Consider the following 141,541-nt stretch of genomic DNA (forward strand, 5'->3'; position numbering starts at 1 on the left):
CTTGGGACCACAGCCAGGGACCATTCAGGCCCGCCATTAACGATCAAGTTCCTCTTTCCTCAATAAAAGAAACATGGCTATGAATTAATCATTAGTTATGTATTTGTATTATGATTTACAAAGAAGTAAAGTGTTTCAAAAGCTCCAAATAGCAGCGTTCAGATATTAGTAAGGAAACCTAAAAAACTGCCTTGGCACACAGATGTTGGGCATAAGTTGTATTAATGAGAGAACACTGACCCTTGACGAAGAGGACACAAGCACACTGATGCCAAACCAAGAACTTAACAGTGACGGCATCTTCATGGTGTATTCTGTACCATGCATTATTTCAAGTCAATAACTCAAAATGACTTTGCATTCTGTGCCTTGTACTGTGTATGCCTGGTTGCTCACTGGTTCCCTTGAACCTACTCCATGGGAAATGTAACCACAACACACTCTCTGATTCAAAAAATGTGCCTAAAAATCTAAACTGCTTGCCTGAAAAACACACTGAGATCAAACTCTCCCCTGGGTTTGTCTGTTTGTCACTTTGCCAAATCCTTGTGCACTGACGCTCTGAGAACTCCTGTTCCCAAGGACCTATGCTGGACTGGGATGGTCGATGGCACTAGAGGACTGGCTAAGAATTTTTGTTCTTTGAAGAACATTTTTCTCTTCCATGTCTTTAATGATATCATGCAGTCCCCTCTGGCATTGAACTCATTTAACGTCTCCTCTGGGCTCCATGACTGCTGAGGTCACTGGCATGTGCCCCCAAGCCCAGCTTGTGGACCACCTGACTGTGGAGCACTATTCTTCAAGGCCCCTGACCTCTGATGGTCACATCCTCAGAGCAGCCTCTAGGAGGTATCTTGAAGAATGAACTATCTTGAAGAATACATTTTAAATGTTCCACAGTGAACTCTCTTCATTTTGTTAATGAGTCCTGGAAGCCTTTCTTTTATTTTCTTGTGTATGAAGGACCATGTAGCAATAAAATATTGCATCAAAACTTTTGTAGTGTTTTCATTGTGATGATTATTATGAATAAGCGTACTAATACTCCGGAGGCAGAGGCAGGTGGGTCTCTGTGAGCTCTGGGCCAGGATCATCCACAAAGTGAGTCCAGGACAGCCAATAAAATAAAGCAATTAGTTTCTTGAAAATGACCTCATCAAGCCCAGACAGGCCTTTCCTTTCCCAAATTCTCAGAGTGAGGCCCCATATCAGCAATCCCCCATCAGTGCTCCCACAAAGGGACATGAGTGAGCTCCGGTTGTGACCCATCTCTATTTCCTGCCACCTCTGGATGACACATGGATGCAATCATTTTCCCTGCTACCTAGGTGTGTAGGATGAACTGGGTATGGATTTGGGAATCTGGTCAAAACTAGAAGGCACTGTTAGCAAAGAAAAGGTTGTGTGGAGTTATGGTGGCAAACACCTATACTTTATACTTCCAAGCAGAGCTTGGAAGGTGCCATGCATAAATATGGTGTAGATCAGGCAGTCAAGGAATCACTTCAGAAAACTAGCTCAACTTCAGTCAGGGAGAACAAAGACTGTATATTTCTTGGGAAGTGGGTAGCTGTGGTCCCAGACAGGTTTACATAATTGGTTGAAACCAATTAAGGATGGTTGGTTTGTGCCAGGTGTGCTGGCTCAAGCCTGTAATCTTGGCACTCAGGAAGCAGAGGCTGGTGGGCTGCTGTGGGTTCAAGGCCAGCCTGTTCTACAAAGCAAGCCTAGGACAGTGAGGGCTACACACTGAACCCCTGTCTCAAAATCAACTACAACAACAACAACAACAACAACAACAAAGGGTTACTTTCTTTGCATTTGGCAGAACACTCCTATCATACATACAGGAGCACAACCTAATTGTCCTATCCCTTGGTAGGGGAGAGCTAGCAGGGAGATGGGTCAAAGGCTACACATCAACTGTGCTTAGGAGCATCTGTGTCCAGAGCCATTCTCCAGATGAAGTCAGGCAGAGATCAGGACACCCTGCTGGGAGAGGGAGCCCCACACAGTACACCAAGTTCAGAGTAGCGATCTAGACTGGGAGGATTGCAACCTCCCTCAAACAGCAGGGTCCTCCCAAGATTAGGTCACAACACTCATAGTACTAGGAGGAAGGCTAAGGAACGAAGGTTGTTGGGAGTCGGAGTTTCAAATCAACCTAAGCTGTAAAGCAAGACCCTGTCTCAATAATGAATCCACATCAGGGCATGGTCGTGCACGCCTTTAGTCCTAGCACATGGGAGCCAGAGGCAGGCTGATCTCTGAGGTCAAGATCAGCCTGGTCTACAAAGCCAGTCCAGGACAGCCCGGGCTCTTACATAGAGAAACCCTGTCTGGAAAAAAAAAGTAGAAAACTAAGTACATAGCTAGCAACTAAATAAATGACATAAAACTTCAGTCAACAGGATCATGACATTCAAGTTTGTATTGGGTTTTCCGGCTTCCACAAAAAAACTCTGTTAATCTTGATACTGGAAAATGCGTGTATTATGTAGTGGGTCAAAGCACCCAATAGAAGGAAGTTACTGTGGCTGGAGAGATGGCACAGCAGTTAAGAGCACTGCCTGCCTCTCCAGAGTTCCTGAGTTCAATTCCCAGGAACCACTTGGTGGCTCACACCCATCTAGGTGGGATCTGATGCCCTCTTCTGGTGTACAGATGTACACACAGACTTAGCATTTATATACATAAAAGAAGTAAATAAAATCTTAAAAAAGAAGGAAGCTACCGGTTAGGTTGTGGAGCTGTGAGCTGTGAGAAAATAAGTGTTACTGATTCGGAGTGAGAGGAGACTTTGGGTGTCCTGAAGCCCAGACTCAACTCTGTGGCCCCATCAGGTTCAGCATCTTTGTACCAGCCCCATAGCCAGGAAGTACCTCCTGACCGTGTGCTGCTCCATCATGACCAGAGCCACAAGACCAACAATGACACAGGAAATTCTGATCTGTGTGTCCTGGGGGAACTGACTGAAGACATTGGTCTTGATTCCTAATGATTTCTGTCTGTTTCTCTAATCTGGCTTTTTAAGACATGGTCTCAGTGTGTAGCCCAAGTGGCCTGAAAACCTCTAGGTAGATGGGGCTTCCTCACACTCATTAAGATATGCATGCTCCTTCCTCTTGGCTGAAGGAATTAAAGCCACGTGCTACTGTTGCATGGTAAACATAGGATCAACTCTTCTCATGTAATTTTGGATTTCTTTGTATCATTTTGGTTTGGTTTGGTTTTTGGTTTTCGACACAGGGTTTCTCTCTGTTAGCCTTGACTGTCCTGGACTCACTTTGTAGACCAGGCTGACCTCGAACTCAGAGCAATTTGCCCACCTCTGCCTCCAGAGTGCTGGGGCTAAAGACGTGTGCCACCAAGCCTGGCTTGGATTTCTTTGTTTTTAAGGATGAAGAGATTCATTTATGGTTCACAGTCTTATGTGGGTTTTTTTGTAAGCAAAGTTAACATTTATGTATAAAGAATCATCAGTGTAGTTTAGTGGAGTATTTCACATCCTTTTGTTTGTTTGTTTGTTTCTCAAGACAGTGTTTTTCTGTTGCCTTGGTTGTCCTGGGCTTGCATTGTAGACCAGGCTAGCTGAAAGCTCACAGAGATCCACATGCCTCTGCCTCCCTGAGTGTTGGGATTACAGACTTGCACCACCTCACCTGGCTCACATCCTTTCTCCTCAGAAAGTCTAGATCCACCTACCTTATTAAAGTGCAGGGGATTCTCCTGTATTTCCGGTTGTCCTGGGCTTGCTTTGTAGACAGGCTGACCTCCAACTATAGAGATCCACCTGCCTCTGCCTCCCAAGTGCTAGGATTAAAGGGGTTTGCTGGGCTGGAGAGATGGCTCAGTGATTAAGAGCACTGTCTGCTCTTCCAGAAGTCCTAAGTTCAATTCCCAGCAATCAAATGGTGGCTCACAACCATGTATTATGAGTTGAGATGCTCTCTTCTGCTATGCAGGTGTACATGCAAATAGTGCCCTCACAGACATAAAGATGAAATTATTATAAAAATGTAACAATACATAAATAAATAAAAATAAGGGTGCATGTACACCCAGACTTTTAATGCTGTTTGTTTGTTTGTTTGTTTGTTTGTTTTAATTGCTTGTCTTTTCTTCTTTCGAGAGAGGATTTCTCTGTGTACACTTAGGTGTCTTATACTCACTTTGTAGACTATTCTGGCTTTGAACTCACAGCAATCCACTTCCCTCTGCATTTGTACTGGGAATAAAAGCATGTGCCACCACACCCAGATTTTTCTCTTCTTCTTTTTAAAAGATTTATTTATACTTGGGCAGTGGTGGAGCAAGGCTTTCATCCCTGCATTTGGAAGGCAGAGGCAGGTAGATCCCTGGGAATTCAATGCAAGCCTGGTCTACAAAGTGAGTCTTGATTAGCCAAGGGTACACAAAGAAACTCTGTCTGGAAAAAACGATTGACTTACTTGTTATGTATACAGTGTTCTTCTTGCATGTACACCTGCAGCCAGAAGAGAGCACCAGTCTCATTATAGCTGATGTGAGTCACCATGTGTTTGCTGGGAATTGACCTCAGGATCTCTGGAAGAATAGACTGTGCTCTTAACCTCTGAGCCATCTCTCCAGCCCTAAGGGCATTTATTTGTTTGTTTGTCTGTTTGTTTGTCTGTGTAGCCTTAGCTGTGCTGGACTCACTTTGTAGACCAGACAGGCCTTCAACTCACAATGATCCACCACCCTCTGCCTCCTGAGTGCTGGGATTAAAGGCATGTGACATCACACCCGGTGTAGTTTGGTTTTTCAAGACTGAGTTTCTCATTTACCATTATTTGTCTGAAACTCGATTCGTAGACAATGCTGGCCTCCAACTCACAGAGATCTGACAACTTGTGTCTCCCTTTCCTAGAGTGCTGAGATTAGAGGAATACATCACCATACTCAGACTTTTTTTTTAAATGAAAGATTTATTTATTAGTTGGGCAATGATGGCATATTCCTTTAATCCCAGCCCTAGGGAGGGGGAGGGAAGCAGATCTATGTAAATTCTGGGTCTACAAAGCAAGTTCAGGATTGGGAAGGCTCCACACACATATACCATCGGCCCACCTGCCTTTAGTGTTTATACTTTGATGTGAGAAACCCACTGGAGGGGCTTCATTTTTGATTCTATGAATTTATCTTTCCCTATAAAAATTTTTTTATATTACAGTGTGTGTGTTTCTGTGTGTGTGTTTGTGTGTATGTGTGTGTGTGTGTGTGTGTGTGTGTACATGATTGCAAATACTCCAAGAGACCAGAAGAAATGTCATAAAACAGTAGTTCCAGGTGTCTGTGGGTGCTGAGGTGTGCAGGAAGAACAGCAAGAGCTCTTTACCTCTGAGCCATGTGTCCAGAGGAATTTCTGTAGCTCTTTGACTGGGGTTCCCTGAAGACGAATGGTATAAAATACCCAGGATCAGGAATCTTGGGTCATTATTTACTCTAAAAGTTGCAAAAGGAGGAGAAGCGGGAGGAGGAAGAAGAGGAGGAGGAGGAGGGGCAGAGAGAAGGAGCCTTAAGAGTATGGAAACACAAGGCAAGAATGAACTACACACAACTAGGAGGTCATCAGTGAACTCACTCAGTCATTAAAAGAGTGCAACACACTCTCATGCAAAGGGCTTTAATGAGACCCAGGAGAAACTCTAATGCTAAGGACGGTGGGGAAATAGTATCTGCATGAGGGTCTCTCCAAGTCAGAAAAGAGAGATCACGGGGTGGTAGTTTGCCTGCTGGTGAGGGCATCTTTGAACAGTGGTGGGAAGAGCTCCATGGGCAGGTCCTTTCAGAGCAGGGATGGCCAAGCCTTCCTCTTTCCGCAGGCTGCTTCTCGCCTACTGCAGGAGCCTGCGTGCAGCCTGGAAGCTCATCCTGACCTTCAGGGAGGCAGATGCTATGAAAGCATCCAGAGGAAGAAATCCTTCCTGGCACAAGCACTGTTAGGAGCTTCCTGTGTCCCATCAGTGCAAAGTCCACTCTGCGCTGCTCCTGCTCTGGCAATGGTGGGAACCTTGTTCTTCCCACAGCTCACTGTCTGCCCCTCTCCAAGCCACTGCTCCCTCCTGAGCCTCCTGCAGGATGGATGTGCACCCATCTCAACTGCTCTTCCTTGTTATTCTGCCCAATGGAAACCACTGCTGAACCCTACTCCACCGGAAAGGTGAGACGGAGAGCCCCAGCACACTTTAATTACGGATTTCTCCAACCTCATCACAGGCTCCACAGTACAGCACACTGTGCCTTAGGGAAGACACAGGGAAGGAAAGGAACAGAGTTCACTCACTGGCTCAGTGAAACCTGAGTTTTATTAACATGTCACCCTCAGATATATGAGTGACACAACAGGAGTTTGCTTCTATTTAGGATATTAGAAAGATTAAAAAAAAAACAAAAACAAAAAAAGCAGGTGATCTTTTGCCATGTTAGATTTTGCTTTATTTTGTGTTTCAAGATAGGGTTTCTCTGTGTACCCACCCTAATGTCCTAGAATCTCTTTTTAGACCCAATGAACTCACAGCCCTGCCTCTGCCTCCAGAGTGCTGGGATTAAAGGCATGTGCCACCACACCTGGCTGGTTTTTTTGTTTTTTGTTTTTGTTTTGTTTTCAAGACACGTTTTCGATCTATAGGTGCTAGGATTATCGGAATGCATAACCACACTTGGACTTTGTCCAAAAGGATTAAAGATGTATTCATTAGCTGACCTGCGGTGTTGCATGCCTTTAATCCAAGACCTCAGGAGGCAGAGGCAATCAGATCTCTGTGAGATTGAGGCCAGCTCCTTCTAAAAAGCAAGTTAGGGCAGTCAAGGCTACACAAAAAACCCTTTCTTAGAAAACAAAACAACATCAGCAACAACAAAATATTTCTTTCTTTTCTTTATTTAATTTTATTTCTATTTTTATTTATTTATTATAATTTATTCATATTACATCTTGATTGTTATCCCCTCACTCTCTTTTTTTATACTTTTATCTTATTATACATGTGTAAAACAAACTACATACAGCAGGGACAACCATGTGACAATCATGAGAATACTGAGTACTATATATGTTACATTCATAGTGACTTGGCCATCTGCATTCGTCTCCTTTGAAGTAAGCATTTTTCCTGTCTTGTTGGGTCCACATTTCCGAATCAGACTCAATATCTATCTTATCTCAACTCTAAGAGCTTAACTTCTTTATCTTGATCTAAAACGATCTTGTCCCCTAACCAGCTAAACTTGGAATATTATCTTGTCTTCAATGCCCCTCAGAGACTCGAGAAGGAATAAAACTTAAATTCCTGAGTGAACCAGCAGTGTGGGTTAGCAGTGTCCAAAATGTACAAATTGACTTAAGACAGTTTATCTTTCTTTCTTTCACATATGTGAGTGCTCTATCTGGAGGTTACCTGGAAGCCAAAAGAGGACACCAGTTCCCATTATAGATGGTTAGGAGCCACCATATGGGCGCTGGAATTGAACTCAGGACCTCTGGAAGAGCAGGCAGTGCTCTTCACTTCTGAGACACTGCTCCAGACCCTATGCCTACATTTTTCATCAGCTGAGTTCAACTTACAGAGCTGAGTGTGGTGAGGGGAGCCTGTGGTGGACGTTACTCAGGAGGCAGAGAGAGAAGGGGAAAAGTGAAGCCCTCTCTGGGATACAGGGTGAGCTCAAAGCCAGCCTGAGGGATTTGTATGAGAGCTTGTGTGCCAGTGACAACAAGGGAAAAGGAGCTGTGAGGACTGCATGGTTTCTATGGGGGTCTAGAAAGCGCTGTCTCAGAAGTGGGGAGGAGACTATGTGTGTGGGGTTGGGTCCGGCAAATCAATGGAACAAAGAAATCAATATGAAGAGAGAGTTTGGATTTAAGCCCAGCAAGGGCTGCCCCTGAGAGGGGATGAGCCAAGCCTTCTATTCAGTCATGCGACTACCCTAAATCTGAGCCTCCTGGTATACAAGGGGGCTGAGGGGCAGTGGGCCAAATAGACCTAAGTTCTCAATGAGCAGGCCCCTCCTCACAGGTCAGAGAGCTCTGTTCTCATTGGTCCCTAAGTGGAAGGACCCTCCTTTGCTCCCCTGGCTGCTGTGGGGTGTCCATGCCAGCTCCCCTACTCCAGCAGCTTCTGTGATTAAGGAACTCTGGAATCCCTCTCAGGCCATCTCTATACAGGACATGGGAAGACCCTTTATTATTTACAGCACAGGATTCATCTCCAGGACTGTTAAAAAAAAGCATGCACACTGAATAATTCAATGCGTCCTTGATGCCACTGGATTGTTTTTGATTTCTTAGAAATAACTATGATTCAATCCATCGTCCAAAAGAACAAACAATTACTGGGGCCTGGTGGTACATGCCTCTAATCCCAGCATTGGCAAGGCAGAGGCAGGCAGATCTCTGTGAATTCGAGGCCAGCCTGGTCTACAAAGCTGACCATGAAAGTCAACATAACATACAAAAACCCTGTGTCTAAACGTCAAAAAAAGCACATAAAAATTAAGAAACAACAACAACAATAAAAACCAAATAACTGTGATTCGCTTAATCTACCATAAGAGAAAACAATCCTAGGGATGATCCAGCCCAAGGAGGCTCAGCATTCCAATCTCGTGGAAGCTTGCAGGTGAGAGGTGTGGCTAAATAGGGTGGGTGTGAGGGCAAGAGCTATAAAAGGATTGAAGGAGCCTTAGACAGCACCTAGAGTCCTGGAGCCCACAGCCTCTGCTTGGCCATTCTGGGAGCAGGAGGGCTGTCACCAGTGTCCAGATCAGGTAAGTCACTCACCTCTCTCAGGAGGCCGCTTGCATGCTGGGCAGGCATATTATCAACTCAATGTCAAGATTCTGTATTTTCTATAAAATTGGGCTGGGCAGTGAAGGCACATGTGTTTAATCCTAGCACTTGGGAGGTAGAGGCAGGTGGTTCTCCCTGACTTTGAGGCCATGCTGGACTACAGAGGGAGTTCAAGGACAGCCAGAGCTGGTACACAGAGAAACCTTGTTTCCAAAAAACAGAAATATATATATATATATATATATATATATATATATATATATATATATATATATATATCTTGCTTTCTGATTCCCCGCTCTTGGTAATGATGAGAGTGATTTTCCTCTATGTTAGCTTTTAATGTGAAATGTAGGTTGGATTGGAATTTTTATATCAGATTCATAGGCTCATTTGAGTATTTAGGGGACAGAACCTCTGATAAGAAGGGCTAGCCTTGAACTCCAGATTCTTCTGCCTCTGTAATTCTGGATGGGATCTGCTTGTAGTTTAATCCCTTCCTTGGTATTTGGTCAATTAAGGTTCTGCAGCTGTTTACTTTGAAATGTACTTTTCACTCTAGCAAACAAATAGAGGTGGGCACTGCTAATAGTTTTGAACACAAGTCTCAGCTGATCTGTGAACTGGGGCTTTAGGAGTGTGGTTCCTTCTTCCTTGACTAATTTTTGTTTGTTTGTTTGTTTTTCAAAGCAGGGTTTCTCTGTGTAGCCTTGGCTGCCCTGAACTCACTTTGTAGACCAGGCTGGCCAGGAACTGACAGAGATCCGCAGGCTTCTGACTGCCAAGTGCTGGGATTAAAGGTGTGAGCCACCACCGCCTGGCACTTCTCTGAGACTAAATTAACAGGAACTTAGGATGCGAAGCGGGAGCTGGGGTCGTGGTGGCCACAGCAGAGTCCCAGGGAACTAGCATTATGGTTCTAAGCAGAGAAGAAGCCAGATCCAAGGTGGACAAGGCTGCATGAAGACACCCGAGACCTCACAGAGGAGACTTCTCACTGTGGCCTCGGAGCCCGAGTGTAATGGGACCAAAGCCCAGTAAGGACCACCTCAGTCAAGACACTAAAGACCAGTTGAGGTGGCACACACCTGTACTCCCAGCATTCCAGAGGCAAACACAGGTGGATTTTTGTGAGTTGGAGGCCAGCTTGGTCTACAAAGTGAGTCAAGACAGCCAAGGCTATACAGAAAAACCAAACAGGAGCGGGACGTGGTGGCACGGGCCTTTAATCCCAGGGCTCCAAAGGCAGGGACAAGCAAATCACTGTGAGTTAGAGGCCACCCTCATCTACAAAGCAAGTCTAGAACAAGAGAAACCCTTGCTTGAAAACAAACAAACAACAGAATGGCAGAGCATGGTGTCAGAGGCCTTTAATCCCAGCACTCAGGAGCCTGCCTGGTCTCCAAAGAGGAGTGGCTTTCGGGAACCTTACTGTCTCTTTTGGGCTTTTACATTTCAGACAAGGTCAGGTTGTGCAGCCAGATGGCCACGAGTATAGACCTTCTACCTCAACCCCAAACTAGGGTAATAAAACCAGTTCCCCACCCCAAGCTCAGAAGCCTTCAAAAGCAAAGGGTGGTGTCAGCCACGTCAGAGATTCTCCTCAGTTCCTCCGTGGCATCTAAGGCAGAGTCTTGGGCATATGACATAGGCACTGCCTTTTATTTAATTTGTGTTTTTATTGATGGTAGTGCTAGCGGTTTTTTTGTTTTTGTTTTTTGTTTTTTGGTTTTTGCTTTTGTGTGTGTGTGTGTATTTTTTTTTTTTTTTTTTTTTTGGTTTGGTTTGGTTTGCTTTGGTTTTGGTTTGGTGTTGTGACAGAGTTTCCCTATGTTATCTTATCCATCCTGGACTTACTTTGTAGACCAGGCTGGCCTTGAACTCCCAGCCATCAGCCTGCTTCTGCCTCCTGAGTGCTGGGATTACAGCTGTGAGCCACCACACCCGGTTTAGTGGGTTTTTTTCTTCACACAATATTTTATTTTTGTTTTGTTTTGTTTTTTCACTCTATGTATTACTATGTTTACAGTGCTCTGCCTACATATACATATACATTACAGATAGCTGTGAGCCACCATGTGGTTGCTGGGACTTGACCTCAGGACCTCTGGGAAACAGACAGTGCTCTTAACCACTGAGCCATCTCTCAAGCCCTTGTTTTGTTTTTATCAAGACAGGATTTGTCTGTATAGCCTAGGCTGTACTGGACTCCCTTTGTGGACCAGGCTGGCCTTGAACTCACATTAATCCACCTGCCTCTGGCTCCCAAGAGCTGGGATTAAAAGCATGCACCACCACGGTAGCCTCATACATGCTTTCTTTGTGTGGCCTTACTTCCCTAGAACTAAGTCTGTAGAGCAGTGTGGCCTTGAAGTCTTGGAAATCACTCCCTCCCTTGCTCTGCCTTCTAAGTCCTCCTTTATGGGAATAAAGGTGTATGTCACTACCACCTGGTGGTGCAGCCTTTCTTGGGGACTTGAAAGGTAATCAGTGTATTTTTGGCAGGAGAGGAGGCTGGTCAGGTGAGGGGGTGGAGACTCAGGTCTTTAATCCAAGCACTGGGGAAGCAGCAGCAGGCAGTTCTCTGTGAGTTCAAGGCCAGCCTGGTCTACAAAGTGAGTCCAGCATAGCCAATATGACACAGAAAAACCCTGTCTCGAAAAATAAGAGAAAACAGAAGCTGGTCAGGTTGCTATCCCCTGAATCACCTGCCCAATGGAGAAGGAGATTCAGAGGAGAGAGGAGGGCCAGTGCTTGCTACCTTGTATGTTGATGGTGAATATGTGCCTCTATGCAGGTTCTCCTCAGAGACTCCACGGGAGAGAGCGAGAAGGATTTGCCTTTGAGACCACCAAATAGTACAAAAGAACAGGCTGAATTCTCCACTTTTGCCAGGCCTGGACTTCTGAGAGCTTCACTGCTGCCTGAAGATCCATCAGGATGAGCTCCCAGGCCCCACCCACACTCCTGACCCTGGCACTGCAGAGCCTGCTGAGAGACGAGGCCTTGGCCATCTCTGCTCTGAAGGACCTGCCCAGAAAGCTCTTCCCACCACTGATGAAGGCAGTCGTAGCTGGCAGACACCTGACCATACTGCAGGCCATGGTGGCTGCCTGGCCCTTTCCCTGCCTCCCCGTGGGAGCCCTGGTGAAATTCCCGGATGTGACAACATTGCAAGCTGTCCTGGCTGGTGTAGACATGCAGCTGACAGGAATCTTTCGCAAGAAGTAAGTAATGACTAGGTAATGCGCAGTAGGTCACATTTGTGTGGAGGAAAAGGAAGTCTGGACTCTTGGCTAATGGGGTCAAAGAAGGATCAGAGGCTTCTATTGGTATCCGCTTGGGGAGCTGCAGGGTCCTGGACAGCTGTTGTGTCCTTGTAGCAATACCCCTTACGAGTGCGGTGTAGGCTGGAGCTGGTGTAGCCACAGTAGAATGAGCCAGTCCCTGTGTCTCCATCTGGCAGTAGAAATAGGGACAGCACAAGTCCAGAGTAATGAGTGGAGGAGGCAGGCCTGGTCTCCAGATGCAGCTGAGGAAAAGAGGTCTTGCCTGGCAGGCTCCAGTTGCTGTGTGGAGACCCAGGACGAGCAATAAAATATGCAAGAGGCTGAGCAGGGAACAGCTGACAACAGAGCTCTGAAGAGCTTGCTGTGTGCTTGGTCTTTTGTATGGTCTGACATTTCTTCCTGTTTTCCTCACAGGAAGAGGAAGCTTCAAGTGCTGGACCTGAGCAGTGTGCACCATGATTTCTGGGATGTGTGGGCTGGCACAGAGGATGGAGACCGCTCAGCAGAAAGTGTGCGTGAGAAGCCAAGAGCAACAGGCCTCCATAGATACGCACTGACCTGGTGTTTGAAGGTGGTCACCAACCTGAGCTTTGGGTTTTTTCTGGATGAACACCATGAATATTTGTTGCAGTGGGCACAAAAGAGAAGAGGTTCCCTGCAGCTGTATTGCAGGAAAATGCACATTTCGGGATCATCCATGGACACTGTGAGGAAGGTCTTGCAGATTTTACAGCCAGATTGCATTGAGGAGTTGGAACTGAATGTAGGCTGGACTCTGGCCACACTGACGTCTTTTGAACCTTGCCTCGGTCAGATGAGAAATCTTCGCAAATTCTTTCTAACAGCAATGAATGACGCCGGCTCCAATCCTGATAACACACTAACAGAGGCACAGAGGAAGAAAGTCACCGTGTTCCGGTCTCAGTTCTCCAAGCTCAACAGTCTCCAGCATCTCTCCTTGTCTGGTGTCTACTTTCTCAGGGGCCACATGAAGCAGCTGCTCTGGTGAGAAAGGAGGGGAGAGGTCTTGCTGCTACCACAGCCAACATCTCCTGTGTCCTATGTAGACTAGTGTGCGTTTGATGTCTGGCAAATACTGTAGATTTCCCGATCAGGAATGAGTCTAATCACATTGGTCACTGGCCCCGACCTAGAAAGGTGTGACTTGAGTGAGCACACTCAACAGGCTGCAGTGGGTCCTTAGTGACATCTCACGGTCACACTGACTCTGCCTATGTGGTTCCCCCTACTCCAGGTCAGCACTCTCACTGCATGCCACACTAACCCCCTTGTCTTTCCTTAGGTGTCTGAAGACCCCCTTGGAGTTCCTGTCCATCAGCTTCTGCAACTTATCACAGGCAGACTTGGAGTCTTTTGCCCAGTGTCACCGTCTCCATCATCTCAAACATCTGCAATTGGGAGGTGTCGTTTTATCTGAGCTGAGTCTCGTGCCTCTCAGAATCTTCCTAGAGAATGTGGCAGACACTCTGCAGATCCTGGACTTGGAGGGTTGTAGGATGAAGGACTCTCAGATCAGTTCTCTCTTCCCTGCCTTGAGCCAGTGCTCTCAGCTCACCAGGGTCAATTTCTATGACAATGACTTCTCCATGGCTGTCCTGAAGGACCTTATGCAGCACACCGCCAACCTAAGCCACATGGCCCAGGGGTTCTACCCTGCCCCTCTGGAGTCCTATGCGATGGGACATGTAAACTTACAGAGATTTCACCAGCTTTGTTCTGAGCTCAGGAACACACTTGGCACTGTCAGGGAGCCCCGGTCCATCTCCATTGCTACTCAGTTGTGCCTTGTATATTGTCCTCACTGTGACTCTCTCCAATCGACCAGATTTTACCATTCTTGGCAGTAAACAGGAGAAGGTTGGTTTTGATAATGAGACAGGAATGTCTGTGGACAAGTCTCTCATCAAGGGTCTGCTGAGCACACGTCTTCTGACACTGATCAAGTTTTGCAAAGCATGGTGTGCAACTGGGACAGACCACAAGGGTCAACTGTGACATGGACTACTATGGGACTGTGAAGAGTGATGTCCAGGGGAGTCATACATCTCTACACTTCAAAATGTGCTGTATAGAGTGTCAGGATCCCTCCAGTGGAATCTGTGTGACATATGCTGTTGTGCCACCTGAGGTAAAGACCCCTATCCAGAGACAGCCTTCTGGAATTAGCCTGTTGTTCCTGACAGGAGGAATTGATTGCAGCCTTCTTTTTCTCATTGTGTTGGCATACTGTGTCTCTATTCTTTCTCCTAACCTTACTTCCATACCAAGAGTATCCGAAGATGACTACGTTGCTATGAAACTCCCAAACTTGGGACCGCAGCAGGGACCATTCAGGCCTGCATTTACCATCAAGTTCCTCTCCCCTTATTTAAAGAAACATGGCTATGAATTAATCATTAGCTAATTGTTTGTATTATGATTTACAAAGAAGTAAACTGTTTCAAAAGCTCCAAATAGCAGTGTTCAGATATTAGTAAGGAAGCCTTAAAAAACTGCCTTGGCTCACAGGTGTTGGGCATATGTTGCATTAATGAGAGAACACTGACCCTTAACGAAGAGGACACAAGCACACTGATGCCAAACCAAGAACTTAACAGTGATGACCTCTTCATGGTGTATTCTGTACCATGCATTATTTCAAGTCAATAACTTAAAATTACTTTGCATTCTGTGCCTTGTACTGTGTATGCCTGGTTGCTGATTGGTTCCCTTGAACCTACTCCATGGGAAATGTAACCACAACTCACTCTCTGATTCAAAAAATGTGCATAAAATCTAGACTGCTTGCGTGAAAAACACAGTGAAATCAAACTCTCCCCTGGGTTTGTCTGTTTGTCACTTTGCCAAATCCTTGTGCACTGACTGTTTGAGAACTCCCGTTCCCAAGAACCTATGCTGGACTGGGATGGTCCATGGCACTTGAGGACTGGCTAAGGATTTTTGTTCTTTGAAGAACATTTTTCTCTTCCATGTCTTTAATGATATCATGCAGCCCCCTCTGGCATTGAACTCATTTAAAGTCTCCTCTGGGCTCCATGAATGCTGAGGCCACTGACATGTACCCCCAAGCCCAGCTTGTGGACCACCTGACTGTGGAGCACTATTCTTCAAGGCCCCTGACCTCTGATGGTCACATCCTCAGAGCAGCCTCTAGGAGGTAGGCAAACTCCATGTCCTGTCTTGAAGAATACATTTTAAATGTTCCATGGTGAACTCTCTTCATTTTGTTAATGAGTCCTGGAAACCTGCCCTTTTATTTCCTTGTGTATGAAGGACCATGTAGCAATAAAATATTGCATCCAAACTTTTGTAGTGTTTTCATTGTGATGATTATTATGAATAAGCGTACCAATACTTTAGAGGCAGAGGCAGGTGGGTCTCTGTGAGCTCTGGGCCAGGATCATCCACAAAGTGAGTCCAGGACAGCCAATAAAATAAAGCAATTAGTTTCTTGAAAATGACCTCATCAAGCCCAGACAGGCTTTTCCTTTCCCAAATTCTCAGAGTGAGGCCCCATATCAGCAATCCCCCATCAGTGCTCCCACAAAGGGACATGAGTGAGCTCCGGTTGGGACCCATCTCTAATTCCTGCCTCCTCTGGATGACACATGGATGCAATCATTTTCCCAGCTACCTAGGGGTGTAGGATGAACTGGGTATGGATTTGGGAATCTGGTCAAGACTAGAAGGCACTGTTAGCAAAGAAAGGGTTGTGTGGAGTTATGGTGGCACACACCACTACTTTATACTTCCATGCAGAGCTTGAAAGGTGCCAAGCACAAATATGGTGTAGAACAGACAGTCAAGAAACCACTTCAGGGAGCTAGCTCAACTTTAATCAGGGAGAACAAAGACTGTATATTTCTTGGGAAGCAGGTAGGTAGCTTCCCAGGCAGGTTTACATAATTGGTTGAAACCAGGCACTTTAAGGATGGTTGGTTTGTGCCAGGTGTGACGGCTCACGCCTGTAATCCCAGCACTCAGGAGGCAGAGGCTGGTGGACTGCTGTGGGTTCAAGGCCACCCTGTCATACAAAGCAAGTCTAGGACAGTGAGGGCTACACATAGAAGCCCTGTCTCAAAACAACAACAACAACAACAACAACAACAACAACAACAACAAAAAGCTGCTTCTTTTTCAATTGTCAGAACACTCCTATTATACATACAGGAGCACAACCTAATTATCCTATCCATGGGGGAGTGGAGAGCTAGCAGGGAGCTGAGTCCAGACCACACATCAACTGTGCTTAGGAGCATCTGTGTCCAGAGCCATTCTCCAGATGAAGTCAGGCAGAGATCAGGACACCCTGCTGGGAGAGGGAGCCCTACACATTACACCAAGTTCAGAGTAGCTATCTAGACTGGGAGGATGCAACCTCCCCCAAACAGCAGGGTCCTCCCAAGATTAGGTCACAACACTCATACTACTAGGAGGAAGGCTGAGGAAGGAGGGTTGTTGGGAGTCGGAGTTTCAAATCAACCTAAGCTGTAGAGCAAGACCCTGTCTCAATAATGAATCCATAGCAGAGCATGGTGGTGCTTGCCTTTGGTCCTAGCTCTTTGGAGCCAGAGGCAGGCAGATCTGAGGTCAAGATCAGCCTGGTCTACAAAGCCAGTCCAGGACAGCCAGGGCTCTTACACAGAGAAACCTTTTCTCAAAAAAGAAAAGTACAAAACTACATCCATAGCTAACAAGTAAATAAATGACATGAAACTTCAGGGTTGGGGAGTGAGTCAGTCAACAGGTTCATGACATTCAAGTTTGTCGCGTGTTTTCTGGCTTTCACAAAAGAAACTCTGCTAATCTATACACTGGAAAATGCATGTATTATCTTCTGGGACAAAGCACCCAATAGAAGGAAGTTACTGGGGCTGGAGAGATGGCTCAGCAGTTGAGAGCACTGTCCGCTCTTCCAGAGGTCCTGAGTTCAAATCCCAGCAACCATTTGGTGGCTCACAACCATCTACAGTGGGATCTGATGCCCTCTTCTGTTATGCAGGTGTACATACAGACTTGGCATTTATATACATAAAAGAAGTAAATAAAATCTTAAAAAAGAAGGAAGCTACCGGTTAGGTTGTGGAGCTGTGAGCTGTGAGAAAATAAGTGTTACTGATTCGGAGTGAGAGGAGACTTTGGGTGTCCCGAAGCCCAGACTCAACTCGCTGGCCCCATCAGGTTCAGCATCTTTGTACCAGCCCCATAGCCAGGAAGGAACTCCTGACCGTGTGCTGCTCCATCATGACCAGAGCGAGAAGTCCAACAATGACACAGGAAATCTTGATCTGTGTGTCCTGGGGGAACTGACTGAAGACATGAATCTTGATTCCTAATGATTTCTGTCTGTTTCTCTAATCTGGCTTTTTGAGACATGGTCTCAGTGTGTAGCCCAAGTGGCCTGAAAACCTCTAGGTAGACAGGGCTTCCTCACACTCATTCAGATGTGCCTGCTCCTTCCTCTTGGCTGAAGGAATTAAAGCCACGTGCTACTGTTGCATGGTAAACACAGGTTTCAACTCTTCTCGCATAATTTTGGATTACTTCGGTTTTTGGTTTTTTGCTTTTGTTTTTCTTTTTTCTGTTTTTGTTTCTGTATTTTTTTTTTTTTTGAGACAAGGTTTCTCTGTGTTAGCCTTGCTTGTCCTGGACTCACTTTGTAGACCATGCTGACCTCCAACTCAGAGAGATCTGCCTGCCTCTGCCTCACGAGTGCTGGGATTAAATGTGTATGCCACCATGCCCGGCTTGGATTTCTTTGCTTTTAAAGATGAAGAGATTCATTTATTGTTCATAGCCTTATGTGGGTTTTTGTAAAAAAAAAAAAAAGTCAACATTTCTGTATAAGGAATCATCAGTTTAGTTTAATGGAGTATTTTGTTTGTTTGTTTGTTTGTTTGTTTCTCAAGACAGTGTTCCTCTGCTGCCTTGGTTATCCTGGGCTTCTTCTGCAGACCAGGTTAGCTGCAAGCTTTCAGTGATCCGCATCCCTCTGCCTCCCTGCCAGCTGGGATTACAGGCTGCCACCACCATGCCTGCTCACATCCTTCGTCCTCAGACACTTTGGTTCCACCTGCATAATTAAAGTGCAGGGGATTCTCTTGTATTCCTGGTTGTCCTGGACTTGTTTTGTAGACAGGCTGACCTCCCACTCACAGAGATCCGCCTACCTCTGCCTCCCCAGTGCTGGGATTAAAGGTGTGTGCCACCAAGCACCTGCACCTCTCAGTGTTTTTTAAACACAGCCTCATCTCTCCCAAATTGGTCTACAAGACACTGCGTAGCCCGGGTACACTTTAATTATGGATTTCTCCCACCTCATCACAGGCTCCACAGTACAGCACACTGTGCCTTAGGGAAGCCACAGGGAAGGAAAGGAACAGAGTTCACTCACTGGCTCAGTTAACCCTGAGTTTTATTAACATGTCACTCTATGATATCTGCAGTGGCACAATAGGAGTTTGCTTCTGTTTCGAGTGTTAGAAAGAAGTAAAAAACAAAACAAAAAAAAAACCAAACAAACAAACAAAAAAACAAGTGATCTTTTATCATGTTAGATTTTCCTTTATTTTGTGTTTCAAGATAGGGCTTCTCTGTGTAACCATCCTAATGTCCTGTAATCTCTTTTTAGACCAACTGGACTCACAGCCCTACCTCTGCCTCCAGAGCGCTGGGATTAAAGGCATGTGCCACCACACCTGGCTTTTTTTGTTTATTGTTTTTGTTTTCTTGACATATTTTCATTCTGTAAGTACTGAGATTACAGGAATGCATCACCACACTTGGACTTTGTCCAAAAGGATTAAAGATTTTTTTTATTAGCTGGTGGCGTTGCACGCCTTTAATCCCAGACCTTGGGAGGCAGAGGCAATCAGATCTCTGTGAGATGGAGGCCAGCCCCTTCTACAAAGCAAGTTGAGGCAGTCAAGGCTACACAAAGAAACCCTTTCTCAAAAAAACAAAACAACATCAGCAACAACAAAATATTTATTTCTTTCTTTTGTATTTATTTTTATTTTTTATTTTATTTCTATTTTTATTTATTTATTATAATTTATTCATATTACATCTTGATTATTATCCCCTCACTCTCTTCTTTTTTATACTTTTATTTTAGTATACATGTGTAAAACAAACTACATACAGCAGGGAGAACCATGTGACAATCATGAGAACACTGAGTACTATATATGTTACATTCATAGTGACTTGCCCATCTGCATTCGTCTCCTTTGAAGTAAGCATTTTTCTGTCTTGTTGGGTCCACATTTCCGAATGAGATTAAATATCTATCTTATCTCAACTCTAATAGCTTAACTTCTTTATCTTGATCTAAAACGATCTTGTCCCCTCACCAGCTAACCTTGGTTATAGAACTATATTATCTTGTCTTCAATGCCCCTCAGAGACTCGAGAAGGAATAAAACTTAAATTCCTGAGTGAACCAGCAGTGTGGGTTAGCAGTTTCCAAAATGTACAAATTGACTTAAGACAGTTTATCTTTCTTTCTTATACATATGTGAGTGCTCTATCTGGAGGTTACCTGGACGCCAGAAGAGGACACCAGGTCACATTATAGATGCTTGGGAGCCACCATATGGTTGGTGGGAATTGAACTCAGGACCTCTGGAGGAGCAGACAGTGCTCTTCACTTCTGAGACACTGCTCCAGACCCTATGCCAACATTTTTCATCAGCTGAGTTCAACTTACAGAGCTGAGTGTGGTGAGGGGAGCCTGTGGTGGACGTTACTCAGGAGGCAGAGAGAGAAGGGGAAAAGTGAAGCCCTCTCTGGGATACAGGGTGAGCTCAAAGCCAGCCTGAGGGATTTGTATGAGAGCTTGTGTGCCAGTGACAACAAGGGAAAAGGAGCTGTGAGGACTGCATGGTTTCTATGGGGGTCTAGAAAGCGCTGTCTCAGAAGTGGGGAGGAGACTATGTGTGTGGGGTTGGGTCCGGCAAATCAATGGAACAAAGAAATCAATATGAAGAGAGAGTTTGGATTTAAGGCCAGCAAGGGCTGCCCCTGAGAGGGGATGAGCCAAGCCTTGTATTCAGTCATGGGACTACCCTAAATCTGAGCCTCCTGGTATGCAAAGAGGCCTGAGGGGCAGTGGGCCAAATAGACCTAAGTTCTCAATGACCATGCCCCTCCTCACAGGTCAGAGAGCTCTGTTCTCATTGGTCCCCAAGTGGAAGGACCCTCCTTTGCTCCCCTGGCTGCTGTGGGGTCTCCATGCCAGCTCCCCTACTCCTGCAGCTTCTGTGATTAAGAAACTCTGGAATCTCTCTCAGGCTATCTCTGTAACAGGACCTGGGAAGACCCTTTATTATTTACAGCACAGGGTTCATCTCCAGGACTGTTAAAAAAAAAAGCATGCACACTGAATAATTCAGTGCGTCCTTCCTGCCACTGTATTGTTTTTGATTTCTTAGAAAAAACTATGATTCATTCCATCGACTCTAAGAAAAAACAATCACTGGGGCATGGTGGCACATGCCTCTAATCCCAGCACTGGGAAGGCAGATGCAGGCAGATCTCTGTGAGTTGAAGGCCAGCCTGGTCTACAAAAAAGACCAGGAAAGTCAGCATAACATACAGAAACCCTGTGTCTAAACATCAAAAAAAGTAGAAAAAAATTAAGAAACAACAACAACAATAAAAACCAAGTAACTGTGATTCGATTAATCTACCATAAGAGAAAACAATCCTAGGGATGATCCAGCCCATGGAGGCTCAGCATTCCAATCTCGTGGAAGCTTGCAGGTGGGAGGTGTGGCTAAATAGGGTGGGTGTGAGGGCAAGAGCTATAAAAGGATTGAAGGAGCCTTAGATAGCACCCAGAGTCCTGGAGCCCACAGCCTCTGCTTGGCCATTCTGGGAGCAGGAGGGCTGTCACCAGTGTCCAGATCAGGTAAGTCACTCACCTCTCTCAGGAGGCCGCTTGCATGCTGGGCAGGCATATCATCAACTCAATTTCAAGATTCTGTATTTTCTATAAAATTGGGCTGGGCAGTGAAGGCACATGTGTTTAATGCTAGCACTTGGGAGGTAGAGGCAGGTGGTTCTCCCTGACTTTGAGGCCATGCTGGACTACAGAGGGAGTTCCAGGACAGCCAGGGCTGGTACACAGAGAAACCTTGTTTCAAAATATAGAAATATACATATATGTATTGCTTTCTGATTCCTAGCTCTTGATAATGATGAGAGTGATTTTTCTCTATGTTAGCTTTTAATGAGAAATGTAGGTTGGATTGGAATTTTCATCTCAGATTCATAGGCTCATTTGAGTATTTAGGGGACAGAGCCTCTGATTAGAAGGGCTAGCCTTGAACTCCAGATTCTTCTGCCTCTGTAATTCTGGATGGGATCTGCTTGTAGTTTAATCCCTTCCTTGGCATTTGGTCAATTAAGGTTCTGCAGTTGTTTACTTTGAAATGTCCTTTTCACTCTAGCTAACAAATAGAAGTGGGCACTGCTAATAATTTTGAACACAAGTCTCCGCTGATCTGTGACCTGGGGCTTTAGGAGTGTGGTTCCTTCTTCCTTGACTATTTTTTGTTTGTTTGTGTGTTTTTCAAAGCAGGGTTTCTCTGTGTAGCCTTGGTTTTCCTGGACTCCCTTTGTAGACCAGGTCGACCTTGAACTCAGAGAGATCCACCTATCTCTGCCTTCTGAGTGCGGGGATTAAAGGTATATGCCACCATGCCCTGCTTGGATTTCCTTTTTGTTTGTTTTTTTTTTTTAAGGATGAAGAGATTCACTTATTGTTCACAGCCTTATGTGGGTTTTTGTAAGGAAACTTAACATTTCTGCATAAAGAATCATCAGTTTAGTTTAATGGAGTATTTCACATCCTTTTGTTTGTTTGTTTGTTTGTTTGAATCTCAAGACAGTGTTTCTCTGCTGCCTTGGTTGTCCTGGGCTTCTTCTGTAGACCAGGCTAGCTGCAAGCTCACAGCGATCCACATGCCTCTGCCTCCCTGCCAGCTGGCATTACAGGCTTGCACCACCATGCCTGGCTCACATCCTTCCTCCTCAGACACTTTGGATCCACCTACATAATTAAAGTGCAGGGGATTCTCTTGTATTCCTGGTTGTCCTGGACTTGCTTTGTAAACAGGCTGACCTCCCACTCATAGAGATCCACCTGCGTGCTAGGATTAAAGGGGGTTGCTGGGCTGACGAAATGGCTCAGTGATTAAGAGCACTGTCTGCTCTTGCAGGGGTCCTGCGTTTAATTCCCATCAATCAATTGTGGCTCTCTAATGAGAAGAGATGCCCTCTGGTATCAAGGTGTACATGCAGAGAGCGCCCTCACATACATAAAAATAAAATTAATAAAAATGTAAGAATAAATAAATATATATATTTATAAACAAACTAATAAATAAACTAAAATAAAGGTGTGTGTCACCACACCCGGATCCATTAAGGTTTGGTTAGTTGGCATTTTTTTTTCTTTTTCTAGAGAGGGTTTTTCTGTGTACCCTTGGCTGTCCTAGACTCACTTGGTAGACAGGGCTGGCTCCAGCTCACAGCAATCCACCTGCCTCTGCATCTCAAGTGCTGGGACTAAAGGCATGTGCCACAACGCCTAGTTTTTTCTTTTCTCCTTTTTATTTAAAGCTGGGTGTTGGTGGTGCATAACTTTAACCCCAGCATTCGGGAGGCAGAGGCAGTTGGCAGAGGCAGAGTTTGAGGCCAGCCTGGTCTACAACGTGAGTCAAGGACAGCCACAGATAAACAGAGAAAACTTGGCTGGAAAAATAAAGATTTATTAATTAGCCAGGCATAGTGGTGCACACCTTTTGAAGGAACCCGGTCCTTCCTTAAGGACCACCATTAAAGCCAAAGTATGTCAATTTCTAGAGAGTCCAACTTGAACCCAGGACAGATAGCAATATCAGATCACTGTGTGTGGCAGGGACAAGAGAAACCTTGAAGACTCCAGCTTGTCCTGAGAACAACAAGGTTTGTGTTGAGAGATAATAAGAATCCAGCTTGACTCAAGGACAGTTTATGTCACAGCTTCAGTTTCAAACTTTCCACCACCTCAAAATTGTACTTACCCCTCCCCAACTAAGAAAGACCCCAGGCTAGTGTATTAACCAATCAGGTTTCTCTGCTAAGTTCTGCTTCTGTAAAGGGTATAAGAAGCCCATGCTTCTGCTCCATGCTTCTGCTCCTTGGTGTATCCAGCTCGAAAGAGCTTGGCAGACTCCATCGCATCGGCTCAATCAATTCCTATGCCGTTGCATCAACAATGGACTTTCTGTCTCACTGGGGACTCCAGGAAGAGACTATAGGTTTCCCTGCAGAGATCAGAGCTTGGCACTTTATTTATTTATTTTCATTTTTTAATTTTATTTCTATTTTTATTTATTTATTATAATTTATTCATATTACATCTTGATTGTTATCCCCTCGCTCTCTTTTTTTATACTTTTATTTTATTATACATGTGTGAAACAAACTACATACAGCAGGGAGAACCATGTGACAATCATGAGAATACTGAGTACTATATATGTTACATTCATAGTGAGTTGGCCATCTGCATTTGTCTCCTTTGAAGTAAGTGTTTTTCCTGTCGTGTTGGGTCCACATTTCCGAATGAGATTAAATATCTATCTTATCTCAACTTTAAGAGCTTAACTTCTTTATCTTTTTCTAAAACGATCTTGTCCCCTCACCAGCTAAACTTGGTTATAGAACTATACTATCTTGCCTTCAATGCCCCTCAGAGACTCAAGAAGGAATGAAACTTAAATTCCTGAGTGAAGCAGCAGTGTGGGTTAGCAGTGTCCAAAATGTACAAATTGACTTAAGACAGTTTATCTTTCTTTCTTTCACATATGTGAGTGCTCTATCTGGAGGTTGCCTGGATGCCAGAAGAGGACACCAGTTCGCATTATAGATGGTTGGGAGCCACCATATAGTTGCTGGGAATTGAACTCAGGACCTCTGGAGGAGCAGACAGTGCTCTTCACTTCTGAGACACTGCTCCAGACCCTATGCCAACATTTTTAATCAGCTGAGTTCACTTACAGAGCTGAGTGTGGTGATGGGAGCCTGTGGTGGACGTTACTCAGGAGGCAGAGAGAGAAGGGGAAAAGTGAAGCCCTCCCTGGGATCCAGGGTGAGCTCAAAGCCAGCCTGAGGGATTTGTATGAGAGCTTGTGTGCCAGTGACAACAAGGGAAAAGGAGCTGTGAGGACTGCATGGTTTCTATGGGGGTCTAGAAAGCGCTGTCTCAGAAGTGGGGAGGAGACTATGTGTGTGGGGTTGGGTCCGGCAAATCAATGGAACAAAGAAATCAATATGAAGAGAGAGTTTGGATTTAAGGCCAGCAAGGGCTGCCCCTGAGAGGGGATGAGCCAAGCCTTGTATTCAGTCATGGGACTACCCTAAATCTGAGCCTCCTGGTGTGCAAGAGGCCTGAGGGGCAGTGGGCCAAATAGACCTAAGTTCTCAATGACCATGCCCCTCCTCACAGGTCAGAGAGCTCTGTTCTCATTGGTCCCTAAGTGGAAGGACCCTCCTTTGCTCCTTTGCTGCTGTGGGGTTTCCATGCCAGCTCCCCTACTCCAGCAGCTTGTGTGATTAAGAAACTCTGGAATCTCCCTCAGGCCATCTCTGTAAGAGGACCTGAGAAGACCCTTTATTATTTACAGCACAGAGTTCGTCTCGAAGACTGTTTAAAAAAAGCATGCACATTGAATAATTCAATGTGTCCTTCCTGCCACTGTACTGTTTTTGATTTCTTAGAAATAACTATGATTCAATCCATCCACTGTAAGAAAAAAAATCACTGGGGCATGGTGGCACATGACTCTAATCCCAGCACTGGGAAGGCAGAGGCAGGCAGATCTCTGTGAGTTCAAGGCCAGCCTGGTCTACAGAGCAGACGAGGAAAGTCAACATAACATAGAGAAACCCTGTGTCTAAACATCAAAAAAAGCACAAAAAAATAAGAAACAACAACAATAAAAACCAAATAACTGTGATTCGATTAATCTACCATAAGAGAAAATAATCATAGGGATGATCCAGCCCAAATAACTGTGATTCAATTAATCTACCATAAGTGAAAACAATCCTAGGGATGATCCAGCCCATGGAGGCTCAGCATTCCAATCTCGTGGAAGCTTGCAGGTAGGAGGTGTGGCTAAATATGGTGGGTGTGAGGGCAAGAGCTATAAAAGGATTGAAGGAGCCTTAGACAGCACCCAGAGTCCTGGAGCCCACAGCCTCTGCTTGGCCATTCTGGGAGCAGGAGGGCTGTCACCAGTGTCCAGATCAGGTAAGTCACTCACCTCTCTCAGGAGGCCGCTTGCATGCTGGGCAGGCATATCACCAACTCAATGTCAAGATTCTGTATTTTCTATAAAATTGGGCCGGGCAGTGAAGGCACATGTGTTTAATCCTAGCACTTGGGAGGTAGAGGCAGGTGGTTCTCCCTGACTTTGAGGCCATGCTAGACTACAGAGGGAGTTCCAGGACAGCCAGAGCTGGTACACAGACAAACCTTGTTTCAAAAAATAGAAAAAAAAAATATATATATATATATTGCTTTCTGATTCCCAGCTCTTGATAATGATGAGAGTGATTTTCCTCTATGTTAGCTTTTAATGAGAAATGTAGGTTGGATTGGAATTTTCATCTCAGATTCATAGGCTCATTTGAGTATTTAGGGGACAGAGCCTCTGATTAGAAGGTCTAGCCTTGAACTCCAGATTCTTCTGCCTCTGTAATTCTGGATGGGATCTGCTTGTAGTTTAATCCCTTCCTTGGCATTTGGTCAATTAAGGTTCTGCAGTTGTTTACTTTGAAATGTCCTTTTCACTCTAGCTAACAAATAGAGGTGGGCACTGCTAATAGTTTTGAACACAAATCTCCGCTGATCTGTGAACTGGGGCTTTAGGAGTGTGGTTCCTTCTTCCTTGACTAGTTTTTGTTTGTTTGTTTTTTCAAAGCAGGGTTTCTCTGTGTAGCCTTGGCTGTCCTGAACTCACTTTGTAGACCAGGTTGGCCAGGAACTGACAGAGATCCGCAGGCTTCTGACTGCCAAGTGCTGGGATTAAAGTTGTGAGCCACCACCGCCTGGCACTTGTCTGAGACTAAATTAACAGGAACTTAGGATGGGAAGCGGGAACTGGAGTCGTGGTGGCCACAGCAGAGTCCCAGGGAACTAGCATTATGGTTCTAAGCAGAGAAGAGGCCAGATCCAAGGTGGACAAGGCTGCATGAAGACACCCGAGACCTCACAGAGGAGACTTCTCACTGTGGCCTCAGAGCCCATGTGTAATGGGACCAAAGCCCAGTAAGGACCACCTCAGTCAAGACACTAAAGACCAGGTGAGGTGACACACACCTGTACTCCCAGCATTCCAGAGGCAGACACAGGTGGATTTTTGTGAGTTGGAGGCCAGCTTGGTCTACAAAGTGAGTCAAGACAGCCAAGGCTATGCAGAAAAACCAAACAGGGGCGGGCCGTGGTGGCACAGGCCTTTAATCCCAGGGCTCCAAAGGTAGGGACAGGCAAATCACTGTGAGTTTGAGGCCACCCTCATCTACAAAGCAAGTCTAGAACAACCAAGGCTACACAGAGAAACCCTTGCTTGAAAACAAACAAACAACAGAATGGCAGAGCATGGTGCCAGAGGCCTTTAATCCCAGCACTCAGGAGCCTGCCTGGTCTCCAAAGAGGAGTGGCTTTCGGCAACGTCACTGTCTCTTTTGGGCTTTTACATTTCAGAGAGGGTCAGGTTGTGCAGCCGGATGGCCAGGAGTATAGACCTTCTTCCTCAACCCCAAAATAGGGTAATAAAACCAGTTCCTCACCCCAAGCTCTGAAGCCTTCAAAAGCGAAGGGTGGTGTCAGCCAAGTCAGAGATTCTCCTCAGTTCCTCCATGGTAGGTAAAGCAGAGCCTTGGGCATAGGACATAGGTACTCTCTTTATTTAATTTGTGTTTTTATTGATGGTTGTGCTAGTGGTTTTTTGTTTGTTTATTTGTTTGTTTGTTTGGTTTGGTTTTTTATGACAGAGTTTACCTATGTTATCTTATCCATCCTGGACTTACACTTTGTAGACCGGGCTGGCCTTGAACTCCCAGCCATCAGCCTGCTGCTGCCTCCCGAGTGCTGGGATTACACCTGTGAGTCACCACACCCGGTTTAGTGCTTTTTTTTTTTTCACACATTTTAAAAATTTCTTTGTTTGTTTTTTTTAGTTTATTTATTATTATGTATACAGTGCTCTGCCTGCGTATACATGCACATTACACATGGCTGTGAGTCACCATGTAGTTGCTGGGAATTGACCTCAGGATCTCTGGGGAACAGACAGTGTTCTTAACCACTGAGCCATCTCACCAGCCCTTGTTTTGTTTATCTCAAGACATGGTTTCTCTGTGTAGCCTTGGCTGTACTGGACTCTCTTTGTGGACCAGGCTGGCCTTGAACTCACATCAATCCACCGGTTCTGGCTCCCATTCCTGCGATTAAAGGCATGTACCATTGCGCTAGCCTCATCCATGCTTTCTTTGTGTGGCCTTACTTCTCCTAGAACTAGGTCTGTAGACCAGTGTGGCCTTGAAGTAATAGAAATCATCCCCTCCTCAGGTCGGCCTTCTAAGTCCTCCTGTGTGGGAATAAAGGTTAATGCCACTAGCACCTAGTGGTGCTGCCTTTCTTTGGGACTCGAAAGGGAATCAGGACAATTATGGCAGAAGAAGGGGCTGGTCAGGCCAGGACTGGAGTCTCAGGCCTTTAATCCGAGCACTGAGGAGGCAGAGGCAGTCAGATCTCTGTGAGTTCAAGGCCAGCCTGGTACAAAGTGAGTCCAGCACAGCCAAGATGACACAGAGAAACCCTGTCTCAAAAAATAAAACAAAACAGAAGCTGGTCAGGTTGCTAGCCCCTGAATCACCTTCCCAATGGAGGAGATTAAGAGGAGAGAGGAGGGCCAGTGCTTGCTACCTTGTATGTTGATGGTGAATTTGTGCCTCTATGCAGGTTCTCCTGAGAGACTCCACGGGAGAGAGTGAGAAGGATTTGCCTTTGAGACCACCAAATAGTACAAAAGAACAGGCTGAATTCTCCAGTTTTGCCAGGCCTGGACTTCTGAGAGCTTCACTGCTGACTGAAGATCCATCAGGATGAGCTCCCAGGCTCCACCCACACTCCTGACCCTGGCACTGCAGAGCCTGCTGAGAGACGAGGCCTTGGCCATCTCTGCTCTGAAGTACCTGCCCAGGGAGCTCTTCCCACCACTGATGAAGGCAGTCGTGGCTGGCAGACACCTGACCATACTGCAGGCCATGGTGGCTGCCTGGCCCTTTCCCTGCCTCCCCGTGGGAGCCCTGGTGAAATTCCCTGATGTGACAACATTGCAAGCTGTCCTGGCTGGTGTAGACATGCAGCTGACAGGAATCTTTCGCCAGAGGTAAGCAATGAGTAGGTAACGCCCAGTGGTTCACATTTGTGTGGAGGGAACGGAAGTCTGGACTCTTGGCTACTGGGATCAAAGAAGGATCAGAGGCTTCTATTGGTATCATCTTGGGGAGCTGCAGAGTCCTGGACAGCTGTTGAGTCCTTGTAGCAAATGCCCCTTCAGTGTGTGATGTAGGCTGGAGCCGGTGTAGCCACAGTAGAATGAGCCAGTCCCTGTGTCTCCATCTGGCAGTAGAAACAGGGACAGCACAAGTCCAGAGTAATGAGTGGAGGAGGCAGGCCGGGTCTCCAGATGCAGCTGAGGAAAAGAGGTCTTGCCTGGCAGGCTCCAGTTGCTGTGTGGAGACCCAGGACTAGAAGTAAAATAGGTAGGAGGCAGAGCAGGGAACAGCTGACAGCAGAGAAGCCTCCGAGGAGCTTGCTGTGAGCTTGTTCTTTTGTATGGTCTGGCATTTCTTGCTGTTTTCCTCACAGGAAGAGGAAGCTTCAAGTGCTGGACCTGAGCAGTGTGCACCATAATTTCTGGAATGTGTGGGCTGGCACAGAGGATGGAGAGTGCTCAGCAGAGACTGTGCGTGAGAAGCACAGAGCAACAGGCCTCCATAGATACTCACTGAGGCGGCGTTTGAAGGTGGTCACCGACCTGTGCTTGGGGCTCTTTCTGGATGAACACCATGAGTATTTGGTGCAGTGGGCCCAAGAGAGAAGAGGTTCCCTGCAGCTGTATTGCAGGAAAATGCACATTTCGGGATCATCCGTGTACACTGTGAGGAAGGTCTTGCAGGTTTTCCAGCCAGATTGCATCGAGGAGTTGGAACTGAATGGAGGCTGGATTCTGGCCACACTGATGTCTTTTGCACCTTGCCTTGGTTAGATGAGAAATCTTCGCAAATTCTTTCTAACAGTAATGGATGACGCCGGCTCCAACCCTGATAACACACTAACAGAGGCACAGAGGAAGAAAGTCACCAAGTTCCGGTCTCAGTTCTCCAAGCTCAACGGTCTCCAGCATCTCTCCATGTCTGGTGTCTACTTTCTCAGGGACCACATGAAGCAGCTGCTCTGGTGAGAAATGAGGGAAGAGGTCTTGCTGTTACCACAGCCAACATCTCCTGTGTCCTATGTAGACTAGTGGGCATTTGATGTCTAGCAAACATTGTAGATTTCTCAATCAGGACCAAGTCTAATCACAATGGTCACTGACCCCGACCTAGAACGGTGTGACTTGAGTGAGCACACTCAAGAGGCTGCAGTGGGTCCTCACTGCCATCTCACGGTCACATTGAGTCTGCCTATGTGGTTCCCCTTAGTCCAGGTCCCCTTAGTCTCACTGCATGCCAAACTAACCCCCTTGTCTTTCCTTAGGTGTCTGAAGACCCCCTTGGAGTTCCTGTCCATCAGCTTCTGCAACTTATCACACGCAGACTTGGAGTCTTTTGCCCAGTGTCACCGTCTCCATCATCTCAAACATCTGCAATTGGGAGGTGTCTTTTTATCTGAGCTGAGTCTTGTGCCTCTCAGAATTTTCCTAGAGAATGTCGCAGACACTCTGCAGATCCTGGACTTGGAGGGTTGTAGGATGAAGGACTCTCAGATCAGTTCTCTCTTCCCTGCCTTGAGCCAGTGCTCTCAGCTCACCAGGGTCAATTTCTATGACAATGACTTCTCCATGGCTGTCCTGAAGGACCTCCTGCAGCACACCGCCAACCTAAGCCACATGGCCCAGGGGTTCTACTCTGCCCCTCTGGAGTCCTATGTGATGGGACAGGTCATCTTAGAGAGATTTCACCAGCTTTGTTCTGAGCTCAGGAACACACTTGGCACTGTCAGGCGGCCCCAGTCCATCTCCATTGCTACTCAGTTATACGTTGTATATTGTCCTCACTGTGACTCTCTCCAATCGACCAGATTTTACCATTCTTGGCAGTAAACAGGAGAAGGTTGGTTTTGATAATGAGAAAGGAATGTCTGTGGACAAGTCTCTCATCAAGGCCTGCGGAGCACACATCTTCTGACACTGATCAAGGGGTTAACTCTGACATGGACAACTATGGGACTGTGAAGAGTGATGTCCGGGGGGTCAGACAGCTCTTCGCTTCAAAATATGCTGTGTAGAGTGTCAGGACCACTCCAGTGGAGTCTGTGTGACATATGCTGTTGTGCCACCCGAGGTAAAGACCCCTATCCTGTGAGAGCCTTCTGGTATTAGCCTGATGTTCCTGACAGGAGCAATTGATTGCAGCCTTCTTTCTTCTCATTGTGTGGGCACACTGTGTCTCTATTCTTTCTCCTAACCTTACTCGCATTCCAAGAGTATCCGAAGATGACTACGTTGCTAGAAACTCCCAAACTTGGGTCCGTAGCCAGGGACCATTCAGGCCCTTATTTACCATCAAGTTCCTCTCCCCTTATTTAAAGAAACATGGCTATGAATTAATCATTAGTTAATTGTTTGTATTATGATTTACAAGGAAGTAAAGTGTTTCAAAACTTCAAATAGTGGTGCTCAGATATTAGTAAGGAAACCTAAAAAAACTGCCTTGGCTCACCGGCGTTGGACATAAGTTGCATTAATGAGAGAACACTGACTCTTGACGAAGAGGACACAAGCACACTGATACCATCCCAATAACGTAAGAGTGATGACATCTTCATGGTGTATTCTGTACCATGCATTATTTCAAGTCAATAATTCAAAATGACTTTGCATTCTGTACCTTGTACTGTGTATGCCTGATTGCTCACTGGTTCACATGAACCTAATCCATGGGTAATGTAACCACAACTCACTCCCTGATTCAAAAATGTGCATAAAATCTAGACTGCTTGCCTGAAACACACACTGAGATCCAACTCTCCCCTGGGTTTGTCTGTTTGTCACTTTGCCAAATCCTTGTGCATTGACTCTTTGAGAACTCCCATTCCCAAGGACCTATGCTGGACTGAGATGGTCCGTGGCACTAGAGGACTGGCTCAGAATCTTTGTTCTCTGAAGAACATTTTTCTCTTCTCTTCTCTTTAATGGTACCATGTAGTCCACACTGGCATTGAACTCATTTAACATCTCCTCTGTGCTCCATGAGTGCTGAGGTCACTGGCATGTGCCCCCAAGCCCAGCTTCTGGACACCTGACTGTGGAGCACTATTCTTCAAGGCCCCTGACCTCTGCTGGTCACATGCACAGAACAGCCTCTAGGAGGTAGACAAACTCCATGTTCTGCCTTGAAGTATTCATTTTGAAAGTTCCACAGTGAACTCTCTTCATTTTGTTAATGAGTCCTGGAAACCTCCCTTTTATTTCCTTGTGTATGAATGATCATGTAGCAATAAAAAAAATTTGCATCAAAACTTTTGTAGTGTTTTCATTGTCATGATTATTATGAATATGCGTACCAGTACTCCGGAGGCAGAGGCAGGTGGTCTCTGTGAGCTCTCGGCAAGGATCATCCACAAAGTGAGTCCAGGACAGCCAGGGCTACACAGAGAAACCCTGTCTCAAAAACAACAATACATATACCCAAAGTTGCTCAATGTCCAAGGGATGTCTGCAGCCAGGCTTTCCAATGTCAGGTTGATCCTTGAGACCCACGTGATGCATGGGGAACACTGACTCCTAAGGTTGGCCTCTCACCACCTGGAGTCCACAATCGTCAGTGTGCTACATCATGTGTAAGCATGCAGAAAATAAAATAATAAAATGTGACATTCGTCTTCATGCTAGCATTGTTGTGCATGGATGCTGAGCTCCATAAAACATGAGAAACTGGGAAGGATCCCTCCCCACACACAATCTGAACAAAAGTAAAACCATGAACTGAGAGGCCTGAGTGATGGCTCAGCAGTTAAGAAGCTCATGGTGTTCTCGCAGGGAACTTTGCTTCAGAGAAGACATCTGAGTGAGCTCTGATGGACACCCTTTCCTCAGAAGTCTAGCACTTGCTTTGCCATGTCCTTAATATTTTTTTAATGATTTATTCATGTATTATTTATAAAGTATTTTCTGTGCAGGCCAGAAGAGGGTAGCCGATCTCATTATAGATGGTTGTGAGCCACCACGTGTTAGCTGAGAATTGGACTCAGGGTCTTTGGGAAAGCAGGCAGTGCTCCTCACCTCTGAACCATCTCTCCAGCCTTGATCCCTAATATTTTGTAAATGGAGAAGTGAGAAGACCAGGTGGCCTCAAGCTCAAGATGCCTTCACCTCAGCCTATGGACTTCTGGGTTCCAGCTCTGCACTGTCATGCTTAGCATCATTTCATGAAGGTTCTATATTGGAGGAGGGGAGTGAGCGTGGGCATTTCCGTGAGAGCCTGTTCGGAGTTTGGAGTGGATATTGCTTTTCCTGCTCAGCTGTTTTGAGACAGGATCTCTCATTGAACCTAGAGCTCACTTCTTTGGTTATCCTGGCTGTCCAAGGACAATCCAGGCAACAGATGGCTCTGGAATTAAAAGGACTTCTATCTTTTTTTCCGGGAGCCTCTTTTTTCCTCTGAGTAGCCTTTCCCTTGACCTCTGAGTAGCCTTTCCCCTGAGTAGCTGGCCTGGACTCACTTCTTAAACCGGGGTGGCCACAAATTCACAGAGACCTGCCTGCTTCTACCTCCCAGAGTGCTGGGACTACAGGCATGAGGCACCCCACACTCCTCGCCACGTGACAGCCCACTTTGTAATGATGGCTTTGTGGTCTGCTGTTGGTAATATATGCTTCCTGATGTGTGGAGTGTTTTACAAGTGCAGAACACAATTTGAATATTTGTAAACTCTCTCTTTAGTGCTTACCCACATTCTGAACTTGTGTTGATATCTTCTGTAAGTGGCATTTTGTGATTTGCTGCAGGACCAATGACCTTTAGATTCCTAGGACATTTAGAAAATGCCTGTCTTCCACACAGTATAAAGGATGTTGAGACTGCACATACCTTGTTAAGTGTAGTGTGTGTGTGTATGTACTTGCGCGCGCGTGTGCGTGCGTGTGTGAGTTTACTGTATGTGAATGCTGTTATGTGCAGGTCACATTGTGCATGTGGAAATCAGAGGACTTCTGCTGGGATCTGGTTCTCTTTCCCACAGTAGAATGTATCAGGGGCAGGACTTCTGCTCCCCAGCAGGGCCTCCAGCACTCTGTCTGACTCCATCTCGAGAGTTTGTTTGGTTTTGTGTTTCAGGAGAGGGTTTCTCTGTTACACATAGCCCTGGCTGTACAGGACTCTCCTTGTAGGCCAGGTTAGCATCAACCTCACAGAGATCCACCTGCCGCTGCCTAGAAAATGCTAGGATTTAAGGTGTGGGCCATCATGCCCAGCCCAATATTATTTATTTTGTGGAACCCAGAAAACCTGAGACTCGCTTGAAAGTCATGAACCCATTTACTGAATCATTCCCCAACACTGAGTTTTATATCATTTATTTACTTACTTGTTGTGCACTTACTTGTGGATTCCTGTTTGAGACAGGGTCTTGCTCTAGACCTTGTAGACCAGGCTGGCCTCGAACTCCCAGCAATCCCCCTGCCTCGGCCTTTCTCCTAGTCCTATGAGTGTTGTGACCTAATGTGGGGAGGACCCTGCTGTTTGAGGTTGCAATCCTTCCAGTCCAGCTAGCTACTCTGAACTTTGTGTAAGGTGTAGGACTCCCTCTCCCCAGCAGGGGCCTCCTGACCTCTGCCTGACTCCATCTGGAGAGTGTATCTAGATGTAGATGTCCCTAATCACATTTGACATGTGGCCCCGGACACAGCTACCTGCTCTCTCTCACCTATGGGATACCTAGGTACTGTTTTCCCACTCATAAGATAGGAGCACGCTGCCAAATGCAAAGCAAAAATCCCTAAAGTGCCTGGTTTCAACCAGTTATGAATGTGTGTCTTGAAAGCTCCCCAACTACTCCCCCAAGAGCTATTCAGCCTTAGTTTTCCCAAATTAAAGTTAAACTGTCTCTTGAAGTGATTCTCAGAGTGTTTGATCTCTGTGATGCTCACATTCTTTAGGTCTTGTGTCTCCTCTTGTCTCATTGGCTGGTGGCTGCCAGTACCCACCCACCCGCCCACCCATCCCCCCAGTGAAGAGGAGATCCACACAGAAAGGGCTGGACAGAAGCCAGGCAGTGGTGGCACATGCCTTTAATACTCATTCTCAGGAGGCAGAGGCAGGTGGATCGCTGTGAGTTCGAGGCCTGCCTGCTCTACTAAGTGAATCCAGGACAGGCAGAGATACACACAGAGAAACCCTGTCTCAAAAAATGATTGGGGGGGGGGGATGAAAGAAAAGGGCTGGAGAGATGTCTTAGTGGTTAAGAGCACTGTCTGCTCTTCCAGAGGTCCTGAGTTCAATTTCTAGCAACTTTGTGGTGGCTCACAAACTTTTTTTAAAAAAATATTTATTTATTTATTATGTGTACAGTGTTCTGCCTGCCTGCACACCTGCAAGCCAGAAGAGGGCACCAGGTCACATTATAGATGGTTGTGAGACTCACAAACATTTTAATGTGATCTATTTTCTTTGTTTGTGTGTGTGTTTTTCAAGACAAGGGCTGTCTGTAAAACAGCTCTGGCTGTCCTGGAGCTCACTCTGTTGACCAAGCTGGCCTCGAACTCACATAGATCTTCCTGGCTCTGCCTCCCATGACTGGGCTTAAAGGTGTATGCTACCATCAGCCAGCTCTATAACCTGATCTAATGCCGCCTTCTGGCCTACAGGTGTAAATGCAGATACTCAAAACTAGTAAGTAAATCTAAAAAGAAAAAGGAAAAAATATGTTTTTTTTGTTATTTTGGGTTTTGTTGCTGTTTTTTGGGTTTTTGTTGTTGTTATTCTTGATTTTTTCTTTTTTTCTTTTTTTTTTGTTTTTGGTTCTTAGAGACAAAGTCTCTTTGTATTAGCTTAGGCAATCCTGGACTTGCTTTGTAGTCCAGACTGGCCTTGAACTCACAGCAATCCACCTGGTCTGCCTCCTAAGTGCTGGGACTAAAGATGTGTGTTACAAAGTCCATCTTTGGAACATGCTTTCAATCCCAACACCGAGAAGGCAGAGGCAAGGTGGATCTCTGTCAGTTTGAGGCCAGCTTGGTCTATCGAGTAAGTCCCTTGACAAAAAGGGCTACACAAAGTAATCCTGTCTCAAAAAAATGTTTGAAAAGCCGGGTGCAGCAGCACACACCTATAATCTGAGCACTCAGGGAGGCAGAGGTAGGCAGTGGATCTGAGTTCAAGACCAGCCTGGTCTATAAAGGGAGTCCAGGACAGTCAAGGCTACCCAGAGAAATCCTGTTTCAAAAAACCAAAAAGGAAAGATGGGAAATATTTTTTTTAATTCCTCATAAGTGTGTACAGGCGTTTCTCTTTTAGATAATTCCAGATGTAGTCAAGTGGACAACCAAAAATAGCCATCACATCCTTTCTCAAAAAACCAACAAGCCAGGTGTGGTGTCACACATCTGTAATCCCAGCATTAGGGAGGCAGAGTCGGGCAGATCCATGTGAGTTCAGATCCTTCCTGGTCTACAAGGCAAGTGCGGACAGCAAAGGCTACACAGAGAAACCCTGTCTTGAAAAACCAAAACAAACAAAACAACTACAACAGAAATATTTGACGTGCCCTTCATGGATGAACAGAAGATAATAAGTTTTATTTTTATTTTGCTTTGTTTTGAGAGAGGGTTTCTCCGCGTAACAGCCTTGGCTGTCCTGGACTCATTCTGTAGACCAGGTTAACCTTGAACTCAGATATCTGCCAGCCTCTGCCTCCTGAGTGCTGGGATTAAAATCATGCACCACCATGCCCGGCTCCAGAAGACACAAGTTACTGAAAGTGCCCATGCCAGGCATTGGACAGGTTCAGAAGGAGGTCCCTAAAACCAAACAGGCCATTGCCACTGTCCTCTGCATGCATCATACGTATTTAGATAGCAAGATGATATTTACTGCAGAAGACAGGACACACACTGGTTCTGGACAGAGAGAAATCAGTATGGGTCTGTGGAACTTCCTGAAGGCTACCTGTCACAGCTCCTGGAAGATGGTACGCAGGCTTGTGAGAAGGAACAACCATACTATTCCCCCATCTGTAAGTTCTGAATGCTACAATTCTGCCAGGCAAGGTGTCCACTCGGAAGCAATAGCGGCATGGCCTTCAAGGCCTGCTCCCGAGGCAATGCATACTGGACTCTGGACAGCTGGTCAGCAAGCTCATAGCTATGGGGGCCATAGGCAGGGCAGAGCTATTGCTGTCACAGTAAATAGTCCTCTTACCAAACTGCATATGGTTTTAAAATTCACTTATTTCCATGTTTGCCTGTGGGTGGCTTCTGTGGCCAGAAAATGACATCAGATCTCCTGGAGCTGAGTTAGAGGTGGCTCTGAGCCACCTGGTGTTCAGGTGGTGGGTGCTAGGAGCCAAACTTGGGGCTTCTATAAGAACCATCATCTATGCAGCTGGGTGTGGGGGTGCTCCCCTTTAGTCCCAGCACTTGGGAGGCAGAGTCATGTGGACCTCTGTGAGTTTGAGGCCAGCCTCATCTATAAAGTAAGTCCAGGACTGCAGGGCTACACAGAGATGCCCTGTCTCAATATAAATAAATAAAAACAAAACATCTATGCTTTAAAAAGTTTTTTTTTTAAGATGTATTTATTAGGTATACAGTGTTAGGCCTGCATATAACACCTGCATGCCAGAAGAGGGCACCAGATCTCACTATAGATGGTTGTGAGCCACCGTGTAGCTGCTGGGAACTGAATTTAAGAACCTTTGGAAGATCAGCCAGAGCTCTTAACCTCTGAGCCATCTTTCCAACCCCCTTATCTATGCTTTAAACATTGAGAAATGTCCTCAGCCTCTAGGCCAAGTGGTTCTCAACTTGCGAGTGACCACCCGTTTTGGAGTCTAATGACCCTCTCACGGGGTTCACCTAAGACCACCAGAAAACAGATAAAATTATGGTCTGGTGGTCACAGCCTTAGGAAGGAAGGTTGAGAACCACCATCCTAAACATTTTTATACCCACAGATTAGTGCTGCTCTGAACCTTGACCAGAAGTTTCTCTTTGCAGTGGGCATACCTGACCCAATCACTTCATCCCTAAATGGCATAGCTGTAGCACACCCCCTGCCTTCAAGGGACATCACAGGAGAGCTGTAGCACACTCCCTGACTTCAAGGGACATCACAGGAGAGCCGAATGAAGGAAGCCAGAAGGTAGGAAGGAGTGTTGTGAAACGCAGTCTCCTGGCTGCTGTGCTTATGGGCATCTTCACAAGATCAAGCCAGTGAAAACTCCATATAGATAGGGGAGGAACTTACTGGAATATTTGCAGTGTCAAGGAGACTCCCTTTTCTTTGAACATGTTTGCCCATGGTCCGATGGATGGCCCCATACAGGTAATATTAGTAAACTCACTGTGTCTGAGTGTTTTCTCTGTATGAAATATGTGCTTCACATGTGTGCCTTTAGGCCATGGAATCCAGAAGACGTCAGATCCTGTGGAACTGGAGATCAGGAGATCACCAGGTGGATATCGGGCATAGAACCTGTTTTTGTTTTGTTTTGTTCTGCTTATCCTTAGCTGTCCTGGACTCACTTTGTAGACCAGTCTGGCCTCAAACTCACAGCAGATCTGCTTGCCTTTGCCTCCTGAGTGCTGGGATTACAGGCCTGTGCTACTAGGCCTGGCACAACAAATATTCTTTGTTTTGTTTTTTCGAGACAAGGTTTCTCTGTGTAGCCTTGGCTGTCCTGGACTCACTTTGTAGACCAGGTTGGCCTCGAACTCAGTGATCCGCCTGCCTCTGCCTCATGAGTGCTGGGATTAAAGGCATGTGCCACCACGCCTGGCCACAACAAGTATTCTTAACCTCTGAGCTCTGTCTATCCCAGGACCTCTTCTGGCCTGTAGGTGTACATGAAGACAGAGCACAATATACAAAGTATTTTTTAAATGTGCACTATTTTAAAAGGATTTGTGTGCCAGGGAGATATAACATAGTAGGAAAATATACTTGCTGCCTAGACTAACAGCTTGGTTCAGTCTCCATGACATGCATGGTGGAAAAAGAACCTCCTCCTGCATTTGACTTGTCAGAGGGCCTGACTCTGGCTCCCAGCATACCCATCTGGGCAGCTCACAGTTCCACGGCATCTGATCCCCTTATGCATCCTCCATGGGCACCAGGCAAGTACATGGTCCCACATACACAGATGCAGGCAAGAAACTCATACCCCAAAATAAGTTTATAAAAAACCTGGGGTCCTCCTCAAACTAAGGCACCAGCCAAGGAGAATATAGGCAGTAAACTTCGGACCCCTATCAAGACCTAGCCGACGAACATGATATTCTCCACTGTTGAGTGGAGAGTGAGATCTGACTCTCACATGAACTCTGGTGCCCCTTTTCTGACCATATCCCCTGGATGGGGAGGCCTGGCGGCACTCAGGGGAAGGATAGCAAGTTACCAAGAGACTCGATATATATAGGGGGCGAAGGTCTCCCTCAATCACAGACATAGGGGAGGGGAGAAGGGGGGAAGTGGGAGGGAGGGAAGAATGGGAGGAAACAGGGGAAGGGCTAACAATCGAGATGTAATATGAATAAACTAATTTTAAAAATTGGTTTTTTACGTTTGGAGGACTCATAGCCTTACAGAACTGTGGCCTAAATCCAAATACCTTTCCCATTTTCTCCTTGGTGAATCTTTTCAGTGTGCCTATGGTCCCTCATGTCCTGAGTATCCTGCATTGCACGTGTAACACACTCCAGCAAAGTTTACCAGTCTTGAGATGACAATCTTGGATACATGTAACCACAAACAGTCAACACACTTGAGTTGTCAAAAATTCTCAAAAAGGCATGGGAGAGAATGTCAGAGTGACTCCAGCTTATTTTATTTTATGGGATTGTTCACAAAACTTTCTTAGCTTTAAAGCTGTAAACTATATTATAATCATCCAGATAGGAAAGACCCAGATTTCCACCCCCTTCCAATCATCACCATGTCTGGGTCACACCTTTATGGGTTTTTTTCCCCCTTTATGGGTTTTGTGTGTGTGTGTGTGTGTGTATGTGTGTGTGTGTGTGTGTGTGTGTTGGGGGGGGGGGTCTGTGTAGCATTGGCTGTCCTGATAGTCACTCTGTAGACCAGGCTGGCCTTGAACTCCTGGAGATCCGCCTGTCTCTGCCTCCCTGAGTGCTGGGATTAAAGGGGTACACCACCAACGCCGGGAAGGTGGTAACACATTTATGCATCCATCTTGCCCAAATCCACTCCCACGGACACCTGCCCATTCACTTCCCAAGTCAAACTTTCTGGACTCCAGCATTAATTTACTTTCCCCGTTCAACCTGGAGCAGCAGTCTAAAACCACATGTGCGTCCTCTGACAAGACACCTGCACCTTGCATACCGACTAGTAAAATCTCCGGCATCTACACATATTGGTTTTGTTGTAGATGTATCGATTGCCACAGTGATCACAGCGGTCAGTACCAAAGAAGACCCTCACTGGCTCCCTAATGGCTTTCAGAGTGTCTAGAAGCTCATCACAATGTTGGCGCATGCTGTCCATGTGGGGCACATTGTTGTAGTCATAGCCCTCTTGAGGGACGGGGTAGGTCTCCATCCTTAGGTGTCTCCAGCGGGCAGTGGTTTGTAGTAGGTCCCTCATGGCAGACATGGAGATTTGGTTCCCATAGAAGCTGAATTTGGTAAGCTTGGAACAGCTCCTTAGGGCAGGCATGATGGCATAGAGATGGTCATCCTCCATATGACAGTCCTCCAAGTCCAGGACCTGCAGGGTGGGTCCAGCGTTTCCTAACAGAACTCGGAGGGGTTCAGGACTTAAATCAGTCAACCTGACACTTCCCAAACTCAGTTCTTGCAACTGACGGACACATGGAAACTCAGAGAGATGGTTCCATTCCCATACCGAGAGTTTACAGTGAGTCACAGCGAGGCCATCCAAGGACGTCGTCACAGACCTAAGGAGGAAAACAAGACAGTTCTAGAAACTGGTGGATAATAAGGGAGCTTAACAGGAAGGACACAGGAGGACCAATGCGAGCTATAATCGCTACATGACAGTAGACACACTGAAAGCTGCATTGAGGTCTGCCACCATAATTCCCTCACTGGCATGCAAAATCTGAGTGCAGGCTAGCCTAGCAGGGCACACAGAAAGGATGAATGGAGTCAAGATCTGGCAACAACCTCGCAGGGCCCACTGACAACCACACCCTAGGCACATCCTCTTTGTTGCTGCTCTGGGATTCACACCTTTCGTTCCATCTTATTGCTACACATCTTCCAACTACCCACCCCCCTAACCCAGGCTCAAAAAGAGCAGAGGCAGGCAGATCGCTGTGAGTTCAAGGCTAGCCTGGTCTACAAAGCGAGTCTAGGATAGTCAAGGCTATATACCCTGTCTCGGGGGGAAAAAAAGAGAAAGAAAGAAAAGAAAAAGAAAGTTCCCAGCCTTTCTAGGGCAGGCTGACATGACCACTCCCATGGCTGCTAAATAGAGGCCAGATGGGGAATTAATGCAGCTGTGACCTTCTGTCATCCGTGCTCTGCTCACTTGTCCCTTCCCCCTCTTAGTTGTAACATGCTGGCTAAGGAAGAAACCAGAAGCCACTCACTAGATGTCATTGATTTCTAACAGGCTTCTTGGGATGGAAGGAACTGTTTCCAGACCACCAAGCTCAGGTTAGGCCTGCATCTTTGCATTAATGGTTATGCATGGAGACCTCTCCCCCTCAGGAATGTCAATCTACCAGTGACCTCAGGGAGAGCAAGTGCCCACTAAGAAGAATCAAGGCTTGGCTTTGCTCTGCAGAGCATATCTTTACCCGAGTATCCAGTCTAGGTTTCCCTCAAGGAAGCAGACACCCTCCAGACTCAGTGTCTGGAGGCGCGCCAGATTGCCGAGCTGTGAGGCGAACTTGGTAATGATACGCCTCCTCTTCTCTGAGGAGATCAAGCTGTCTTCCGTGATGCAGGAGAGAGTAAGCTTACGCAGGTTCCTCATGGTTTCCAGGTAAGGAGCCAACTTAAGCAAGAAGGCTGGCTTGCCGGAGGAATGCAGGCCGAAAGTTTCTACGTACTCAAAACTCAACATCTGTGAGAGCCTCCTGTAGTCATAATGACATGGCGACCAAATCTGAAGCTCTTGGCAGTACAGCTTTAACAACCCTCTCCTCTTGTCACTCCACTCAGTGAGGTAGGGGAATATCTTGCCCCTGCACGTATCCTTGAGATACAAGTTCACCACCACCTTCAAGGGATGCCTCTCTCCCGCCGTAGACTGGCCTGGCGTTCCTTGATTCTCACTTGCGGTCTTTGGTAACCAGTCATCCATGGGCCCAGGCCACACATCCAAGCAGCTTTGACCCACAGACCGTAAATCCAGAACCTCCAGTTTGTACTCTCTGTAAAAACAGGAAAGTAGGGGGGGTGGCTCAGCAGCTAGGCAAGGACACAATGTCTAAGTGCGGCTTTCTTTATCCCAGGCCTAAAATTGACCTTCCATCCTCCGTCTTAACTTTTTTCCATGGCCTTCAAGTGTATCCCTGTCCCACTTCTAGTACCTGTGGAGGGCAAGGGGCATTCCTTTAGCCATTGCTGTATCCTCCACAAGTCCTGCACACTCCACGGCCTTGCTGTCTCTCCAAGCTGGTACCATTGGAGTCCTCTGTTCCGTCCTTCCCCATCTTCCCCCCCACTTGATTCCCATCTGGACTCTCTGGGGTTCCCTCCCCTGGCTACCCAAGTCTTCCTTACCTGGGGCGAACCTCTTGGATAAGCAGCTTATCAATCTCCTCCAAGACAACTTGCCATGGGGTCTCTGAGTAAGTTGTCTTCTTCAGAGCTCCAAGCGGGAGGCGGGGGAAGGGCCAGGAAGACACTATCGTCCTCAGAGCCTTCACATGAATACCCTGGTAGGCTTGCTTGAACAGTTGTGGAAAGAACAGTCTGGGTAAGTTCTTCAAAGCGGCGTCAGCCAAGGTCTCGTTCCTCAGCAGGTTCTTCCCAGCCAACTCCTGGAGTGTGAGGAGGTTCTTACTCATCCTGGTGGATCTTCAGAGGGAAAAGAATCCTAGAGGAAGCCTCTAGAAAGAGAAAATCTATTATCACGTCCATGCTTACAAAGCCCTTCTCGGCCATCACAGGAACACAAGGCCACAATTGCTGCTTCTTCCACTCAGGGTTCCATCCAGCACAAAGTCAAGATGCTCCCTGCTGGTTGCAGCATCCTGCCATCTTTTCAAGCTTCGGTGGCCACACCCCTTCATTCTTCCCCTTTCCTAACCAGTTTGATGCTGGATTCCATCCATGCCCAGCGAGAATTGAGTCCCGAGGATCCTAGAAGCTAACTCCCTGGGAGTACTTTTTCCTCGTCACTCAAGCCCCTGTGTTACAGGGGAGTCCTGGCATAAGCCTGCATTCTCAGGACTTGGCAGACAGTAGGTCTAGAGCTGGAGAGATGGCTCAGGCATGAAGAGCCATTTCTTGCTCTGGTGGAGGACCTGGAATTGATTCTTAGCCCTCAAGAGAGTCAGCTCACAACTGCCAGTAACTCCTGTCCAAGGAAATCTGATTCCATCTTCTGACCTCTTCAGGCACTGGGCACACACATGGTGCATGTGTATACACACATGAAGGCCAACACTCATGTGTATGCATATAAAACAAATCAAAGGCAGGTATGGCGCTGCACATCTTTTTTGTTGTTTTTTGTTTTTGTTTTTTGAGACAGGGTTTCTCTGTGTAGTCTTTGCTGTCCTGGACTCACTTTGTAGACCATGCTGGCCTCGAACTCACAGTGATCTGCCTGCCTCTTCCTTCCAAGTGCTGGGATTAAAGGAGTGCGCCACCACCACCCAGTGGCGCTGCATATCTTCAATCCCAGGAGACAGAGAAGTGCACATCTCTTGACTTTGAAGTCAACATGGTCTCCCTAGTGAGTTCCAGGACAGGCAGAGCTACAGAGAAACCTTGTCTCAAAAGTAAGGAGAATCAAGAGATCAAGGCCAGAGGCTGGGCGTAGTGGCTCACGCCTTTAATCCCAGCACTCGGGAGGCTATGAATTCGAGGCCAGCCTGGTCTACAAAGTGAGTCCAGGACAGCCCAGGCTAACACAGAAAGACCCTGTCTCGAAAAACCAAAAAAAAAAAAAAGAGAGAGAGAGAGAGAGAGAGAGAGAGAGAGAGAGAGAGAGAGAGAGATCAAGGCCAGCCTTAACTACTTTGGAGATCAGCCTTGGCTACATGAATTTTTTTTTTTAAGTCCTGGTTGTCCTGGAACTCTTAGTAAACCAGGCTGGCCTTCAACTCAGAGACCACTAGCCTCTGTGCCACCACAGCAGTCCAGCTACAAGAATCTTACAAGAAGCTGGGCGTGATGGCGCACTCCTTTAATCCCAGCACTCGGGAGGCAGAGGCAGGCAGGTCTCTGTGAGTTCGAGGCCAGCCTGGTCTACAAAGCGAGTCCAGGACAGCCAAGGCTACACAGAGAAACCCTGTCTCAAAAAAAAAAAAAAAGAATCTTACAAGATATCCTAACTTACCATCTCTTCAGCCAGAGTAATTAAAATATAAGTTAAGGGTATATTTTGTTCAATTTATTCAATAAAGCTTTACTCTTTCTTGCAAAACCAAAAAGCTTCCTCGTTTGCTTTCAGTAACAGTACATGTTCTGAATCCACACCCAGTTTTAGAAGCACTTAGGATGCAGACTGAGCATCTTTGGGTGCCTTGCTCGGGCATCCTGTCATCAGTTAGCAATGAGTTAGACTAAAAAGCCAGCAGAATGGTATTCTAAAGCTCAGAACCCATAATCTACATGACACCAACATCAAGACTTATTTTATTTAATTAAGGAGGGATTTTTGTTGTTGCTGTTGTTTTCCTATTGTTTTATTTCTCTGTGTAGCCCTGGGTATCCCGGAACTTACTCTGTAGACCAGGTTTTACTCAATTCAAAGATGCACCTGCCTCTACCTCCCAATGGCTGGGGTCACACCACCTATCTAAATTAAGGGTTTTTGTTTTTGTTTTGTGTGTGTGTGTGTTTAGTTTGGTTATTAGAGACAGGGTTTCTCTGTGTAGCCTTGGCTGTCCTAGACTCATTTTTTAGACCAGGCTGGCCTTGAACTCACCTGCCTCTGCCTCTCAAGTGCCACCATCTGTATATCTATGCCTAATATTCATGCACTGCTCAGATACCAGAAGAGTGCCTTGCATCCACTGGAACTGGGGTTATGGATAGCTGAGCTACACAGGTTCTGGGTATCAATCCCTTGGTCCTCTGCTGCAGTAAGTGCTCTTCCTCCTAGTCCTAGAACTACGGTGATGAACCTGGGCATCCATTTGCTTATGTTTGGTAGATTCTCCATGACAAAATGACATCACCTTATTATACTTATTCAAGAATGAGACATAAGACGGGAAACAAAGCCAGTCCAGGACAGGCAAGGCTATACAGAAGAAACCCTGCCTCTAAAAACCAAGAGAAAAAAAAAGACAGGAAGGAATTAATGGCTTTGCAAGTTCAGAGAAGGAAGCTGTTTAAGCTGTCATGGGGGAGGAGCTACAGCTATGGTATAGAAAGTTCAAAGTGGACAGAAACCAGGTCGTTGGGAGGCTTATAGCTCCAAACTCAGAACTATGTTTTCTGAGATGGAGTCTCACTCTGTAGCCCCTCCTGAAATGCACTATTGTAGTCCAGGCTATTCTCAAAACTCAGAGAAATCCTCCTGCCTCAACCTCATGGACTGTTATTACAGGTTAAGCAGCACTAGCTAAGTTGTACACTTTTTATTTAAAGCTTAAGAGAACTGCCAGGAGCCTAGCATGGTGGCACACACCTTTAATCCCAACACTCGGGAGGTAGAGGCAGGAGGATCGCTATGAGTTCAAGGCCAGCTTGGTCTACAACGTGAGTCTAGAACAGTCAAGGCTACACAGAGAAACCCTGTCTCAAAAAAACAGAGGGAGGGAAGGAGGGAGGAAGAACAGGCCTTTAATCTCAGCTCTTGGGAGGCAGAGGCAGGAAGATCTGAGTTGAAGCCAGCCTGATCTATAGAGAAGCCCAGAGCTACATATAAGAGACCCTGTGAGAGAGAGAGAGAGAGAGAGAGAGAGAGAGAGAGAGAGAGAGAGAGACCCACCCTGTCTTAAAAAAAAAAGAAAGAAAGAAAAGAAAAAATTCACAGAAAATCAGAGGCAGACATTTTTTTTTTTTTGAGACAGGGTTTTTCAGCAGTCATGGCTATCCTGGAACTCACAGAAAACTACCTGCCTCTGTCTCCCAACTAGCTGTGATTAAAGGGCACCGTCTGCATGTCCTGCAGGACAGAAGAGGGCGGGCATCAGATTTTAATAGAGATGGTTGTGAGCCACCAAGTGGTGGCTGGGACATGCCCCTAAATGTTAAACTACATGTTTTACTTTCTGAGTTCAAGACGTGCCTGGTCTATCTGGTCTATCTACTTATCTACAGAGTGAGTTTCTACCCCGGCTACATAGTTAAGATTCAGCCTGCTGGGTGTGGTGGTCCATGCCAGTAATCCCAGGACTTGGGGAGGATCTCTTGAGTTCAAGGCCAGCCTGGTCTACCCAAAACCAAAAAACAAACAAAAAGACTCAGCATGAAAGAAAAATGCATAAGTAAATAGATAAATAAGCAAATTAGACTAGGAATGTGCCGCAATGAAGGAGCAATTGCCTAGTATGTGCTAGGTTCAACCCTGTTACAGGGCCCTGGGGAGATGTAAGCAAATAACTAAGCACCCAGGTGAAGCCAGGTGTGGTAGTGCACGCCTTTAATCCCAGCACTCGGGAGGCAGGGGCAGGCGGATCACTGAGTTTGAGGCCAGCCTGGTCTAAGAGTCCAGGACAGCCAAGGCTACACAGAGAAACCCTGTCTCGAAAAACCAAAAACCAACGGTGACTGAAGTGAGCCTCCCCACCCCACACCGCCCCTTGTTAAGTCCAGTTTGGTCAAGCAAAGAAAGTATTATGATTTTGTTCAGGATCATGGGGGAGAGGTTACCTACATCACCCCAAACAGCAGCATCCCTCAGTCTCAGCCCCTTGGCGTCCCCATATCTACATAGATGGGAGTCCTTCCTCCAAGTAACCTTCCACCTCCAATACACTCAGCATCATGAGACCAGGGAACACTTAGAGCAAAATTGCATACAGCTGGGATGGGGGCAAACAGGCAGGCACTTCAGGTGCACTTAGGTCCCTCCTAAGGTCACAGCACTGATAAATGGTTAATAACGCTTAGGGACCAGAAAAGCATTTCACCACATATCCCCACTTTTCCCCCTTTCTTTCTTTTTTCAAGATAGGGTCTCCCTAAGTAGTTTGGGCTGGCCTCTAACTCATATGCTTCCTGCCTCAGTTTCCCAAGTTTACAGACCTGTGCCAATATTTTAACTGTAATGTAAATTGCCAAGTGTGGCGGTGCATGTCTTTTAATCCCAGCACTCTGGAGGCAAAGGCAGACAGATGTTGTGAGTTCAAGGCTAGCCTAGTCTACAAGTGAGTCCAGGACAGCCACGGCTACCCAGAGAGACCCTGTCAAAAAAAAAAGAAGAAAGAAAGAAAGAACAACAAAACAGCAACAAAGAAATTAATGTAAAATGAGCAGCAACAACAACAACAACAAAAGAGCCAGGTGTGGTGGCGCACGCCTTTAATCCCAGCATTCGGGAGGCAGAGGCAGGCGGATCTCTGTGAGTTTGAGGCCAGCCTGGTCTACAAAGTGAGTCCAGGATGGCCAAGGCTACACAGAGAAACCCTGTCTCAAAAAACCAAACCAAGCAAATAAAAATGATTAGGCAAAGCTGGGCATGTTCGTAAATGCCCTAAGCTTGGGAGGCAGAGGCAGACTAAGACCTTTGAATGAGGCCAGCCAGGGCTACATAGTGAGATTTTGTCCCGAGAAAGGGATGGTAGTGGAGGAGGAATGGCTCAGTGCCCAAGTGAGCTGGCTTTACTTCCCTAAGGACTGGTGGCTCACAGCTCCAGTTCTTGGGGACAGTCTCTTCTAGGCATTCATATGGTACAGACTGCAGGCCAGCCTGGGATACATAGCAAGCTTGTCACACAAGGAAACATACTGTTCACCTAAGAGTCTGAATCATGACCCTAACTCAACACACACACACACACACACACACACACACACACACACACACACACACACACACACACACATGGCTACCAGAAACTGGCCATAAAGGGAGTACTGAGATCCCTCAGCGTCCCTTCCAGCCTAGAACTCTTGGGCTCACGAAGCGACCTGACTCTCCAAGCTCAGCGGAAGGCAGCAAGTGCTATTCTAGGCTGGCACCACCAAGGGCCTCAGTTGTAGGGCAAGAACAAAGGTGTTACCAATGGTAGCGAGCGACTTACCAGGTGTGACAGAGCCTCGTTCTATCCCAGCCTGGCTGGACGTGACTCCAAGCTCCCGGACAGTCTCCTCCGGCTCCTCTGATGCCTTTCTGCACCGTATTTATACCTTACTACTCAAAGCCTTCCCCCTCACACCTGGCACTCCTAATACAAACCACTGCTTTCTGATTAGATGCTTGAATCCCCACCCAGCAATCCTCTCAGGGGATTTTGGGTTTCCCTGATATTAAGCAGTTGGGGGAAAAAAAAAACTGAAGGCCGGGTGTGGTGGGGCACGCCTTTAATCCCAGCGCGTGGGAGACAGGGGGCAGGTGGATCGATGTGAATTCGAGGCCAACCTGGTCTTCAAAGTGAGTCCAGACAGCCAAGCCAAGGACACAAAAGAAAAAAGAAAAAAAAAAAGGTTGGGGGGGGGGGCGCCAGGACTGAGATTTACAAATGCTTGTGTATTTACTTGATAAACACTAACACCTCCCCGTGAATGAGTGCCTTGCGGCAGAAATAGGGTGTGGACTAAAAGAAACAAAGCAAAGCAACAACAAAACAGGCAGGTGGTGGTGGTGCTCAGGCCTTTAAGCTCTCTGCATTTAGGAGGCAGAGGCAGGACAGTCAAGGCTACTGAGGGAAACCCTGTCTTGTCTCAAAACACAAAACCAAAAAAAACGAACAAACAAAAAAACAAGACAAAAGAAAAATGGAGGTGCTGGCCTATAGCCCTAACACTTGGGATGTGCAAGCTGGAGATGAGGAGTTTGAAGCCAGCCTAGTCTATATAGTAAGAGAGAGGCCAGCCTGGGTTACAGGAGACCCTGTCTCAGAGGGCCATGAACATGGCTCAGCAGGTAAAGATACTTTATGCCAACTCTGATTACCTAAATTGGACTCACAGGGTGAAAGAAACAAAACAAAATCCCCTACATAGAGCCAGCTGGGCGGCAGTGGTGTTGGTGGTGGCGGCAGCGGCGGCGGAGGGGCGCACATCTTTAATCCCAGCACTTGGCAGGCAGAGGCAGGCATATCACTGGGAGTTCGAGGCCAGCCTGATCTACAAAGTGAATCCAGGACATCCAAGGCTACACAGAGAAACCTTGTCTCAAATAAATAAAATAAAATAAAATAAAATAAAATAAAATAAACAAAAGACAAAACAAAACCTCTAATCCCCGCACTTGGGTGGCAGAGGCAGAGGCAGGCAGATCTTTGTGAGTTGGAGGCCAGCCTGGTCTACAAAACGAATCCTGGACAACCAGGGCTACTACACAGAGAAACCCTGTCTAGAGAGAGAAAAAAAAAAAAAGAAAGAAAAAAAGGAAAAAAAGTAAAAAGAAAAACAAAACAAAACAAAAAGACCCACAATCAAAAGAAACTAGTTTCTATTTAATCATATCAACAACAACAACAACAAAAATGAAATGTTATCTCAGCTACCCCAAGAACAGGAGAATTCATCCACTCATTCAGAATCTTTTCCCCACCAACCCACCCAGAGACAGTGTGTCCTATAGCCCAGGCCAGCTTCAAACTTGCTGGCTGGCCAAGGATGGCCTTAAAGCTCATGGTCCACCAGCGCCTCCACCTCCTCAATCAGTGGTTTTCAACCTTCCTAATAATGCTGCAGCCCCTTAACACACTTCTCCATATTATGGTGAGCTCCAAGAAAATGATTGGGTTGCTACTTTATAACTGTAGTTTTGCTGCTGCTGCTGCTGCTGCTGCTGCTGCCATGACTTGTCATGTAAACATCTAATATCCAGGAGATAGGACCCCAAAAGAGTCTCGACCCACAGGTTGAGAACCGCTGGTGTAAACAGTGGGACTAGATGCTAGTGCTAATATATCTGGCTTATTTGTGCTGGTTATTGAACCAGGTTTCGTGCGTACTAGGCAAATACTATCACCAGGCAGTGTCTGTCCTTGTCTCATATAGCCCGGGCTGGCCTAGAACTTTCTGTGTAACTGAGGGGGACATTGAACTCCTTAACCTCTGGCCTCTACTTCATAAATGCTAGACAATGGGTGTGTCACTACATCTGGAGTTTAGCATCATTTCTTATTTGACAAAGCTTTCCATCATATATAATAAGGCTAATTATCTTTTTTTTTTTTTTTTTTTTTTTTTGGTTTTTGGAGACAGGGTCTCTCTGTGTAGTCTTGGCTGTCCTGTCCTGGACTCGCTTTGTAGACCAGGCTGGCCTTGAACTCACAGCGATCCGACTGCCTCTGCCTCCCAAGTGCTGGGATTAAAGGCGTGCGCCACCACTGGCCAGCCTAAGGCTAATTATCTTAATATTATTCTTTTATAATTCTCTCGAGAAGTTCTGGAACTCTCAGTTCAAGGTCAAAAAAGATTAGATGGAGGATTTGATCTTGGGAAAGTTTCTCAAGAATGTCAAAAGGAGCAGGGCGGTGGTGGCGCACACCTTTAATCCCAGCACTCGGGAGGCAGAGGCAGGTGGATCTCCGTGAGTTCCAGGTCAGCCTGATCTACAAAGTTAGTCCAGGACAGCCAAGGCTACACAGAGAAACCCTGTCTCGAAAAACCAAATAAATACAGTAAAAAAAAAAAATAGAAAGTCACATGTTTAAATCACTTAATAAAAGTAGATTCCTATCATGAAGAAATAAAGGCCTTTACCAGAGGGTTAAAGCTAAGAGAGGAAGTTACGGGTCTTTTCCCCCCTAGGGCGGCCAGGCCTGCAGGTCTGAGTGGAGCCGCTGTTGCGGGTGTCTGATCTGCGGGATGGGGTTTGTGAAAGTTCTCAAGAATAAGGCCTATTTTAAGAGATACCAAGTGAGATTTAGAAGGCGGCTACATGGTAAAACTGACTACTATGCCCAGAAACAACTGGTGAGCCAGGACAAAAATAAGTACCCAAGTCACCAACAGAGACATCATCTGCCAGATTGCGTATGCCCATAAGGAAGGGGACATGACAGTCTGCGCAGCGTATGCACATGAACCTCCAAAACATGGTGTGCACGTTGGCCTGAGAAATTATGCTGCAGGCCAGGTGTGGCGGTGCACATCTTTAATCCCAGCACTTGGGAGGCAGAGGCAGGTGGATCACTGTGAGTTCAAGGCCAGCCTGGTCGACAAAGCGAGTTCAGGACAGCCAAGGCTACACAGAGAAAGCCTGTCTGGAAAACAAATAAGAAAGGGTAAAAATAAGGAGACAAAAACTAAAAACCCACAATTGCCTCTGATTTGGGAGAGGGAGAATAAACCATTGAAGTACTCAAGAAATTTTAAGTATTCAATGTATTTATTACTGTGTCTTGTGTGTGTGTGTGTGTACATATGTGTCATGGCCACATGTGTGCTCAGAGGACAGCTCTGTGTGGTCAGTTCTCTCCTGCCTTCCCATAGGTTCTGGGCATCAACACCGGTGGCCAGGTTTCTGCAGAGCACATGCCTTTGCCCACTGACCCATCTCAGCAGTCCACCGAAGTGTTTACTTGTTAGTGTCTACTGCAGGCCAGGCTTGACTACACTATGAACTCACTTGAACTGCTCAGCCTGCTTCTACTTCTAAATGCTTGGTTTGTTTGTGTGTTTGTTTGTTTGTTTGAGGCATGGTCTCACTCAGGCCCAGGCTGACCTAGAACTCTCTTTGTAGCCTCTGGCTTCCATTGCCTGAGCAATGTGATTGCAGTTGTGAGTACCACACCCAGATTACTTTTAAAGAATGAACCAATGCGCCGGGTGTGGTGGCACACACCTTTAATCCCAGCACTTGGGAGGCAGAGGCAGGTGGGTCGCTGTGAGTTCAAGGCCAGCCTGGTCTACAGAGTGAGTCCAGGACAGCCAGAGCTGTTACACAGAGAAACCCTGCCTCAAACCACCCCCCTTAAAAAAATAATGAACCAATGCATGTGCATTAGGTTTTTTTTGTTTTGGTTTGGTTTGGTTTATTTTTATTTTTATTTTTATTTTTTGGTTTTTTCAAGACAGGATTTCTCTGTGTATCCTTGGCCGTCTTGGACTCCTTTGTAGACCAGGATAGCCTTGAACTCACAGAGATCTGCCTGCCTCTGCCTCCCTGAGTGCTGGGATTACAGGCATACACCATCACACCCGACTTAAAATCTAATTTGAGGGGGCTAGAGAGATGGCTCTGTGGTTATGAGCACTGTCTGTTTTTCCAGAGGTCCTGAGTTCAATTTCCAGCAACCAGATGGTGGCTCACAACCATCTATGCTGGGATGTGATACCTTCTTCTGGCAGGCAGGTGTACATGCAGATAGGGCACTCATATACATTTTTTTAAAAGCCTAAAAAAATTTATGCCAGCAGGTGGTACGCACCTGTAATCCCTGCACTCAGGGGAGGCCGACATAGTCAGATCTCTGTGAGTTGGAGGCCAGCCTGGTCTACAAAGCGAGTCCACGCCAACCAAGGCCACACAGAGAAACCCTGTTTAAAAAAAAAAAAACAGCCGGGAGTGGTGGCGCACGCCTTTAATCCCAGCACTCGGGAGGCAGAAGTAGGCAGATCGTTGTGAGTTCGAGGCCAGCCTGGTCTACAAAGTGAGTCCAGGATGGCCAAGGCTACACAGAGAGACCCTATCTCGAAAAACCAAAGAACAAACAAACAAAAAAAAACCAAAAAAACAAACAACAACAAAAAAAAGCAGACTCTGTCTCAAAACAAAAATCTTTTTTTTTCCGAGACAGGGTTTCTCTGTGTAGCCTTGGCCGTCCTGGACTCACTTTGTAGACCAGGCTAGCCTCGAACTCACAGCGATCCGCCTGCCTCTGCCTCCCGAGTGCTGGGATTAAAGGCATGCGCCACCACGCCCGGCTAAAACAAAAATCTTAGAAGGATTCTTTTCTTTCTTTCTTTCTTTTTTCCAAGACAGGGTTTCTCTGTGTGGTCTTGGCTGTCCTGGACTCTTTGTAGACCAGGCTGGCACACCTTTAATCCCAGCACTTAGGTAGAGGGAGGAGGATCTCTGAGTTCGAGGCCAGCCTGGTCTGGTCTACAAAGCAAGTTCAGGACAGCCAAGGCTACCCAGAGAAACCTTGTCTCAGAAAAAAAGATGAAGAGAACCTTGCTCTGGGGCAGGCATGTGTCCCTAGGTACAGCCTTCAGCACCACATAATCCTAATGTGGAAGCCCAGGCCTATAATCCCAGCACTTGGGACAAAGCGCAGAGGTCAAAGAGTGGCAGAACTTCAAGATCATCTTTGGCTACATAAGTTCAAGGTCAGCCCAGGCTACTTGAGAACTGGTCAGGGGTAAAAAAATGTCATGGTTTGTTTTCTTCATAGGAAGTGGAAGAACTCATTATATAGAAAGATTTTCCATTGATATATGATATGATATGAATCTCAAAGGACACAATAATTTTACTATAATAGAACTTTAAACAAGCTGTTCCATGCCTGTGTGATCTTAACTATCAGGCTCCAAGGGAACCTAGGTGTCTTTTTTTCTTTTTTCTTTTTCTTTTTCTTTCTTTCTTTCTTTTTTCTTTTTTCTTTTTTTTTTTTTTTTTTTGCGAGACAGGGTTTCTCTGTGTAGCCTTGGCTGTCCTGGACTCTCTTTGTAGACCAGGCCAGCCTCGAACTCACAGCGATCCGCCTGCCTCTGCCTCCCGAGTGCTGGGATTAAAGGCGTGTGCCACCACGCCCGGCTGAACCTAGGTGTCTTTATCAACCACTCATTTAGGCCACAATGCCAGTTCTAGCTGGCAGAATATAAGTGTACCCGGATACAGGGCATGCGGATGGAGAAATAAAATAGATATAGGAAAAGATAGAAAAGATACAGCCAAAGAAAAAAGAAACAAAAAAGCCAAGTATTCAGGAGGACTAACAATAAATACTATAGGCCTGAGTTAATTTTTCTCAAATCTTTTATACAGTACCCATCCATGTCAGCCAGAAGATTCTTGGAACAGAAACAAATGCTACCAATTATTTTAGTTATCTATATGTTTAGACTTCTTTCATCTTAAGGCCAAAGAAATACATCAAGCTCCACATCCTGACCTGGAATTAATAATAGACTTTCTTTTTTCAAATAATATTTATTATGTACACAGTGCCCTGCCTGCATGTACACCTGCATGTTAGAAGAGGGCACCAGATCTCATTATAGATGGTTGTGAGCCACCATGTGGTTGTTCGGAATTGAACTCGGGACCTGTGGATGAGCAGCCAGGGCTCTTAACCTCTGAGCCATCTCTCCAGCCCAATAATAAACTTTCTTAACCAACAGAAGTATCTTGCCAAGTCTTCAAGGCTGTGTGAAAGTCTGTAAGCCAAAGTTGTAAGTCCTCTGGCCTGCTTCTGCTAAGCACTCCAGAAAACGGCTTCCAACACACAGAATTGCAAGCCAGTAAGATCGAGTCAAGGTTTGGGGAGGTCTAGAGGCTCTAGCTACCTGGGACCCCCCCTTCAGTATGTGGGAATGGTTTGTGTGTGCCCTGTTGGAACTTACCCGTATTGACATGTCAAGCTCTACCAAAATGGAGCCAGGATAGAGCCTTGTGCCTGTGAGAATTCATCAGAGGCACCCAGTTTCAAATATGACTTGCTTGGGGTGTGGGGGTTGTGTGCCTGATGACAGTTGCTCTCACCAAAAAAAAATAGCACCAACTCCTGCCACAAGTCTTTGCAACCAGTGAACCTTTCCCCACAGTGGGGAACTTGCGTTTACCTCCCCTTTAAAGGCATCCCCTCTTTGCCTAGTATACACCCATCTTAGCCGAGCACAGACACCCCAAGCTGCAGTGCTCTTTGTCCAGGTGTGATGGATTGCTCTCATAATCCAAACACTAGTGGTGGAAGTGGTGAGGGCTAAGGCAGGGGGATTACCAGGAGCTCAGTATGGACTACACATATTAAGATTTCTTGCCACTTGTGGTGGTGCAACTTTTTTGCTTGTTTTGGTTTTGTTTCGTTGTTTTTGAGACAAGAGTTTCTCTGTGTAGCCCTGGCAGTCCTGGACTTGCTTTGTAGACTAGGCTGCCCTTGAACTCCCAGAGATCCACTTGCCTCTGCCTCCCAACTTCTAGAATTAAAGGCCTGTGTCACCACAACTGGCTGGTAGTGCAGAATTTAATCCCAGCTCTTGGGATGCAGAGGTAGGTGGATCTCTGGGAGTTTGAGGTTAGCCTGGTCTACATAATGAGTTCCAGGAGAGTCCAGGCTATGTAGAGGCACTGTTTCAAAAACAAACAAACAAGCCGGGCGTGGTAAGCACATGTCTTTAGTCGGAAGGCAGAGGCAGGCAGATTGCTGAGTTTGATGCCAGCCTGGTCTACAAAGCAAGTCCAGGACAGCCAAGGCTACACAGAGAAGACCCTGTCTCAGAAAATAAAAAACAACAACAACATACAAGCAAGCAAGAAACAGCAAACACAAAGGACTTTTCACACGTTTATTTAAACAATGAACCCCCCCCTCCAAATCCAACGTACATAAAGAGCAGGGTAATGATTTTAAGGTTCATAGTGGCTAGCATGCAACAAAGTCGGACATTTAATCCCCAGTAGCATTACTAATGAAGCCACACCCCCACGGTGCAATAGGGCCAATCCCTTCAATCAAGAGGTCGCTATCAGCTATAGATGAAACGCAAGTCTGCTGAAGAAGTCTGTTCCGGGCAGTCAGCTGGGGCTTAGGTACCTGAGGACTAACAAGGAAGTACCTTAACTCCACCGAGCGCCTGTTGCTTTACTGATATTCAAGCATGCCATCAGGGACATCGTCCAGAATCTAACCTGCTCTCTGGGCAGAACTTGGATGAATAGGACAGATGGTGGGCTAATTCTCTGGGGCTCAGAGCTAGAGATGGAGGCGGTGGCTGCTGGTAGCTTGGGCCTACAAAGCTGCAACATGGTGTATTCCTTTCACCCTGTAGCCTGAAGGGGGTAAGAACACAGTGGCAAGCCGGGCGGTGATGGCCCATGCTTTTAATCCCACCGCTTGGGAGGCAGTGGCAGGTGGATCTCTGTGAGTTCGAGGCCAGCCTGGTCTTTAAAGTTGGTCCAGGATAACCAAGGCTACACAGAGAAACCCTGTCTTGGAAAAAACAACAACAACAAAAAGAACACACTGCTTTTTCTTTTTAACCCCCATCCATGAAGTAAACACCCTCAAGAGTTTCTTCCGAGGGTGAAGGCTACATAGAAAAACCCTGTCTTGAAAAACAAAACAAAAACAAAGCAAACAACAACAACAACAACAACAAGTTTCTTCATCTAGAAACTTCACCTCTTGTTTCCTGATACATGTGTCCCAAAGGACATCAACTCCTCAGGTCAACATTTCTCTTCCCTGTGGTTGCCTTTGCTGCCCTAACCCATCCCACACACACCCCCCACACCCCCCACCCCCGAGATCACAGGGTCTGCATTCTGAATCTGCTAGAAGGAATCGTGTTTTTGCAGACCACAGTACCCAGTTAGATGGGGGTATCTGGCCTGGTGCAGCTTGGGCGCCAGATTCAAATGGCCTGGTCTTCATAAGGTGGACAGGGAATGACGCTGAACCACACCGTCTTGGTGTGCTCTAGCGGCATCATCGGTTGGCTCAGCTCCTCACGAAGCTCTTCCAGCCTCTTGTAGTGGGAAGCGCCGTCGACACCGTAGACCTCCCAGGGGGTGGAGTACATCTCCAGGGTTAAGCAGCTCAGCTTGGCGGTGTGGCTGAGCAGGCGCTCCAGGACCGCCACGGAGATGGGATTCCTTAAGTAGTTGAACGTGGTGAGCTGGAAGCAGTTACTCAGGGCAGGCAAGAGGGTATCGAGCTGGGAGTCCAAAATCATACAGTTCTCCAAGTCTAGGGTCTTCAGGGTGTCTGCAGATCTCTCCAGCAGGACTCGGAGGTGGTCGGGACTTATGTTGGTCAGTGTGATGCCACTCAGGTTCAGGTGTTTGAGTTGTACGCCTGGACACTGGGCCAGGGACTTCATGTCTGAATCCAAGAGCTGGGAGTCAGTAATAAAGAGGGTTTTCAGGGGACCCTCCAGGTACCTAGGGAGAAACCAAGTGGTTAGTTGTTAACAGTTAGTGGTGGATAGGTTAGGGAGTTTTGGGGTACAGTGAATCATTTCCTCCTTGGTTGGTCTGTCCAATGATTAAGGATCAATATCCCAGTCTGCTGCCTCTTAGCATTTTGCTCACTCAAGTTCCCCTTTCTTATTTTTATTTTTATTTTTGGGGTTGTTTTTTTTTTTGTGTGACAGGGTTTCTTTGCATAACAGTACTGGATATCCTGGACTCACTTTTATAGACCAGGCTGGCCTCAAACTCACAGAAATCCACCTGCCACTGCCTCCCGAGTGCTGGGATTAAAGGCGTGTGCCACCACGGCTGGCTCAAGTTCCCCTTTCTAACCCAAGGCCTGGCACCATCACTGTGGAACTAGCTCAGCCCACAGCACCACAGCTCCTTTCCCTACAGTCAAAGCAGGTGACCCTAGCCCATCGCTAAATTGCTCCAACAAGAAAAAGGCTTTGTTGTTGCCTTTGTGGGGGGGGGGTTGGGTTTTTTGTTTTTGCTTTTTTTTTGAGACAGGGTTTCTCTGTGTAGCCTTGGCTATCCTGGACTTGCTTTGTAGACCAGGCTGGCCTTGAACTCACAGATCCACCTGCCTCTGTCTCCCGAGTGCGGGGATCAAAGGCGTGCGCCACCAGGCCTGGCTCTTTGGTTGTGGTCTTAAGGGGGAGTTCCCCATCCTTCCTCACCTGAACATCTGGTCCATTTGACCTTGGAGGAAGGAGACAGAATCCAAGGAGATCACTTGGAGGTAGCGCAGTTTGAGAAACTGAGAGGTGAACTGGCTGACCAGCTGCTCCTCCTCCTCAGGGGAAATGGAGGCAGGCACACAGATGTGAGAGAGCAGGAATTTGCGAAGATTTTGCATTTGGCCCATGTACGGAGCGAAGGCAGCCAGGGTGGACAGCTTCCAGGAACAGCACACTTCCATTTCCTCCATAAAGTCCAGGTCCAGCAATTCCATGACCGTCACGATGTTCTGGATGTCTACTGTGGTGATTTTCAGCCGCCTGCAGCCCAGGGACAGCACACTTTTCCTCCCTGCCACCCACAGGCAAACATAGGAGAGGCACGGATTCAAAGGAGTAGGCTTGAGGCACAGGTCTACAAACACCTTCAAGGTCTGCTTGGCCACCATCGGACCTCCCTTTTGTGGTCTTCTCTTACTCTTGCCCTCTGGATAGCAGGCCTCTCCAACCCATATATCCCAGAAGTCCATGTGCAAAGGCCGCAAATCCAGGACTCGCAGTTTGTAACTCCTGTGGGAGAAAGAAGTCTCAGATCTAAGAGGAGAGACCACCCCTCACCGTAACACTTTGTTGCTTCCAGTTTTCGAAACAGGGTGTCACGTCCACTACGAAGGCCAGACTGACCTCAAAATCTCAGTGGCCCTGCTTTATAGGCGGAGGGCTGAAATTATAGGCTAGCCATCTGCACAGAGTTTTATTTACTTATTTATTTGAGACAGGGTTTTTCTGTGCAGCCCTGGCTGTCTGGACTCACTTCGAGACCAGGCTGGCCTCGAACTCACAGAGATCCGCTTTCCTCTGCCTCCCGAGTGCTTGGATTAAAGGCGTGCGCCGCCACTGCCCAGACAGATTTCATTTCTTACTCCCAACATCACTTTCCTCCCTCTCTGTTCTTTCCATTTATCTTTATTCTCTGCATTCCTCCCTCTTGAATCCAGCCTACGCCCACTTCTAGCGCCTACGGGAAAAGGCAAGAGCAGGCATCCTCAGCCATAGCTACGTCTGTCCTAATACTCCTAAATCCTCAAAGCCTTGACCTAGATAGTCAGCAATGGTCCAAAGGCCTCTGAAATCCTCCTCACTGAGGCCAAGGTAAGCCTCTAACCTTCCTTCCACTCTCTCTAGTCTCCGTGACCCTAGCTCCTCTCTCTACCCTAGCCTCCCAGGCCTCTCTTTGCAGTCCCCGGTTTCCCTCACCTGGGGTGGCTCGTCTGGGCAAGCATTATGTCAATCCCATGCAGTACGATTTGTAGGCGCTCCAGGTGGGGTAGCTCCAGCATCCTCATCAGACCCCCCAGTGGGAGACAGGGGAAGGGCCAGGCCTGTAGAATTGCTCTCAGGACGTTAGCCTGTTTCTGAATGAAGGCATCCTTGAACAGCGGTGGGAAGAGCTCCATGGGCAGCTCCTGCAGAGCCGAGATGGCCATGGCCTCATCCCTCAGCACGCTCCGCACGGCCAGGGTCAGGAGTGTGGATGGCATGTACACGGTCATCCTCACAGATCCTTAGGGAGACGATCCTGAGGGAATTTCCAAGACAAGACAACCTTTTCAGGCCAAGGAGGCTTAAGAAACCCTTCTCTTCTCAACCCAGAAACAAACTCAGAGGTGGCCACGGCCACTGCTCTGGCAAAGATTCTCTGTATCCATCTTTTTTTCCAGAAAAGATCTTGTTGCTTGATGCCTTCCCACCATGCAATGCGCTCCAAGGAGCCTGGAAGCTTATTCTGATTTTTAGAAAAGATTTCTATCATTACCCAGGGCCCGGGACCAAGGATTGAGGATGTCCTGCGGACCAACACAGTCACAGTCTCAAGTTTTATCACTAGGAACAATTTAGAAGGCTATAAGATGTTTTTTTTTTCATTAGAGGGAGTGAGAGGGGGGAGGGGAAGCTAAGCAGTTGTGGCACCTACCTTTAATCCCAGCACTCATGGAGGTAGAGGCAGGTGAATCTCTGTGACTTCCAAGGCTAGCCTGGTCTCCAACGAGAGTTCTAGGACAGACAGGGCTATGAAGAGAAACAGCTAGGACAGACAGGGCTATGCAAAAAGCAAAATAAAACAGAACAAGTCTTGGACTGCTGACTTGTTCTCCTAGACTAGAGCTGGGTGAAAACGGTAGCAGATTCCCACTCCTGCCTAGGGATGCGCAGCCTCACAAAGCCACACACAGTTGGGAAGACACAGCACTGAGAGGTGTGAGAAGGTAAAGATCTAAAGATCGGCACCTGGTGGGGGGGTAGGTGGGTGGGGGATGAAGGAAGAAGTTGTGTTTGGATAATTTGGGTTCTGTTTTTAAAAAGGAACGAGGTGTGGGGTGTGGGGTGTGGGGGGTGTGGGGCGTGGGGGGTGGGGGTGTGTTTTTGGAAACTTTGGAAAACAGAGGTTACAAGAGGTCAAATTCTTTTCTCACAGCCTCTGGGACTTTGCCCAGGTCAGTCAACCCTGCCCCATCTATACATGACGCTCATAACTGCACCTGGCCCCTTGATGTTTTTAAAGTGGTAATAAGACCGGGCATGGGGGCACATGCCTTTAATCTCTGCACTGGGAAGGCAGAGGCAGGCGGATCACTGTGAGTTCAAGGCTGGCCTGGTCTACAAAGTGAGTCCAGGACAGCTAAGGCTACACAGAGAAACCCTGTCTTGAAAAACAAATCAGGGGATGGGGGGTGGGGTGGGGTGGGGTGGGGGTGGGGGTGGAGATCAAGGTCAGCCTCCGTTTCAGGGCAGCTGGGCTTCTTGAGATCCTGTGTAGCCTACCCCTCTCCCAGTAAACACAAACACAAAGAAAGGGAGACCTCCTGACTCCTACAGAACCTTCCTGCCTCCCCTCCTGTAAAGCCCATGTGCTTAGCACCTCCCCCTCACAAGACTTCCACTCTTGAATAGATGCTTCCTCTTAATTTTTTTTCCTTTGCCCCTATTCTTTTTAAATTTGAAAAAGGAGTGCTAGTTTCCAAGCATTTTTTTTTCAGGTTTTTTGTGTTTGTTTGTTTGTTTGTTTGTTTTGAGACAGGGTTTCTCTGTGTAGCCTTGGCTGTCCTGGACCTGCTTTGTAGACCAGGCTGGCCTCGAACTCACAGCGGTCCACCTGCCTCTGCCTCCCGAGTACTGGGATTATAGGCATGCACCACCACTCCCGGCTCCAAGCATTTTTTTCATACCCCATACCCTCTGGCTCTTCCGTTGTTCCCTTTCACACCCTCCCTTGCACTGCTGTGTCTTACACCCCATTGTCCACCTCTGCCTGTTTCCACCCCCACCCCCTCTTAGACCTTCTATTCAGCTTCCTAACCAAACACTGTGGATGGTTTTTGTTTTGTTTTGTTGTGAGACAGGGTTTCTCTGTGTAGCCTTGGCTGTCCTGGACTCGCTTTGTAGACCAGGCTGGCCTCGAACTCCCAACTATCCACTTGCCTCTGCCTCCTGAGAGCTGGGATTAAAGGTGTGAGCCACTACCCTGGCTCATGTGGATGTTTTCTATCTGGGCTGCAACTTGTTTTGTTTGGGTTAGGAAATGTAGCAATATCTTAGTTACAAAATTTTACATGGACATACAGAAGACTCCCACTGAGAGTAAATACTTAAAACTAGCTTGAAATCAACACAGAGCTGGGGACATTGCTCAGCAGGTGCTTCTCTTCTTGAGGACAAGAGTTCGATTCCCAGCACCCATATAATGACTCACAACCATGTAACTCCAGTTTCAGGGGGGTCTGACACCCTCTTCTGCCCTCTGTACCTTAGGAATTCTAATTCTTATTTGTTTTTTTTTTCCAAGACAGGCTTTCCCTGTGTAGCCTTGGCTATCCAGGACTCTTTATAGACCAGGCTGGCCTCAAACTCAAAGATCCACCTGCCCCTGCCTCCTGAGTGTTGGGATAAAAGGCATGTGCCACCACGCCCCGCTCCTCTTTCCTTCTCTATTTTGGAAAAATAAAGCAAAATTTTAATTTTACTACACACACACACACACACACACACACACACACACACACACACGTGCAAATATTTCCTTTCTAAAAAGCTGTCTCTTTCTAGGTTACCAGAGATGTATTTTTATTCTTAGATCTTTCTTAATATCACTCTGTTCTGTTTACTGATGCCTTTTATTTCTTCTCTTGGGGCAGACAGGGTTACATCTTTATGGAGAGGGTCAGGTGGATGGAGGATGGAGTTTCCTGTAGCAGAGGCTGGCCTTGACAACTTTGATGTAGCCAAGGATGACTTTCAACTTCGGATGTCATCTGAATGCTGGGATTGGAAGCCAGTGTTGCCAAACTTTATGGCATGCTTATACATACCAGACAAGCACTATACCAACTGAGCCACATCCACAGCTCTTCATTGTCACTATACAGAGCAACAACACAACAAATTTATCAATTTATTTTTTTTAAAAAATTGAGTCTTTTTTTTTTTTTCAAGACAGGGATTCACTGTGTAGCCCTGGCTGTCCTAGACTCAATTTGTAGACTAGCCTGGCCTCAAATTTACAGAGATCTGCCTGACTCTGCCTCCTGAGTGCTGGGATTACAGGCACGCACCACCATGCCCTGTTGAGAATTGAGTCTTATTACATGTATAACACAATGTAACAAATAAAATCCCCTTTTCACATAGTGCAAAAGTATAGTTATTGTTTGCTGCAGTCCTAAAGGGTTTTTACTGCCACGTGTACCTCAGAAGGAATGAAGAAAGGAAGAAAGGAAAATAAAGGAAAGAAAGAAGACTCTCTCTTTTTTTAAAGATTTATATTTTATATATACAGTGGTCTGCCTGCATGTACACCTGCAGGCCAGATGGGGGCACCAGATCTCATTATAGATGGTCGTGAGCCACCATGTGATTGCTGGGAATTGAACTCAGGACCTTTGGAAGAGCAGCAGTGCTCTTCACCTCTGAGCCATCTCTCCAGCCTCAAACAAGCTCTTTTTTTTTTTTTTTTAAAGCCAGCAAGATGGCTCAGTGAGCCGGGCGTGGTGGCACACACCTTTAATTGCAGCACTCGGGAGGCAGAGGCAGGCGGATCGCTGTGAGTTCGAGGCCAGCTTGGTCTACAAAGTGAGTCTAGGACAGCCAAGGCTAACATAGAGAGACCCTGTCTTGAAAAACCAAAAAAAAAAAAAAGATGGCTCAGTGAGTGAAGTCACTCAATCAGTAACCCTGAGGACCTGAGTTTGATTCCCCAGAACCCACAAAAGACCAGATGTGATGATACATATCTGTAATCCCAGATTCTGATACCCTCGTCTGGTGTCTGGCTTCTGCAGGCATCAGGCATGCATGCCCGTAAATAAAAATGAAATAAATCCTTCAAAGAGAAGCCAAACATAGACTTCAATTCTGAATCAGAGGTTTGCTACTCAAATTTAGAAATTTAGGAATTTCAAGATCAAAATAAGGTTTTGTTGTTGTTGTTGTGCGTCTTTTTTGTTTTTTGTTGGGTTTTGTTTTGTTTTGTTTTGTTTTTGCTGCTGCTGTTGTTTGGGGGGGGGTTGTTTGTTTGTTTGTTTTTGTTTTGTTTTGTTTTTTGAGACAGGGTTTTTCTGTGTAGCCTTGGCTGTCCTAGACTCACTTTGTAGACCAGGCGGGCCTCGAACTCACAGAGATCTGCTTGCCTCTGCCTCCCAAGTGCTGGGATTAAAGGCGTGCACCACCACCGCCTGGCTTTTTTTTTTAAATTGTTTTTATTTTATGTGCATTAGTTTTGCCTGCATGTATGTCTGTGTGAGGGTGTCAGATCTTGGAGTTGCAGACAGTTGTGAGCTGCCATGTGGGTGCTGGGAATTGAACCTGGGTCCTCCTGAAGAGCAGTTAGTGCTCTTGACCGCTGAGCCATCTCTCCAGCCCCCTGTTGTTTGGGTTTTTGTTGTTGTTGTTGTTGTTTTGTTTTTTGAGGCAGGGTTTCTCTAGGTTATCTTGGCTGTCCAGGACTCGCCTTGTAAGCCAGGCTGGCCTCAAACTCAGCAATCTGCCTGCCTCTGCCTCTCGAGTGCTGGGATTAAAGACATGCACCAGCATGCTCGGCTAGTTTTTTGTTTTGTTTTGTTTTGTTTTGAACCTCTCCTCTCTCCCTGTTTTACACCCTAATGAAAAACAGTTATATTACCCAGAATGTATTCTTTAGTAGAAACAAGGTTTTGTTTGGTTATTTTTTAAAGCATATTTCTTTTTTTCTTTTCTATTTTGGTTTTTCAAGCCAGGATTTCCCTGGCTGTCCTGGACTGACTTTGCAGACCAGGCTGGGCCTGGAACTCTCAGAGATCGCTAGCCTCTACCTCCCGAGTGCTGGGATTAAAGGCGTGGGTTTCTATGCCTGGCTTCATGTGGTGCTGGGACTCAAACCTAGGGCTTGTGTGTGCTAGGCAAGTACTGTACCAACGGAACCAGGAAGTTTCCCAGCAAGGACCCCTGTGGACCCGACAGTGACTTACCAGAGTTCCACCAGAATATGTAGCGAGAATGCTCTAGCTAGTGGCACCTCAACTTCCGGGCAGTGAGCAGAGGCTGGAACTGAATCTTCAGGTTCTGTTTTATGCAGAAAACCAGCGATCTGCAAAGGCAGAGGGTTAATCCCAGCTTAGATACCACAAAAACAGCATTCCATCCGTCTCAGCCAACTCCAGCCAGCAGTGGGGGTGGGGCGAAACAGGCACCCCATCATTTTAGAGCTCAGTCTTTTCTTTGGTCCTCTGCTCAGCCGCGTTTCTGAGACCTGGGGAGTCAGTGCCTTTCCTCTTCCCATCACTTGTACCTTTTTTCCCCTCTTGTAGGTCGGGGTCTCTTTCTATAACCTCTGGAGAGTTCTCTCCACCTGATTCCTAAACTTATGAAAATGCGCATACTTCCACCTCCTGAGTGCTGGGATTAAAGGGAAGACCACTACACCTGGCTCTTGTTTGTTTGTTTTGTTTTGTTTGGAGACAAGGTTTCTCTGTGTAGCCTTGGCTATCCTAGACTCACTTTGTAGACCAGGCTGGCCTCGAACTCACAGCGATCCACCTGCCTCTGCCTCCCCAGTGCTGGGATTAAAGGCATATGCCACCACCAGGCTTTAAATTTCTTACTATTATTAACTTTAAGGTCTCTTGAGCCAGGTATGGTAGCGCACGCCTTTAATCCCAGCACTGGGGAGGCAGAGGCAGGTGGATCACTGTGAGTTCCAGGCCAGACTGGTCTACAAAGTGAGTCCAGGACAGCCAGGGCTACACAGAGAAACCCTTTCTCAAAAAACAAACAAACAGGAGGAGAAGGAGGAGGAGGAAGGGGAGGGAGAAGGAGGGAAGCAGAGGAAGAGGAGGAAGAAGAAGAGGAAGAGGAAGAGGAGGAGGAGGAGGAGGAGGAGGAGGAGGAGGAGGAGGAGGAGGAGGAGATAAGGTCTCTAGGGTTCCAGGCTGGCCTCAAACTTGCCATGGAGCCAAGGATGACCCTGAACCTCTGAACCGCCTGCCTCTGCCTCCTAATTGCTGAAACTGCAAGCATGTGCCACCATGCCTGGTTTTATGTGGTGCTGGGGACCGAACCTAGGACTTGAGTATATTAGTCAAGTACTGTCCAAGTGGGCCGCCTCCCTCCCTGGCGCCCGTATCATTCTTTTAGACCTACACCTGTAATTCCAGCACGCCAACAGTCTGAGGAAGACTGAATGTGAGTACACAGTGAGACCCTGCCCCAAATTGTGTGGGCCTTTAATCCTAGCACTCAGGAGGCAGAGACAGGCGAATCTCTTGAGTTTGAGGCTAGCCTGGTCTACAGAGTGAGTTCCAGGACAGCTGTAGCTACACAATGAGACTCAAAAATTAATTAATTAGTTAATTAATTAAAAAGCAAAACAAGGGCTAGAAAAATGGCTCAGAGGTTAAGAGCACTGGTCTGCTCTTCCAGAAGTCCTGAGTCAATTTCCAGCATCCACCTATAATGAGATCTGATTGCCCTCTTCTGGCGGGCAGGTACACATGCAGGGAGAACATTTTATACATAACAACAACAACAAAATCTTTTTAAAAAGGGGGTGTAGGGTGGGGAGACAAACAGCAAAACTTCAGAAGCCTGGTAGTGTTGAGCAAAGTGGCAGGAGCCTTTCATCTCAGCAGAGGCAGGCAGATCTCCGGGTAGCCTGAGATACACGGTGACACCCTGTCTCAAACAACAACCACACCCTAGCCAGCCAGACAAATGATGTTTGCGACAATTTCTCAGGACGCAAACCTATCCTTAAGCTACCCCAGACCGTTCTTTTGTTTTTGTTTTTTCGAGACAGAGTTTCTCTGTGTAGCCCTGGCTGTCCTGGACTCACTTTGTAGACCAGGCTGGCCTCAAACTCACAGCGATCCGCCTGCCTCTGTCTCCCGTGTGCTGGGATTAAAGGTGCCCCAGACCGTTCTTAATCTGCTAGAGTTAAGGGCTCTTTACGCTGACAGTCATGGCTGCCTCGGGACGGTCAAAATACCTGCACCGATGTCTCCGTGCTGAACTCCAAAGGCCAGGGTTCTCCTACTGAAGCCAGCATGTAAAATACCCCTTTGTAGGCGGGCGTGGTTGGCACACGCCTTTAATCCCAGCACTCGGGAGGCAGAGGCAGGCAGATGGCTGTGAGTTTGAGGCCAGCTTAGTCTAAAAAGCGACTCCAGGACAGCCAAGGGTAACACAGAGAAACCCTGTCTCGGAATAAAATAAAAAAAAAAGAAAGAAAGAAAGAAAGAAAGAAAACTGCTCCTTTGTACCGCACTGCCCCATCAACTAGCAGAGATGAAGCCTCCTCCTCCACTGCTCCCCACCTCCTGCTTAGCCCCTCCCTTTCCCCTTCCGTAGCCTCTCCTCTTTCTGTTAAAAACAAGTCTGGGAATGGGGCTTCTTTTTTTTGTGTCTCTAGCCTGAAGGCTCCCTAGGGGGCAATTCAAAGATACGAATGTTTTAAAGTGTTCAGTAGTAACGAATCCTCAGCAGAAAACTAAGTCCTCTCTGTTGGAAAGGAACCTACGGAAACAGACTTCAAGCCCTCGTGTTGTGTTACTGCAGGAGCAACACAGTTTTTTTTACCTTTTACCTTTTATTTTGTTTGAGATAGGGTCTCCTATAGCCCAGGCTTGGCCTCCAACTCACTATGTAGCCAATGATCTTCACTCTGGATTCTTGTGCTTTATGGCAATGCTGGGATTACAGGTGTGTGCCATCTAGTCAGGTTTACAGTGTTGGAAATTGAATAATTGAATCCACATGTGAGGAGTTGCTGTCAACACCATGCCAGCAGTGTGGATCCAAGAGCCCTGAGAGGCCAGAAGGAAGTCCAACTCAACTGGACTCCTTAGCCTGGTTCAAATTTTGGCTTTTTTTTTTTTTTTTTTTTTTTTGAGACAAGGTTTCTCTGTGTAGTCTTGGCTGTCCTGGACTAACTTTGTAGACCAGGCTGCCCTCAAACTTACAGCGATCTGCCTGCCTCTGCCTCCCAAGTGCTGGGATTCAAGGCGTGTGCCACCACCGCCTGGCTCTGGTTCAAATTTTGACACCCAGTAGTTACGGTTTTTCTTCTTCTTCTTCTTCTCCTCCTCCTCCTTCCTCCTCCTCCTCCTCTTCTTCATTTTGTTCTTCTCCCCTCACCTCCCACAGACAGGTTCTCTCTGTGTAGCCTTGGCTGTCCTGGACTCACTATGTAGACCAGGCTAGCCTCGAACTCACAGAGATGCGTCTCCCTCTGCCTCCTGAGTGCTGGGATTAAAGGCGGGCACACCACACCTGGCTATTCTAGGTATATTTAAGGACAGCACAATTCAGAAGATTAAAAAAAGAAAAAGAAAAAACTTCCTGGTGATAATTAACACAATCCTGTATGCCCAATAAAGCTTAAGGCATGACTGTATAGTGACATTATCCGTAAAGATGAGTTTTATAGGTTGACATCTTAAGGGGGGGGGAGGGTCTGTTGTGGTCTCATCACACAGATAGCACAGAGATCACTGGGATACTAACCACGCCCCCTAGCTGCTGCTCCGAGCCTTCTGGGAAGAAGAAAACAGGTTAGCATCTTTCACTTTGAAGAGACAACCCTGTCCTGGTTCCTTAGTGCTTATCCGCAAGCACAAGCAGCACCTCTGTGTCACCTCTGTGTCTCTTACACCCAGGGCCTTCTTTGTTCAAGCTGGAGGGGCCAGGAAGCAATATTGATATTGAACCAAGGTATCAATATCAAATCACTATGTATGTTCTGTAGCTGTTTGGCCCCTTGTAGGGTCCAGCTTGACTCAAGGCCAGTCAGCCTACACTGAGGGTCCAGCTTGACTCAAGGCCAGCCAACCTATGCTGAGGGTCCAGCTGTATCTAAAAATCTTCCACTACCCCTATCTCTGGAATGTACTTACCCCTCCTAGCTAGCCTGCCTAAATTCTGCTTTTACAAAAAGATATAAAAAGCACTTGCGCCTGCTTTCAGGGGTCGGCAGCTTGAAAGAGCTTGTCAGACCTCGATGCGCATCGACTCAATAAAATTCCTGTGTGTATTGCATCGACATCGGACTCCGTTTCTCTCTGGGGACTCCAGGTATAGACTAGAGATCTCTCTGGAAGTCTCAGTCTTACAAAGCTGGGCAAGAGGTCTACCTCCAAGCTGTGCAGGGAGCCTGGTTTACACTTGAATGGCCCTGGGCAACCTTTGGGAGGCAGCCTGATGAGGCAAAGTGACTGTGTGGGGAGGTTTCCTGGAACTGGCAAATTTGCCAATGAAGGGGGAGTCTTGGGACCTGGGTTCCTATAGCTTTGCCTTCATGGGGACCCTGGAAGTTCCAGGATCTGTGAGACACCTCCTTTCTCATATGGCAAAACAGAGGGGGACAGGACAGCAAGTCATGTCCAGCTAGGACAAAGACCTTGTGGGATGGTGATGTTTTGCCTCAGAGTTCACGCATGAATTTCCCCAGCATCAGTGCCTCTAAATTCACCACCAGCCACACATAATGTCCAAGAACAAAACAGTCACTGAGGTGAAGATGAGGTTAAGAGTTTGGGTTTGAGGATGCACGCCTGTAATCCCAGCACTCAGGAGACAGAGGCAGGCAGATCTCAGTGAGTTCGAGGCCAGTCTGGCCTACAAAGCAAGTTCAGGACAGCCAAAGGCTACACAGAGAGACCCTGCATCAAAAAACAAAAACAAAAATTTTGGGTTTGATTTTTTTTCCCTTTTTTTGTTTGAGATGTGCCCCTGTAATCCAAGCTGGCCTCAAACTAGCAACGTAACCAAGGATGCCCTTGGACTCCTGATCTCCTGCCTCTGCCTCCTGAGATGACAGGCATGCTCCACTATGCTTGGTTTTACTTTGAATTATTCTCATATCCATTTTCCAGGGTTTATGGTAGGCACAGAGAAAATCTGAGTCAAAACCACGGAGCCTATGAAGTGGTGTCAAAGGGCCAAGGTGGGTGGGAGTGCTCAGCGCTCTCCTTCTGCATCCAAAAACCTGATTCCCAAGGAATTTTCCAGTGCTGGGTTCTACAGCTAAGATACCACTGTACCAAGGCAGAGGGAACTGTGACAGCAAAGGTTTCTCCATCTTGTCCCAGCTAAAACCATCTTTAGTTTCCATTCCCTGCCTTGAAAAGTCCCTTGGGAAAGTGGGAAAGCACCCCAATCCTGTCCTAGAAACTCAGGGTCAAAGTGTCCCAGCTAACTGCTTGCCTGCTTCCCCCTGCAACTGTCAACGAGAATATAGTTTTTCTGTGTTCTTTTTGTTTGTTTTGTTTTGTTTTTCGAGACAGGGTTTCTCTGTGTAGCCTTGACTATCCTGGACTCGCTTTGTAGACCAGGCTGGCCTCGAACTCACATTGATCCACCTGCCTCTGCCTCACAAGTGCTGGGATTAAAGGTGTGCGCCACCACCGCCTGGCTTATGTATTCTTTAAAGACTCCCTGTACTAGGTCCTAGAGAGATGGCTCAGAGGTTCAGAGCACTGCCTGCTCTTCCAACTCAGGTCCTGAGTTCAATTCCCAGCAACCATGTGGTGGCTCACAACCATCTATAATGAGATCTGGTGCCCTCTTCTGGCCTGCTAGCATACATGCAGGCAGAACACTGTATACATAGTAAATAAATGCATCTACAAACAAAACCCCAAAAACTCTCTGGGCATGGTGGGGCAGGCCCTGTCTTGAAAAACAAAGAAAACAGAAAACTACCTGTACTGTGCATGGGGCTGCTCTGCTATGTGAGGAGTGCTTCACTTCAGGCAGTTACCATCACCAGCTGGTTTACTACAGACTTTCAATTCTAACTTTGGGTCTTTACCTCATGACTAGGAACAGCTACTTGTGAATGGATTCTGCTATAGGTCTGGGAAATCTTTCATGGCTTTTAAAAAAAATATTTATTTATTTTAATTGCTTTATCTGCATGTATACCTGCATGCCAGAAGAGGGCATCAGATCATGTTATAAATGGTTGTGAGCCACCATGTGGCTGCTGGGAATTGAACTCAGGACCGCTAGAAGAGCAGGTGGCGCTCTTAACCCGCTGAGCCATCTCTCCAGCCCCAACTTTTTCTTTTTTTCTTTTTCCCCTTGACAGAGTCTCATGATATTCTGGCTGGAATGAAATTTATTATGTAGATTAGGGATGGCTATGAACTAATCTACATAATAATCTATATAATGCCTCTAGAATGCTGAGACTAAAATGTGTATGCCACTTCTACCCAGGCTGTTCTCTGTCTCTGTCTCTCTCTTTTTATAAACAGCGTTTCTCTGTGTGTAACCCTGGCTGTCCTGAACTCACTTTGTATACCAGGCTGGCATTGAACTCACAGAGATCTGCCTGCCTCTGCCATCACACCCGGCTGCAGGCTATTTTCTTAACTATGCCTGTAGTCTTTTATATCAAATATTAGCAGGTATAATTCCCCAGCTTTGGACTCTGTTAATTACCTTGTGCCTTGCTGTGTTAAAATACCTAATACAAACAACTTTTTTTAAAAAAAGGATCATTTAGCCAGGTGTGGTGGTGCACACCTTTAATCCCAGCACTTGGCAGGCAGAGGCAGGAGGATCTCTGTGAGTTCAGAGCCAGCCTGGTCTACGGAGTGAATTCCAGGACAGCTAGAGTTGGTACACAGAGAAACTCTGTCTTAAAAAACAAAAACAAACAAACAAACAAAAGGATCATGGATCAGTTAACTGCCTCAGTTAACCCAGTCTAGAAAGTATTTCGCAGTCATGCTCACAGGTGTGTCTCCTGGGTGATCCCAGATTCTGTCCAGCTGACAAGTCGATATTAGCTACTGGCTTGGTGGTTTGTTTTTTCAATTTTTCAAGACAGGGTTTCTTTGTGTAGCCTTGGCTGTCCTGGACGCACTTTGTAGACTCAAACTCAGAGATCTGCCTTCCTCTGCCTTCCAAGTGCTGGGATTAAAGGTGTGCGCCATCACACACTGCTTCAGGCTCATTGCTTCTATGTTAGAAATTACTATTAAACTTATTTAATAAGTGAAGACACAGATTCAGCAGTAACAGAACGATGGCCTCTTATTACACCTGGGGAAACCTTCAAGGATATCTGGTTTAGTGTTTTGTGTGTGTGTATTATTTTTATTTATTTTTTCTTCCAACAGGGTCTTATTGTGACAGAGCAAGAAAAGACAAAGATTCCTCCATCTTATATTCCTGATGAGACTCTATGACGTTTAACTAGACTTTGCTTTGGCTTCTGCCTCCCGAGTGTCGGGATTAAAGGCATGTCCCACCAGCCGACTCACTTTTTATTTTTCTTTTGTGTTTTTGAGACAGGGTTTCTCTGTGTAGTCTTGGCTGTCCTGGACTCACTCTGTATACCAGGCTGGTCTCGAACTCACAGCGATCCACCTGCCTCTGCCTCCTGAGTTCTGGGATTAAAAGCCGGTGCCACTATGCTTGCCTGAACTTGACCTTCTTGATGGAGAATTCCATGGAAAATTAACCAACTCTATTCTAGGAAGCAAAGGTCAGAATGTCCTAAAAACTTGTCTCAGTTTCTGTTGAACTGCCAGTCTGTGAGGAACCCCCCTCCAGCTAGCTGCATACCTTACCTTTGGTTATAATTGCTTGCTTCTGCTGAGCATGGTGGTGCATACCTTTAATCCCACCTCTTGGGAGGCAGAGGAAGGCAGATTGCTGTAAATTCAAGGCCAGTTTGGTCTACAAAAGTAAGTCCAGGACAGCCAAGGCTACTCAGAGAGAAACCCTGTCTCAAAAAAACAAGAAAAAACAAATTGCTTACTTCTACAAAGCGCCCCCTTGCACCTGCCCAGCAAGATGTCAGGACACAGTTCCAGCCTTTAAAACCTGGCTGTAGTATGTGTCTGAGTGGTCATCTCTGGTGGGCTAGTAACATCAGGTAGCCCAGGCTGGCCCCAAGTTCACTGTGTAGTTGAGGATGACCTCGAACTTCTGATCCTCTTACCTCTGTCAGCTGAGTGCTAGGATGAAGACGTACACACCTTGGTCAGTTCATATCATACTGAGAATAGAACCCAGGGTTTCACAGGTGCTGGGCAAGCACTCTGCCCGCTGAGCGCTGTCTCCAGCCCTTGCTCTTTTCACTGCAAGAGGACCTTATCTTCGAGTACCCCTACCCGTGGAATGTACTTATCCCTCCTAGCTAGCCTGCCTAAATTCTGCTTTTACAAAAAGATATAAAAAGCACTTGCGCCTGCTTTCAGGGGTCGGCAGCTTGAAGGAGCTTGTCAGACCTCGATGCGCATCGACTCAATAAAATTCCTGTGTGTATTGCATCGACGTCGGACTCCGTTTCTCTCTGGGGACTCTGGGTACAGACTAGAGATCTCTCTGGAGGTCTCAGTCTTACAATCTCAGAGAGATTATATAACTAGAAGAAAAGCCAGCCTTTAGGAGTGATCTCCAACCAGCCCAGCAGTGGCAGGCGTCTGGAAAATTTGTTAGAGCTGCAAAGGCAGTGACTCACCTTTATCCTACCGATCCAGAAACTATGCGATGGGCCAGTGACCCCTCCAGGGCATTCTAATGCTGGTCAAGGTGAGGGCCGGGAGTGGAACAGGAAAGGCCTCACAGGAGGGATGTTAGAAAAAAACAACCAAAAAACCCCACCCTGTCATCCAGACCACAGACTGAGACAGGGTCTTACTTCATAGTCCGGCTGGTCAGGAATTCATTATGTAGCTCTGGCTGACCACAGAGATCCACCTGCCTCTGCCTCTGCCTAAAGCATGTGCCTTGAATCAAGTCAAATCATACCTAGCTTGTTTGATTTTTTTTCCCCCTCCCTCTTTTCCATTTTTCTTTTTTCTTTTTCGAGACAGACTGTGTAGCCTTGGCTGTCCTGGACTCGCTCTGTAGACCAGACTGGCCTTGAACTTGCAGAGATCTGCCTGCCTCTGCCTCCTGGGATTACAAATATATTGCCACCGTGACCGCCAGCTTGTTTGATTTTTTTTTTTTTAATGCATTGTAGCTGTGCGTGGTGGCACACCCCTTCAATCCCAGCATTCGGAAGGCAGAGGCAGGCAGATCGCTGTTGAGTTCAAGGCCAGCCTGGTCTACAGAGTGAGTCCAGGACAGCCAGGGAAGGAACAGGAATGTAAAGTAAGGGTACAGGTGTCCAGGCTGTGGAGGCGGGGGGGTGGGGGGGTAGGGGGTGGGGGGGGTGGGCAGTGGGGGGGGGGGGAGAAGCACGGGACTGACGGGACCACGAGGCGGGGGTGGGGAAGGGGACACAGGACGATGGGTGGACGGGGGACCACAAGGTAAGACTTCATCCTGACACCCTGAAGAAGGAATGCAGCCCTCTAAACCAGACCCCTTGTACTCTGCATCCCCTTAAGGATTCAGTTTTTTTGTTTTTTGTTTTTTGTTTTTACAGCAGCTATAGGAAATTAACACACTCGCTAGCATGTCGAGCTTCTCACAGCTGCCAAGCAACCTGGGCCTTCGTAACCGCCCTCGCTGTGGTCTGAGCCTCTTTCTCCCTTCCCTCTGCCCATCCCTCCCGCTTTGCCACCTCGACCTAAAGATCTTTCCCCCAGGGAAAACCCTTCCTCGGCTCTACCTGGCTGGATCACATCTTTCCATTGTGGTTGTCGTGGCTTCCACTTACCCAGGCACATCTTCATATCTTCCCAAGGTCTCGGGTCCCACAGGCCTGTTGCCCCAACTCCTCTGTGTCCACAGGCCTCTTCTCCTGCTGGACCGAGAGTCTGAGGGGCAGCACCGGGTGGATGTTTATGGTGGATTGACAGGCTGGGTGTTGGAGCAAAGAAGGCGGCGGGCTCCGGCTCTTACAGCTCTTCAAGTCCAACCCTCCCTCATCACCTGATCCCTCCTCTCTTTCTTTAGTCACTCAACAAAAATTTACCAGGCTCTTAGTCAGTGTCTAACTTCCGGGTCCTTGAACAAATAAGGAATGCTCTGGAATTGCTGAACAGACTCCCCTGGAGCAGAAGGCTGGAGGCCTGAGGGTATCCTACGGAAGGGATGACACAAATTCAAACTCTAAGCTTTGAGTCCCATTATTTGCCCAAAGTGTAAAATCACAGGCCTTTGAGCCAAGCACAGAGAGGACCCCCACATCCTCCTCCCATGGAGAGACACGAGGATTGGGGGGGGGGGCGGGCCTCAGTGAGAAAACTTGTGGCTGCGGGTCTGGGTTTGACATCTGGCTCTAGGCCTCAACAACTATGTGACCTCTGTCCACTAACTGACTCTCCTCAGCCCATTCCCCCTTCACCTCTAAAACAGAAATGGCCCAGATGCTTCTGAGCCTTGGAATGTGGTGGTTTAGGTGATGGGCGGATCAGTGCCTCAGGCAGAGGGTCCTGCTCTTCTTTCCTCAGCAAAAATTCTAAGCTCAGCTACCCACACCCTGTGTGTGTGTGTGTGTGTCTGTGTCTGTGTGTGGCGTGTCTTGCAAACATGTAAGAGAATGATTTTTCTATTCATTACTTTTCTGCAAAACAGATAAATAGTTGCTGGTTGTTTGGGTGGAGACTACATTAGACAATCTAGCAGAGCCAGTTGCTCTGACGTTGCTGGGATGGATGGATGGAGAAATGTCTGTATTTATAAAACGATATGTGAATTGGTGGATAAATAGACAGAGGGATATATATATATATATATATATATATATGTGTGTGTGTGTGTGTGTGTGTGTGTGTGTGTGTGTGTGTGTGTGTGTGAAGCCAGGTACAAGCCTGTAGTCCCAGCACTCGGAAGACAGGGGCAGGTGGATTACTGTGATTTCAAAGCCAGTTTGATCTACAGAGTGAGTTCAGGACAGCCAGAGCTACACGGAGAAACCCTGTCACAAAAATTCAAAACAAAAATAAAAACCAAAACTGTGTATGGATAAATGGATGGATGGATGGATGGATGTGCTAAGGACAGAGCTACAGTGAGGTATGATCCTCTCTCAGATTGGCATAAGAGGTCCAAAGGAGGCACTTGCTCTGATGCTTAGTGGGAGGATTTGAGCTCGGGGAAGAACAGGGTCTTCTAGGACTGGGGTTAGGCAGCCCTTGGGAATCCCACTGGAGGCACATCATGACAAAAACAAAAAAGGAATAGCATGACCGACCAAGAGGAGCCTCCAAGGACAACAGATTATTCCCAGACACTCAGTTAAGCATCATCTGAATACACAGCACTATACCCACAGCAGTGGGTGCCAACAGCTGGAGTTGGGGGTGGGACACATAGCGAAGAAAGGCTCTTCAGAGAATGACTGGGCTGTACCTGTTCTGCCAAGCTTGATGACCTGAATTCAACCCCTGGGCCCCCCATGGTGAAAGCAGAGAACTGACTCCTCGTGTAAGCTGTCCTCCTGTTGGATCACGTACACACTGTGACACACACACACACACACACACATGCCCATGCCCCAACACCCCCCTACGTAAATATGAAAAATATCCAGGAAAAAAAAGGTGGAAAATTAACAGCATATTCTCAAGTTGTGACAAGTCCCCGTGGCAGGTGGATCCCTGTTCTGGGGGACAGGGATAAGAATAAGACTATTTCCTTCTCTCAGGGCATCTACTTGTTCCAACCTTTTTTTTTTTTTTCTTTTTTGGTTTTTTGAGACAGGGTTTCTCTGTGTAGCCTTAGCTGTCCTGGACTCGCTTTGTAGACCAGGCTGGCCTCGAACTCACAGCGATCTACCTGCCTCTGTTCATTCTAACCTTCTTAAAGCCCTCTCCTCCCCAGAGCCCCACAGACCTGAGAAGCCGGAGCAGAGGACAATGCCCAATGTCTTTCCCTTTGTGTCAGCACACCTATTCCATAGCCTCAGCAACACCAGTGAGATGGATGCCTTCCTTGCCACCTGCTCTTCGGACACTTCTTCTCCTCCCTAGTCTCTGCAGTTGGCTTATGGGTCTCAGAGCCAAATCTGTTTCTCCCCCTTGGTCCGGACATTCCTTGTAAATACATACCAACCGGTAAAAATCTGAGGGAGTCTGTGGCCTCTCTGTACCTCAGTTTCCCCTTCTGTAGAATCTGGAAAGTCAAACTAAAGGACTTGTGATGGGGACTGATGCTGAGGGCGCTTGCTGCCGAGCCTGATGGTCTGTGTTCAGGCCCACAATGGACATGGTAGAAGCAGAGAATCTGTTCATACAAGCTGCCCTCTGATCTCCACACTTAGGAATGTACACACATGCATAGCTGTAAACAAACAAACAAACAAACAAGCAAACCAATTATAAAGGGCTTTGCAGTGGTGTGAATACTGACAACTCTAGACTCACCTAAGAGACAGCCTTGAGCAAGCCTGTGGGTGATTGTCTAGCTTGAGTTAACAGTAGGTGGCACCATTCTGGGATTCTGAGACAAATAAAAGGGAGAAGTGCGCTAGGAAATCCAACTCTCACATGGCATGCAGGGGAGCAGCTGCCTCCTGCTTCTGTCACCATGCTTTCCCCAGCATGCTGGGCTGGACCCTCAGAACCATGAGCCAGGACACACCCTTCCTCCCTTAAGATAGTGTCTGTCACATCACAGCAACCATCGTAATGCACTTAAGACCCTTCTGTTTTTCTCCTATTGTGTCTACTTGTCTTCTGTACACACGTGGCTTTGCAGTCATGGAAAGAAGCTTTAATTATGGGTGGGTGGGTGGGTGGGGAACAAAACCAATCTATGTGTTTAGAGAGAAGGTACCGTAAAATATAGATCATGATTCCAAGAGGTTGCCCCCCTCCTCCCAAAAGTGGTCCATAATTAATTCTTGGGGTATATTCGCAGATGCTTGCTATCTGACAAGTCCGGTGAGGCTGTGGGACTCTGCTGGGTCTGGCCAGACTGGAAGTGGAGTGGTAGTTCCTCAGAAGTGTGGGATGGGAAGCAGTCGAGGGAGAGGGACCAGGATGGCATGCTCCCTCCTGGACATGGCGCACACCGGCAGCCTCGGGTAGGACGTAGTATAAATGCTCCCCTTCAGGCCAGTCTTGGGGGCCAGCCATTTTTGCTTCAGTTGCTCAAACAGTCCATAGTTTGTGGGGGGAGCTGCAAGAGAAACCAGGTTTGGGTGACACGGGGCTTGGTCATGAGAACAAACACTCAGCAGGAGGCAGGTGGGCACTGGTGGTGGCGCTCGCCTTCAGTACTAACACCTGGGAGGCAGAGGCAGGCAGATCTGTGTGAGTGTGAGGCCAGCCTGGCCTACATAGAACACACACATCGTTGTCACGTCACCCATCAGAGCAACAATATCATCTGATCTGGAGTGGCACAGCAGTTGCCTACCATGGCGTGTGGAACTAATGCAGACACCTTTGGGAGCTGCTGGAGGTGAGGCACAAGGACCAGCAAATAGGAGGCACAATTGTCTCTCACTCCTGTCATGCTCTCCAGGTTGCTTACTTTTTTGTGTAGTACACACTCCTACCTTGTTTACTCGATATTACCTTTTTCTCTTTCTTTCTTTCTTTCTTTCTTTCTTTCCTTTCCTCTGCGTGCATTAGGCCTCCAGGCCAGAAGAGGGCACCAGATCTCATTATAGATGGCAGTGAGCCACCATGTGGTTGTTGGGAATTGAACTCAGAACCTCTGGAAGAGCAGACAATGCCCTTAACCACTGAGCCATCTCTCCAGCCCAAGACAGGGTTTCTCTGTGTAGCCCTGGCTGTCCAGGACTCACTCTGTTGACCAGGCTGGCCTTGAACTTGCAGAGATCTGCCTGCCTCTGCCTCCCTGAGTGCTGAGATTACAGGCATGCGCCACCGAACCCCTCAACATTATCTTCTTTATTAATAAGTCTGTCTCTTTCTTGGATCATCAACTCCCTGAAGGCAAAAATGTTGTATACTTGTGGCCACTCTGTCCTCCAGATACCCCAAGGAAGATTCAATTACTGTGCATAATGGGAAGGCCTGGCAGAGGAGTAGAGTGTAAGTTGCTTCTAGCCATCTTTGGTCCTGGCAAATAAGCCCCATGGTGTATAGGTGAGGCTGCCATACAAACGTATTGGAAGAAGGGCAGGTGCAGCCCTGCGCAACAAACAGGGCTCATTTCCTGTGACCTCAGCCCCCACTGCTTGTGTAGGTCTCTGTCTGGGATGGGAGCACACCTCAGCCCTGTGCATTTGTGGTCCCCTTATTGACCAAACATTGAGGGGTGGGGGGTGGGGAAACTCCAATCATAAAAGTACCAAGAAGGGGAAAGTCAGACTTCTCTGGCAGCCACAGCAACTTCTGTCTGCTCCAGGACCGCACAGTAGGCATGCCTGGGTTATAATTATGCCGATTGTAGTGGTCATCATAGGTGCTGATCAGATAGCGATGCGAAGGCTCCTGATGGTGGGTGATCAGGTGCTTGTACGGGAGACCCTGGAACGACACACGCAGTGACCACGTCAGCCATCGGAGCACAGTGTCCTCCTCTCCAGCCCAGGATGGGGGACAGTCATCACCTGTCAAGGAGCTGACACACCAGTGGAAAAGAAACCTCCACTGGTCACCAGAGTCTTCCAAGGGCCTTAGGACTGTCCATCCCGCCGGGACACATTCCTCCTTCAGCTACAAACTCCCCCAGCTAGATGCTTTCGTTTCTCATCCCCAGGGTGAGCTACACCCTAGTAAATGAAAATTAAAGTCAGGATGGGGCTGGAGGGTTGGCTCAGAGATTAAGAGCACTGGCTGGTCTTCCAGAGGTCCTGAGTTCAATTCCCAGCAACCACATGGTGGCTCACAGCCATCTGTAATGGCATCTGGTGCCCTCTTCTGGTGTGCATATGTAATAAACAAACAAACAAACAAATAAATAATAAATATTAAAAAAAAATAAAGTCAGGATGCTCTGTCAGGGCCTCTCAGGGTGCAGTTTTGGGATCTGATTACATCATTTGGTTCAATCTTGCTTTGCCCCGTCCCCCCACCCCCCAGCTGCCTGTTTCCAACTCAAGAGGCGTTTGGACTTCATATTTCCTTCAGTTACTGTTGGAAGAACCAGAGAAGCCTCTGCAACTTGCCTTTCCCCAGGAAGGATTTATGCCTTTCCTCAGCTTCAAATCAAGGAGCCCTATTTTTTGTTTTGTTCGTTTCTTTCTTTCTTTCTTTCTTTCTTTGAGACAGGGTTTCTCTGTGTAGCTTTGGCTGTCCTGGACTCACTTTGTAGACCAGGCTGGCCTCGAACTCATAGAGATCCGCCTACCTCTGCCTCCCAGGTACTGGGAATAAAGACATGTGCCATCATGCCTGTCAAGGAGCCCTTTCTTTGGTGAGGAGTTATGTACCCAGAAGGAGAAGACTGTGTTTTTCTCCATCTAGACTGCCTGAAACCGGGTTTTCCTAAGGAAATCCTCCTGGCTTGGAAGGGAATCCTAAGGAGTTGGACTGATGGAGGGGCAGTCTGTTTGCCTTGGGCTCTTGACATCTTGTGCCCCAGAGTACAAAAGGTTGTTCTGTAAAGAAGTCAGAGCGTCAGAGCACAATGCCAGAGAGAGAGAGAGAGAGAGGGAGGGAGGGAGGGAGGGAGGGAGAGAGAGAGAGAGAGAGAGAGAGAGAGAGATGTGAAGGGGTTGGGCTGGGGTCCAACGCATAGTTCCTATGATCTAGCCCGTGAGCTGGAGATATTCCTTGGTGGCAGAACTACAGGAGAAGGGCTAGTGGGGGATTTTATTGGTATTTCTTTTGGTTCTGAATGTGGCCCTGCTGTCTCAAAAATGATACAGTGGCAAACCATTGTCTTAGATGCCCCTGGTTCTCATAAGGAGGGGGTGTGCAATGCCACATATGGCCGCACGAGGTAACAGAGCACCTGCCAGGAACAGCCTATTAATTTCAGAGAGGGATGGCGTGTGGTGAACCCGTAGGAGCATAAATAATACTGGGGAAGGGATGTGTGTGTGTGTGTATGTGTGTGTGTGTGTGTGTGTGTGTGTGTATGTGTGTGTAGGGTGTTGGGAGACTTTTCCAAGAGAAGGTTTCTCTACCCTAGGATCATATTCAGGGGGAGGAGGTCCCCCTCAGTCACAGTCATAGGGAAGGGGAATGGGGTGAAAGCGGGAGGGAGGGAGGAATGGGAGGATGCAGGGGATGGGATAGCAAATGAGATGTAATATGAATGATTTCATTTAAAAAACAAAAACAAACAAACAAAAGAGAAGGTTTCTCTGTGTAACAGCCCTGGCTATCTTGCTACTCACTCTGAAGACCAGGCTGGCCTCGAACTCAGACATCTGCCTGCCTCTGCCTCCTGAGTGCTGGGATCAAGGGTGTGCGCCACCAACCCCCAGGCTCTAGGGGAACTGTTTACTAAATATTGATCTTATTTTTATTTATATGCATTTGTGTGTTGAGGGTGGGGAGGAGGAGGCTGCTCAAGCTATCCAGAAGAGGGGGTCAATTATCCCCACCTGCGGCGGGAGTTACCGAGGGCTGTGGAGGGCTGTGCTAGGAACAGATGTGGACACTGGGAACCAAACTCCAGCCCTCAGCAAGAGCAGCAAGGGCTCCTCACTACTGAGCCATCTCCCCCACCCTTGGGATTTATTAACTTTAGCCCTATTAAACCATGACTTGGGGTCAGGCTTTTTCTCTTTTAAATATTATTTTTTTTTATTTTATTTATTATGTATACAGTGTCCTGTCTGCATGTACAGAGGGCACCAGATCTCATTACAGATGGTTATGAGCTACCATGTGGTTGCTGGGAATTGAACTCAGGACCTTTGGAAGGGCAGCCAGTGCTCTTAACCTCTGAGCCATCTCTCCAGCCCAGGGTCAGGCTTTATAAGGAGTGCAAAGGTCTCTTTATTTTTTTTTATTTTTTATTTTTTTGGTTTTTGCGAGACAGGGTCTCTCTGTGTAGCCTTGGCTGTCCTGGACTCTCTTTGTAGACCAGGCTGGCCTCGAACTCACAGTGATCCGCCTGCCTCTGCCTCCCGAGTGCTGGGATTAAAGGCGTGCGCCACCACGCCCGGCGCAAAGGTCTCTTTAAAAGGTTACCTAATGCTCTACACTTAATTGTAGCCACAGGTTAAGATGTTACAGTATAAGGATCTGATATGTAAGACCAGGGCTAAGGGTGGCTGGGGACTGGGAGCCCCAGCCTGTGGGCTCTGATTCTGACTTCTTCAGTTAAAGTACCTTTGTGCCTTCCTTGCACAAAGTAGTGGTGAAAGTCAAGAAGCCAAGAGTATCAGCAAGCCCTACCTGGGGATGCCAACACAGCTAGGGATCTCAGTGTGGACTGGAGATGTGTGCACAGTCTGGAGATGTCAGAGTAGTCTATATATGCTACTGTGTGTATCCCAGGGGTACCAATAGACAGCCGAATACCATTTATCATGATGTGATTTTCCGAAAGGCAGAGGACAGTTGTCTTTGGCAGTGTCAGTGCAAATGCCAGCTCTCAGCTCAAAGGAAATATAAGATAGTTTATTCTTGAACTAAATATAAGTGGCCAGGGCTTGGGAGTACAAATTCAGATTGCCAAGAATAGTGTGTGTGTGTGTTTGTGTGTGTGTGTGTGTGTGTGTGTGTGTGTGTGTGTGTGTGTGTATTTTGAGACAAGGTTTCTCTGTGTAGCTTTGGCTGTCCTGGAGACAAGGCTGGCCTCAAACTCACAGAGATCTGCCTGCCTGTCTCTGGAGTGCTGGGATTAAAGGCATGCACCACCACACCCAGCTTCATGATTTATTTTTAAGAACCCATATTTTTAAATTTTTTGCATTTATGTGAAAAAAGCTAAATATCTTCTTATGTGCGTGCAGGTACATGTAGGGATCAGAGAACAACCTGAAGAAACCAGTACCTTTCACCAAAGAGCATTCCAGGGGTCAAAGTCAGATTGTTAGGCTTAGTGATACGGGCCATTTGCCCAATGAGCCATCTCGCCGGCTGGTCCTCATAAAGGTTTTGGTTTGTTTTCTTAGGGTTTGTGTTTGTTTTTATTTTGGGGGACCAGGTCCCACTGTGTAGCCCCCGGCTGGTCTGGAACTCCCTATGTAGGTCATACTGTCCTATAATCACCTGTCTCTGCCTCCAGAATACTAGGATTAAAGATGTGCACCCTTATATTTATGGTTGTGAGCCTAGCCTTTAACGGCTGAGAGATGGCTCAGTGGTTAAGAGCACTCACTGCCTGCTCTTCCAAAGGACCCAGGTTCAATTCCCAGCACCTACATGGCAGCTCATAACTGTCTGTAACTCTAAGATCTGACACCCTCACACCAATGCACATAAATTAAAAATAAAATATTTAAAAAAAAAATAAAGATGTGCACCACCACACCTAGACTCTTAAAAGTTTTGTTTTGTTTTTTTGTTTTGTTTTGTTTTGTTTTTGTTTTTTGATACGTACAAAACAAAACAAAGTTACAGGGCTGCAGAAATGGCTCAGTGGTTAAGAGCGCCGCCTGCTCTTCCAGAGGTCCTGAGTTCAATTCCCAGCAACCACATGGTGGCTCACAGCCATCTATAATGTAATCTGATACCCTCTTCTGCAGATAAAGCACTTATATGCAATAGATAAAATAAATACATCTTTTTAAAAAGTTATAAAACAAAGCATCTCCCAACCTCATCAGATGGAACATCAGGTAGGTGGGTTATAAGAAAATGGAGAAATCTCTGCTACAGGTCTTAACTGCTATCTGATGGCATCCTCAGCTTTGGTAGGCGGAAGCTAAGCTAAGCGTTTCAAAACGTTTTCCAGGTAGCTCCAGGGACGCTAGCTAGGGCAGACACATCGGCAATGAACGGCTTCTAAAAGGACTAACGATAGCCCTAACTTATTTGGCTCCATACCAGTAACATTCCAACTCGTTTCCAATAAGAAAGTTCAGATCAGTCAATCAGGCTTATAGGACCTTTAACATAGGTGTGCCCGCCCCTCCCACCCCTCCACTCCCCCCACCCCCCCACCCCCCCACCCCAACCCAGGAACCTCAGTTCATACTAAAGTTAAGAAATTCAGTTCAGGATGAAATCAGATTGTTCACATCATGGCTCAAGACTGGAGAGATGGCTCAGCTGGTAAAGCCGCTTGCCTGGGGTTGGTCCTCGGGTCCCATGTGGTGGAAAGGGAGAGCCGATTCATGGAGATCGTCTTGTGACCTCCCCACATGCACACAGACAGGGGTATCTCCCCATAGCAGGTGAACACATATTTTTATTTTGAAGTTTAAAGATTTATTTATTTATTATGTATCCAAATCTCATTATAGATGGTTGTGAGGCACCATGTGGTTGCTGGGAATTGAACTCATGACCTTTTGAGGAGCAGTCAGTGCTCTTAACCTCTGAGCCATCTCTCCAGCCCTATTTTTAACGTTAAAAGGAAAAAGGAGACACACACGCATTGTCTGATTTACAGAAAAGCCACCTGCTTGCTCCAGTACCATCGAGCCACACAATTTGGGAGACTTGGTTTCCTACTTTTGGAATCAGAGTAGCTGGTCTCCTGAGTTCCTCTTCACAGGAAGATGCTCAGATTCTCGCAAACCTCACCCCTCTTCTTCCTGCCACCACCCCCCCCCCCCGCCGAGTTTAGACAGGTAGGGTGTCTAGGGCAGACCGGGTGGGGAGACAACAGGCTGGCAAAGCAAGACACTCAGCGTTCTCGCTCGGGCATTCCCAGCATGGTGGCACAGAGCGCGACCACGGCCTACAGATGAATGGTGACAAGCTTGCTGTCCCCAGCGCAAGCCAGAGGGACTCACGTGGGGTGGGGTGGGATGGGAGGTGACCCTCCCTGCTGTACCCGGAAGCGCTAGGATCCCATGGCCTCTGGAACACCCCCACCTGCTAACACAGCTGTTGCTTACCTCCACTCTCCTTTTTCCGTACCACCTGGAAATCTGGTCTGGTCTGTGGCCTGGGAAGGGAACATACTCCTTCCTGTGAATGCACTGGGGCGTGTGGTCGGTGGCTTTGGTGAACTGGAAAAGAACACAGACTCATGAGAACATGCCTCTCACACCCGGTCTGTGTCCCCCAGCAGCTATCTGAAGCCTGGGGGGGCGGGGGACAGTGAATAAAAACCCAGGACACCAAATAACGTAGAAAGGGGCGTGTGCTAAGGCCTGCTCCAGACTCACACTCTTTTGTCCTCTTTCTTTCTTTTTGGTTTTTTTGAGACAGGGTTTCTCTGTGCAGCCTTGGCTGGCCTTGAACTCACAGAGATCCTCCTGCCTCTGCCTCCCAAGTGCTGGGATTAAAGGTGTGCACTACCATGCTGGGCTTGTCCTCTTTCTTTCTTTCTATTTTTATTTTGCTAAAGTTTATTTACTATTTATTTATTTATTATTACGTATACAGTGCTCTGCCTGCGTGTACACCTGCAGGCCAGAAGAGGGCCCCACATTCCATTCTCTTCCTGTTCCTTTCCCTCCTTTCTTTCTTTCCTTTTTTTCACCTTTCCTACCTTTCTTTTTTCTTCTGAGATAAGGTCTCACTATATAACCCAGGCAAGCCCCAAACTCAGAATCCTCCTCCCCCAGCCCCCTACGTACTGGGTTAAGTGTTAGAAAAGTTATATAGAGTCGGGCAGTGGTGGTACACGCCTTTAATCCCAGCACTCGGGGAAGCAGAGGCAGGTGATCGCTATGAGTTCAAGGCCAGCCTGGTCTAAAAAGTGAGTCCAGGACAGCCAGTGCTACACAGAGAAACCCTGTCTCAAAAAAACCAGAAAACAAAGAAAATAAAAGAGAGAGAGAGAGAAAAAAAGGTTATATGGGGTTCCAACCACTGAGCTACATCCTTAGCTCTTGTCATTTTACTTTTGATACAGTAACTCAAGTTTCTCTTAAACTGGTAATCCCTTACTCAAGGAAATTCCTCTAAAATCGGGGACCAGACAAGGCTGCCCACTTTCTCCATATCTCTTCAATATAGTTCTTGAAGTTCTAGCTAGAGCAATAAGACAACAAAGGGAAATCAAGGGGATCCAAATGGGAAAAGAGGAAGTCAAACTATGCCTATTTGCAGATGATATGATAGTACATATAAGTGAACCCCAAAGTTCTACCAGAGAACTACTACAGCTGATAAACACCTTCAGCAAATTGGCTGGATACAAAATTAACTCAAAAAAGTCAGTAACCTTCCCATATACAGATAACAAACATGCAGAGGAAGAAATTAGGAAAACTACACCCTTCACGATAGCTACAAGCAATATAAAATATTTAGGAGTAACTCTACCCAAGCAAGTGAAAGACTTGTTTGAAAAAAACCTTTAAATCTCTGAAGAAAGAGATTGAAAATGATACCAGAAGATGGAGGGATCTCCCTTGTTCGTTGATCGGGAGAATTAACATAGTAAAAATGGACACATTGCCAAAAGCAATCTACAGATTCAATGCAATTCCTATCAAAATACCTACACAATATTTTAAAGACATTGAAAGATCAATTCTCAACTTCATATGGAGAAACAAAATCCCAGAATAGCTAAAACAATCCTGTACAATAAAAGATCCTCCGGAGGAATCTCTATACCCGATCTCGAGCTGTACTATAGGGCAACAGTAATTAAAACAGCATGGTACTGGCATAGCAATAGGCTGGTTGATCAATAGAATCGAATTGAAGACCCAGAAATGAATCCACACACATATGGTCACTTGATTTTTGACAAAGAAGCCAAATCTATTCAATGGAAAAAGGATAGCTTATTCAACAAATGATGCTGGTCTAACTGGATGTCTACATGTAGAAAAATGCATTTGGACCCTTATTTGTCACCATGCACAAAACTCAAGTCCAAGTGGATTAAAGACTGCAACATAAAACCAGAGACACTAAATGTTAGAAGAAAAAGTGGGGAAGAGCCTGGAACACATTGGTACAGGAGACAACTTCCTGAACAGAACACCAACAGCCCAGGCTTTAAGGTCAACAATTAATAAATGGGACCTCATGAGGCTGAGAAGCTTCTGTAAGACAGGAGATACTGTCAACAGAACAAAGCGACAGCCTACAGACTGGGAAAAGATCTTCACCAACCCTGCATCTGACAAAGGTCTAATATCCAAACTTTATAAAGAACTCAAGAAATTAAATGCCACCAAACCAAATAATCCAATTGAGAAATGGGGCTAAGAATTAAACAGAATTCTCAACAGAGGAATATCAAATGGCTGAGAAACACTTAAAGAAATGCTCGACGTCTTTAGTCATCAGAGAAATGCAAATCAAAACAACTCTGAGATTCCATCTTACACCCATCAGAATGGCTAAGATCAAAAGTTCAAGTGACACTACATGCTGGCGAGGATGTGGAGAAAGAGGAACACTCCTTCATTGCTGGTGGGAATGCAGACTAGGGCAGCCACTTTAGAAATCTGACTGGCGCTATCTCAGAAAACTGGGAATAGGGCTTCCTGAAGACCCAGCTATTCCACTCCTTGGAATATACCCAGAAGATGCTCCAGCATACAGCAGGGACATATGCTCAACCATGTTCATAGCAGCCTTATTCATAATAGCCAGAGCATGGAAACAGCCTAAGTGTGCTTCAGTAGAAGAATGGATAAAGAAACTGTGGTACATTTACACTATGGAATACTACTCAGCTATTAAAAACAAGGAATTCCCAAAATTTGTGGACAAATGGATTGAACTAGAAATGATCATAATGAGTGAGTTAACCCAGAAGCAGAGAGACTCAAATGGTATATACTCACTTATAACTGGACACTAGGCCAAGAGACATGTCCCATGAAAGCCTTCACTTACCAGGAAAGTGGGATAGAGGTGAGCACATCCTATTGGGACTCTAGGTGAGAGAAATATAGGAGATGGGGAAATAAAAGGACCCAGAGGGTCCTAGAAACCTACAAGAAGAACACTATGATGGGCGGATCTGGCACCAGGGGTTCTGCTAAGGCACCAACCAAGGGCAATACGTGCTGTCATCATCAAACCCCTACCCAGATCCAGCCAAGGGACAGAACATTCTCCATAGTTAAGTGGAGAGTGGGGACTGACTTTCACACGAACTCTGGTGCCCCATATTTGGCCATGCCCCCTTGATGGGGAGGCCCGATGGCACTCAGAGGGAGGACAGCAGACTACCAAGAAGAGACTTGATACCCTAGCATCATCTTCAGGGAGAGGAGGTCCCCCTCAGTCACAGTCATAGGGAAGGGGAATAAGGTGAAAGCGGGAGGAAGGGAGGAATGGGAGGATGTACGGGATGGGATAGCAATTGAGATGTAATACGAATGATTTTATTTTTCAATAAAAAAATTCAAGTGACACCACATGCTGGTGAGGATGTGGAGAAAGAGGAACACTCCTTCATTGCTGGTGGGAATGCAAACTTGTACAACTACTTTGGAAATCTATCTGGTTCTATATCAGAAAACTGGGAATAGGGCTTCCTCAAGACCCAGCTATTCCACTCCTTGGAATATACCCAGAAGATGTACCAGCACACAACAGGTACATATGCTCAACCATGTTCATAGTGGCCTTTTCACAATAACCAGAACATGGAAACAGCCTAAGTGTCTCTCAGCAGAAGAATGGATAAAGAAACTGTGGTACAGCTGGGCGTGGTGGTGCACGCCTATAATCCCAACACTCGGGAGGCAGAGGCAGGTAGATCGCTGTGAGTTTGAGGCCAGCCTGGTCTACACAGCGGGTCCAGGAGAGCCAAGGCTACACAGAGAAACTCTCTCTTAAAAAACCAAAAAAGAAAGAAAGAAAGAAAGAAACTGTGGTACATTTACACTATGGAATACTACTCAGCTATTAAAACCAAGGAATTTCCAAAATTTGTGGACAAATGGATTGAACTAGAAATGATCATAATGAGTGAGTTAACCCAGAAGCAGAGAGACTCAAATGGTATATACTCACTTATAACTAGACACTAGCCCAAGGGGCATGTCCCATGAAAGTCTGCACCTACCAGGAAAGTGGGACAGAGGGGAGGATATCCTTTTGGGGCTCTAGGTGAGAGAAGTATGGGAGAATGGGGAAATAGAAGGATCCAGAGGGTCCTAGAAACCTACAAGTGGAACATTATGATGTGCAATTCCGGTGCCCCATATTTGACCATGTCCCCTTGATGGGGAGGCCTGGTGGCACTCAGAGGAAGGATAGCAGGCTACCAAGAAGAGACTTGATACCCTATGAGCATATACAGGGGGAGGAGGTCCCCCTCAGTCACAGTCATAGGGGAGGGGAGTAAGGGGGAAATGGGAGGGAGGGAGGAATGGGAAGATACAAGGGATGGGATAACAATTGAGCTGTAATATGAATGAATTTAAAAAAAGTAAACCTAAGGGGGTGGGAAATCAAAAAACAAAACAAAACCAAACTAGGTAATCCTTGTGTCTCAGACTTCTGAGTGCTGGGATTATAGGCTTGTGTTATTATACAGCCTACTTCATCACTATTCTTAAGAGGTTGGATGGGCACAGTGGCACACGCCTTTAATCTCAGCACTTGGGAGGCAGAGGCAGGCGTATCTTTGTGAGTTCGAGACCAGCCTGGTCTACAAAGTGAGTCCAGGACAGCCACGGCTACACAGAGAAACTCTGTTTTGATTTTTTTTTTTCAAGACAGAGTCTCTCTGTGTTAGCCTTGGCTGTCCTGGACTCGCTTTGTAGACCAGGCTGGCCTCGAACTCACAGCAATCCGCCTGCCTCTGCCTCCCAAGTGCTGGGATTAAAGGCATGCACCACCATGCCCGGCTGAAACCCTGTTTTGAAAAAACAAAAAACAGTATCAAAAAAGGAGGTTATTGGTTTTCTTTTTTCTCACATCATTGTCTTGATATCAAGATCCTGTAATTTTTAAGTTTAGTTCCTCTTCTTCAAAATTCTGAGAGTATTTGAGGAGAATTGCTGTTACAACTTCTTTTTTTAATTAATTAAAATATTTTATTTTATTTTACACACACAGAACACCTGGGTGTTTTGCCTGCAGGTTTGTCTGGTCACCATGCGCATGTATTACACACAGATGCCAGAAGAGGGAGACATTGCATTTCCTTGGACTGGAGTTACAGACCCATGCGTTCTACCACAGAGATGCTGGGAGTTAAACCAGTGTTCTTAATTGCTGAGCCTTCTTTCCAGGCCCTGGTGTTATTAGTTTGTTTGTTTCTTCTTCTTTTTCTCACATTTGATGAAATTCTCCAGTGAGTTCTCTGTCTTGGGCTTTTCTTAAAGGTTTTGATTACAAGTCCAGTTTCCTGATAATTATATATCTGGTTTTTCTATTTCTTTAAAATTCAGTCTGATAGATTGCGTGTTTCTGGGCATTTGTTTATCTCATATAGATTATCCAGTTTTCCAGGGGCGGGAGAGATGGTTCAGTAGGTAAGAGCATTTGCTGCTCTGGTAGAAAAAGGAGCCTCTAGAACCCGTGTCAGGGACTGAAAATCTACTATGACTCCGGTTCCAGGGCGTCCTATGCTCTCTTCCAGCCTGCACGGCACGGCACACACGTGGCACATGCTAATATCACATACAGGAATAAAAATCAAATAAATCGTAGAAAGTAATTTTTAGTGTAGTGATTCCCCACTTTCATTATTTGAATTTTTCCCCTTAGTCTATCTAATGGATTGTGAGCTTTGTCTATTTTTTTCTTTTAAAAATATTTATTTGTGCTTGTGAACGTGTACAGCATGTGTATATGGTGTGCATAGTACGGTGCGTGTATGTGCATGCAATGTATGGGGTGTGTGTGTGTGTGTGTGTGTTATATGATGTCTAATATATATATGGTGTTGTGTACATAGTATTATGGTATGTGTGTTGTACATAGTGTGCATAGTTTTTGTGGTGTGTGTAAAGTTTAAGGGACGTGTAGCTTTTAAGGTTTACGTAGTGTGTATGGTTTGTCTAGGATATACAGGCTATATATGTATTTTGTATGGTGTGTGCGTGTGTGTGCTGAGGTATGGCGTGTGTAATTTACATGAGTGTGGTGCATGACATGTGTAGTCTCATGTTTGCATGCTGTGTATGTGGCAGTCAGAGGACAATGTCTGGTGCCATTCTTGGCCTCCCCCCTCCCCCCAGGTTTGAAGAGGGCCTTTCATTTTGGCCACTGCACTGGACACCCTGGGCTGGCCTGCAAACTTCAGAGGATGCGCGTCTCTTTTTTCTCCTTTGCTGTAGGTGCTGGGACCACACACTTGCCACCACTGCCAGCTTTTATGTGCATTCCTGAGATCTGAACTCAGGTCATCAGTCGTGCATGATGTGCTGGTCAGATTTTGTCAACTGGGTACTGAGAGTCACTGGGGTAGAGGGGGAACTTCAACTGAGAATAATTGATGTGGCAGGGGGCGGTGCATGCCACTGTGGGCAATGCCAACCTTGGAAAGGTTGCCCTTGGTGTGTATATGTATATATATATATACATACATACACACATACACATATATATATGTGTGTATATACATACATATACACACATACATACACACACACACACACACACACACACACACACACACACACACATAACCTGACAATCCATGGAGAACAAGCCAGTGACCAACATTCCGCCTTCTGCTTCTACTTGAGTGCCTGCCCTGACTTGTCTGTGATTGCGACACGTCAGGCATGTCCCTGAACTGTTTTGTTCATGACATTTATCCTGATAACAAAAAGTAAGCTATGCCACATGGCAAGCCAGCACTTTCTCTTGTTGAGCCATGGCAAACTGAGCTACATTCAAGAGGGGATTTTCTAACCTTTCAAATTACAGGGCAGCCAAGATGGCTCAGCCAGGGAAGGTGCTTTCCCTGACCCCTGATCACCAGAGTTGGGATAACTGGGACCACATGGGGGAAGAAAGAGAACTGACTTCTGAAATTTGTCCTTCCACCTCCACAGTGTGTTGGCAAGGGCGCTGCCTCTTAATACAAATAATCAGTGAATGAATGTAACTTTTGTTACATTTGAGCCAGGGTTTTTCTGTGTAGCCTTGACTGCCCCGGAACTCATTCTGTAAATCAAGCTGGCCTCAGATTCAGAGATCCACCTACTTTTGCCTCCAGAATGCTGGATTAAAGGCCTGTGTTGCCATACCCAGCTGAACACTTTCAACTATAAGTTCAGAGCTCTGGGAATATAAATCAATGGCAGAGTGCTTGCTTAGCATTCTCATGGCCCTGGGTTCCATCTCTGGTACCGAAATAAAGTTATCTTATCTTTAACTATTACCTTCTACATACTTTGAGATCTGCCCTCCCACTTGCCTCCTCACCAGCAACTGTGTTGCTAAAGTGAACAGTGATGTAGGCACCTATCTGATGGGCACACAGCAATCTGTAATTGAGTTTCCTAACTAACCACAACGCCAGCATTCTGCCAGTGTAAAACAAATAACCCTAAGAGGCCAAAAATCTGTAGTTTATAAGAAGTAGCACAGGGACTGGAGAGATGGTTCAGAGGTTTAAGAGCACTGGCTGCTCTTCTGGGGGTCCTGGGCTCAATTCCCAGCAACCACATGGTGCCTTATAACCACCTATAATGAGATCTGGTGCCCTCTTCTGGTGTGCAGGAGTACCTGCAGGCAAAACGCTGTGTACAGAATAAATAAATCTTAACAAATAAAAGAAGCACACACAATGTAAAGATTGTACATCTATAAGCTGCTGCTTCTTCTTCTTCTTCTTCTCCTCCTCCTCCTCCTCCTCCTCCTCCTCCTCCTTCTTCTTCTTCTTCTTCTTCTTCTTCTTTTTCAAGATAGGGTTTCCCTGTGTAGCCCTGGCTGTCCTGGACTCCCTTTGTAGACTAGGCTGGCTTCGAACTCACATCAATCGGCCTGCCTCTACTTCCCAAGTGCTGGGATTAAAGGTGTGCGCTACCACGCCCGGCCCAAACTATAAGCTTCTACATGTCTTCAGCTACAATTATCCTTCAGGCCCCCACTACATCTTATTTAGCTATGCAGATGGGACTATGCAAGGCTGGGATTTGCTGCAGCAAATGAAAGCAACATTTTAAAAATTTAATCTCATAATTTAATTGGTTATTAAATAGGTTTCCTAAGATGAAAACAAGTGTATGTGTGTTTTAAAAAACTTATTTTTTATTTATTTATTTTATTTTATTTATTTAAATGCATGGGGCCTGGGAGGTGAGAATATGCCATGACACACATATGGAGCTCAAAGGACAACCAGTGGGAGCCAATTCTTTCCCTCCACTCATGTGGGCTCCAGGCATCAAACTCAGGTCATTGGGCTTGGTGACAGGCATCTTGAGGCACTGAGCTGCCTTGCAAGTTTGATTTATTTTATTGATTTATGAAATCAGTGTGAGTTCTGTGTTCATTTGCATAGATCTATAATTTTTATATATTTCTCCTCTGAATTGTGTATACATTAAAATTAAAATTGTGTATAAATTAAAACAATACTGGTTTTTATCTTTGTCTATTTTCATGTAAGGCAGCTCATGTCCCTTCATTTTGACTTGAATGATTTCCTAAAAAGGTGGGATCTCCAAATCTTCAGAGCTCCAACTAATAAACTTCTTCAGTTTTTGCTTGTCTAAAAATGCCTTTATTGTTTCCTCGTCTTTTTTAAAGATTTATTATACAATGTTCTGCCTTTTATGTTTAATATAAAGAGAATGTTATAAGGCAATAAGATAATAAGGTGCCAGATATTATCTTATAGAGGAGTTTATTAAATGGCCATGAAGGGAGAGGGGGGAAGGGGTACCCCAGAGAGAGACAGAGGAAGAGGAAGAGGTAGAGAGAAAGAGAGAGGGAGAAGAGGAGAGAGGAGAGAGAGAGAGGGAGAGAGAGAGAAAGAAAGAGTGAGAAGAAGAAGAGAAGAAAGAAGAAAGAGAGAGAAAGGGAGAGAAAAGGGGGGAGAGTGTGTTATGAGGAGGGTTTGCCATTTTATATAGCTCTGGGTAGGGCCACACCCCTGTGGCAGGTAAGCAATGACATCATAGGTAGGCAGAGTGAAGCAGAATCCTCACATTGCCTGCATGTATGCCTGAACACCAGAAAACGACACCAGATCTCATTATAGATGATTATGAACCGCCATGTGGTTGCTGAGAATTGAACTCAGGACGTCTGGAAGAGCAGACAGTGCTCTTAACCGCTGAGTCATTGCTCCAGCCCCTATTTGTTCATCTTTGAAGGACAGTTTTGTGGGCTAGAGAATCCTTAGTTGACAGGTTTTTTGGTCAGTTGGCTTTGTTTTGGTTTTGGTTTTTCAAGACAGGGCATCTCTGTGTAGACTTAGCTGTCCTGGACTCACTTTGTAGTGAGATACCAGAAGAACTAAAACTGGATTTCAAGGTCATGGGGCAAACGTTAAGAAATAGGCCTACAGGAGATAATCAGGCCAGCTGCGGGGAGGAAACAGCAACCAGTCCTGTTGCATTCCTTTCTGCCCACAGGAGATAAAGTTGCTAGGAAACTGGCCCAGAGAGAGAGAGAGAGAGAGAGAGAGAGAGAGAGAGAGAGAGGGAGAGGGAGGGAGAGAGGGGGAGGGAGGGAGGGAGAGAGAGACAGAGAAAAGAAAGAGAGAGAGAGAGAGACAGACAGACAGACAGACAGAGAAGAGAGAGAGAGACAGACAGACAGACAGACAGAGAAGAGAGAGAGAGACAGAGGAGAGAGAGAGAGGGAGACAGACAGACAGACAGACAGACAGACAGACAGACAGACAGAGAAAAGAGACAGACAGAAGAGGGGGGAGGGGAACCAGAACCATTTGTGATTTAGGCGCCCTCCCACAACCAATCATTTTAAAGCACAATATCCCTTTCCCATCTCAACCTATAGGTATTTGCCAGGCTGGAACTCCCCTGCTTTTGGTGGGCTGGGAGGGAAAGGAAGCTACACATTGGCCCTCAGCTCAGAATTTGGGGCTCCTCTTTGGATACCAGTGTGTTGGTGACTGTCGGAGAATGGCTCGAGCCGTGAAATAAAGATCCTCTTCTGCTTGCATCAGTTTCATCTCCTGATGGTCTTTTCGGGGTCTCGCAAAATGGGCACAACAGTAGACCAGGCTGGCCTCACACTCAGATCTGCCTGCCTCTGTCTCCCTGAGTGCTGGGATTATAGGCGTGTGCCACCATACCTGGCTTATTTGTTTGTTTATTAATTTATTGATACAGTATTCTGCCTGCACGTCAAAAGAGAGCACTAGATCTCACTATAGATGGTTGTGAGCCACCATGTGGTTGCTGGGAATTGAAGTCAGGACCTTTGGAAGAGCAGCCAGTGCTCTTAACCTCTGAGCCACCTCTCCAACCCCTAGTTTACAATTTTTAGTTTTTGCTTTACTTTGAATATATCACCCCATGGCTTCTAGCTTTTTTTCTGAAAAAAAAAAACCTCCACTGATAGACTCTCTGATAAGTTATTGTTATTTTACCTGGCAAGTCATTGTTTATGGTTGTACCCTCCTTCCCTCCCTCTCTTCCCCTCTCCCTCCCTCCCTCCCTCCCTCCCTCTCTTCCCCTCTCCCTCCCTCCCTCCCTCCCTCCCTGTATCTCTCTGTCTCCCCCCCTCTTCTCTCCCCCTCCTCCTCTTCCTTCTTCTGTAGATTTATATAGTTCATGTTTATGAGTGTTTTGCCTGCGTGTATGTTTGGGTACCACACGCATATGCTGGTGCCTTGGAGGTCAGAAAAGAGCACCAGATCCCCTGGAACTGGAGGGACAGATGGTTGTGAGTCACTACATGGGTGTACCTCTCCTGCCCATGTGTGGGGGCAGGACCACACATGTGTTCAGAACCACCATGCATTCAGATGTTAATTGATTGCCCCCCCCCATCCCTACCCCCTTGAAATTCTTCCTGTTCTAAGAACAAACCCTCAGGTAACCAAAATGACGTTTGTGTAACCTTGCCCCTAAATAGAGGCCTACACCTGGGTTGGGCAGGAGAGAGGTAGGCGGAGCGGAGGTTCACAGGCTTGGAGGACCAAGAATCGTCAGAGGAGCCGGAGGAGTGTGTGTGTGTGTGGGGGTGGGGCGGGGTAGAGACCATAAGGAGTACAGGCCAGGAGGGGGAGGGGGAGGAGAGAGATTTGCCATGCGTTAGCTGAAGAAAGAGCCACGCGGCTGGGAGGAGTTAACTCTGAGAATGGTGTTGGAAGCAGCGCAGATGAAAGCATAAGCAAGTATTTATGGAATGGTGGGTGGGAGTGGCAGTAGCTTAGATATGAATTATTAGAGCAATTGGCATGCCATGTGGGGCTGGGAGAAATGATAGCTTAAGGGAGTAGTTTCAGCCCAGGCCCAGAGTGTACGGCATATTAAAAATCAAACAGGTACACGTGTCTTTTATTGATTAATAGCAGGACAAATAATAACCACTGTAATAGTTATATGGATTAATAGTAGATATTAATAACCTTTTACCTACAACAGCCCATGCTTATATATATTTTTTCTGATACAGGGTTTCTCTGTGTTAGCCTTGGATGTCCTGGACTCACTTTGTAGACCAGGCTGGCTTCGAACTCACAGCAATCCGCCTGCCTCTGCCTCCCAAGTGCTGGGATTACAAGCATGTGCCACCATCACCTGGCTGCTTCTCGTGTTTTTAAGAGTCCCCCTGTCTTTGGTTTCTAACAGTTTGATTGCCATGGCTAACCTCAATGTGTCTGTCCCTTTCTATATTTATTCCTCTTGGGGTTCCTTGAACTTCTTGGATTCATAAAGCCACGTCTGCCGAAGACTAGCCTCCACATCACAGGGTAAACTGACGTGGGGTGTAGATCTGAGTCTGGATGGTCACCCAACAGACTTTTCTCTGAGGGTAACTTTCCAGGACGGAACTGATGGTTACCGACAGTGGCTTTCCACTGATAGTGGCTACGGAGGGGCCAGAATTAAATTACTAGTGGTGGGCCAGTGATGGTGGGGGCTTCCGGATGGGGGCTTCCACCTATTATGATAAATGGGGTCTCTGGTTGTGGGCTCCTAGCAGGGGCTTCCAGTGGTGGAAAGTGGGGGCTTGCACAGGTGGTGGAAAAGCATCTAAAAAAAAAAAGAAAGAAAGAAAGAAAGGAAAAGATAGAAAAAGCCCCCTCCCCCCAACTTTCACTTGATGATGGGGTAAGACAGACTCCAGCAGATATGTTCCCACAAGCTTCTTCTACAAGCTTCTCTTACTTTACACACACACACACACACACACACACACACACACACACACACGTACATTCACATATTGGGTGGATGGAAACAAATTCCAATCTAACTTTACACACATACATATACACACATATAAACATTTGGTGGGTGGAACAAACTCTGAAGAGCGAATTCCAGCCACTTTTATTATTTCTCTGACAGCTTATATATCCCAGCAAGATCTTTCCAGAAGCACAAAAATGACAATGTGATTATTCTCTATTTTTCTTTAGGTGAAAAATTACAAGGAGTATATGCAAGAAAAGCATGTTCCCCAATACCCTCACATGATCACATGCTTTATGTGTTATGGGTGAGAAACAAATATGAAAAACAAATTGTTCCCAAGAACCCATATATATTTATAACTAAAAATATTGTATATTAACAAAGTGTGAGTAAACAAGGTAATTTCTAGCCATTTTTCTTTTACTGGCAGGCTACAATTTGTGGTAACAAAGACAGAATCAATTATCTTAAGAAATAATCTTATAAAATTCTTAAAAGAATCACCAACCTATCAGGCGTGGTGGCACACACCTTTAATCCCAGCACTCAGGAGGCAGAGGCAGACGGATCTCTGTGAGTTAGAGGCCAGCCTGGTCTACAAAGTGAGTCCAGGACAGCCAAGGCTACACAGAGAAATCATGTCTTGAACCCCCCAAATCATAAACCTAAACTTTTTAAAATTTGATTTTTCAGTTCATGTGCATTGGTGTGAGGGTGTCAGATCTTAGAGTTACAGACAGTTGTGAGCTGCCATGTGGGTGCTGGGACTTGAACCCAGGTCCTTTGGAAGAACAGGCAGTGCTCTTAACCGCTGAGCCATCTCTCTAGCCCCTAAACTTTTATATAAAACACAGTCAGTCATTTCTTTTTTTTTTTCCTAAAGATTTATTATATATACAATCCTCTGCCTGCATGTACACCTACAGGCCAAAAGAGGGCATCAGATCACATTATAGATGCTTGTGAACCACCATGTGGTTGCTGGAAATTGAACTCAGGACCTCTGGAAGAGCAAACAGTCAGTGTTCTTAACCTCTGAGCCACCTCTCCAGTCCTATACTTTAAATCTTTAAGGTGAACATCTACTCATTAATAATTTTTATTAAAACATATCAGGAAGCTGAGGGCAAAAATTGGTATAAGAAAATTAATCATCTCAGTCTCCAGCCCAGTTTGAAAGAGTCACATCAGCCTGTGCTATTCTGGGCTATTGTTCTTGCTCATAAACCTTGAAAAGTCCCTAGCTTTACTATTAAGAGTGTACTCCCCCCCCCCAAAAAAAACACAGAGTTCTCTGTGTATCCTTGGCTGTCCTAGACTAACTTTTGTAGACCAGGCTGGCCTCGAACTCACAGTGATCTACCTGCCTCTGTCTCCCAAGTTCTGGGATTAAAGGCGTGCACCACCACACTAGGCTGAAGAGTGTACTTTTTCTTTTCTTTTCTTTTCTTTTTCCTTTTTTTCTTTTTTTGAGACGAGGTTTCTCTGTGTAGCCTTGGCTGTTCTAGACTCACTTTGTAGGCCAGGCTGTCCTCAAACTCACAGCGATCCACCAGCCTCTGCCTCCTGAGTGCTGGGATTAAAGGTGTGCGCCACCCACCATGCCTAGCCTGAGTGTACTTTTTCTTAACTTCACATTGTTCTATAAGACTTTCTGAATCATAGTCCATAGCAAAACCATCCTTACCTAACCTTGCCAAACAGTCTATTTTTCCAAATTCTTTCTAAGGGTGGTGGTTATTGCCAGCACACTGCATCTCTAGGTTCTTCTAAAGGGCGGTGGTTGAATCATTAATCTGCGCCAGCAGCAAAGCATCAGGCATGGTGGCTGTGAGTGCCAGTGATACCGCCTGGGGGAGGGGCTAGAAGCCCCTTAGAGTTGTCTGTCATACAACTTACATATTATGAGGGATGTGGTGAGCAGAAGGGCCACAAGCAGAGATATGTTTCAAAACAGCACGAAGTCCTCAGGACACACAGTCCTCAGGGCTCTGCCACTCTGAGACACACCCACTGTGGTTGCGCTAACCGGTGGGTCACATTCCATGAGTTCTAAAGCTGTTTTGCTGTCCCTCCTGCGTGGTCCCTGACACCTGTCTTTCCTCAAGCTGTGATATTTTCAGCAATTATTTTTTTTTGGGGGAGGGGGAGGACAAGGTCTCACTATGTAGACCAGACTGCACTAATGTACACAGGTCTGACTGCCTCTATCTTCCAAGTGCTGGAAGTAAAGGTTACCTCCATGCACGGTAATGTTCTTCGCTTATTTAGAGAGACCATGCTACTTTGTTTGCTCCCTTGGCATGCTTTCCTTTCTCTTTGTATGTCTAGTAATTTATTGCTAAAAATATTAAAAATTAAAAATACCAACCCTCTCACTCTTTGTTGAGCAGATATATGAAAGGGGGAGACTTTTTAAACTAGCTGGTCCTCAGAGCCAACCATCATGAAGGCTGAATCAAGTCTCAAACTTTTTGGTTTTTTGTTTTTTGTTTTTTTCGAGACAGGGTTTCTCTGTGTAGCCTTGGCTGTCCTGGACTCGCTTTTTAGACCAGGCTGGCCTCGAACTCACAATAATCCTGCTTCTGCCTCCCCAAAGTCTTACTATGTAGCCTTGGCTGCCCTGGACCTTGGTATGTTCACCAGGTTTCAGCTCATAAGGATTTGTCTCCGGCCTCCAAGTGCTGGGATTAACAGTGTGCACCACTTTGGCCTTCTCTTCTTTTGAGACATTTATAGTCCAGATTCCCTTGCAGCTTTCTCCTAGAGGTCTCATAACTGGTTGTTTACAGACTGGAGTCCCTTGGCAGCTTTCTCCTACAAGAACCATTACGGATTTCTACTCTGGTCATTTTCCCCGACCCCCTTGGTGCTTCTCTTCCTCATATCTGTCAAGCACAGTTGAAGTTGATGCCTTGTTTGGTGATGATTAATGTTCTCCATGGAAACAATCTTTTCTAGGTGTCCAAAGTGATGGAGCACAGTCAAAAGAATGACGTGCAGTTTCCAGTGCCTTGGGGGGAACTTCAAGAAAGCCTCCAGGAGGCCTTTTTGCCCTAGTTCACTCTGCTGCCTGGATTGTCCTCAGATGGGATTTTATGCCTCTTGTGACAGATGTTTGCGTTTAGTTTATAAGACACGTTTATTCTTGTTGGATGTCAGATCATAGCTATAGAACCCAGTGTGGTGAAAATATTCACTGAGTGCCTTCCTCGCTGTATCCCAAATCTGGATATGGCCTTCTGCCTTGCTTTTATGCTTTCCAAAATATAATCTATAGTAATTCCAGGATCTCGTATTTAAATTGGTAGGTCCTGAGAAAGTTCTGGGAAAGGGCTGTTTTGTTAATATTTAGTATGTGCTAGCTGGTGCATTTATTTACATGTTTTTGTGAACTCAAACAGCCAACACTCTCTTTGTTACATTCAAGTGTAAAAAATACACTGAAACTAAACTAAAGTTGTCTGCAACATTAGACTGTAGCCTGCCCCATTTGTATATATTTATATATGCATATATGTATATATGTATTCACACACACACACACACGCACACGCACACACACACACACACACACACACACACACACACACACACACACAGAGTCAGGCTGGCCTTGTACTCAATTTGTTACCAAGGATGACCTTAAAATATAGATCCTTATGCCACTATCTGCCAAGTGCTGAGGCCTCTGGATTACAGATGTGCAACACCTCACCTAGTTCATGCAATTCTGCCATCTGAATCCTGGGTGCTAGGCAAGCACTGTACCAACTGAACAGCCCACGCCCCTTCTTCGTAAAACTCAAAGTAGTCCGTTCTTGCTGGCCACAAAGGAAGAGACTCAGTGGCCCAAGTGGCCCATTCAGGGGAAGGAACACCAAGGGCCTGTTCTGTTTTGAGAGTTCACACTGAGCACGGGTAGGACGGGCCCGTGGAACCAATGCGGTGAGCAGCAGCGGATTCCTTGATGTCACTGCAGGGAGTGCTGGGCCTGCTTCTGTAGGTACTATGAGGGATGGTTCTGGGGTTAAGAGTGCTTAATGCTCTTGCTGCGGAGGACTGAGGCTGGCTCCCATTGTCCACACGGGGCTGTTCATAACTTCCTGTAGCTCTAATTCCAATGGATATGACTCCCTCTTATGGCTTCTGCAGCCATCTTCTTTCTAGTGTGTGTGCACGCACACATGCAAACAAAAATTATTGTTTTCAAAGATTTATGCGTTTAAAAATTTTTGATGCGTGTGAGTGTTTGCCTATGTGTATTTAAGCACACCACGTTTATACACCACGAGGAAGCCAGAAGAGGACGTTGGATCCCTTGGAGTTGTGTGTGAGATGCTATAAGGGGCTGGGGACCAAACTCCAGGCCCCTGCAAGGACAGTAAATGCTCTTACCCACTGAGCCATGTCTCCAGCCCAGTAAAAATAAAAAAAATTAAAGGAGTGCAAAAATGTTGGCACATGCCTTTAATCCAAGCATTCACGAGGCAAAAGCAGGCGGATCTCTGTGAGTTCAAGGCCAACCAGGGAGGGGTATGTAGACACACTCTATCTCAAAAAATAAATAAACAACTAAACATAAAATAAAAATGAAAAGTACAGGGCTGGCGAGATGGCTCAGAGGTTAAGAGCACTGACTGTTCTTCCAGAGGTCCTGAGTTCAGTTCCCAGCAACCACATGGTGGTTTCCCACCACCTATAATGTGATCTGATGCCCTCTTCTGGCCTGCAGGTGTACGTGCAGACAAGGTACTGTATATATAATAATAAATAAATAAATCTTTTTAAAAAAAACAAGTACAAAGTAATTTGAAAATATACTCATACCTTGAAATAGTGCAAGGACAACAGTGCTAGAGGTACAACTGTATTAATATTCCTCCTATGGCGTCTTTAAGGCATAAGGAGGGACTTTAATTATTGCTTGATTGCATCTTTCCATTGTAGAGCTCAACAAGCCTACCTAACGCCATGCTCTTAAGACTCAGCCATGAGCTGCTCACATCTGAGAATAGCAATGACTTCACTCCTTCTCTCTCTGAGCATCCCCCCCCCCACCGGCCACTGCCCCATACACACACACACTGGCTCTTCCTTCTTACCTTCCTCCTTTCTTCAACCCAGTTTCCAATGAGCACTTTCATTGAATACTTCTTTTCAATCTGCCATCCTGGAGTAGAAAATGCCTGAGGAACCGCTGCAGTCACAAACATGGTAAGTATCTGCCCCCGCGTCCCTTTGGCTTGGCAGATTCAGGGGAGAGGGGGAAGGGCATTAAGGGGGTGGTACATTGTTCATCTCCTCCTCTGCCCCTCCAGAGTAGTAGGGTAGTAGATGGCGCTCTTTCAAGCTCAGAAAACTTAAAGCCTAGAGAGCTAGCTCCCTTTCCTCCAGGGAGAGTGATATGATCCTGGATTCTCTTCTGTTGACTGTCTCCATGGTGACAGACTCCAGCCATGGTTACTCTTCACCAGGAAACAGTTGACTCTGGAGGAGCAAAGCTGGCCCCACGCAAACAAGCCAGACTGAAGAAACACCACCAACAGAGCAGCAGTGAAAAGGCTGGGTGTCTTCATTGTCATGTCAAGAGGGCCACGACCTTGGCTGGGGTTTGGACTTGGTATGAGTCCAAGAGTGAGTTGGACTCTTTCTTGAAGGTGAGCTGAATTCTAATACTACTTCGTGCTGATATGTGAGCCCATGCTAAGATACTAACAGACTTCCGCTCATAGCACCCCTTGGGGGCTGGTGCCTTAATGACATCTGCTTTGTGCTGGAGGAGACTGAAGCACACAGCGAAGTTCAGCTGCCTAAAATTACACAGCTACCTGGTGGGACACCTGAAAAAAATCCATCTGTCCTAGCTCCAGCTTATGGCACCTGCTCCCACCCACTGCTTTCCTGTAACTCCGCCCAAGGGGCCCTTCCGTGAAGAGTCCTGCATTGTGTTTGCAGCTAACACAGCGTGGTCCATTCATTCAGCCTTCATTCATCCATCCCATAAGCACCTCACATCCTGTATCTGTGATGCCTTGAATAAAAACGTCCCCATGGGCCCATAGAGAGTGCCCCTGCTAGGAGACGTGGCCTTGTTGGAGGAAGTGTGTCGCTGGGGGTGGGTTTTGAGGTCTCAGATGCTCACTCTGGGCTTAGTGGCTCGTTGTCTGTTCCCCATGCCTGCTGATCCAGATGCAGACCTCTCAGCTACCTCTCCAGCACCATGCCTGCATTCCTGCCGCCGTGCTTCCCGCCATGATAATAGTGAAATAAACCTCTGAACTGTGAGGTTGCAATGCCTTAGTGAAGAGACCTCGGCTCAGCTCAGTGGGACAGAACCCAATTTCTTGATTATTCTCTAGGTCAAAGGATGAGGAGCCACCAAGATATCCGTCTACTGAGGGCTGGTTCAGGATAGTGGAGTATTGCCCCGGCCTGCGGGGTTTGACTAAAACTTGGGATGGAGTTCACCTGTTGAAAATGCAAGACACAAAGAAGGAGAGCAAGTCTGATTGATCAAACTCTCAAACTTTATTAGTCAGGCAGCAGCTTTTATAAGTCAGAAGGCAGGGGAGCATATTGCTATAGCAACCAAAGTACAGGTCTTTCTCAAAACATAGGGGAAATTCAGGCAGGGTCATAATATCCTGCCACACAGGGCATCTTGCTTTGTCTTCATCTAGCTTTAGTCTAACTGCTGACTCACAACAGGGTCGCTCCATCTCCGTTTGTCTTTAGTCTAACTGCTGACTCACAACAGGGTCGCTCCATCCCTATCTGTCTTTAGTCTAACTGCTGACTCACAACAGGGTCGCTCCATCCCTATCTGTCTTTAGTCTAACTGCTGACTCACAACAGGGCTGCTCCATCTCTGTCTGTCTTTAGTCTAACTGCTGACTCACAACAGGGTCAGCTAGTTTCTGGTGAAAGGCAAGCTCTGGGAAAGACAGAGACTTAAAGGTGCAGACTTGGACAAGATGGCTGAACATTGGCCATATGGCCTATTGTCCCCAACAGAGTATGCCTCTATGATGCAATATTCTGCAGCTCTTGTGAAAGCCTGGTCTAGGGCCATGTTATGTAACTCAGTGGCAGAGCACTTGCATAGTATGTGAAAAGGCCCTTACTTTAAACCTTAGCAAAGGAAGGAAGGAAGAGGGTGAATAGGAGAGGACTGAAGCAAAGTACAAGGTGAGAAAGATAAAAGGAAAAGGGTTAGCTGCAAAGACACACTAATAAATAGAGGAAAATTTTAAATTAAATATTATTTTATTTTATGTATGGGTGATTTGCTTACATGTATGCCTATGTATCACATTCATGCCTCTTGCCCTTGGAGGGCAGAAGAGAACATCAGATCTCCTGGAACTGGAGTTACAGAGATTTATGAGCCACCGTGAATGTGCTAGGAATTGAACCTGGGTCCTCTAGAAGAGGAACAAGTGATTTTTTAAAATATATTTTTATTTAATTTTAAATTTATGTGTATTGGTGTGAGCGTGTCAGATCTTGGAGTTACAGACAGTTGTGAGCTGCCATGTGGGTGCTAGGAATCGAACCCAGGTCCTCTGGAAGAGCAGACGGTGCTCTTAACCACTGAGCCAACTCTCCAGCCCCGGAACAAGTGATCTTAACCACTGAGCTAGTCTATCCAGCCCCAAGGAAACTTATCTGAAGTAGCCACTGTGAGGGCGCAGTTGTAATTAGAAAAATAGGATATCTTTCCAATCAAAGCTTAGAGATACATAATTCTACCAGTAAAATCTTTTATTATAGACTACAACACAAACCTGGAATGTAGTTGGTTTAAAAAAAAAAAAGATTTCTTACATATTATTTATACAGTGTTCTGCCTGCCTGTGTGCCTACATGCCAGAAGAGGGCGCCATATCTCACTACAGATGGTTGTGAGACACAATGTGGGTGCTGAGAATTGAACTCAGGACCTTTTGAAGAACAGAGAATGTTCTTAACCTCTGAGCCATCTCTCCACCCCCCCCCCCCCACCCTGGAATGTAGTTTTAGATTCACTAAAAATGAATGTCCTGAGAAGAGCTGGACCCAAGTTCAGTTTCAAGTACCTACATGGCTGCTCTCGATATCTGTAAATTCAGTTCTGTGCATCCAACGTCCTCTTCTGACTTCCATGGTACACATGCACACGTGTAGGCAAAACATTCACAAACATAAGTAAAAATTTAAAAAAATCTTTTAAAATTTGTTTAAATGAATATATCAGGGCAGGAGAGATGGCTCAGACATTGAGCACTTAACCACTCTTGCAGAGGACTCAGGTTCTGTTTCCAAGACCCATGTTGAGTGGTTCACAACTATCCATATCTCCAGCTTCAGGGAATCTGATGTCCTTTTATGGCCTCTATAAGCAATATATCCATGTGCACAAAACCACACAGAGAAATATAGACACACACACACACACACACACACACACACACACACACAGACACACAGACAGACACAGAGACACAGACAGAGACACAGACACAAAGACACAGACATACACACAGACACACTAAAATAATAAAAAAAAATCCATAAATAAGTGTATTGATTAGCAAGCTATAGTTTAAAAAAAACCCTCATAAAATCACCAGGTAGGTCAAGGGGAAAAATTGCCAGCACTCAGCAGTGTTCCCCACAGCCTCTCTCACTCAAAACCCGTTTCTCGCCCCAAAGATACGAGTGTCCTGTCTTGTTCTTCTCCATACAGTTAGCTCCAATGTGCTCATATCTGACAGAGCGTGCGCTTAATGTTTGCAAGGCTGCTTGTCAGTCCCCAGTATCACACACAGGGGAATAAAGAAACAAGGAGGTGCCAGTTTAAAAAAAATGTAAAGTGTGCGCACGTGTGCCCATGTTTATGATGTTTGTCTGTGGAGATCAGAGGACGGGTTTGTGGAATCCATTTCCGCTTCCACCTTTAAGAGGTTTCCAGAGAGAAAACTTTCCTTATCAGACTTGCATGGAAAGCTCTTAACTCTCTGGGCCATCTTTCTGATGTGGAGATGGGTCATTTATTCATGCACACACACACACACACACACACACACACACACACACACACACACACACACTATATGCTTACACACACATATGCCTTTATAATGAGCCATAACTTCTATTTCAGGATTGAAATAGTTACAATAGAAAATGAGGGAAATGGAGGGGCCAGGAAGCAATATTGATATTGAACCAAGGTCTCAATATCAAATCACTATGTGTGTTCTGTAGCTGTTTGGCCGCTTGTAGGGTCCAGCTTGACTCAAGGCCAGCCAACCTATGCTGAGGGTCCAGCTGTATCTAAAAATATTCCACTACCCCTACCCCTGGAATGTACTTATCCCTCCTAGCTAGCCTGCTAAATTCTGCTTTTCCAAAAAAGATATAAAAAGCACTTGCGCCTGCTTTCAGGGGTCGGCAGCTTGAAAGAGCTTATCAGACTTCGATGCGCATTGACTCAATAAAATTCCTGTGTGTATTGCATCGACATCGGACTCCGTTTCTCTCTGGGGACTCCGGGTATAGACTAGAGATCTCTCTGGAGGTCTCAGTCTTACAATAAGATTATGTGTACCATGTGGGTGCAAATGTCTGCGGATGCCAGAAATGGGCATCAGGTCTCCTGGGACTACAGTTACAGGTGGTCGTGAGCTGCCTGATGTAGGTTCCGGGACTTGAACCCGGGTCCTCTGTATGACCAGTAAGCATTCTTAACTGCTGATCCATCTCTCTAGCCCAAGGTGTACTTTTGATACTACAACAAGACTCTTGAAAAGTTAAGAAATTATTCAGTAATAAGAACTTCCAACTTGGGCTGTGTTGGGGACAATAGGCCATATGGCCAATGTTCAGCCATCTTGTCAGGGCCTGCATCTTTAAGTCTCTGTTTTTCCCAGAGCTTGCCTTTCACCAGAAACTAGCTGACCCTGTTGTGGGTCAGCAGTTAAACTAAAGACAGATAGAGATGGAGCAACCCTGTTATGGTTTAGCAGTTAGACTAGACAGAGAGGGAGCCAGATACCCTGTGTGGCAGGACGTTATGACCTGCCTGGAATTCCCTGTGTTTTGAGAAAAGCCTGCAGCTGGGTTGCTATAGCAATATGCTCCCCTGCCTTCTGAGTTATAAAAGCTGCTGCCTGACTAATAAAGTTTGAGAGTTTAATCAATCAGACTTGCTCTCTTTTCTTGTGTCTTGTATTCTCAACAGGTGACCTCCCTCCCGAGTTTTAGTCGAACCCTGCAGTTCGGGTCAGGGATGAACATGTGGTAGTGAATTGTAGGCTCGTGTAGAGAAGTTGGCACTAGGGGTGAGGGGCAGGCGTTGAAGGCTAGAAGAAGAGCATATGGGTGTTTTGGAACGAAGGTTCCCAGGTTTCAGCAGGCAGTGATGTGTGCACCGGCCTTGCCACATGGTCTTCCTAGCAGCACCCTTGACTGTGGGTTTGTGGTTTAGTAAGGCTTCAATTAGAACCAGCTATTAACCACCACAAAGACAGTCCCAGGCGTGACCTTGGGATCCTTTATTCGAGGCACCTGGATCCCGTCTGGCTAGGTTTTTGTTTTTGTTTTTAATAATGACTCCATTTTGGTTTTGACAGCTTCCACACCGGCAGCATTTTCCTATGACTATGTGCTACTTATGTGGTCCCGTGAACAAACACTGCTTCATGATAGACGGGGAAGCAAAGAGAAAGGCACACTAAAGGAGACCATACAACATACAGTCCCAGAGACAGGACCGCAGGCACCCTACTTCCTCCTCCTAGGTGCCACCTTCCTCCTTTTACCACTTCCTAGTGACAAATCCCGTAAGGGATCAATGCATCACACAAGAGCCATCGCAGGCACATTCGGCGATGACCTTCCATAGTCTCCTCGATAAGTTTAAATTCAATCAAGTTGACAGTAAAGAGTATCTACTGTAGCACCATCTCCTGATGCTCAGGGGTAGCCAAGTGCCCGTGGAGGCCAGAAGACTGTGCAGGGTCACCCGGAACTGGAGTTACAGTTGTGAGCCACCATATGGATGCTGGAAACTGAACCTGGGCGACCCCCCTCCCCCACAAAAGCAGCCAGTGCTCTTAACTGCTGGGCCATTCCCAACCCCAGGGCTCTGTTTTTGTTTGTTTGGTTTTTTTTGTTTTGTTTTGTTTTTCTGTGTAGCTTGGCTGTCCTGGACTTGCCTTGTAGACCAGGATGCCTCTGCCTCCTGAGTGCTGGGATTAAAGGTGTGCACCACCACGCCTGGCTTCTCGGTGCCTCTTTATAAACATTATATTAATTGGGGGGCTACGACCAGGCTGTGACCTCCTGCGAGAGTAGCTGTCATCTCCTCCCAGTGCTGTGAAATCGCATTAGTTGCTTAAAACCTGTCCCGGTGAGAATATTTATGTGCCAGAATTGGCAAATGCTGTTGAGAGGATTAATTTTGGTTGTCAAACTGATTGGATTGGAATCTATTAAGCTTCGTGAGAGACATGCCTTTGGGCAGATTTGTGAAGGTATTTCTAGGAGGAACTGGCTGAGGGGTGGGGGGAGACGATTCCCCACAGCGGGCAGCACCTTTCAGCCTTCACCCAGAAATAAGGAAATCCGAGAGAAAGGCAGGGCTGCTTCTGCCTGCCTTCACTACTTGCTGCTGAGAGCATCTGCCCATTGCTGCTGCTGCTGCTGCTGCTGCTGGGGGTCTCTGCTCCCATCAGAACCCAGCTTCTTCCGGCTTCCGACCAGTGGCCCCACGGGAGTCCTCCAGACCTTCAGCACCAGCCTGGGACTACTGAGGCATCCAGCAACCTGGACTGAAGGGCCCAACAGGTTCTCAGCCTCCTCACCATGTAGACAGCCAGTGTGGGACTACCAAGCCTGCATCGTGTAAGCCAAACTAATAAATCCACCTCTGTATCATAACTCATTCCATCGGCTCCCTTCCTTACGGAATCCTGCCTGATACAGAGGAATGCTAGGCTGTATTGATTGGTTCTCAGACAGCTATTTATGCTTACACTTGCCACGTTAGAAATCGAAACTGAAATCTCAAATAGACTTATTAATTTTAAAATAATAAAATCAAATAACATAATGTTATGTCCTCAAACAAAAATGTGGGGGGGAAAATGGTATGGTTTTATGTATTTATTTTTTGCAAGTATGTTTAATGCCTGAGCTGATAAGAGTTGGTTGAATTCTCCTTCACGCATGTGGATTGATCTGTTGTGACAGTGGTTTTGTTTGTTTTTGTTTTGTTTTGCTTTTGAGACAGGGTTTCTCTGTGGAGCTCTAGCTGTCCTGGAGTTCATTATGTAGGCCAGGCTGGTTTTGAATTCAGAGATCCACCTGCCTCTGGCTCCTGAGTGCCAGGATTAAAGACGTGCCCCACCACTGACTGCCCAGCGTGAGAGTGTTTTGTTCAGAGAAGGAAAGCAAGCTTCAAGCCCTTACATGCATACATAACCGGAAGAGAAGAAAACCTTTACATGCCTTTGCAGCTAAACGTGAGGTTTTTGTTTTGTTTTGAGACTGAGTCTCACAATGTAGCTCTGGCTGGCCTGGGACTCGTTACATGGACTAGGCTGGCCTCAAACTTAGAGATGCACCTGCCTCAGCTCCTGAGTGCTGGGATTAAAGGTGTGCACCGTTGCCCCTACTGAGGTGTTCTGCTTTTGATAGTGTGATATATAAATATGTCTATATCCCCTACTCCATTCACAGTGAATTTCCCTTGAGTCGGTCTGGAATCTATGCTACTTTCAGACAGAGCCAGGGGGCAGAGGCTGAAGGGTGAAGGAATCACAAGGAGCTAGTGATGCTTTCAGCCATTTCTACAAGACACCTGAAAAGCTAGGGATGGCTGAGTTCAGAGAGCTTCGGTGTTGGCAATCACAGGTTTTGGAAAAGTAGGACACCTCCCGAATCTCTTGCCCACATGCATAGTGAGAAGAGGCCATCGAGATGGCTCAGTGGGTGGAGGCAGTTGCCAACAAACATGGTGGCCTGAGTTCTGTCCTAGGACCCCCTTGGTGAGAGGCAAGACCTGACGGCCGGGACTTATCTTCTGATCGGCATGCCTCGGTATTCCATCTTGCATCACTGATCTGCTATATGGGATCATTTTCCTTTTCTTCCAAAGAATAAATTTCTTTTGATTCAGTTTGACTGCCCCAGACTCTCTATGTTTCTATTCATTGGAAAAACAGTTGTGAACTGCCACATGGGTGCTGAAAATTGAATCCCAGTTCTCTGGAAGAGCAGCCAGTGCTCTAAACCACTGACTCATCTCTCCTGGCCCTCTTTCCTGGCTTCTTGTCACTTCCAAAAAAAAACCATCAAACTACTAGTTCTTTTTTTTTTCTTGTTGCTGTTTTTGTTTTTTGTTTTGTTTTTAGAGACAGGGTCTCTCTGTGTAGCCTTGGCTATCCTGGACTCGCTTTGTAGACCAGGCTGGCCTCGAACTCACAGTGATCTGCCTGCCTCTGCCTCCTGAGTACTGAAAACTACTAGTTTTTAAAAAATGTTTCCTTTTATTACTTTAGTTTGCGTATATGATGTGCGTGTTTGAACATGTATATGTTGATTCTTTCCTTCCAGTATGGGGCCTGAGACCACACTTAGGTTGTCAGACTTTTTTTTTTCCGAGACAGAGTTTCTCTGTGAGCCTTGGACTCACTTTGTAGACCAAGCTAGCCTCGAACTCACAGCGATCCACCTGCCTCTGCCTCCTGAGTGCTGGGATTAAAGGCGCACGCCACCACGTCCGGCCCTTTTTTTTAAAAAGATTTATTTATTTGGGGCTGGAGAGATCGCTCAGAGGTTAAGAGCACTGGGTGCTCTTCCAGATGTCCTGAGTTCAACTCCCAGCAACCACATGGTGGCTCAGAATCCATCTATAATGAGATCTGATGCCCTCTTCTGGCCTGCAGGTGTACATGCAGGCAGAACGCTGTATACATAATAAATAAATAATGAATAAACAAATCTTTAAAGGACCCCTGGAAGAGCAGTCAGTGCTCTTAACCACTGAGCCATCTCTCCAGCCCAGGTTGTAAGACTTTTGTGGCAAACACTTTTTTTTTTAAATCTCAAGTCATTTTGCCTGGTCCTGTTGATTATTTTAAGGTAGTTGAGCTTCTCTCTCTCTCTCTCTCTCTCTCTCTCTCTCTCTCTCTCTCTCTCTCGTGTGTGTGTGTGTGTGTGTGTGTGTGTGTGTGTGTGTGTAAGAGACAGAGACATACAGAGACAGACAGACAGAGAGACAGACAGAGAGGGAGAGAGTGCACAAGTGAGTGTGCGTAAGTGTATTTATGCCACACTAACATAAGGAGGTCAAGAGGCCAACTTTCAGGAGGTGTCTCCTCCCACCTTGCCAAAAGCGATTTAAGGCCAGAAAGATACTATCTTTCTCCAGAGATAATTTTTCTCCCCAGCCACTTTAATTCAGTCCAGGCATTGGGCAATCAGAATTGCATGGGCTCAGGACTGTGAAAGAGGGCTTGCAGTGTTGCCAGGCAACTTCCCTAGGGAAAGAACTTTCCACTGCTAACACAGGGGCAATCCAGAGAAGACAACAGCTCCAGCAAGACCTAAGAGGTGAACACTCCACTGACTTCTCCTTCTACTCCATGGGGCCTAGAAAAAAAAAAAAACTCATTAACCCCACCTGGGGCTTTGTTGTGAACCAGATTGACAGCAGCTCTACCCGGGCCTGACGAAAATCATGGTACCCACTAAGCGAGGACGCATTCCTTATATGAGCATCCGGGTACATCAGAGATGAGCCCTTCTGTTGCCAAGCAGGAACACTAAGTGATTAGGAGGGCAAGGGATTGGCCGTCTGCCTCCTGGGAGGCCTTGCAAAAAACAGCAACAGAGACTGAAGTCTATTCTCACTGCCACCATCTTCTCGTTCCCCCTTGCGTGGCGTAAACACATGGTTAAGTCCAAGGGTAAGTAAGCTTGAGCCCTGGAGTCTCCCGCCTCCACCTCCGGAGTGTTGGGATTAGGCTACAGGACTTTCTGCACACTGGGCAAGTACGCCAGCCAACAAGTCACTTCCCCAGTGCCAGAATATGTCTCCCTTCACTTTATAATAAAAATTGGTTTGGTTGGAGCCAGAGAGGTGGCTGAGTGTTTTGTTTCTGTTTCTGTTTTTTTTCCCCCCCTCGAGATAGGGTTTCTCTGTGTAGCTTTGGCTGTCCTGGACTAACTTTTTAGCCCAGGCTGGCCTCGAACTCACAGTGATCCGCCTGCCTCTGCCTCCCGAGTGATGGGATTAAAGGCGTGCGCCACCACGCCTGGTGGCTGTGCGGTTGAGAACTGTAGATTCTTGCAGGGGACTTGAGCCCAAGCACTGCCAGAAACTCCAGCTCCAGGGACTCTGAAACCACCTGCTCTCACATGTACGTAAGCCCCCCTCCCCCCTCCCCAAGTACACACAAATATATCTTGAAAGGCATGGTTCTCTCGCCATGACACATAGAGACTATCTCTTGTGTACCGTATGGAAGCATCGCCTGTCAATAAAAGCTGATGGCCTGTTAGCTGAGGCAGGAAGTAGGAAGTGGGAGTTCTGACAGAGCGCGCGATGAACTCTGGGATAGAGTCAGAGGTGAGATTCACCCTAGACTCTGAGGAGGACGGATGCATGACACGGAAAAGAGGTAACCAGCCGTGTGGCACACAGAAGAGAATAAACAGGTAAAATAAACTATGAGCTAGTCGGGGGGGATGAGCCAAAGCTTATGGCCTAGGCATTTACTCCTAAATAATAAAGTCTCCGTGTCGTTATTTCGGGTACTGGGCCACAGGTGGAAAAGCCCGCGGTTACATTGACGTGAGTAAAATGTTGTTTCGTTTTAATAGAGACTGCCCCCTAAGGTAGTCTTGTCGTTTTGTGGGGTTTTGGTGTGTTTTCTGTGCTGGAGATTGAACCCAGGGCGTGTTCATGCTAGGCAAGTGCTCTGCCAGTGGAGCGGTTCCCTTGGGCTTTACTTGAGGGTTCCTCTAGGGATAGAAGTACTTAGAAACTGAACCCCAGGTTCTGCAATTTTCTACACGACACAGCCAGCTGTGAAACTGGGGCTGGCACTTGTTCCCGGAGAGTAGAACAGACCTTGGCGGTTTATGCAGAGCGGACCTGGCTCACTGACTCCGGCCATCTTTGCTTTGTAAGATGGAGGTGAAACGCCAAGCGTTGTTTACAAGGGTTAGAGATCTATGCCAATTTCAACTCGGCCTGGCAGGGCTTGGCAGCGGTGGCTTTTACCCAGAGTCACCTCACCACACCTGATGATTGATCTCGAGGAGATTTTTGGGTAGCTATGGAAACAACTACCTGGGTATGTCTGTGAGGGGATTTCTGGATTAACATAGTTGAAGGCAAGCCACACCACTCCCTAGACTGGGGATCTAGACTGAAGGAGAAAGAGAAAAACGGGGGTCAGGAACGGAGTTAGTGGCCGGATGGGTGGTTAAGAGTAGTTTCTGCAATTTCGGAAGACCCGCATTTGGCTCCTAGCACCCGTGTCAGACAGCTGTTAACTCCAGCTCCAGGGTAACCCAGGGGCTGGCCTTCTTGAGGGCCTGCACACACACACACACACACACACATGAATAATTAACAAAAATAAAACAAACAAGACTAAGATAAATCCGATTTTACTGGATTAGAGTTCTAAGATAAATTATTGACTGAAACAGCAGAAGATAAACAACATATAGAGAATAATATATTTTATGTAATAATGTTTGCCAAAATCATCTCTCAAATATATATATATATATACACACACACACATACATGCACACATATATATGTACATATATAAGTATGTACATATGGATAAGCAGGTTTTAAAGGATTTGCAACTGTCACATTTTTAAAATCAAAGCAGACAGGTGATGATTGTACATGCCTTTAATCCCAGCACTTGGGAGGCAGATGCAGGCAGATCTCTGAGTTCGAGGCCAGCCTGGTCTACAGAGGGGGTTCCTATACAGCCATGCCTACAGAGAGAAATGTAACTATATGTTATATGTGGGGTGAGGATTATTCTATTTACCCACCCTAGCTCCCAAATAAATGACACAGAGACTTCCTGCATTTATTGATACGCTTTAGGCTCTATAGCTGGGCCGATAGTCATTTACACTAATCCTCTATGCTAGTCTTGCTATTTCCCAGCCATGCCCTCCGAGGTACTGGCCCTATTGGTCCTCCCTGGGCTGTTTCTTCTCTCAGGGTCAGCCCTTAATCACCACATCCTTTCTTCACCGCTTCCTCCTCCCTTCTGTCCCCCCATGGTCCCTACCTGAAATCCCAAGACCATGAATGGCAGCTCTGCCTGCCTCTCTCACCCAACTGTAGGCTGCCCAGCTTCTTTATTAATCGATCGGAGATCACTGGGGAGCAAAGTTTACACACCATCGATCAATGAACATGACGCAGTGCTCACGTCCGGACTGCAAACCAGATCTCAGGGCCCAGAGTTCACCATCTGAATGCACAGTGACCAGACCAACCCCCAACAGAGAAACCCTGTCTTGAAAAGCCAAACCTAAATAAATGAATAGACACAATTAAATTAAAATTTAAAACAGAAGCCAGGCCTAGTCAGTAGGCAGGTGGGTCTCTGTGAGTTTGAGACCACTTCAGAAACAGTTTTTTTAAAAAAAAATTGGTCTGGAAGGAGGTTAAGAAAGAAATGTTGAGGTGGGAGACGTGTTTCAGCAGTTAAAAGCTCTGCTTACTCTGGCAAAGGACACAGAACCTGTTCCCAGCACTCACACTGGGCAGTTCACAACGGCCTGTAACTCCAGTTCCTGAGGATCTGATGTTCTTTTCTTCACCCTCTGCCACAGGCATTGCACATGTGGTGTACATACATGCATGCAGGCAAACATTCATACACATAAAATAAAAAATAAGGAAATATTATTATTATTAGGTTTATTTTTTTTTAGGCAGGGTTTCTCTGTGTGGCCTTGCCTATCCTGTACCTACAGGCTGGCTTTGAACTCACAGTGATCCACCTGCCTCTGTCTCCCGAGTGCTGGAATTAAAGGTGTATGCCACCACACCTGGCTTGGAAATCTTATTTTTAAAGTAAACGTTATCCTCATTTTTAGTATTTTAAGGTTTTACTTAAAAGGGTGACATGCTCATGTGTCACTAATGTAGCTGGAAAATGTTTGGTTTGGGTACTGTACCGGAAGCCTCATGAATGCTGGACAAGTCCCCTCTCACTGAGCCACATACCCCCTCAGCCATAAGGTACATTTTATCTAAAGCAAGAGCATTGACATGTTCTGATTTCAGGTATACCAAGTTCTAAAATTGTTCCCTACGAAGGAGTTTGCAACTCTGTCCCGTTGAGGTTAGGCTTGGCCATGTGAGCAGGAGCCATTCATGCCCCTCAGAGCAGAGGTTTGGAGAGGTGGGTGAGGACTCCTATACTCTTGTCCCTTTGTCACAAGACCAAAGGTGTTTGGGCTAGAGCCTGCCCTTACCTTATTGGGGTGAATGGGAAAGGGGTAAACTCCTCTTTGACTTATGACGGTGATGAAATGTGAGAAATAGATTATTGCCACCATAGCCCGGGGGACAGTGGGGCCAATAGTACAGCCTGACCTATCTTTGCTGGCCTAGGGATAAGATGAGAGAACAAACAGTCACTTGGGGCAGAGTTCAAAGGAACAAAGGGATAAGGGCCAGGGGACTTGTGTTTGTCACAGACCTGGAGGTAAAGTGAGACGAAGAGCAGCCGAGACAAATCTGGCTAGTTTTTAATATGCTCCAAACCCTCCTCTCTCAACTGTTTGCTGGCCAAAGAAAGCAATGTGGTGGGGTTCATCAGGCCAAGGGCTAGCCTAGCCTGCACGAAGCCATGGTTTGGTTCCCAGCGCCATATAACTTGGATATGGTAATACATACCTGGAATTTCTGCTCAAGCCAGGAGGGCCAGAAGTTCAAGGCCTACTTAGGACACGTGAAACCTTGTCTAGGGATGGGCAGCTTGAGGTGCAGATCTTGTTCCGTTATCTGATGGTTCTGGCCATGGATCTAACCAGTGAAATTTCCAAGGGGTACTGGGAATTTACTGAGAAAAACCCTCCTATCCCCAAGTGCCTGGGCCTAAAAGCACATGGGTTTCCACCTTTCCTAAGCACTATCAGCCACCTTAGTAGTGCATCCAAGAGGCTCCCTGTGCTGGCCAAAGCAATTCGATCTTGAAGAAGGCTTATAGGCAAGAGAGGCCAGGACTGACAGAGCAAAAATACTGGATGTTTTCAGCTTGACTCAGGTCATGTAGAAGCTGACCTGTATGGGGAGTGACTCCAGAAAGATGACAGGTTTGGTGTCACCTTTATATGAATAATAGGAAAGAAAAGAACATTGTTTCTGTGCTCACAGTCTATGGGGCTATGAGCTAAAGTTTTCTTGTCAGGCCAGTGTGGAGGACTACATAGCCTTGGGCATCGATTCCACCGGCTGGCTTTGAGTTGGCTTGGGAGGGATTGGGAACTGAGTGTTAGTAACCCCTCAGAGCCTCATTTTAAAGGTGGGCTTGAGAATATTGCACACAACGGCTCACATCCGTCATCTTAGCAATTAGGACCCCGAGGCAGAAGGATCATCAGGATCGCTGTCAAGCTCAGCTTGGGCTACATATGAGTTCTAGGCCAGTCTAGGCTGTGGAGTATGAGTCTCTCTCCCCAAAATAGTTATCCACTTTGAAGCCAAGCATGACGCAGGAGGATCATCATGAATGCAAGGGCAGCCTAGCGGCCCTGTCTTAAAATAAAAAAAAAAGAAAAAGGAGAAGGAAAAAAAGAAAGAAAAATAAGAGTACTCATTCTGTAGAACTTGTGCAAAGAACAAAGATGTGCAGCTCTCTTCACACATGGAGATGGCCCTCGTGCGTGTGTTCAAAGGTGGCAGAAATGAACGGGCTAACAGAAAGGTCTGCAGGGCTACACCTGGGGCCCTCAGCCAGCTGCTGAGATAAAAGTCCTTGGTGTCTCTCCCTTGATCTACAGAAGGAAGAAGCTGTGAAAATGCACCCTCAGCCCCTCAACCCCGAGATGTCCCCAGCCATTTCCACTAGGCGTAGTCTCTAGTAGCTTATGAGTTTCATTCCCCCTCCCCCAGGAGAAGAGACAGACACCCATCTATCTGGAAGGTCAGTCCATACTCCTTCTGCCTTGTTGGCTGGAGCAACACACCACAAAACCCACTCCAGGCTGAAGACCTACTCAGCCTCAACCGAGAGGCCTGTACCGAGAGGACTACATTCCTGGAATCCACCGTTTCCTACAATATATGTTTTCAGTGGCCAGCGCCCATTTTCTACCAGAGCCCCTGTTATTAATGGCTCAAGGGGCCACCCATGAGACTGCCTGTCAGACCATATTTCAGCACAGTCAACTGAGAGCAAGTTAAGGCATGTCCGGGTTCTGCTGTGAGTGGACTTAGATGCTGGCCTTTGAAAGCTGCTGGTCAGCAAGGGGCAAATCCTCCTAAATCCTCCCAAAGATAGGAGCATGTGGTCATCTCTTTCAAAGGAATTTTTACTCCCATGGGACAGTTGGGTTTTTCTTTTTTTTTTTTTGGCTCTGGCATCTCTTGTCACTTCCGTGAAACTTGATTCATTTGGGTTTCTCTTTTATTTCCATAGTAGAGTAAAAATAATTTTTTTGAAACAGGGTTTCTCTATGTAGCCTTGACCATCCTGGATTCTCTTTGTGGTCCAGGCTGGCCTCGAACTCACAGTGATTTGCCTGCCTTGCCTCCGGAGTGCTGGGAATACAGGTGTGCGCCACCACGTCCGGCTCTAGAGTAGATTTTAATGTCCACTCAACATCCATCTAGCCTTCAACAAGGGAAGTAGTCACTGCTTTCGAACGCCCCTGACCCCTGACTCAGGCCAAATACCAGGGAGGCTGCTCCATTCTCTACTCCAAGGGTAGCATAGATGTTGAACTATAAGAAATTTCTATTCCTTCATTTGTAACACAGCTTAGAACACCAGTAAGTTTTTGTTGGGACTGCTGAGGAAAATGGATACTCCCGTAAAAATGAGCATAGCTCTTAGGGAACTTGGCAAGGAATTAATTTTTTAAAATATTTATTTGTATATGAGTGCTCTATCTGCATGTACACCTGCATGCCAGAAGAGGGCATCAGATCACATTATAGATGGTTTTGGGCCACCATATGGTTGCTGGGAATTGAACTCAGGACCTTTGGAAGAGCAAGACAGTGCTCTTAACCACTGAGGCATCTCTCCAGCCCCGGCAGGGAATTAATTGTTCAGGGCCACTGCATAGAGAGATGAAGATGCCAGCATGAAGTAGAGAAGGGCAGAGGCTGAATGAGGGTAAGCCAGAGGTCCTATCCAAGTCCCTGCATCAGGCCACACCTGATTCATACCTAGTTTTCACTAATATGTATGCCAATCCACTTTACATCTCTATAAGGCACTATGCATTGATTCTTTCTCTTAGAACTTAGTCAGCTTAGTGCTTAGTCAGCACTAGCACATCTGTTCCATTGGCTTTCTCTGGATTTCCCAGTGTGAATGTGGTCTGAGTTTGGTTGAACTCAGCTTCCCTCCCACTCTTGTCATTTAATATTTATGATGGTGCTTCAGGGCCATTTGTTGGGAACTCCACCCTGACACACAGAACTTCTAAGTTCTCCCAGGTAGATAACTCAGGCTGTCTTCACCTGGCTCTGTCTAGGAGCTAGGGTACCACGAGGAATCTGTCTCCACTGTCTCCTGGCTTTCAGTTCAAGCAAGGTGGGTTACTCAGGGAGTGTCACCACCACAAACCAGACTTGGGCACGAGAAGAGCTACACTCTGAGACACTCTGGCAAAGCTCATGGAGACTGTAACACAACACAGCTGTTTTCTCCAAGGCCACATAACCAGATACAGCTGTCATACAGGCTCAAACAGGCCTAGACAGCCTGACTTCTAGCTAAGCAGATTATGGGCAGGCTTCCTGCAGAGATAACAGTCTCTCAAATGGATGCTGGAAATGGTCAGCTCAGATTTTCCCCAATAGTGAATGAAGACAGAGAGCCTCACTCCATCCTCCTCAGCCTGCCTCCTCTATAGTCATCATAAAGATCACAGACACTGTATATTATTCTAGAACTCAGACTAGGTTGATGGGACACTTCCCCTCCCCACCCTCCCACACCAGGGAAGGAGTGAGGGTCACAGTTTTTTAATAAACTGGACAACCACGTCCATAATCCTTGAGGAGCAAGGGAAGCTCAGGAAGCTAATGTCAAAAGTGTTTAGCACTCCATGGAAACCGTCCTCCATATGATGCCACGTCACAGGCACCCCCAGATCTTCCAGCCTCTTCTTATATAGGAGCGAGTGGTCTCGGATAAGGTCATACTCACAGCTCACAATGCAGGTTTCTGGGAGCTGAGACACTATATCGTCTTCTGCAATGAGGGGTGAGCAGGTAGCATTCAGTATGAACTTGATCTCCTCGTAAGCATCTTCATTTACAGGCCCCGGGGGTACGGGTTGGTAGCCTCGCTTCTTAAATCTCTCCGGGATGTGTTCTGAGCCCAACCACTTTCTGTATTTCTCCCAGACTTCGGAAGGCAGATGCATACCGTTCTTGACGACACTTTTCCAGGAAGAGTTTATGTCTAGGTGACAACACCAGCAATAAAAGGCCAGATTCCAAGAAAGCAATGGGATGTTGTCATTTTGTTGATAAGAAGGGCTCTGGAAATCTATGCTTTGCAGTAGGGAGTAGATCAGAACCTGAGCCCGGATCCTGGGGAGATCTTTTTGGTTCAAAGACTCTTGACAAACCACAGTGGCTGCATTCCCTCCTATGCTGTCCCCACAGACCACAACTCGAGCTGGATCCACTCCATACACATGCAGTGATCTCAGAAAGTGGACAGTAGCTGCCTCACAGTCTTCTTTCATCACCGGGTACTTGTACATGGGAGACTTTCTGTATCTACAGAGGAATCAAGGACCATAGGTTATGTACAATGCTCGGCCTCGTCTGACTTCTCACATCTCAGATCCCCCTTCGAAGCCTGGAGAGGAGGAAGCAGGCAAGGGCCTAAACACACAGTGTATCTAAAGCCCTCATGCCTGACACATAGGTTCAGAGGAGGTAATTGCCATTCCACTTGGGAATGGATGCGATATTGTTTAGATGTTCCAGTAGCCATGCTGGACACTGCTGACCTTAGGCAGAGGAAATGTAACCTGTCTGCCACAGGCAGGGCTGGTAGACATAATGAACTCTTCCAACCAAAGGCAAAGTGCCACACCCAGTCCCGTCAGCCTCCAAAGGACAGGGTTAAATGATGTGTTTATCTACAAATGCTTCCTGCGTCAAGGAAGGGAATCTAGTCCCACTCTCTTTCCTCTCTCCCTTTTTTTTCTCATTATTGGCTCCTCAGGGCCCAGCCCTCCCGTATTTTCTGCTCCAATTCTATTGGCTTCAAGCTTAAACTTCAGACCCTCTCACTACAAATCATAGGTGTCCGCCTGTGTGTTCCGGTTGCCCCCCCCCCCCCCCTTTCTCACCCGACTGATGCCACGACAGAGTCACAGCCCTTGGCCAAACGCAAGCATATGTTGTGGTGGGTTCCTGGAAAAACAAAATTAAGTGTCACATTTACTAGGACATTTTCATTCTCCAGCCTTTCTGGCCTTCCTCTTCTTGTAAACAGAGCACCAGAGTCAGCTGAGCAGATCATGAAATAGCTTCTGGTTGTAAATAGCCTGCCAACTTTTCCACTGTGTTGCTTCTGTGAGCTGCAAGGACAACAGTTTCCAAGATGCCCATGAGCTGATGCACTCCACCACTTATCAAAAACACCCCAAAGGGAATAGAGCACAGTGCCTTGTTGTGTGAAAGTGGTATTCTCATATATCAACTTAGGAAGAGGTCAGACCATTGCATTAATGTACCACCAAAATGATCTGTGCCTACAAATTGCCCTGGATTTTCCTGGTCCTAACAGTAGAGTGTATACCAGAAGAAATGATCATTCTTTTTTTTTTTTAATTAAAAAATAATGTATTATGTATACTGTGCTCTGCCTGCACATATACCTGCAGGCCAGAAGAGGGCATCAGATCACAGTATAGCTGGTTGGGAGCCACCATTTGGTTGCTGGGAATTGAACTCAGGACCTCTGGAGGAGCAGTCAGTGCCCTTAACCTCTGAGCCATCTCTCCAGCCCCATCATTCTTTTTTTAAAAAAAATTTATTTTACTTTTACTTATGTGCATGTGTTATACACACTTGTGTGAAGGTGTTCCACAGAAACAAGGGGGGGAGGAAGAGGAGGAAGAGGAGGAGGAGGAGGAGGAGGAGGAGCAGCTGCTAGATCTACTGCTGCTTCTAGATCTCCTGGAGCCAGAGTTGCAGTCAGTTATATGATGCCCCACATGGGTGCTAGGGACCCAACTTGGGTCCTCGGGAAGAGCAGCACATGATCTTAACTACTGAGCCATCTCTCTAGCATCCACCCCCTGAAGGACCTTTTCTCTCAGTCCCATTTAGCCAGGTGACAGGGGACTCGAAGAAGCCAGAAGAAAGGTTCTTTCTTACTCAAGCTCCCCAGGATGCTTCCACCACCATGGAAGAAGATGATGCCAGTCCTGAGGGTGGAGGAGGGTTCCTTGGGTTTGTACAACTTCACAGGGACTGTCCCAAAGTGCATATCTGTGACTACAACATCAGGATCTTTCTTGAGTGGCTTCAGATCGTGCAGAAAACTGGCAAACTGGGCCGCATAACACAGCCCCAGCTTCTCAAAAATCATCCCCTGTTAGAGAGAGAAGAGGCAGTGGGTTGAGGATTACGCACCCACCACTCACTTTGCATGCCCCTGGGAGGCTGTTGGCCACATTTACCCTTCCCGGTGCCAAGAAGGATCTTGGAAAATATTGATCAGACTGCACCATAGACCTCCTGCGCTTCCTCCCTCTCCTAAGCAGTCTCACAAGGCACCTGCAGTTAAAGCCACGCTTACCCATGTGGCTCCACCACCAGGCCTACTCCTCTTCCTAACCCTTTGCATGCCAGCCATGACAAACCAGGCCTCTGGCCAAACCTTGAGGATCCCTTTTGAAGACCCCTGTTCTACCTAAGGTCTGGGCATTGCCTTCTAGAGAAGGTTGTTTTCTTAACTTTCCATGGCATCTACTGAATTGTTTTTGAAAAAAATGTGACGTGAAAGGTTTTTCTCTGTAGGAAAATTAGGAATGAGGAAGGAAATGCAAAGATGTATGGGCCAGTGATGTCAGTGCAGGTGGAGGCCCATGGGCTTCTTCAGGTTATTGTATTGTTTTTTTTTTCTTTATTTCTTTTTCTTTTTGTGCTTTGTTTTTAAGGCAGGGTTTCTCTGTGTAGTCTTGGCTGTCCTGGAACTTACTCTGTAGACCAGGCTGGCCCCAAATTCCACCTGCCTCTTCCTCCTGAATGCTGGGATTAAAGGTGTGGGCCACCAGACCAGGAAAAAATTATTTTATGTATGAGTCCTCTATTTGCAAGCACCCCTGCATCAGATCACATTACAGATGGTTGCGAGCCACCATGTTGTTGCCAGGAATTGAACTCAGGACCTTTGGAAGAACAGGCAGTACTCTTAACTGCTGAGCCATCTCTCCAGCCCTATTGTGTTATCATTGACATCTAGCTAAAGGTTTTCAAAAATAAATATAAATGTAAATATAAATATAAATAAGTAACATTCTTCTGTATTCATAGACCAGTGTCTGGCTCAGCCATCATCAGAGAAGTTTCCTCCTGCAGGAGATGGGAACAAATACAGAGACCACATCTAGACAGTGGACAAATAATCAATTATAAATGGGACATCTCTATCAAAATCCTCTCCTGAAAGCTCAGGGGGAAGGGGAGGCAGTGGGGCTAGGTGACAAAAAGGAGACTGTGTCTTCGAGGTAGAACAGAATTGACACACATAGGAGCTCCCAGAGACTGTGTGGCAGCATGCACAGGCCTACGCAGGTCCAAGCGAGATGGGCTCCTAGTGCTAAGAGGGAAGTGGACACTAGCTCCCACTCCTGACCAAGAGGCTATCTCCAACTGACAACCATTCAAAAAGAAAAAAAGAGTTTCCTCCAGTGAAGTCTTATGGGTCTACAAACCACATTTAAAGGGGGGTTCCATATCTAGCAGTAGATGCCAACACAATATAATCTCAGTGCTATTCTTAGACATGTATTGTCTCATAAGGCTTGTTTTGGCCTTGACTGTCCTGGACTCAGTTTGGAGGCCAGGCTGGTCCCAACTCACAGTGATCCACCTGCCTCAGCCTCCCCAAATGCTAGGAATAAAGTTGTGACCCTTGGCTGGGCTTAAAAAAAAAAACCTTGCTTGTAGTTTGCTTTGCTATTATGATTTATTTATTTATTTTTTGGTTTTTTTGAGACAGGGTTTCTCTGTGTAGCCCTGGCTGTCCTGGAATTCAACTCTGTAGACCAGGCTGGCCTTGAACTAGCAGATCTGCCTGCCTCTGCCTCCCGAGTGCTGGGTTTAAAGGCGTGCGCCACCTGGTCCAGCTTCCCTCTGCTTTTCTACATGCTTTGTTTTATTCTGGTTTGGCTTTTCTTCATTGGCCTGTTTTTTTTTTTTTTCTCAGAAGAGAGAGATAAAGGAAGCATGGCGTCAAATGGGTAGAAAATAGGGAGACGCTGAGAGGAAAGGAGGGAGGGAAACATATCAGAGTATACTGTATGAAAAAAATTGCAGCTGGGCGTGGTGGTGCACGACTTTAATACCAGCACTCGGGAGGCAGAGGCAGGTGGATCAATGTGAGTTCGAGGCCAGCCTGGTCTACAAAGTGAGTCCAGGACAGCGAAAGGAACACAGAGAGACCCTGTCTCAAAAAAAAAACAAAAAAACAAAAAAACCCACAAAAAACAAAAAACAAAAAATAACAACAAACAAACAAAATTCCAGATGAATAAGTAAATAAATAAGTGGACACTCTCTTGGTCTTTCTAGTAGTTTCTAGTCCTAAATCACAAGCATTTTGGCTGTGAATGAAGCTTGTGGACTCATCTCAGACCACTTTTTTTTTCTTTTTGGGGTGTGTATAGTATGTTGGGTGTATGTGTTGTATGTACTTGTTAGTGTAGGTGTATGTACATCTATCTGTACATCTATGTACATGAGGAGGCCAGAGGTCAACACTGGATGTCTTTCTTTCTTTTTTTTTTCTTTTTCTTTTTCTTTCTTTCTTTCTTTTTTTTTTTTTTTTTTTTTTTTGGTTTTTTGAGACAGGGCTTCTCTGTGTAGCCTTGGCCATCCCAGACTCACTTTATAGATCAGGCTGGTCTTCAACTCACAGTGATCCACCTGCCTCTGCCTCCCGAGTGCTGGGATTAAAGTCGTGCGCCACCATACCCAGCTCGGATGTCTTTCTTCAATTACACTCCATCATGTTTATTTATTCAATTATTTATTATTTTATCATGTTTATTTAAGTGTGTGTGTGTGTGTGTGTGTGTGTGTGTGTGTGTGTGTGTGTGTGTGTGTGTTGTCTGTGTGTTACAGAGGTCAGAGGACAACTTGAAGGAGTCAGTTCTGTTCTTCCACCAGGTCATTAGGCTTGCTGACAACCGACTTTAGCTGCTGTGCCACCTTCCCGACCCATCTAATTTGTTTTTGAGACAGGGCCTTTTTAGGCTCAGACCGCCATTCTCAGCTCTGTGCTTGGCTTCTCATGATCTGAACCCAGGTTCTCAAGTTTAAGCAGCAGACACTTTACAGATTGCACTGTCTCCCCAGCCCCACAGAAAACTTTATTATTATTATTATTATTATTATTATTATTATTATTATTATTATTAATTTATTTATTTATTTATTCACTTTACATTGGTTGTAGTGACCTCCTTCCTCTCCTCCAAGTCCTCCCCCATTCCTCCTGCCCTAAAACCCAGAAAAGGAAGACCCTCCCTACCCACCCACCACAGCTCCTCAATTCACATCAGGACTGAGTGCATCCTCTTCCCCTGTGGCCCAGCAAGGCAGGTCCCATCAGGGGGAGGTGATCAAAAATCAGACAATGGAGTCCATGTCAGAGACAGTCCCGCTCCCCTTACTATATAATAAATACATGGAATTCATCCAGGAAGGCAGTTTCCTATGCACATAGCTGTCAGACAAGTAATGTGTGGTGTGACGACGCACACACATGGACAGATAAGTGTCGGCTGCCATCTGATAGCACCCTGTGCCGAGATAGGTGAGGAGACCACAGCTCCTCATGTCTGTAGCAGATGAAGTAACTGTGCAGATGAAGCACCTGTGATTCCTCGTGTGCTAGGGTTACCCTGGGGACCGCGCGCTGCTAACTTGCACCCCTCCATGGCAGGAGAGGCTACAATCAGAGGTTAGCAGTGAAAAATATGGTATCTGATCCAGCAAAGCTATGGGCCCCTTGCGTTCTGATCTTGGAGTGAGCAAGCCATGGGCTTCCTGCTGCCTTGCTACGTTTTCCTCCTGGGCCTGGCCTCTTCAAGCTATTTGTTGCTAGATTCCTTGTGAGCTTGCTTACCACTGGCCAGGCCCCCTTCCTCTCCTAGCATGGACTGCAAGCTCCCTGGAGGCAGGCTCTCCCTAGGACTTTCTCTTTCACCCATCCCTGAGCTCAGAGACTGGGCTCTGAAACCACACAGTGGTTGAATAAGACACCATTACAGAAAAGAATTAACACTGACTGTGTAACACATAGGAGGGTTTACCCTACCATAGATGTTGCAATACACCCTCTGGATAGTTCAACTCTGGGATCCTTGAGAAATGCCAGGCAATAGGGGCTGCTAGGACCCCATATTTAGCAGACAGAGAATCTGAGCCTTGGTAACTAGAAACTTGAACTGTAGACTACAAGAAGAAATGCCAAGGGGGGAAAACTAGAGTTGGGCCATTTGCAAAAGCAGGCCCAGGGTACTGTTTTAAGTCTGGTACCTTTAGCTTAACATAATGATCTCCAGTTCCACCATTTTCCTAAAAATATACTTTCATTTTTTTTAATGGTTGAGTAAAATTTCATTGTGTCTAGGTGTGATGATGCGCATGTTTACTCCCAACACTCAAGAGGCAGAGGCAGGCCAAACTCTCTTGAGTTCAAGGCAAGCTTGGTCTACATAGTGAGACCTTGGCTCCTTTGTAAAAATTTGTGCGTTCCTATTGTAGGTTTTCTTCATCCATTTATCTGTTGGTGGATGTCTAGGTGATTTCATTCCCTGGCTCTTGTGAATAGAGCTGAGTGAACACAGATGCATAAATGTCTCTGGGGTAGGATATAAATTCCTTGGGTGTTACTGTAAGTGAGATGACCCAGGCGAAAATCATGTTCTCTCTCGTGTCTGAACCCTAGCTTATAATGTTTATATGTGTGTGTAAAATTGGTTTTGAGTGTGTCTATTGAGCTATGAAATAGGAAACAGGCTATGAGATGGGGAGAGGGCTTTAAAAATGGGAGACAAAGCCATAGGGTCCATGGATATGAAGATAGAGAGGAGGTTACAGGGGGTAGAAGGGTGTAAGAGAGCAGGTTAGGAGGAGAATTATTCAAAAAGCACATTTTCTTTGAAAAGGCTGTTATGGAAACTAGTATTTTGTATAACAACTGTTTTTAAAAATTAAGGGTTTTTTTTGTTTTGTTTTCTGTTTTTGTCTTTTGTTTGTTTTTGTGACAGGGTTTCTCTTCATATCCTTGGCTACCCTAGAACTCACCGTGTGGACCTGGCTGGCCTCGTACCCACAGAGATGCATCTGCTTCTACCTCACCAAGTGCTGGAATCACCTGGACCACCACACCTGGCCTTAAAAAATCATTTTTAAAAATAGAACAAAGAATTTGTTAAAGTTAGGTTCTATGGAGCTCATCAGTTTAGAGTGATGACAGCTGCTCTTCCAGAGGACTCATGTTCGATTCCTAGCACCAACATGGTGGCTCACAACCATCTGTAACTCTAGTCCCAGGAGAGTTTAATGCCCTCTTCTGGCGCCTGCTGGTACTGCACACACATGGTGAACAGCTATGCACACCGATAAAGCACCCACACACATAACATAAATCATTTCTAATGTTTTTTAAAAAGTGTGCTCTATGGTTCTGCTCATGTCTTCACCTAACTTACTAGTTTGCTTTCTGTTTTCTTAATTCTGTTGCTTGCTGACTCTAGCTAGCAGATCTCTGTAGTCACGGAAGCTCCAAAACTCATCCCTACCTTCAGCAAAGTACTGAGGGCTAACAAGGGTGGAGATTGACTTTTTCCTCTGTGTTAATGGAGTACCATAGTTTGCACATTCCATATTCTGCAGGAGCCCTTGTGGAAAAGGACCCAGGGTGATGCTATTTATAGGAGGAAGAGCCTTTGGGAAGAAAGGCTTAGTGGAGGTCACTGGGGACGTAGGCTGATCAGGGAGGGCAGAGTGTAAGAACAAAATCTAAGCCAGGAGGTAGTCACACACACCTTTAATCCCATCACTCAGTAAGCAAAGGTGGGCAGATCTCTGAGTTTGAGGCCAGCCTGCTCTACAGAGTAAGTTCTAGACAGCCAGGGCTACACAGAGAAACCCTGTCTTGAAAAAGAAAATCATAATCTAATGATGCATGCACTCTAAAATACACAGTGAGGCCCATTCTTTTGTATGATAAATACAAAATGAATTTTAAACAAGGCACTATGGAATCTCACACCTTCTTTCTCTATTGTTCCTTGCAACACGGATAGTTTTCCTCAGCCATATCCTCTCTCTCCCAAAACAATAAGGGCGACATCACAAGTTACAGCCTCAAAATCCGTGAGCCTAAATGACCCTTTTGGGGCTTTGTAAATCAATTGTCTTGGGTATATTGTTATAGCAATGGAAACATCGAGAAAGCAAACATCCATTGAATTGTGAATAGTATTGAAGCATCCAGGATCTGATTTGTACTAACTTCTATCCTCAGCCCTCAGGTGAAGGAGACAAGCAAAATACAAACTCACCCATGTCATTGACAAGTGTAGAAAGCAACTGAGGAATCGCAGCCTCACGGGGTGAGTGATGCCTTCCGGGATGCGTTCAATCCAAAAGTGTTTACAGATCACCCACAGCAGAACCCCCAGCGAGAGCACAGACACAGCACCTACAAGGATTGTCAGGGCCAGAACCACCATGCTGCTTCCACTTCAAAGGAGGCCAAGTGTCACCTGAGCCTGCCACAGGCCGTAGAAGACAGTGCAGATAATCAGGTCTCTTTATACATCACTGACTTCCCTCTCCACCTCCTTGCTTCTGGTAATCTGGCCCAGCCCAGGCAAGGAGTCGCTTAAGGACTGAGAGGGGAGGGCGTGGTTGCAGGCCAGGACCCACGCAGAGGAGAAAGTGGTTCCTACAGCCTCTTTCAGAAGGGAAGAGATCTCAGTAGTTCCTACTTAAATCCTGGCATCAGCTCTAGATAGGGCATTGGGTAAGCCACAGAGTTGCTGTAGTCATTAGACACTTGCCCTTAGACCTTATTGTCCCAATTCTAGTGTGACAACACTTACTATTCCTTAACTAAGTGAGGAGGCTTTAGGGCATTTGTGCTTGCTGGTTCTCTGTGTAACAACCCCCATCCCCCCCCCCCCACATACCAGATGGAAACTGGACTCAGTTCTTCCCATCCTGCCTGCAGCTGCTCAAGTGTCACCTAGCTAGCTAGCCAGCTATTCAAAATTTCAGTATGTCACTACCAACAGCCCCAAGGGCCCTGTCATACCACATGACTTCATTTTCATCTGTGGCTTTTATCATCACCCAAGACGTCTGTCCCTAGACTGTAGAACATACCTTTTGAACACAGAAATGTTTACATTGTTGTCCTTCTTTTAACATTTATTTATTTATTTATTTATTTTTATTTTATGTGTGTGAGTATTTTGCCTGCACATGTGTCTGTGCCTCATGCCTGTTGGGTGCACTGGATGCCATAAGGCAGCGTCAGACCCACTGGAATGGAGTTACAGATGATTGTGAGCTACCACGTGGGTGCTGGAAATTGAACCCAGGTCTGCTGCATGAACAGCCAGTGCTGTTTAACTACTAAGCCATCTCTCCAGCCCTCAACTCTGTGGCTTTTATGCCTAGAGGCTGGATCAAGGTTTGGTTCTTGGTCAGGACTATGCAAATCTCCACCATTCCAAAGGATTGATGAACAGGTTTTTTTTTTCTCTTCATTGTAAAAGAGGGAAGCTTAAGCATGCCTGTTTTCTAGGTCAGGTAAGACGTTAAGGCAGTTTTTACAACTTTTCCCTAGCAAGGAGGTCCTATATAATCATAATAACTGCCTCCCTGTGGTGGTTGGCTTTAATTGTCAAATTAACACAACCTAGAATCAGCTGGGAAGAAAGTCTACATGAGGAAATGTTCACATTAGGTTGGTCTGTGTACATGCCTACAAGGGCATTGTCTTAGTTAAACTACTTGATGTGAGAAGACCCAGACCACTGTGGGCAGCACCATTCCCTAGGCAGGGGGTCCTGAACAGTGTAAGAACAAAGGAATGGAGGTGAGTGCAAGCAAGCAAGCAAGCAAGTATGCTTGCATTAATTTCTCTGTGCTCTTGCCTGTGGGGGGGTGATAAGCTGTTTGAAATTCCTGCTTTGATTTATCCCACAGTGATGAACCGTAACCTGGAATTAGGAACTGAATGAAACCCCTTTCTCCCCTAAGTTGTTTTTCATCAGGGCATTTTATTTCAGCCACCAGAATGAAACAAGAATATTCCCCAGCCTAGTAATGGAACAGAAGCTTCCAAAAAAAAGGGGGGGATTTTTACCTCTCAAGAGACATTGGGCCAGTGCTTGGAGAACTGTGGGTGACAGGTGATCTGGATATTAGCATCTCATAGACATATATTGGCCCTTGCAACACGTAAGCATCTGATCTATTATGTCAACACAGCTGAGGTTAAGAAACCTCATGCTGGGTCTGCTCAACGCCGACGTTCTAATGAGGAGAACGTTACTGACAGTTTCTACGCTCTTTTGTGCAACAAACACATCAGCCAATGCAAAGCGTTCGTGTGAGGGTGTCATACCACACACTCAACAGATGACAATGATAGAAACAGCGAACAATGATAGGAAAACAGCACGTTCTCCATACACATCCATGTCCCTTGTGAACGAACAGGAAAGCTCTGGCCATGGGCATGGGAGCCTGGAATGCATCCTGGCCAGTGGGGTGTGAGTAGAGATGGTGGAGCCTCTGCCTGGCCTTGGGAGGTCTCCACAGCCTTCCACTGTCTGGCTGTAGGGCATCTAAAGATTCTCTCATGCTTTTTCTCTCTAGAAAAGAAGGGCTGCTGAGGGTGACTCTTAGCATATCGCATCCCTGTGGCAAGCTCGGAGGGGAGAGGCATGGGATGGAGTGGGAAGGCCACTGCTGTAGTCTGTGAGGAGAGCTGGTGTGGGGGAAAGGAACACAGACCAGGAGTTTTATTCATCTGTAAAACAAAGCCAGGGTTATTTTCTCTGCAGTAAGCTTTGGGCTACATCCTTTGTGTATGTTATTGGTAGGACAATGAGTTCAGGTTTAACTTGTTGGTACATAAGTCAGGGCTCAGTCATCCTTGACACTGTTCCAGGGTTCTGCTGCTCCTAATTCCTCACTCATGTTAATCCAAATAGCAGTCTTTTGTGAACTCGCTTATGTTGGCTAGGCCTTTGTCAACTTGGCACAGTCTTAAGTCATTTGGGAAGAAGGAATCTTAACTGAAAAAAAATGTCCCCATAAGATTGGCCTGCAGGCCACTCTGTAGTACATTTTTTTTTTTGATTAATGATCTATGTTGGAGGGCCTATCCCACTGTGGATGGTGCCACCCCTGGGTAGGTGGCATTGGGTTATATAAGTCAGGAGGATCAAGGCAATAATCTGGGTTCCTCTATGGCCTCTGCTTCAGTTCCTGAATCCAGGCTCCTGGCTTGAGTTCCTGGTCCAACTTCCTCCAGTGATGGAATGTGACCTGAGGGTTGTAAGCCGAAATAAAACCTTTCCTCCTCAAATTGCTTTTGGACATGTCATTTTAGGACAGCAATACAACCCCTAGCTCAGACATCCCCTCTATGGACCATCTAGGCACAACATTCCAGGCCCACTCTGACCTCCACAGCCAACATGGACTTCATAGGACAGTAACTACCATGACACAGTGTGGCACAAGACTCATATTTCCTGTCTAACCCACCACTTAGAACTAACTCCCACCTGTGAGCATGGAGAGACATCTCAGTCCCATAGAATTCTCACATGCAAGCATGGAGACCTAAGTTTGGACCCCTAACACCCATGTGAAAAGCTAGGCATAGCAGCACACACCCGGAATCCTCAACGTTGGCGTGGTGTGGTGGGGGTGGGGTGCAGGGAGCTTGGCTGAGGCTTGCTGGCTTGCTAGTCTGGCTGAATAGGTGAAAAATCAGGTTCAGTAAAAGAGCATCTCATGGTCTTTCAATAAGATGGAGGACTGTCAAGACGGCTCGGTGGGTAAAAAGAGTTTGCTAACCCGAGTCTGATCTCTGAGACCCACATTGTGGAAAGAGAGAACCAGTTTCCATAAGTTGTCCTGTGATCTCCATATGCACATGCATTCTCTCTCTCTCCCTCCACCTCTCCCCCCCCCCCCCCGTCACTAAATAAATAAATAAATAAATAAACATTTTAAACTGGCTAGAGTGATGTGTTTGTGGTTAAGAGTGTGCACTACTCTTGCAGAAGACCCAAGTTTGGTTCTTAGCACCCATGTGGGACAGTTCACAATTCATTACATGTAACTCCAACTCCAGGGGAAATCTGACCTCCTCTTTTGACCTCTGTAAGACACTCATACACACATGGCCCACACGTACACATGCACAAAAGTAAATCTTAAAATACTTAACAAAAACATAAGATAAAGAAGTGATTGATAAAGGCACCCAACATTAATCTCTGCCTCTACACACACACACACACACACACACACACACACACACACACACAGATAACTCATTCTTTAAATAACTTCTGTATGAATAAGGGTTTTAACTTTTTATTTAAATTCTTCTTATTATTCTTATTCTTACTACTACTACTACTGTATGTAGGCATGTATATTTTTAAGCTATTTTGTTGAGGTTCCTTATACCTCCACCTCCCTTCTCTCTCTACCCCAATCCCTTCCAACACCCCAACACCAGGTAGGAAAGAAAGAAGATTAGTGAGAAGAGGGCGCATAGGTCTCTTTAGCTACATCCTGCTGGTTAGAGTCATTGTGTTCCTTGGGGCAAGTCCAATATTCATTTCAGGATATCTCCAGTTTCTTGTCAAACCACAAGAGCAACCAGGAGCAGCTCATGCTGGAGGTGGGGGGCTGGGACGAGCAGCAGATGCCTTCTTCCTTCCAGCCCCCTGTCCCTCTCTGGGCTCTGGCATTTATTCCCTCTCAGAGTCCCCAGAATTAAACTATCTGCAGCTGGCAAATATGACGCCCCTCACAAGACAAATAGCCTGCTGCTGTGGACAATCTGCAGCAGCTCCATATCCCATTCCTACGGTTAAAACAAAATGTTTACATAATATAACTGAGTTTTTTTGTTTTGTTTTTGAGACAGGGTTTCTCTGTGTAGCCTTGGCTTCCCTGGCATACCTGAGTTTTTAAAGACATCAAAACTCCCACTACATGGGTGTATGAGAGAGAAAGAGATACACACATACACACACACACACACACACACACACACACACACACACACACAAACAGAGACAGAGACAGACAGAGACATAGACAGACAGAGACAGACAGGCAGGCAGAGAGACAGACAAGAGACACAGACAGAGAGACAGAGAGAGAGGCAGAGAGACACAGAGAGAGAGAGAGAGAGAGAGAGAGAGAGAGAGAGAGAGAGAGAGAGAGAGACAGAGACACAGAGACAGAGACAGAGACAGAGACAGAGACAGAGACAGAGACAGAGACAGAGACACATATGGACTCTGAGGACAACTTTTTGAGATTCAGTTATCTCCTATTGTGTGGTTGGTGGACCAAACTCAGGCCGTTAAGCCTTGTGTGGTAAGCGTCTTAACCATGCCACTGGTCCCCAACAGGGGTTTTGACTCAGGAAGATTCTTCTCTCAGTGAACTCCAGCTGCTGGCTGCCTTCCCCTGCTGCCTCTGCCAGCATGTCACCCTTAGATTTAAGAACTGGGAGCCCTGCGATTCTGCTGCCACATGTGTTCTGTTGAGTCAGCTTTATGTGTCTCTTGTGGACAGCATCCTAACCCGGGTCTTCTGTCTGGTCGGGGACTCTCCCAGCAAACAGCTGTCTTGATAAAGAAAAGCCAGACAAAAACCTGACAAGAATCACAAAGGCAGCTTGTCCTTACAAACAGCTTTCCTGCTAAAGGTCAGGCCATCAGGAAAGAGAGTTCACAACAAGGTGAAGGGAGGTCCCATGGCAAAGATTGTACCCATGACCACAGTGTCTCATGAGGACAGGGCTAGAGGGCATCCGTGTTCCAGACTCCTTAAGACCAGTTAGAAGAGAAACCACAACACATGCACAGTTACTCTGTCTAGCCTTTTGATAGATTCAAGTCTTGTACCCAATTAATGGATCATGAAACTGAGTCTTGATCAAGTTAAGCAGTTTTCAGAAGGTTAGAGAAACTCCTAAGTACCCATCACAAGGGATGTCACAGACAAAGCATTCCCCTCTCATGCTCCCTTCTTTTATGCAACGACAGCATTTCAGTTAACAAAGAAAACTCCCAGAAACCACCACAGGCTTAGCTGTCTGCCATCCATCCCCAAGCAGGAACATGAGTAAGTGGGATATAATCTGAACAGGAACTGCCTGTGACTTACTCAATAGGCAGCTGGTTGCAAACCTATGTTAGGGCAAAGTTTGTTTCACAACAACAGGAAGAATTTATATATATATATATATATATATATCTACGCAGACATACTGATGTGAAAATTACTCCGAGGGGCTGGCAAGATTGCTCAGCAGATAAAGGCACTTGCTGTTCCAAACTGACATCCTGAGTTCACCTCTGGAAGCCATGGTGGAAGGCAACAGCAGATCCAGAAATTTATTAATCCTTCGATCTTCACACACAAGTCTTTGTGTGTGCACACGCACACTTATATACACACAGTACTAATAAAGAAAAAAAATTCTGTGTGTGGCATGGGGATGTGTGGCACTGAAGACCAGTCCGGAGGCTCTGCACTGCTATGCGGGTACCCTACAACCAAGCCACACCCACCATCTCTACAGCAGTGCTTTATTTATTGTTTATTTATGGTATTTTTTGAGACAGGCTTTGTCTATAGAGCCCCAGATGTCCTGGAACTCACTATGTAGACCAGGATGGCCTCGAACTTAGAGAGATCCGTCTTCTTCTGCTTTCTGAGTGGTTCATTTAAAAAAGAAAACAAAACAAAACCAATACCTCAACAAACAAACAAAAGTCAATATGAGACAAGGAAATAATAAGAAGGAAAGGATGAGAGCTGGGAAGGGTTGTCCAGCCTGTAATCCCGGTGCCTGAGAATCTGAAACAAGAGGTCCACAGGTTCAAGGCTGTCCTGGGGTCCAGGGCAGACCTTCAAGAAACAAATGGTGGGTTATTTATTTACTTATTTTTATTTTATTTTATTTTTTTGCTTTTTAAAAAAAAGTCAGAAAAATTCCGTGTTAGGTGTCCTGGCTCACATTAGTGTTGTTGTTAATTATTATTATTTTTTGATACAAGATCTCACAACAGTAGCTCAGGCTGGCCTGGAACTCACTGTGTGTTCCAGGCCGTCTTCAAACTGTGGCAATCCTTTCCCCTCAGCTGTCAAGTGCCATGTATGTACCTGGCATTACGCTTCACTCACTTTTGAATCTAAATCAGATTTGCAACTTTACATATTTTTTTCTTAATTAAGATTCCCAAAATTGTATAAGCTCAAACAAAACCAAACTAGAAGTACCTGTGTGTGTATGAGCATGTGTTCAAGTGTGTGTGTGTGTGTGTGTGTGTGTGTTTACACAGGTGTTTACATGGGACATTATAGCCTCCTCCTGTCTTCTTCCATAACAAAAAAAAATTATTTATATAATTTTCAGAGTCTACAAAAAAGATGATCATTACATTATTTATATACTCCCAGATTGATTCAATCAGTTATTGTCTGACATCCAGATTTTCACTTTTTGGTGAAATAATTATCTCAATAGGAGAAAAAAATTCTAAGTGAGAGTTGATAGATGAGAGAGAGAGAGAGAGAGAGAGAGACAGAGAGAGAGAGAGAGAGAGAGAGAGAGAGAGAGAGAGACAGAGAGACAGAGAGAGACAGAAGGGGGACAGAGAGAGAGAGAGAGAGAGAGAGAGAGAGAGAGAGAGAGAGAGAGACAGACAGACAGACAGACAGACAGACAGACAGACAGACAGACAGACAGACACAGACACAGACACAGAAACAGACATAGAGACACAGAGACAGAGAACAGTTGCATATTTTTGGTACATAGACAAGCTGTCTCTCTATTGACAGCCTTGTCCATTTGTATTGCAATCCAGACAAGACCGGAAGTGACCGTTCTCCTATTCTGAACATGCTAAACAGCATCGTTACCCTTTGATTTGTCCCTCAACTCACAATGTAGCTGAGGATGATCCTGATCCTCTTGCTCCACCCACCCAAGTGCTGGCATCGCAGCACTGTGTTCAGTTCAAGAGGCCTTGATTTATGTTTTTTTCTCTTTGTCTTTCACGCTACGTGGATGGATGCTCTGCCTGCGTGTATGTTTGTGCACCGTGCACAAGCAGTGCTCACGGAGGCCAGAGGAGGGTGTAGCTCCCATAGAACTGGTGTTTCAGAAGACTGGGAGGCGCCGGGTGGGTGGTGGGAATGGAACGCAGGTTCCTTGCGAGATCAACAGTTGCTGTTAGTCCCCTAGGAGGACACTGGAAGCTGTGGATAAAGTGACACATTCCATCCTCCGGGATGGCTGTGTGCTCCTCCTCAGAAGCTGCCTCAGAAGCACGGCTTCTGCTTGTAGATTGCTTCTGTGTTTTATGAGAAAGTTTCCAACAGGGCGGAAATCAAACCTGGAAGGGTGTTGGTTTGAATGCTCTCAGGACCAAAAGGGAGTCTTTTGTGTCAACACTTTACAAAATAAATAAATCCAGAAGGCAAGAAAGGAAGGCTTTGCACATGCTATCACAGATTACCTGATGGAAACTATTGCATAAGACTCCCAGAACCTCAACCAAGAATAAATTCCCAGTAACTATCTTCAAACTTGGAACTGATATCACCCTTAATATTGTCAAAGTCTTGCTTCAAAGAGTCTTTTGTAACCCTGCAGAGCTTAGCTTTTAAAAATGCCTCCTTACCTCTTCCCACACTTTAATTCCCTACTTCCATAATTTATGGTTTTCTTTTGAGACAGGGTTGTCCTGCCCTGGAATTCACTCTAATGTAAACCAGGCTGTCCTGGAACTCATAGAGATCTGCCTGCCTCTGCTTCCCAACTGCTGGAACCAAAGGCATGCTGCCTACAGCCTGGCTCCATGCTATTTTTAAAGAAATAAATTCCCATATTTCATTTCCCCACTTCCATGGTATTCTTAAATAAATAAAATCAGTATTCTTTGGAGAATATCTCTCTCTCTCTCTCTCTCTCTCTCTCTCTCTCTCTCTCTCTCTCTCTCCTCATTAAAAAAAGTCTGGTAATGTTCTTCTCTCACGTGGTTTTTCTTGTGCACAGGAAAGACAAGAGTCTGTCAACCTCCAGCACACCGAATACACACCAATTTGACCACTATAGTGGGAATCCCTCAAGGTTCAGCCATGGTCTGTCCAGACTTCACAGATCCCACCTCACGGTGTACCCCAATGTGTTTAAGTTTCTTGGAGTCACCCTAAATTTCTAATCGCATTTCTCTTTGTGTATTGTATTGCTCTGTCCATCAAGAGCTTGCAAATGTATCACTACAGGCATCCTTAGTAGTTTTCGCTCAGACTGTTATTAAACGCCACAGGCTGAGAGTGTTAAATAGCAGAACTTTAGTCTTTGCCACTTAAAGTAAGCTGAAGTACAAGGTCAAGGTGGCGGCAAGGTTGGAGGGCTACAAGGGTCCTGGCTTAGAGAAGGCTGTTCTCTCCCTTTGTCCTCCATCTCTTCATGTCTCTCTCTCTTTTTTTGACACAGGGTCTCTCTGTGTAGCCCGGGCTGTCCTGGACTCACTTTGTAGACCAGGCTGGCCTCGAACTAACTCACAGCAATCTGCCCGCCTCTGCCTCCCGAGTGCTGGGATCTGGCTCCATTTCTCTGCTTTTATGTCCAAAATCTCCCCTTTGGGTAAATTGGCTAGTCACAGTTGATAGGGCCTTAATGGAACAGCCTTGCTAAGACCCTTATCTTCAAATAATGTCTCGTTCTAGGGTATTTGGGGGGTGAGAACTTTAGATACAGATTAGGGACCAGGGGACAACATTCAGCCCCAAACAGTATCAGTTATCATCAATACTAAATGGTTTTTCTCTTGTATGATATAATACTTCCTGCTTTGTTCTCTGCTTGAGCAAAGTCGGAAGTTAGGAAGCATTTAAGGTGAAGATCCCACCCCCCACCCCCCACCCCCCAGTGAAAGGCTCTCCTCTCAGAGAGGGATGCCAGACTCTTGCCATCTCTGTCATCAGTGCTCTGCAAGGGAGAAGTGGCTTCTCCCAGTGAGATCATGAGGAAAAGCTCCAAGCATGCACAGGTGTCTGAGGAAACCACCTGACTGCTCTTCGTGGCCATTAGGTGGAAGTGGGAAGTATCTAGAGCCACCTGGCACCACTTCTGTCTGTCAGCCAACATGCCTACCCACATACATACCTGAACTACCCATTCTTCTCACAGGCTTAATCAGAAAGAAGGGTGATGCTACAGTCATGCGACCAGAGCCTGTGTGTGTGTGTGTGTGAAACAGGTGGATGCTCAGGTAGGATGGTCTGAGAAGAGCTTCATAAGGAACTATGTAGATACACTGTGGATAGGAGAGCTGGTAACTACAGGGTTTCATCCCAGTCCCAGGAGTGGACCCCAGAACTGTGGGAAGAGAGCTTTTAGCTGGATCTGAGTCTTCAACTTGGCCATGCAAGGCAATCCCACTGGGCTTAGTATCCATGCCCAGCACCCCTCTTTACGTCCCCCTAAATGTCCTGCTGCTGACCCCTCACTGCCCAGAACTTTCAGAGTGTTGGATTTGCCAATCCTCCTATTTGGTTCTCTGGTCCTGGGGATAGACCACTCTGTATGGGAGGACAGGGAAAAACCAGAGGGAGGTGGGCGTGGATGTGCCTTCACGCCACCTCGCTGTGATGAGGCAACAGCAGGTTGCTCCCCTGGTGAAGGAGCAGGCAGATCTGTGCGTTTCTTGGCTCGGGGATGGTTTGATCGACGGCTCTTTATACTTTATGATGCCTCTCAGGAAGAATGGGACAAAGCTGTGTTAGGTCCCTGTCGCTGCTGTAATAAGTGATCCCAAACTTAGCCACTGAATTCCCCTCCCATTCTGGAGGTAGAAGTCCAAAATTAGTGTAGAAAGCACAGGGCCTCTGGATGCTCATGTTCAGGTCCTTCTCTTTTCCAGCTTCAGGAGGCCATCTTTGGCCCTCATCTCTTGATCCCTTCCCTTGATAACTGGGCCACCTGCCTTGTTTGTTACGTATCCTCTCTGGCCTCCCACCTCCCTCCTATAAGGACTCGTATGATGATGTCAGTCACTTAGAGAACCCCGGATGATGTCCTCATCTAATACATGGCTTTTTCCCTCTTGCCTACCGTCATCTCGGACTAGAGAGTACCTTATCATACAAAGGTAGGGGAGTCTAGAGTGAAGATGATGAGGCTATTGGCGATCACTAGTAGGAGGGAAGTGGGGTTCACGGGACTCTTCCTTAGAATTGTAACCACCGCTCCCTCCCTCCTTCCTCCAGATACAAGCGATCTTGGGACATGCTGGAGTATTTAAGTCGCGTGTTCACTGAAGATAGACTCCATGACAGAGCTTTCATGTGGTTACCGTAATAGGGAAGGGTGTTGGAGCGATGGATCTGTTTTAGGGGAGGGGTCACTCACACTTCTGAAGCAAGGGCTCACCCATGCTGTGTAAGTAAGTCAAATAAACCCATTAGTCGGCCAACTTAACTTTGATGGCATCATTATCTTGTCTGTCACTGATGTCAGAGTTTTAGGGTTCAAGGAGAGAAAGGGGGGTTGGAGAGTGAGGAATAAGGTTGAGTTGTCCTTCAGGCTAGAGTTTGGGTGATGCTGACAGTCAGACAAGCAACAGAATGGTCTGAAGTAGAGCGCTTCAGGAAAACAGTGGCTTTTTAAAAAGTCCTTTGGGGGGAAGTGACAAGGGAAAGGGTTGTGCTAGAAACAAGTGGATCTAAGTTCAGCTGATATCATCAAACTAGACTAAGAAACACTGTGTTTTCTTGTATTTCCGGCCAAGGCAGGTGCTTAAAAGGTCCCAAGGGCATATCTCCATAGAGGGTGCCAAGAGGAACAAAGGGCCTAGTTGTATGTGATCCGATAATGGCCACTTGTCCTGCCTGCAACTCTTCTCCAGTCCAGGCTTTGATATCTGAAAGGGCTCCTTGCCGGGGACAGAGTCCCCACCTATCCTATCTCGCAGTGAGTATCCTATCTGGGGTGAACAGATGTTTCTTCAGGCCTCCCTAGGAGAGTGAGCACAACACCATCTCAGAATGGTATTTGTGCAAAGTCCCCTTTGTCTTCAAACCCCAAGTGAACCAGGATTCACCACCTTTAGTATCTTCAAGCTGATGAGCACTTGACCTTTTAGGGATCTGCATGAGTCAGCATAGCTCACCATACGGTCTTTGAGGCCTTTTGATCCTGCCTGGTGCCGGACTCTTTCTGAGCCATTGGTGCAGATCCCCTTGTCCCAGGAACTCTCACACATGTGTGGCTGCAAAACCAGCACTATTGCATTCGTGATGCAATTTCTTCTGCTGCCAGCTTGAGACTTCGCTGTGCTAAGCAGAGGTTTTCTTATTTCATATAACCTCATCCCATGTGCCAGCGCTTGGGCTTAGATGTCTTCAGAAAACCCCCGCTGTGTCTATATTTTGGAGTGTTTTCTAGGTTTTCCCCCACCTTCAAATTCAGAGTTTTGCTTAAGGTCATTGATACTTTTTTTGCTTTTGCTTTTTGAAAAGATTTCTCTGTGTACCAGCCTTGCCTGTCCTGGACTCACTTGGTAGATCAAGCTGGCCTCGAACTCAGAGATCCACCTGCTTCTGCCTCCGGAGTGCTGGGATCAAAGGTATGCATCTTTTATGCATTGGGAGGGATAAAAATTTAGTTTTCTACATGTGGATATCCTGTTTTTCTGGCACATTTTAAAAGGAACTGTTATTGTTTTCAATGACACGTGCATGCGTGCTTGTGTGTGTGTGTGTGTGTGTGTGTGTGTGTGTGTGTGCCTGCGTGCATGTGTCTGTGTTACAAGAGACTGAGCTTAGAGCCTTGTGCGTGCTAGGTAAGAGGTCTACAATTGTGCTACATCCCCCAAATCTAATGTATGTTTTTGGTACCATGGTAGGAAATTTTGTGGATGCAGCCACTGCATGGGTGTGACCCTGGGACCCTGTGGTATTCCATCACTTGGCATGTCTGTGCCAGTACGCTTTAGTGTTGTTGTCTGTTTGTTGTGATGCTCTGTAGTATAGCTTGACAGTGAGACTTGTAATGCCTCCATTGTTCTTTGGCTTAGAATTGTTTTTACCTGCTTGGGGGGGGGGGTCTTTTATGCCTGTATGTGAATTTTAGATGTTTATCTAGCTCTGAGAAGAATGCCATTGGAATTTTTATGGAGACTGCATTGAAAAACATATGGGTTTTTTTGTTTTTGTTTTGTTTTGTTTTGTTTTTTGAGACAAGGTTTCTCTGTGTAGCCTTGGCTGTCCTGGACTCGCTCTGTAGACCAGGCTGGCCTTGAACTCACAGAAATCTGCTTGCCTTTGCCTCCCTGAGTGCCGGGATTACAAGCGTGTACCACCATGCCTGGTTTATGTATGGCTTTTTTTTTTTTTGAGATAGGGTCTCATTAGAGAGCCCTAGCTGGCCTCAAGCTCTTTCCAGACACCATGTTGTCCCCTTTTTTTTACAATGTTGTTCTTGAACACAAAGAAATTCACTTTCAGCTGCTTCTCAAGTGCTGGGATTAAAGACAGGAGTCCCCATGCCTGGCACGTTACTAGGTTTTGCTTCTATGTTTTTGAGACAGGGTCTCCCAATGTAGTTGTGATCGGCTTGAAAGTTACCATGTAGACCATGTTGGCCTCATATTCTTAGAGATAAGCCTGCCTCTGCCTCCCTAGTGCTTGGATTAAAGACATTTGTAACCATGCTTGGCATTACTAGGGATTTTTTTTAAAGCTATTTTAAGTGGTATTTCCCCCCCCAGTTAACTTCTCAACAAGTTTTTATTGGCATTTTAAGAGGCTACTTAATTTTGTGTATTGATTTAATATCCTGTTACCTTGATGAAAATGTATATCAAGATTAAGAAGGCCCTGTCGGAATCATGAGTGTCTTTCAAGTACTTTGGTGTCTTCCTTTCCTGTGTGTACTCTGCTTCCTTGCGTCTCTGTCTTACTGCATAGCTAAGACTTTCGTCATTATGTTGAATAAGGACAGGAACAGGGCTCATCTCATGCTTTCAGCTCCCCTCCCCCCGCCCCCCCTTTGGTGTGATGTTGGCAGTCGGTCTCTGTAGGCAGCCTCTGTTGTGCTGAAATGCATCCATCTAGTCTGAGTTTCTTCTGGGTCTTTACCAGGAAGATTGTGATAGAAAATGTACGGTAAGTTACACGTGCTGTTTAAGCTCACTAAAAAGCTACACCTGGAGATAGCAGCCCAACGCCTCCATTTCAGACCCAAACACTTTGTCTCAAAATGTTCCCCAGGCTCCTTGTTTGGGCTTGGGCCGTCCCTAAACCTTGTTTTTAGCAAAAAAGAAAGGAGAAGAGTAAAACAGTAAAAGTCATGTTCTCTTGTTAATGGAAGAAGAGTAGGTTGTTTGAGTAAAGACATTGAGTCCTTGAGGA

The 141,541-nt window shown here is 46.3% G+C and overlaps 6 protein-coding genes across 9 annotated transcripts; 2 read left to right on the forward strand and 4 right to left on the reverse strand.

Annotated features, from left to right (window-relative positions):
- The first annotated feature begins 11,669 nt into the window (after positions 1-11,669).
- On the forward strand, positions 11,670-14,092 carry LOC311600474 (PRAME family member 20-like). Its single transcript, XM_084787213.1, has 3 exons — positions 11,670-12,039; positions 12,517-13,107; positions 13,406-14,092. The coding sequence occupies exons 1-3, from the start codon at positions 11,753-11,755 to the stop codon at positions 13,968-13,970; spliced, it is 1,443 nt and encodes a 480-aa protein (XP_084643339.1). The 5' UTR covers positions 11,670-11,752; the 3' UTR covers positions 13,971-14,092.
- Positions 14,093-26,108: 12,016 nt separating this feature from the next.
- On the forward strand, positions 26,109-30,512 carry LOC311599711 (PRAME family member 20-like; the record flags this gene model as incomplete). The annotated part of the gene is given in 5 exon segments (XM_084785712.1): positions 26,109-26,484; positions 28,145-28,574; positions 29,057-29,453; positions 29,457-29,647; positions 29,948-30,512. Coding segments are annotated over 4 exon segments (1,440 nt in total). The 5' UTR covers positions 26,109-26,484; positions 28,145-28,287.
- Positions 30,513-39,872: 9,360 nt separating this feature from the next.
- On the reverse strand, positions 39,873-48,143 carry LOC311600472 (PRAME family member 7-like). Its single transcript, XM_084787208.1, has 4 exons — positions 47,990-48,143; positions 42,345-42,671; positions 41,414-41,992; positions 39,873-40,546 (listed from the first exon to the last, which is right to left on the reverse strand). The coding sequence occupies exons 2-4, from the start codon at positions 42,629-42,631 to the stop codon at positions 39,976-39,978; spliced, it is 1,437 nt and encodes a 478-aa protein (XP_084643334.1). The 5' UTR covers positions 42,632-42,671; positions 47,990-48,143; the 3' UTR covers positions 39,873-39,975.
- Positions 48,144-55,362: 7,219 nt separating this feature from the next.
- On the reverse strand, positions 55,363-72,800 carry LOC311600475 (PRAME family member 12-like). 4 transcript variants are annotated; one of them, XM_084787215.1, is made up of 5 exons: positions 72,691-72,800; positions 64,187-64,305; positions 58,944-59,265; positions 57,687-58,256; positions 55,363-56,973 (listed from the first exon to the last, which is right to left on the reverse strand). In XM_084787215.1, exons 3-5 carry the CDS (start codon positions 59,237-59,239, stop codon positions 56,445-56,447), a joined length of 1,395 nt encoding a protein of 464 aa, XP_084643341.1. In that variant the 5' UTR covers positions 59,240-59,265; positions 64,187-64,305; positions 72,691-72,800; the 3' UTR covers positions 55,363-56,444. The 4 variants fall into 4 exon arrangements, with proteins under 4 accessions (XP_084643341.1, XP_084643342.1, XP_084643343.1 ...); XM_084787216.1 differs by lacking the exon at positions 72,691-72,800 and adding an exon at positions 66,799-66,851; XM_084787217.1 differs by lacking the exon at positions 72,691-72,800 and adding an exon at positions 66,476-66,499.
- Positions 72,801-76,829: 4,029 nt separating this feature from the next.
- On the reverse strand, positions 76,830-101,738 carry CFAP107 (cilia and flagella associated protein 107). Its single transcript, XM_084787224.1, has 4 exons — positions 101,448-101,738; positions 84,010-84,123; positions 78,391-78,568; positions 76,830-77,246 (listed from the first exon to the last, which is right to left on the reverse strand). The coding sequence occupies exons 1-4, from the start codon at positions 101,556-101,558 to the stop codon at positions 77,065-77,067; spliced, it is 585 nt and encodes a 194-aa protein (XP_084643350.1). The 5' UTR covers positions 101,559-101,738; the 3' UTR covers positions 76,830-77,064.
- Positions 101,739-114,029: 12,291 nt separating this feature from the next.
- Positions 114,030-127,688, reverse strand: LOC311599908 (arylacetamide deacetylase-like 3). The gene is made up of 4 exons (XM_084786019.1): positions 127,396-127,688; positions 120,971-121,187; positions 119,938-120,001; positions 114,030-119,356 (listed from the first exon to the last, which is right to left on the reverse strand). The coding sequence occupies exons 1-4, from the start codon at positions 127,564-127,566 to the stop codon at positions 118,582-118,584; spliced, it is 1,227 nt and encodes a 408-aa protein (XP_084642145.1). The 5' UTR covers positions 127,567-127,688; the 3' UTR covers positions 114,030-118,581.
- Positions 127,689-141,541: the final 13,853 nt, after the last annotated feature.

The sequence above is a fragment of the Acomys minous genome (assembly GCF_964271855.1).
Source record: "Acomys minous genome assembly, chromosome: 6".
NCBI classification, from domain to species: Eukaryota; Metazoa; Chordata; class Mammalia; order Rodentia; family Muridae; genus Acomys; species Acomys minous.

What these genes read in the sequence shown, in the direction of transcription:
- CFAP107 (XM_084787224.1), bottom strand. Translation starts at nt 101,558, where the DNA reads ATGTTTGTGACTGCAGCGGTTCCTCAGGCATTTTCTACTCCAGGATGG. An exon ending in GGGTTGAAGAAAGGAGGAAG is followed by an intron (nt 84,124 to 101,447) that starts GTAAGAAGGAAG and finishes GTTCTTTTCCAG; the next exon opens with TTCACCAAAGCCACCGACCA. An exon ending in ACGGAAAAAGGAGAGTGGAG is followed by an intron (nt 78,569 to 84,009) that starts GTAAGCAACAGC and finishes GTGTCGTTCCAG; the next exon opens with GGTCTCCCGTACAAGCACCT.
- LOC311600474 (XM_084787213.1), top strand. Translation starts at nt 11,753, where the DNA reads ATGAGCTCCCAGGCCCCACCCACACTCCTGACCCTGGCACTGCAGAGC. An exon ending in ACAGGAATCTTTCGCAAGAA is followed by an intron (nt 12,040 to 12,516) that starts GTAAGTAATGAC and finishes TTTTCCTCACAG; the next exon opens with GAAGAGGAAGCTTCAAGTGC. An exon ending in CACATGAAGCAGCTGCTCTG is followed by an intron (nt 13,108 to 13,405) that starts GTGAGAAAGGAG and finishes GTCTTTCCTTAG; the next exon opens with GTGTCTGAAGACCCCCTTGG.
- LOC311599908 (XM_084786019.1), bottom strand. Translation starts at nt 127,566, where the DNA reads ATGGTGGTTCTGGCCCTGACAATCCTTGTAGGTGCTGTGTCTGTGCTC. An exon ending in TACACTTGTCAATGACATGG is followed by an intron (nt 121,188 to 127,395) that starts GTGAGTTTGTAT and finishes TCTCTCTAACAG; the next exon opens with GGGATGATTTTTGAGAAGCT. An exon ending in TCTGTCGTGGCATCAGTCGG is followed by an intron (nt 119,357 to 119,937) that starts GTGAGAAAGGGG and finishes ATTCCTCTGTAG; the next exon opens with ATACAGAAAGTCTCCCATGT.
- LOC311600472 (XM_084787208.1), bottom strand. Translation starts at nt 42,631, where the DNA reads ATGAGTAAGAACCTCCTCACACTCCAGGAGTTGGCTGGGAAGAACCTG. An exon ending in ATCCAAGAGGTTCGCCCCAG is followed by an intron (nt 41,993 to 42,344) that starts GTAAGGAAGACT and finishes CTGTTTTTACAG; the next exon opens with AGAGTACAAACTGGAGGTTC. An exon ending in AACCTAGACTGGATACTCGG is followed by an intron (nt 40,547 to 41,413) that starts GTAAAGATATGC and finishes TTTCCTCCTTAG; the next exon opens with GTCTGTGACGACGTCCTTGG.
- LOC311600475 (XM_084787215.1), bottom strand. Translation starts at nt 59,239, where the DNA reads ATGACCGTGTACATGCCATCCACACTCCTGACCCTGGCCGTGCGGAGC. An exon ending in GCCCAGACGAGCCACCCCAG is followed by an intron (nt 58,257 to 58,943) that starts GTGAGGGAAACC and finishes TTTCTCCCACAG; the next exon opens with GAGTTACAAACTGCGAGTCC. An exon ending in CAAATGGACCAGATGTTCAG is followed by an intron (nt 56,974 to 57,686) that starts GTGAGGAAGGAT and finishes GTTTCTCCCTAG; the next exon opens with GTACCTGGAGGGTCCCCTGA.